This window comes from Uloborus diversus, chromosome 1, assembly GCF_026930045.1.
Source record: "Uloborus diversus isolate 005 chromosome 1, Udiv.v.3.1, whole genome shotgun sequence".
Lineage (NCBI taxonomy): Eukaryota > Metazoa > Arthropoda > Arachnida > Araneae > Uloboridae > Uloborus > Uloborus diversus.
In genome coordinates, this window is record NC_072731.1 from 147,953,760 (window position 1) to 148,097,938 (window position 144,179).

The 144,179-nt window shown below is 33.0% G+C and overlaps 3 protein-coding genes across 4 annotated transcripts; 2 read left to right on the plus strand and 1 right to left on the minus strand.

Moving 5' to 3' along the window:
* The first annotated feature begins 30,381 nt into the window (after positions 1 to 30,381).
* On the plus strand, positions 30,382 to 56,720 carry LOC129221991 (uncharacterized). Its single transcript, XM_054856404.1, has 3 exons — positions 30,382 to 31,212; positions 49,688 to 50,026; positions 56,462 to 56,720. The coding sequence occupies exons 1-3, from the start codon at positions 30,612 to 30,614 to the stop codon at positions 56,527 to 56,529; spliced, it is 1,008 nt and encodes a 335-aa protein (XP_054712379.1). The 5' UTR covers positions 30,382 to 30,611; the 3' UTR covers positions 56,530 to 56,720.
* A 239-nt stretch (positions 56,721 to 56,959) lies between these two features.
* LOC129221999 (mannosyl-oligosaccharide glucosidase-like) lies at positions 56,960 to 83,251 on the minus strand. Of its 2 annotated transcripts, XM_054856415.1 has the most exons (4): positions 83,180 to 83,251; positions 82,826 to 82,887; positions 70,312 to 70,881; positions 56,960 to 61,534 (listed from the first exon to the last, which is right to left on the minus strand). In XM_054856415.1, exons 3-4 carry the CDS (start codon positions 70,873 to 70,875, stop codon positions 59,624 to 59,626), a joined length of 2,475 nt encoding a protein of 824 aa, XP_054712390.1. In that variant the 5' UTR covers positions 70,876 to 70,881; positions 82,826 to 82,887; positions 83,180 to 83,251; the 3' UTR covers positions 56,960 to 59,623. The 2 variants fall into 2 exon arrangements, with proteins under 2 accessions (XP_054712390.1, XP_054712399.1); XM_054856424.1 differs by lacking the exon at positions 82,826 to 82,887 and having other exon boundaries at positions 83,208 to 83,238.
* A 307-nt stretch (positions 83,252 to 83,558) lies between these two features.
* LOC129222014 (DDRGK domain-containing protein 1-like) lies at positions 83,559 to 111,404 on the plus strand. Its single transcript, XM_054856434.1, has 9 exons — positions 83,559 to 83,594; positions 91,656 to 91,833; positions 93,098 to 93,211; positions 99,513 to 99,619; positions 102,263 to 102,364; positions 105,071 to 105,193; positions 106,937 to 106,972; positions 107,162 to 107,218; positions 110,973 to 111,404. The coding sequence occupies exons 2-9, from the start codon at positions 91,722 to 91,724 to the stop codon at positions 111,183 to 111,185; spliced, it is 864 nt and encodes a 287-aa protein (XP_054712409.1). The 5' UTR covers positions 83,559 to 83,594; positions 91,656 to 91,721; the 3' UTR covers positions 111,186 to 111,404.
* Positions 111,405 to 144,179: the final 32,775 nt, after the last annotated feature.

Consider the following 144,179-nt stretch of genomic DNA (forward strand, 5'->3'; position numbering starts at 1 on the left):
TCTTCTATATTTTTCTTTTTCTTTTTTTTTTATGATCCCTCCCCATGCTTGACGAGGAAGCAATATTCCCAACAAAAACAAAATTACACATGCAAAAACTTGACCCAATGTCTGAATTATTGCAAAAGCAAAGCAAAGAGCGAAAATTGAAAGTTATTTTAAAAGCCTTGCTTGAATGAATTACAAATATTTTATTTGTTAACAAACATAAGATGGCAACAGTTAAAATTTTTAAATCATTGATATAATATTTCCTATCATTTTCCATACAATTAAAATCACGAGAAATACGCAGACGACAATCTATTACGATTTATCTTTCTTATTGTTGCATTAATAAAAATATTTTTATTCGCAAAAAAAAAAAAAAAAATCAACACCTCTTGGAGCGATCGGCGTCAAAATAGAACCAAAGCCTGTTTACATATGGATTCACATATATTCCAAATTTCAACCAGAACGTAGCATTACTTCTTGAGATAGGGCACTCAAAATGGAAAAAAAGAACGGGTGATTGCGCTACCCCCTTTTTAGCTGTTGACACAAAAATAAAATCAGTTCTTATACCCAGTAAGGGCTACTTGCCGATAAATTTTTCTTTCATTCCGTTCATTATTTCTTGAGATACAGCAGTCACAATTGACGAAAAAAACGTTCTATAGCTCAACCCCCGTTTGAGTTATTGACACCAAAATTGAATCAGCACCTGTTCCTGTTAATACCAACATATGGACCAAATTTTGTTTGATTCCGCCAGTAACTTCCTGAGGAATAGCAAGCACGCGTAACTCGAAAAACGTCCCATTGCTCCACCCCCCTTGGAGGAATTCGCGCCAAAAACTAATGGGCACAAGTTCACATAGGGGCACATATGTGTACTAAATTTCGTTCGATTTCATGCGGTAGTTTTTGTTATAGAGCGGCCACAAAAAACTGGTCACACACAGACGTGACACACATACATACACACACACACACACACACACACACACACATACACACACAGACAGACAGACATTTTCCAAAAATGGTCGAAATGGACTCAGCACACCTCAAAACGTTCGAATCCGTCAAAATTCGAAATTCGAAAATTTGCACGAATCCAATACTTTCTTCTATGTATTAGATATAGAAGAAAGTAAAAATATATATAAAATACAAACATCACGACAAACTAAAATGATAGCTAGAAAATGAATACAAAACAATTTAACAACAATGGGTATTTCAAAATCAAAAGCAAGTCTGATAAAATTAATTTGAATTCTGACATCTTGAATTCAAATTATGTTTTTCGCAATCACGAGTGTGTGTATGTAGGCGTGTGTGTTTGTGTGTGGGGGGTACGTGTGTGTGTGTACGGGTTATGTGTATGTGTGTGTAGGCATGTGTGTCTGTGGGGGGGGGGGTATGTGTATGTGTGTGTAGGCATATGTGTTTGTGTCTGTGTGCAGGCAGGAATGTGTGGGTAGTTGTGTGTATGTTTTTGTGTGTGTATGTGTGGGTGTCTGTATGTATGCATGTGTGTATGTGTTTGTATGTGTGTATGTGTTTGTGTATGTGTGTAGGTGTATGTGTATGTATGTGTGTAGGTGTGTGTAGGTGTATGTGTGTGTATGTGTTTGTGTGTGCTTGTGTATGTGTAGTTGTGTATGTATGCGCGTGTGTGTAGGACGTGGATGCAACCTGGAGACGGCTTTCGCTAGAGGTGCAGCATCGTGAGGAGCCCGTCTACCGTGATGGTGCGGAGGGTGGCGGTGGGAAAAATCAAAGGAACGCCAAAAACAGTCAAGTGAGAACAATAAGCAATCGGGATTGCTCAAAAAAAATACAATTTTTAAAGGGGAAATAATTTTTTAATTGTAATATAGAAATGGTAAATATTTCTTAACATACTATATACTGCACATCAATTATTCTCAATGTGTGAGGTGCGCTGTCCTAGTGGGGCGTCGTAACTCTAAAAGGGGAAACCCGAGCATCGGTGAGTTCAAATTCATATTGAAGTAAAATATTAGTAGCGGAATGTGGGGCAAAGTGAAATGGTTAAAATGACTGAGTTTTTTCAAAATGAACAAATCGTAAATTTGTTTTGAAAATTACAGTACATAAAGAAAGAACATTCTATTGTATAATAAAACTTGCGTTGAAACAGTATTTTTTATTTTTGGCAGTAAATTTGAGTTTTCAAAAAAAATGTGGAAAATTTTCACTTTTTTTCATGAGGCAAAGTGAAAAATAAAATATTTTTCTATTGAAATATTCTCTATTCGATTATAAAACATATGTTTATCAAAAGAATCGATAAAAAAAAGATTGAATGAATAAAGAAAGATATAAGGAAACAATAAACAATAACTAAATGAACAAATAAATTAATATAAGAAAAATAAATGAGCGAGTAGAAGAATGAATGAATGAATAAGAAAATAAGTGAATGAATGAATAAATATAAGTGAATTACTAAATGGAGGAATGAAAATGAAATCGATAGGGTCTGGTGGGGTAAAGTGGTCATAAAATCGTAGGTTTTTAACTTTGGTGGATAATAAATACAACAAATAATTTAAACACCTCAACTTTGTTTGTTGTTATTTTACATTGCATTATTAAAGAACACAGTACATTGAAGTTTAGAAAAAAATATATTCATTTAATTAGTTTTATAACACTTTCTTTTCCCTTTGTATTTATGACCACTTTACCCCATGGGATGGGGGAAAGTGGTCATAGCATGGGGTAAAGTGGTCATAGTTAAAAATAAATGCAAAATCGTATTGAATAACCCTAATATTTGCATATTTCAGTTATTATTATGGTTACAAGTATATGCACTAATATATGCGTGTATTCACGAGTATATACGTGTCGTGTAAACATGAGTAATCACGTTCATATATGAGTAGATACCATGCATATCTGAGTATATACATGTATAGTAGACGTATATACGCATATATGTACAAGTGTACATGTGGATATATACATAACTGTACATAAATGCATATACGGGTATACACGAGTTAATTCGTGGATGCATCCAGTGCGTGTTTGTACGTGTCTACTCACTTATATACACGTATATATGGAAGCACGAGTATATACGTATGTACACGTGTAAACACAATTATATATCTGAAAAAACGTATATACGTACATTTATGTGTCCGTACATACTCGTCAACCAGTATATATATGTATTCACGAGTATATACGCTTACATACATGTATGCTTACAGAGTGAATCCAAGCTCTTGAGCAAAAATCTAAGGGGTGTGAGAGGTGAGGATAAAAAGCAAAGAATAATAAGGAGTTTATGGTCGTTGACGCGCTACATGCACACAAAGCCAGAAACTGATGGATGCAAAACAGGTCACAAATTTTTTACACAAAGATGATTTTACTCAAAATTTAGTTTTTAAGAAATATTTAGAGCACTTTTTAAAAGTTATGGCCCGTAGTAGTTCTAATACACGAATCGCAACAAAGGCGCAGCGACGAATGAAAGTTTTTCAAAAGTCTCGTTATTAAAACAGAGAGTGCTTTGTGATTGCGACGCATGCATTACAGCTGCAGGCCGCAAATTTCTTCAATCGCTTTAAAACCTTCTTACAACCTAAAATGTTGTGCAAAATTGTCTTAGTGTAACAAATTTGTGACCTGTTTTGCATCCATCAGTCTTTGGCTTTGCGTGCATGTAGCGCGTCAGCATTGTGTTTGTGACCATATGTTCCTTGTGATTCTTGCTTCTTATCCTCCCCTCTAACATCTGGTAAAAAATTTCCCAAGAGTTTAAACTAACCCTGTATACTTGTATGTCATATGCTTGTATGTAAGTATCTACTCGAGTACGTACGTGTATATACGTGTCTACCTGAGTATATAAGTGTTCGTATACATACGAGTAAAAGCAAGTATATACTTGTATAGTCGAATGTATATCTGCATAGATAAAAATTACCCATATCGCAGATACCCATATACGTATTTATTGGTGCATTTATGTGAATACGTTTGTATACGTGCCTACACGAGTATATGCGTATGCATACGTATATATTAGTATATTTAACCGCATTTACGGTAAAAACAATACATATTAAGTGAAATCAATATTTAATTCATATCTGCCTTATACATAACTCTTAAGTGACATTAGAAGAACAATATTCGTTAAGCCTAATATTATGACCACTTTACCCCATCTTACTAAAATTGTTCTAAAAAATGATCTAAAATATATTCAGCTAACTGCTAATGAGTAAGCGATCTTAAGACATGTAGGAAGCTTCCTGTGCCGTCAATCTGTTCATAATTCTAACAAACAAAATTTCCCAAAGAAGTTAAAAGAGGTGTTTAGATTTTTAAAATTTTCATATTTACACAAAATATTTTTTTTACCAAATAAAATTTTGCCAGGTTTGGAAATTTTGTATTCAAAATGTAGTTTCTAACTCACCGAACCTAAAATAAAGTTTTCACATTCATTCGAACATTTATTTCCAAGCTATAGTCATTTATTTGACGTATGACCACTTTACCCCATTGACCACTTTCCCCCACCAGACCCTACTAATATTATAAAGAGAGAGGGCCGATTTTTGTGTGTTTATATATTCGAGGTAATCTCTGGAACCACTGCACCTATTTGAAAAATTCCTTCACTATATGAAAGGTGCTTTCTTACTGAGTGACACCTTTATCTTCTTTACTAATAATAAAGCTGAAAGTCTCTCTGTCTGTCACTATCTCTGTGACGCGCATAGCGCCTAGACTGTGCGGCCGATTTTCATGACATTTGGCACAAAGTTAGTTTGTGGCATGGGAGTGTTCACCTCGAAGCGATTTTTCAAAAATTCGATGAGGTTCTTTTTCTATTCCAATTTTAAGAACCAAATTATCATAAGATGGACGAGTAAATTACGAAATTATCATAACGTGGAACCGTGATATGGGCACAAGCCAATTGGCGAGAAAATTCACCATACATTATTTGTAAATATACAGGCGAACAAAAAGACCTTTTAATTTTCTATTACGGGCAAAGCCGTGCGGATACCACTAGTAGGTTATAATTCGAAAAAATCCGATAAATAGTGCTTTTTTATTCCAATTTAGGCACCAATTTCACATAAATTCCCGAATATGGCAGTGAAAAATTAGTTGTACCTATTAATATTATATATCGATGAAAAGGGTAGAATTTTCCGCGTTCTAAACAATTTGTTTAAATGCTCTAACTTAATTACAGCGGGAGAAATTTGCCTTTTTAGCTCGAACTTTTTTAGGCTTAGCTGAAATTTAGGCACTACTTTCTTCATTACATCTATCAATAAAAAGTGAAGGAATTGTCCCACAGTTTACTTTTTGACACCATTGAAAAAAGCGATATTTTTACTCTAGATCTCTCTCGACCTATGGTCGAAAAACTTAGCTTTTATCTTCAAAGGAAAAAAAAAAGTTACAAGCGTTTTTAAATCAAATTCAAAAAATATCATTTTGATTCAGGTTGTCAACCATTTTATTTTCGTTTCCACGGTTACGCTTTTTGAATCCATTCTTTCTTTCCTTATTTTGCATTTAATTTCTTAAGCTTATTATATTTCGTGTTTCCATGGTTACGCTTTTGAAATCCATCTTTCGCATTTTAATTTCTTAAAAGTATTTCAATACCTGCCGTCATTGTTTGGAAGGGTAATTTTGCATGGTGTTTTTTTTTTCTTTTATTTCAGCTTGATTGTTGAATAACACTTGACACAATTTTTATTCTCAAGGTAGATCGGGCAGAGCCGGGAAACGCAGCTCTTAATATATAAAGATTTGAAAGCTACTGTTAATGTGATTTTATACTTTTTTGTTTGTTTGGCGAAACGTTTATTATTGCCAAAGAAAAAACATCCGCTTCACTCGCAAAAGGGCTGGGTTCTGGTAGCGTGGTCGCTTGGCGCGTTAAGCGCGGAGCAGTTCAGCCTATTGTTTTTGTGATTTGTTTTGAAAAAAAAGAAACTTTTGATTGGTTTTTATTCGAGTGAAATGTACGACATGTTTTTCTTTTTTTCTGACGATGATTTTTGAATGTTTCACTGGATGCCCCCCCCCCCATTAGACGGATGGATTATGATAGCGTGGGTGCTGGGCGAGTTTGGCGATAAACAATAGAGTTGCGGGACTATTTTTGCATTTGAAAGCTATTATTTGATGTATTTTTATTTATTTCGAGAAATATTTTAAATTGCTGTAAAAACCGCTTCACTCGCTAAATAGAGTTTTAAAGCAACTGTAAATCTAATTTAATGACTTGACGAAAAGTTTTACATTCCAAAGAAACTTTAATAGGTTTTTAGGGTTTCTTTTCTTTTTTGAAAAGGTGTGTACGCATTTTATACAAAGAAAAATGATTATTTCACATCAGAGGGGGAAGGGGCGTCGATTTTTTTTTATTCAACGGACTTCCATTAAATGTTTAGCACGGACATCGCTGTGCGGGTACGGGTACGGCTAGTAATTAATAAATGAAAACGTAAGTGATTTTCATTAAACGAGTGAGTAAATAAATGAAACAAACTACGTATTTCAACTCGTATTTCACTTTGCCCAATCCACTTTGACCCGTATGTACTTGACTAATAGTACAATTTATTTAAAACTAGCCGCCTGCGGCGACTAGCTGGTCCGCCTTTTTACGCCATTCGCCTTTTTGCGCCAGAGTTGCCGCCTTCAGCGGCTGCTTAGACAATTTAGCGACGGTATTAATCAATGTTTTTCTCTTTTTTCACAATATTATCATTCGCCTTTTTACACCGATGTTGCCACCTTCGGATGCTTAAACAAATTTCGTGGCGGTATCAATCAATCTATATCTATGTATATCATTAGTAGTTTGAATAAAATATTTCCTAGATCTATCTCCAGTTCCGTCGTTTGGAATATTTTTAAAGGAGGGGGTAAGACGTACTCTTCATGCAAATTTTGTCGAAAAATAACAAAAAGCACTTCCACTTTTATGTGAAAGCATTGTTTTTTCAAAGTCATGGTGTGTGTGGGGAGGGGGGCACTGACACCCCGTTGAAATTCCTTAAATGACGGGCATGCCTCTTTCTTGCTGTCCATCTGCTATATCGAACTCTATACTTGTCTATCTATCAATCTATACGATCTGCGCATATCTATCCTACCTAATCTTTATTTATTTATATAAGTATAAATTCGAAAACAAAAACTTTTTGTGTCCACTCAACCTCTATCTATCTCTGTATCTACCTAACCTAACCGCCAATTCGTAACAGAAACGAAGATCATGCAAAAAATCGCGGACTTTTTTTATTTAATCAAAATAGCTCTCAAAAATAAAAGCTCTATGTTCCCCGTAGTGTTCCCCTCAAAAAGTAGCGCTTGCAAAAAAAAAAAGGTGAAGAGAAGGCAAACGATTTCAGTTGGATCACGTGATGAGGTAAACTCGGAACTCAGCCGGCAAGCGAACAGAACGCGTTGTGTTCTGCCATTAAAAAAATTGTAAAAAAAAAAACTATCGCGTATTTTTCAAAACTTTTTTCTTCTGAAGGGGGCGGAATGTTTTTACTATTACCAACTAAAATTTAAAAATTGAGGGTTCAATACTTGTCGCAGGATGGGTTTCGAAAAAAAATAGACCCAGAAAAAATGTAAAATAAAGATTTTTTCAAAAATCTATAAAAAATACAAAAATTGCTCTATCTTCAAAATTTTTTCATTAATCATATTTAAAATTAAATTTCCTACACAATAGTACAAAAAATATCAGTCTGGCGCTATTGGTTCGGAATCTGTGAGGTCAAAAGTACTAAAAAGTGCTAAAAATAACATAAAACATTAAATAACTTTTTTTCTAATTGAAATATCAAAAATCGAAGCCCGAGGTGCACATTTTCAGCAAAAACTGCACCTGTGTACCAAATTTCATCTTTCTAGGCCTTACCGTTTTCCCAGGATGCGCGCCACAAACACACACACACACACACAAACAAACATCTTGTTTTATTATATGTATAGAAGAAGATACAAATAAGCTCAATATTAACTAAATTTTAACTGCATTGAATAGTAGGAGGTCTCAATTAATATTTAAAATGTTAACACAAAAAGAACTTTATCATTTTATAGTAACAAAAATAATTTTTGACTTACAACAAAATATTTAAATATGGGTATAATTTTATTTTTTTTTAATTGCCCGTATTACCAAATGCTTTAATCTTCGGCGTTTTTTTTTCCCCTGAGTGGAATAGAGTACATATGGTACTACATAGTTAAAATAATATCATATAGGTGGAGCTAAAAGCAAAGTAAATATTTCACCATTTCACTTTGCCCCATGTTCTACTTAAAGAAAGCGCGAGAAATCGACTGTGTAGTTTTTAAACGAAGAAATAGTTTCAATGCAGATTTTTAGCTAAGATCTTAGTTTTTGAGTTAAAAAGCTTAAAATGAATTAAGAATTACGTCTTTTTTTTTTTTTTTTTTTTTTTTTTTTATTTTTTAAATGAAAGGAGGGGGCAATGAAAATTAAGATTTGAAACTGGGTCACAAATGCTACTAAGTTGGAAAGCGCTGATTTACGTACATATATATTAACTATTAATGGGAGTAATGCATTTTTTTTTTCTAAAAAAGCAAAAATGAAATCTATACTAACTTGTTTTAATATCCGGCAAAATTAGCGGAATCTAATCTATCTTGAAAAGTATGAAAAAAGTTCAACAGAGTTATTTTCAGAATGTCTTGCTTTCTGTGTTTTCTTGGGATAGTTAAAGGGGAAGAAAAAAATTTTCATTTTGTGTGTGCACATTATAAAACATAAATACTCCCGCATACCAAGGTGTTCTCCAGACATGCGATGCGCTTGGACCGATTGACTCATAAAATTCATCACAATGTTCTTTATTAAAAGTGTTTCTTGCTCTGAAAATTTGCATTGTTAGCTAGCTTTCAGATTTATCGTTTTATTTAGTGGCACTAAATTTAAGGTTTCCAAAAAAAAAAAATGTTTTTTTTTTTTCGCATCTTCAAATTTTAATTTCGTTTTAAATTTTCGCTATTTTTGATGGAAAGTCTAACAAATGAAGCTATGCGATTTCCTAAACAAGAGGAAATCTTAAAATTAAAAGAAACGTTATTAAAAACCGTTCAGAGGCTAAAATGTTTGTTAACTTCCTAAATATCCGTACTCAACGCGAAAAGATGAATAGGCCTTATTTTTCATTAGGTTTGGTGTCGCCATCTGCGAGTGTAGTTTCAGACTAAACGAAGATTATTTTTTGCAGCAAAAATAAATCTCATTATTCAACCCATTTCAACGCAAAAAAAAAAAAAAAAAAAACATACAAAAGGAGAAATAAAAATTATTTTAATCGGTGTTGTAGTAGGAAAAAAATGTTTGGAGGATACACCGCTTTATGGGTCAGATGCAATGTGTCATTCTCACAAAAGCAGTTGTTTTCATGTCCTCGTTTCTTCGTTAAAAAAAATGAATGTTCTATTATTTAGGGGTGCCCATCTTCCCCGCCCCAAGAGCAATGGCATCTCTGCCCTCCCATTAAATACCATGACACCCCCCTCCCTCATTGGCACCCCTGAATTATTTATGTAAATGTTTTGGGATTTAAATATCTTTTAGAGTAAAGTTTAGCTTTAGCAAAGAGAACAAAAGGAAACTTTCAATATTTTGTCTTGAATTTTATGTGAGTACTAGCTTTTACCCGCAGCTCCGCTGACGTTGATGTAGTTTTCTTCAATCGATCAAGTTAATGGTCAACACAGGCAGAGGTCCAATAGTTACCAAAAAATGGTTTGTCTCCAGTTTCGCCGACATTTCAAACTGCCTGCCCCCCCTCCTCCCCTTTAAATGTATCAAAAGGTATGATTAAAACTGAAAATCAGGGGGAAGGGTGGTAAATGAAATGTCAGCGAAACTGGGAAGACACTCAAAAAATCACACAAAATAAATCTTGAAAACGTTCAGGAGTTGTAAAGAAGTTAGTTTTGGTAATTCTCAAAAAATCAAAATCGAGTGAGGTCAACTCTGCTTAAATAAAGTGAAACATTTCCCTTATAATCCCGATCTCCGTCAAATAATATCCAGCGCTACACCGGCTATATACACTGGTGTGCAAAAATTAAGGACGAGACGATTTTTTCAATATAACTTAGTACAAAAGCTTTCCAAATCAACACATTTAATACCGTAAGATCCCCAATACGTAAGGACATGTGTAATGTAGGCAACACTTACTAAAAGAGAATCAGAGGGATAAAAAGAAGCTTTATTGAAAAAGTAGCATGGAGCGCAATGCGTCTGAAGGCCGAAACATCCCTGTGATGAGTGTCCAGCAAGAAACATCCTGTCTTTAGTAGGGGATATGATCTCCCCCGACTCCTGGGCAGGTTTCACAGCGTCTGCCCATGCTGAGAATGAGGGTGTCAATGAGTTTTTGCGGCATTGCTGCCCATTCGTCTTGCAGCGCCAATCGAAGCTCCCAAATCGTTACTGGTGGTAAGATACGAGCTGCCAAGCGTCTGTCTAGAAAATCCCATACATGCTCGATGGAATTGAGATCCGGAGATCGTGCCGGCCAATCCATACGTTCAATATCCTCACTCTCTAAGAGCTGTTCGGCAGCTACTGTGCGATGACATGGTGCATTATCGTCCATGAAAAGGAACTGCGGTCCCATAACGCCTCTAAAAAGACGCACATATGGAAGAAAAATCTCGTTACAATAACGGGTCCCGTTGACTGAACCTGCGTCGAAGATGTGAAGGTCCGTACGACTACCAAGCATGATGCCTCTCCAAACGAGAACACAGCGACCTCAACACCTGTCCCTTTCAATGATGTTCGGGGGATGATTTCGGTTTCCCCGCTCTCTCCAGATGAGTATGCAATGAGAATCGCTACTCAGACTGAATTTGCTCTCATCTGTAAAGGGTACTCGTCCCCATTCATTGTCTCTCCAATTCCGGTGTTCCCGGCACCACAGAGAACCTTCTCCGATGGGCAGGCGTTAGAGGTACACACCGTATAGGGCGTCGTGCTAACAGACCACCACCGTGCAGTTTTCTGGCCACGGTAAAACGCGATATCGGTCGTCCAGTCGCCTGTGTCGTGTGTCTAGCGATTTCTCCCGCTGTCTGCCGCCTGTTTCTTCTGGCCTGTAAGACAATATACCGGTCATCTGCGGATGTGGTTCCTCGTGGACTACCACTACTGAACCCCCGGATAGCTGTTCCTGTAGTTTGAAATTGTCTCCAAAGTCGTGAAACGATGCTGTGAGCAATTCCGAACTCTGCAGCCACACTTGTCACACTGCGGCCTTTCTCCAACTTCCCAATGATTCGACCTTGGGTAAAAGGATCCAGATGTCGTCTAACAGATTGATTATTCGCCATTTCTCGCTGAGGCAGCAACTCAGTGTGATTTTAACTGCTATACGGCGTGCAATCTCTTTGCCAGAAATACTGATCTTACACCGACAACATGCTTTATACTACTCAGACACTCCTCCATTACGTCTGCCTGCATATCTGCGCATGTGCTACCGTACATCACCTTACTTAATCTCCTGATTGATCCTTCTGTCCGCTCTGCCTCTTCGTTCAGCTGATATGCTAATTTTTCGACTTCGTCCTTAATTTTTGCACACCAGTGTAAATTACTAGCAGTACTCGCACAGCGATGCCCGTGCTAAAAATTTAATGGAAGTCTGTTGAATGAAAAAAATTGACACCCCCCTTCCAGTGGCGTAGCTACAGTGTTTGCCGCCCGGGGCAGTTCCTCAATTTGCCGCCCTTTCGTTGTGAAATAGCTAATACATAAACTGTCAAGGGCGTTTAAATTAAAACTAGAGATTTAATTATAGAAAAAAGAGGTAATTAATTTCTACATACTTACAAAAGGAAAAAAAAAAGACGAGGGGTGGAGGCGAGGCCCATACTTGTAGATAATTGTTAATTTACGAAAAAAAATCCCAATTTTAGGCAATTTTTAGTAAAGTGAAGGGAAAGGGCGGGTTGGGTTTGCTCCCGCCTTTTCCAAAACTTAATTTTTGGCAATCTTTGGGGACGTTAGCAAAAGGTTTGAAAAGTTCTGCTTTCCTTCCTCGGAAATTTTTCAAAATTGAAGTTTCCAAAATGCAATTTTAATCTTTGGAGACGTTAGATGAGGGAGAGGTGATTAAGGTGCGAAGGGGCGGGGGGATGCTCTCAGAATAATTTTGAAACTGAAGTTCGAAAAACGTACTTTTAGCTATCTTTGATCACGTTAGGAGATAAACTATAGTCAAGGTTCAAATGCTGTTTTCACAAATTCATATTGAAGTACCGAAGTCTTAAAAACGTAATTTTAGATTCTATGTTGAGACTTTGGAAGAGAGGGTACACTGTTAAAACCAGGAGTGCCACAGGGGTAAAGAATTTCACCCTAGGGTGAAAAAACAGTGCCGCGGGGTAAAACGGAGGTTAGGAAGTGTCGTCAAGGTGCTTTTGGTTCCTCAGTGGGTGAACAACGTTAACAAAAGTGATTCAATAGGAGAGCGACTCATTGCGCATGCGCTCTGACTAATCGTCCAACGACAACTTCAGTTTGAATGGCGAACGAAGGAAGTTGCTACGAAATTTGCTTTCACATTGAATGAAGTACAAAACTGAAAATTTCGTGGATTAATCTTCGAAATATCGCGTAAGTAAAGGCATTTGATCATATTGCAGCACTTAGAGCTTTCGAACATATTTAAAGTATGTTGACAACTGCTTATTGTTCCGTTTACCTTATTAAATATTTAATATCTTGCTATTTATATCCTGCAAATCTGTTACCTAAAACTATCTATCAGTACTATCTTGAACAACAACAACATTAAAAATAAAAACGTTTAAATCAGCTGATAATTGAATTGCTAATTCCGGAATAAAAATGCATCGACGTGAGCAGCCAATATACCAATATCTATTTCTTCTCAAATGAAATAACTACGTAGTGGAAACGAACAAAGCAGCAAAGGCGGGGGAAAAAAAAGAAAAAACCTCCTGAAAAGAAATCTTTCTCAATCAGCGTTTGACTCATGAGTTTCACATCGTGTTATGGTTAACGTATCTTTCTTAGGCGTTATTGCATGAAGCGAATGTAGTTATCTACTCGTTTTTATTTTTAATCTGACGGAAAACTTGACATTGGAAAGAAGGGCTTTTAAATCAGTATTTATCTTGTACGCATAAGGATACTCAAATATCGAATCTTATACTAAGTATTGATGTGTTACGCTCGATTAAAATTTTAAACGTTTATGAACGCTTTTATTTTCCCATGATTCTAATCTAATGCTACCTAATATTTCTGGTTGTTCCGGCAAATGATTGATAAATACCTTCCCTGTTCATTTTCAGTACGGATCATGCAGTAAAAGTTGTCAACAACATATTCATTACTGAGGAATCCAAGTGTGAATATAAGAAAGTTAGTGCACGAACAGACAAATTAAAGTCATGAACACTTCTAAACTATGTTCGAAAGTTGAAATGTGATCAAATGCCTTCGTATATATAAATCAAAATAAATAAAACACAATTGTATTAAAAAACGCAAACAACACGGGGGGGGGGGGGGCGATCTCTCTAGGAAGCAATAAAGGTGCCATTTTTCTCACCTAGAGTACCATCTTTCACCTACGGTGCACGTTGGGTGAAGGGAGCCAGTTTTTCACCCTTGCTAAGGGTGCAATTTCGGCTCTCTATCGGGTGTCGCTGGTGAACAAGCGTTTCACCACTGAAAGGTGCCAAACGTAACCTGTAGTTTTAACAGTGTAGGAGTTTTCTCCAGAAAAGTTTTCAGTGTTTCAGTTCATTTTTAACTCTCAAATGCGAGGAAACAGAAATTCTTTTTACTTCTTCTGAAATAGAGAGCTCTTGTAATGAATGAGAAATCAAAGTAAACTCAGCAACATATAAAGCACCCACTCCTGTGATGAGCAGTAAATTGCTTTGAGTACCATTTTTCACCTCCTCCCTCCCTTTCTTACTCTTGTCACCAAAAAAAGTTTTTGTTTCCCTAGGAGGTTTTTAAGAAACTCTCTTAAAATCCAGTGTTAACTCTTTCTCAGTATCGAAAATTGGAAAATTTCATTGTTTTCTCCCTTTTGTAGTTAACTTCTACAGTCTAAAAAAACATTGGTCCCATGACTGTCCACTGCCACCTCCTCAGAAAAAAAAAAAACAAGGAATTGTACTGATATGCTATCAAGGAAGACTTTTGAAAGTTATTGAAAGAAAGCACGCAGAAAGTTTTGTATAAAAGTAATTTTTTAATCTGGTAGTGACACAAAAGTCTTATAATTCGAAGATTTTTTTTTTTTTTTTTTTTTTTTGCCTGTAATCACAGATTGAAACCATAATTTCCTTATTGAAAAATACGTTCTTTTTTCCACATCAAAAGGGTTAATTTGCCTCCCCCTCCGCCCCACCCTAGCTACGCCACTGCCCACTCCCCCTCTAATGTGAAATTTTTCTTTGTATAAAATGCGTACACACCTTTACAAAAAAAAAGCTATTTAAGTTTCTTTGGAAATTAAAACTTTTCGTCAGATCATTAAATTAGATTTACAGTTGCTTTAAAACTATGCTTTTTTAAAGACTGTAGTTTGTGCTGATTGAAAATATCGGATATGCATCAAAATATCCGATTGATATCAAAACATCATGATATTTTCGAACCCCGTTGGCCACGTTATAAGATTAAATAAAGAACGATCAACAAACATAAATTTTTTGGCTAAACCTGCAGGAGTTAGAACAAGGGGTCGATCTAACTTCAAATGCGTTGATTGCCTTGATAAGGATTTTTCTACCATTAAAGTAAAGAATTGGCAAGCCATGACCAAAAAAACTCACTTCTTTAAGGAAATTGTTGAGAAGGCCAAGGCCTATCCAGGGCTGTCGTGCCACTGAAGAATGAAGGAAGAAATAAAAAGTTTTTAAAGGTTAAAGTCACAAAACATTAAAAATCATACTTATTTTTTTTAAAAAAAATGAAAGACTACTTGATATCAATAAAGGAAATGTTGACATGAAGTGAAATCTGCTCTTGTAATACAATTATAAATGTGATGATCAGCAACAGGCTCAGAACACAGCAAGGCTGTTCCGAGTCAATTTATTAGTCCCCAATGATGATTATTGGCCATTTTAAAGCTATTTACTTCCTTGCTCATTATAGTATCTGCCGGTATACTGTTCTGAGTACCCACAACCTTACTAAAGTAGTAATTTGTATGACATTAACATATCCATGAAAACATGCAACGTACATAAATGGGGGTTTACCATGGGGTGTGGACAATAAAAACTCAAAAACAGTAAAATGTTTTTAGTCTATAAATCTTCGTTTTGTATGTAAGTCTCCAAGCATTTCATTTGACTTTTACATGGATTTTAATTTCTACTATTGTAATATATAATAGTGTAATCACGCCCAATAGCTTATTCACATTGTTAAATTTTATTACTTTTGAGGAAATTATGATCTAAAATTAGTTGCACCAATGTGTAACTAAAAGATTTTTTACATTTATTAAATTCTTAAGTTAACAATCATTCTATTTGAATTAAATGATTAAATCATCATGTATTAGAATTGTATATAATTTTATTACACCATAACAATAAAGTTACGTATGGATAATCAGTTGATTTCTCATTTTGTCTATTTTGTCCAATTTCTTCCGGCGTCCCGGACTTTTACAAAAAAAGTGGACAAAATAGCAACCTTGCCCCCAGAGTCATCAAGCATACGCCTTATAACTTCAAAAAAAAATTTTGATGTCATTGATATCTTTGACTATTGCGACATTTACGACACCACACATCGTTTTCTGAACTAACAAAACTTGGACATTATTGAATTTTGATTAACTGATATTATAATTAAGTTAAAATTATCTGAGAAAACATTTGTTCACATTTTGGAAAGCAAGTTTAACTCTTGGTAATTCAGTAAAATTACTGTTAAAAAGAAAAAAACGATAAAACAACCAATAGTATCGCCTGCCACCCCCTCCTCCTCCCGTCTTCTCCCTATTTTTTTCTTTTTCCTCTTCCTGATTTGCCCCCCCCCCCCAAATTGCCATATATTATCTACCAATGTGCAATATGCTTCAAAAATCATAGCAACAGGTTACTTTTTGTCGAAAATTTATGAACACTCCCCCCCCCCCCTCCCCGAAACAAAATCCTGGCTATGGCCTTGGGTGAAATTTGAGTTTACAAAACATTTACCTTTCTTAAAGTTTCATTTTAGGGGGTAATTTCACTTTGTTTCTAATCAAGTCTGTTGCAATATAAAATTTATAATTTATACGTGAAATAGACTTAATATTTTTATTTAATTTAGACAATTATAGGGTAAAACAGGTACACCGTAACTCGAATGAGATGCACTAATGAAGCTCTGCTGAGATAAACAATGTTTCCAAGTCAAAAAGCAAACAATAAATAAATTTAACAATTGTGCTAAAAAAAATTTAAAATATTTTGTTATTAAAGTCCTCCGGTTTGTTTTGCTATTAGTAAAAGTAAAGGCTATTAAAACAAAAATTAAAAAAAAAGGCTTCTTAATACATACAGGGTGTTCCGTTTTAACCTGCAAGACAACCGTTAGTCCTAGATGTATACATCTAATTGCAAAAATGTTCAACATCAGATGCAGAGTTAAGATATTGAAAGTTTGAAGTAAAAATAAAAATAAATCAAAAAATACAAAATTTAACTTTTTATACGGGCTCCAGGTCCTCTAACTTATACTTAGGGAAATAATCTAAACTGAAAAATATTTCCAACACAAAAAGTTTGGAATTAGTACGATCAATATTCACCGATATATGAAACTTAGCGTGTTGTGACTTACACCACTTTTCACTCGCCATTAATAACATCTTTAGGGGGGAAATATAGCGGTTAACAAGTGTTTAAAATTATCTGTGTGCATAGAGTGGTTTTTCAAATCGTTCGAGGTTTTGTAATATGTTTTTGCGTATCAAGGCATAACATTTGCATTTATTTTTGAATAGCAATGAAAAATATAAATACCTTGTTTTTTTTTACTTAGACGACCTGTCATTTTTCTGAAAGAGCGATAAGTTCCAATCTCATCTTGTGTATGTTCCCTTAAAACTTTGAACTCGAATATCTCCCAGAGTTTTGGTCGCAAATGTCAAGTTTTTTGTGTCAGTAATAGTTTTCAATGGAGATTATTTCTCTAAATATTAGTTGGAGGACCTAAGGCCCGTACAAAAAGTTAAATTTTGTATTTTTCGACTCATTTTCATTTTTGCTTCAAACTTTCAATACCCTAGCTGTGCATCTGATTTTGAAAATTTTTGCAATTGGAAGTATACTAGGACTAACGGTTGCAAAAATAAAGATCTTGCAAGTTAAAACGGAACACCCTGTATATGATAATACCATTTGGTATAGAAATTCATACAAATTTAACTAATTTGAAGTGGGGGAGAATTCATGCTAAGGTCAATATTTTTAGACGTATCAGTATGTAACAAGAAGTTCCGTCCAGAACTAAAAGAGTCAACTTTTAACCTGATTTTTAGAAACAAAATATGCCTTGATCATCTGAAGGAATAGATACGTAAAAAATAAATAAATAAACAAAAAAAGTGGTAGCCCGTTTTAAACAGAGCAGCAAAAAAAATTTCCATTTAAAAGAATCTTTAATCGCTTTCAAAAAAAAAAAAGGAATGAATTAAAAAGAATAAGCTCATTAAAATAAATACATTGTGTCAGTAAAAAAATCGTTTGTTTTTCTTCTGTTGCCAAAAGTAATTGAATAATGAATAAATATACTTTCAAAATAAATAAAGAACAATAAAATGTCAACTTAAGGAAAAAGAAAAATAAGTGCCGTCATTTTTTCCTGTGAATGGATATGGATAACCGTTACAAAAGTAGAGCAGCCCAAAGAGGCTACGATTGGCATTTTTAGGACTTATTAAATCACCGGAGGATTGGGTGGAGTATGATCCTGGGCTGCATGTTTCTGATCCTGATATACGTGCACGAACTGTGCGCTGGAAGGAACAAAAAATAACGATTTATTGGTGCCCCGACACGGAAGGTTGATCTTTATCTTTTCCATTGAAGTAATTATATATTTTTTTACAACGTGTTTGAGTTTATCAAATGTGGTTTTATACGTTTTTATATTGGCAATATAGAATATTTCAATTTTTTTAAGTTTGGTAATACTCTTTAATGATTTTTTTTTTTTTTTCAGAATTGGCCTTTTGGTTGCCTGTGTTCCTAATGTGGTTAATTTGCCTTTTTTTTTTTTTTTTTTTTTTTGTTAAACTGCTGACATGCATAACTTAAGCTTAAAGTTTCACATAAAAGGTTTTTTCCCCCTATTTTTGTGTTAACAATGAATCACTACGCTGAAGGCATTTGTGATCTCATTGAAGCTGAGAGCACTAACAAACTGGAAGATAAAAGCTTCCACCTTATGAGTCAACTGCACCATGCTGCAGACACTCGTTGGTTAAATATTTTTGCTTCGACCACGATTAAAAAGTTTGTCTTTTCTAAACTGACACCAGAGCAGAGGAAGTTTCACAAATGTTTTCAATCAAACTTAAATTGTTAAATTTATTAGCAATTAACTTCATAATTTTAACGCTTACTCTTTAATCTTGATTAGTGATGTGGATCGGGTAAATACCCAGTGGGTAGATAAATATTTTTTGGGTATTTACCCGGGTATTTACTCAAGGCCTGGGTAAATACCCAAAAACTGGGTATTTTATAAAAAATGCAAAAAAGTGAATGAGAACTTTTTTTTAAAATCTAAATATGAAATAATTGGTAAAACTGATATATACATATGTATTACACAGTTTATAATATTTTTTATCGAAAGACTTGGTGAAATCATGAAAGAAACATATCGTGAACCAAAGAATCTTTCTTTTCAATGTCATAATTGGAGAAGTATAAGCAATTCATTATGAACTTCAGGATTTCAAAATCACAATCTAGGTTAGTCATATCCAAAATGAAAAAAAGGAAGCATGAGGGATGTTTGGAAGAATAAACTGAGAAGTTATTAAGACACTATGGTGTTATTTATTTTATTGATATTTAAGTGATAACATGGAAAATATAGAAACAGTTTTAACATTAATAAGCAAAAAAAAAAAAGCAAAATTTTCTTTTCTGTTGCCTTGCTCATTTGCATTTATCCCCTGTAGGGTGGGAAGGTAAATATTTTTTGGGGTATTTATCCGAAGGCAGGGTAAATAACCTAGTAATTGCTCATTTTGGAAAAAAAATTTGGGGGACTATTAAAAGGGGACTATTTTCTTTTTTAAGCATAAACCCTAAAATAAAAGATTAAAAATTTTAATTGTTTATGTATATTATGTGTGTTTATATATATATATGTGTGTGATACGGAATACACCTGAACAATTGAACTAAGTTTGGAGGAAATTTCTGCATAAGATATAGGTAAATAAATAGTAATAATAAATTGAGCAACATTTCGTTACATTTTGATGTCATGCAGGGACATATTACTGGGTTATAAAAGACCTTAAAAAATTGATGTTTGCTTTTTTTTGTAGCCAGTTAAGCTTTTTACTTTTTGTAGAATGGTTTTTTATATCTGAAATTTGGCTATCAACATTGATTAGGCATATCCAACACATTTAATGTGAATATCATATTAGATTGCTAAGCTGTTTCACACATTAATTCTTTAAATATGTGATCAAAATACAATTTTTGGGCAAAAATTTATTGTTTTGTATATGATTGATTGTATAGATACATAATGGAATACATACAGAAAAGTATTTTAGTTGAATATAAATTTTTGAAATAAATACCCGGGTATTTCCCCATTTTGGGTATTTACCCGGGTATATACCCTGGGTATTTACCCCTAAAAATAAATACCCGGGTATTTTTCATCACTAATCTTGATATAACTGAAAAGCTTGTTCCATCCAAACTAACAACAAACAGAACCAGCAAAATTGAAGCTTTTAATCGTGTTAAAATCTGCTCGCTATTTTGATGAACTTTCATGCAGAAAACTGGTTGTTTTCATTCTTGCTGCAAAAGTCCTATGTCCTCAAACTGTGAAATTTATGCAATATTATTTCAGTTCTGATATCACTGCAAGAGAAAAATTAGAGAGAGGAATTTCACTTCCTGAATTAGAATGAGTCCTTTTGGATATGAGCCGATTTTGATATTTATCCATCAACTGCTTGAAAAGGGCTTTAGAGGGACCAAAGGGCAACTCCAGAAATGTTTATTTATAAATACGTGTCAAGAAAACATAGCTGGAGAAATACGGCTCACTGCTGCGACCAGAACATCCAGGACTAAAAGACAATTATTTCTTATTCTTCAACAAGGCAGCGAAATTCGATACCCCCCCTTCGGTTTCCTTAAATAAACAGTAGTGTCGCGTTCTAATGAGTTAACAAAACTGTTTGACAGCTTTAGGAGAAAGATGTTCCTGACACTTGGCATGCTTACTGGAACATCCCTTCTCCTCTCGCACTGCTTGGCATGTCGGAATACCCGTGACTAAATGTCTCCTGGGTTATTCAGACACATTTGTATCCATCATTTCAAAGAGAAAGTGACGTGGGAAGCTTTGAGTATCATGTTGTGTGTCAGGAAAATATTTGAGAAATATTTAGCTTTTTTTCCCCACAGTGATTTTTAAAATTTAAATTTATGATCAATTTTTAAAACTGTGTTTCTTTAGAATATTTTGAGATTACATGAACACTTTTTTGCTATGTTCAGGCCACATTTTGCAAGTTATCTTAACTATTTCACTTTGCACCACACTCCCCTACTTAAGTATTTATTATGAACACAATCTATCTTTCTACTAGAAAACAATTTATATTTCTACGAATACTTGGCTATTGAATAAAAATCTCCAAACCACGGCGAGAACATAATTTTATTCTCAGCAAAATGGAAAATGGAGGATAATATGGAATAGTCGGGTGGTTAAAAACATTGAAGAACTTCGAACGTTGACGTTAGTTTTCAATCGGTTCTTTTTTTCAACACAATGAAATAAATGTTCATTTCAACTTCGAACTATGTTCGTTGAAAATCTATCTTACAATTTCTGTCACTCAACTTGTAGTTGGAAATAGAGTAATCATGTATGACTAAATTTTCTTTTAATCGCATGACGCAAACAAACAGTCACGAGTGTCCACCTGGGGGGGGGGGGGTCATGACGCACATGACACTGACTGAGTGATTGAAAGTTTTAGGGGAGGTTTTGAGGGGATTTTTGTGTCTTTTGTGGTGCTTTGCAATATTTAGACGGTGCACCCTTGCTCATAAAGGAGGCATTTATAGCAAGATGTTTTTTTTTAAGATCAAATTTTAGAAATAACTTTAATAAACCTTACGAGCTTTTGGCTTGAGCCTTCAAGTGAATAATCATATTAATTTGCAGATAGCAGCATGCGACAGGGATTTACTTTTGGGACGCAGTACTCTTCGGGGGAACCTTAACTTTCTGCCCTAGATTATAAATTAAATCTTAGCTCTTGCAGATGTAGACAAATGGTAGCACGATTTAACTTCAGTTACAATTTTATTTCTTTGATGAACCAGGTAAGCGTTTCTTAAGATTTCTCCTCTCTCTCTCTCTCTCTCGTGTTTTTTTTTTTTTTTTTAAATCAGTAACTTTTGTGGAAAAGTTTTTGCATTGGACTTTCAACGAAAATGTTTTAAAATTAATGACTTAATTTAAATTAAAAACTTTCTCTGAAAAACGTGTGTAAAGTAATAATCTAGAGCTAAGTCTAACAGCAAAGCACATTGCAAAACTTCATAGTGGTGCACCTTGGAATAAGTGAATGTAAGACACCTTGGGATACAAAATAAATGATAGTAAGTTTTGTCCAGCTATCTTTTATTCAAAATACATTAATAAAAAAGACATTGAGTTTAATATTTTTTAACTAATTAACAATGCAAATCCAAGGGGTTGGTCATTGCTAAAATAAATATTTATAGTTAATCTCTGTCAAAACATTCATTTCTTCTGAACAAATAGTTCCATGTATATTGCAATAGTTATTGAACTGTTCACATTTATTTTTACCTACAACACAGTAAATGTTTATTTATTTATTGATTTTTTAATAGATATTAGGTTAAAATCTATGTCTTAACACACACAAATATTAAAAGAATATCGGGTACATTTCTGACAAATGGATAAGTATCAAAATTTTGCAAAAAAGAGAGAGAAAAAAAAAAGTGTCCTAAGTTGTGGCACTTTTCCTTAATGCGATCTTTGTCGGTATTCATTTTCGTACGTGGTATCTAGCCAAAATGTTATAAACCACACCACCACGGACTGTTTTGTATGTCTCATTAGCGATCCAGATTTCACTCAAGCTTTCATTTTTTCACACTTCCTTTCGGCTCCTCGATTTTCACCTCGTTAATCAGCCGGCTTTGCGCAGAGATTGCTTTTTTAGAAGAATACTGGTACAGGTCTGCTCTGTGGTTAAAAAGAGAATATAAACGATTTTGAGCACAAATGAATTCTTCGAGGAGATCACTTTTTACTTCCTTTTACAAAAAAGGAAGTATTGTATTCGCGAAAAAATTTTCACTCAAAAATCGCCCTTAATTTCCATTTTGCTCACCCCCAAATGAATGTTGAGTTTTTTTTCGATTCGACCACATGCGGAAAAGTGCCTAAGAATGTATAGACACGCGAAATATCCATTTTGACCATCACCGAGGTAATTACAACGACTTTTCTCGTGACGTCTGTATGTATGTGCGTATGTGTGTATGTGCGTATGTGCGTATGTGCGTATGTGCGTATGTATCTCGCATAACTCAAAAATGGTATGTCCTAGAAAGTTGAAATTTGGTACATAGACTCGTAGTGGGGTCTAGTTGTGCACCTCCTATTTTGGTTGCATTCGGGTGTTTCTAAAGGGGTCTTTTGCACCTTTTTGGGGGAAATCCGTTGTTAATTTCGATGCAAACTCAAGTGGTGTTATAATTTGGCGGTCACTTGGCGATATATCGCCAGTCTTTTGGTTGCCAAGTTTTGTCGCCAACTTGGCGAAAAATTTGGCGATTTTTTTTTTTTTAATCTGCTTTCAATGTGGCCATTGCTAGTGATATTTAAAGAGTTAGAGAGAGAATCCCATTAAAATTGCAATAATAGGGAAATAGCATTAAATTGGTGTAAAAGGAAGTCATGTGATGCACACATCAGCTCGTTTCTTTCGCGGGAAAGCAGCGAGGGTCTTGGGAGTTAAACACACCAGGATCTTGATTATGAGATATAGTGCCAATCCTAGTGTGTTAATATATGCATAATGTAGGGGAGTGTGGGGCAAAGTGCAATAGTTAAGGTAACTTACTATTTTTAAAATAATAAATTGGAAATTGGTTCTGAAAATTACGGAAAAGAAAGAACAATATACTCTATAACAAAACTTGTACCGAAACATTTTTTTTTTTTTTTTTGCAATAAATTTGTACCTCCAAAAAAAAGGTAAAAATTCTTCCAATTTTTTTTTTTTTTTTCATGGGGCAAAGTGAAAAACAAGATATTTTCTAATTAAATATTTTCTATTCGATTAATAAACATATTTTTCATCAAATAAATGATTAAATAAAAGAAAATAAATGAATAGGAAATAAAATGGTAAACGAGTAAAGAAATAAATGAATAAGTTAATATATGAGATAAACTAAATGAGTGAGTAAAATAGTGAACGAATACAAAACTAAGTGAATGAATAAATAAATATGGGGATTATTAAATGAAGGAATGCAAATAAAATAATTAATAAACGAAAACGTAAGTGATTTGAAAAAAAAGATTGAATAATTAAATGAAATGCACTATTTCACTTTGCCCCATCCACTTGACCTGTATGCACTTGGCTAACTGCGCAAAGCATTTAAAGTACAAATATGCTTAAAATTAAACAAATTAATACCTCACCGAATATTAGTAGGTCTCAATTAATATTTAAAATTTTAATAACAAGAACGCTATCATTTAATAATAACAAAAATAATTATTGACTTACATCAAAATATTACAATATGAGTATCAATTTTTGAAAATTGCACGTATTATCATAGTCTTTGATTTTCAGATGTCATTTTTTTTCTTGACTAGAATAGACTACTATATTGCTAGATAGTGCTAAAAGCAGAGTAAATAATTCACCACTTCACATTGCCCCTCTATTCCCTTTGCCCCATATTCCCCTACATGTAAGGACTGTTGTTACTAAGGCGACCATGTATTTTCCCTATCAAAACGAGACGTTTAAGAACTTCGCGCAACAGCACGTTTATTATTGAAAAAAAATTGTAATTTTTTACATTTTGTGTTTATTACAGAAAAAAGCAGAACTGAATTCTTAAAAAAGAAGATTTGATGCAGTATTATATTTCTAGTACATAAATTGATAATATTTGGACGTGATGCTGATTTTAAAAAGACAGAATGTCTTGGTAGGATTTCATGCAATTTATTTTTATAATCAACCAACCAACATTACTTTATTGACTGTTTTGCTACTATGCTAATATATTCATATGCGAAAATACCCCTTCAGTGGTGCATTAGGGCATTAGGGACAAATATATATATATATATATATATATATATATATATATATATATATATATATATATATATATACGCAAAAATTTGCAGAAGTCAGCCTATTGGTACGAAAAATCTTTTTAACAATTCTACCCAACGACAGCCATGGGCGTGGACAACGAGGTAGGCTCCTTGAAAACGGAATTATCCCGTACAAAACGGGAAGTATGGTCACATTCACTCAGTGCCATTTTCAAACAAAGAAAATTAACAATATCATTCTACTGCAAAATTGAACGTAAAACAGTACGCCTGTAAGGTTAACAACACAAGTTTAAAAAGTTTATCTAACAGTTTAAAAACAATGCAACAAACTTGGGAGATTCGATTATGGACAACAGAAAGGTGCAGAAAATGCCAGAAAAGGAGTTTTTCTAATAAGTAGTTAAGTTCCCTTTTGATAGATTATTCTCAACCCCAGAGAAAATTCTCTCTACCTATCTACCTTAATTGTCTTTACTAACCAATATTCAAAACACTTCACACCATTCTTCCTGGGAACTTCATGAGAGCTTACTCGCAACAATACGTTAGATGCTGTTCCTTTTTTAAGCACCATTTTGGTTTCTACAACAGCTGCGAAATGCGATATTGAGTTAGAGCAGACAGTGAGGCTTTTTTTCACCTGAAGACAAGTGATGAGTAAAATTTTTTGCAACCTCATTTATCTAGTTGTGGTTACCTTTAGGAAAGTTCGGAGATGGTGGTAAATAGCTACTAATGAATCAAGAAAGTGATAGACTCGAAACAGTATTTTTATCTCCCGCAAGTCCAAGAAACAAACAACGGGAAAAAGTAAAACAAAAATCTGTTTTGAATTTTTTCGCCAACTTGCAATGGTTAGTGAGTATTTCCGGGTTTATTCCTGACATCGGAGTCGAAAATATGAGGAAATTTTATGCTGAAGTCAAAAAACTACGAAGCATATTCTCAATGAAATATTTAAATTATTTTTTCATTTATTAAATTTGTTTAACGTGTATGTAGCAGGGTTGGAAAGGTTTTGGAACTACAGTAAAAACCACGGAAAATAACATGGTTTTTACCGTCCTGTGCAAAACCACCCGAAAGTGTCAAAAACTACATTTTTAGAGAAACTATTTTGTGAGAAAATATCAAAAACAGAACAAAATGTGTCAAAGTTATGTTTCACATTGAATATTTATTCAATGTAAACATTCTTATTTTAATATATGTGTAACTCATTATGCAGCTGATTTTAATCTAGTTACACAGAAGTTGTATTCTTCATTAAAAATTTCAATTTGTTTGTTTGTTTTTCTGCATAATAGTATGCAAATCTTTCGACATTTATACATGTGTGCAAATGAAACTGCTCAAAATATAGTGCAATAGTTATCTCAAATGCAATAAATGACAATTTTTGAACTGAAGTTATCTAAAACTAAATTACTACCTAACTACTTTAGGAAAATGCCAATAATTTGTTTCTAAAAATTTTCAAGCTATAATAGTTTTTGTTCATTATAGTTACAGAATAAATTGTACCATGAATGGAACTGAAATTATTAGTCTTGGTAGTGTTGTGAATTTCCTTTCATAACTCTACCAATTGTTACATGAGGAAGTTCTTATGTAATGGAGTTATTAGTCTTATGTAATAGAGTTATGTTTCACATTGAATATTTATTCAATGTAAACATTCTTATTTTAATATATGTGTAACTTATTATGCAGCTGGTTTTAATCTAGTTACACAGAAGTTGTATTCTTCATTAAAAATTTCAATTTGTTTGTTTGTTTTTCTGCATAATAGTATGCAAATCTTTCGACATTTATACATGTGTGCAAATGAAAGTGCTCAAAATATAGTGCAATAAATGCAATAAATGACAATTTTTGAACTGAAGTTATCTAAAACTAAATTACTACCTAACTACTTTAGGAAAATGCCAATAATTTGTTTCTAAAAATTTTCAAGCTATAATAGTTTTTGTTCATTATAGTTACAGAATAAATTGTATTAAAACTATGAATTAAAAAATAAATTGAACAAGTTTTAAAATATTTTAAAATATAAGTGCATACATTCAATCATGAATTTATTGTTCTTTAATCTATACTTCAAAAAATTATTTTCATTGAAACATCATGTAAAACTTATGCGCAAAAACCATTTAAAAAATTAAACTTTTTATTTTATTTTATTTTATTTTATTTTTGCTGCATCTAAATATTGCACATTTAATAATATTCCTTTGAGTCATGAATGGAACTGAAATTATTAGTCTTGGTACTATTGTGAATTTCCTTTCATAATTCTACCAATTGTTACATGAGGAAGTTCTTATGTAATAGAGTTATTAACGATTTTTTTAAGTAAAATATTTTTAGATTGAAAATTTCGAAGAAAAATATTATTAAATACTCATTAATTAAAGCTTAATTATATTTGTATTTCTGCATTACTAATATTGCAGTAAATACGAATGGATTAGATTACACTCCTTTAGCGTTAGCATACTTTTGGACCGTTTAAGAGACTTTCGGACAGTTTTAGACAAAAACCACCTGTCCTGTCCTAAACCAGTTTTGGACAGTCCTAAACCCAACCCTGGTGTGTAGTTTAGTTTTCGTTGGATTTCTGTTTCCAGTGCAAAACTTTTAACAAAAAATTAAATCAATGCACATTAACTGCTTAAATTTTAGAGAAAGTTCGCCCATTCACTAAAGAAGGCTTTAACCTACATGGGCTACCTTTTCTAAATTGACTTTAAGTTTTAGAGTTTCGATAATTTTATTTGAGAACGCAATTTCTGATTGGTTGGTTTGATTGGGGTTTTTGGCGCAAGGGAATTATTTTCACGCTGATTCATCAGAGACGAATCTAAAACGAGAACACTAGCATAAGATGCAACACCAAAATTGAAAACTTGATAAAATAGGTATTTCAAATTTCAAAGAAAACTTTTCAAAAAAAAAAGAGAGAAAGCGTAGTAAAATTGAAAAGTGGAGTCATTGAAAAAGCATTTACCAACGCTTATTTAAAAGTAGTTTTTGCATTAATTTTAATTTTAATATTTGGTTGCTAATTTCCGCCTATTTGTAAGGTTAACTGTTTCACTTCATTACTTTACAAGTTCCAAAGATATAAAACGTGAATGACTGTTGCTCATATTAGTGATTTAAAAATAAACGTTCATCATGTATAACTGATTATAATATAAAAATCTAATGATGGTGCCGCAGTAACCAATAAAATAAGGATCCCTTGTGAAGGTCATGGGCCACGTGTTTTTATTGGAATTTCGATGGAAAGTTAAGTGGATTATTAGTGAAGGGTGTCTAAGCGGAAATTTATTACCCATTATTAGTCAACAAATTTAAATACAGGACCATTCCCAGTCCAATCCAAAACTTTTGTGCCAAATTTTTTCATGTGGGACAGCATCTGGCAGGAGGAGATTGTTGGAAAAATACTTTGCCACTATCCGTAATATTTCGGAAATGGAATCTTAAAATGTAAGCAACCAAATCCTTAATAAATAAGTGGGAATGTACGTACAAATAAAATTGTACAAAGTGCGAAAAATCTTGTTGAAAAAAAAAATTCCAGCAGCTTTCAAAATGATCCAGCAAACAAAGGTTCTCGAAATTTGAAATTTACAATTGAGGCAGTGATAAGCAAAAGGATATAAGCGGATATTTTCAAGTTTGCAGAAAAATGCGTTTAAAGATGAGATCCTAGGTAGGTTTTTCCTTGGAAAATTTTCTTAATCATGCTGTAGGGGAGAGTGTTGTACCTTGGGACGTTGTACCGTGAGACACTGCTAATTTCTAAGAATCTATTTTTAGTAGCCATGTTTTTTTAACTCTAATAGTAACCTTCACCACTAAATGGTGCCATAATAAAAATCAGCATCAAATGGGTAAAATTGACGATTTTGTGAGCGCAAAAAATTTTTTATGACTCCAAAGTAAATAATTTCTTCATTTTTATTTCATTTTCTATCGTTGTATTTGTAAATTTATTCAACTGATTTTTATTTTGTAAAAATAGAAGTACTTTAAATAATTTGCTTATGATGAAAATAATAATAGTGCATCTAGATTCATCATTATTTTGGTTTTTCTTACACCACGTGGTGATTGTACCTTGGGATAATCAAACATTTTGCTCTTTAGGACAAGTTAAAAGGTACAACTTATGAATTGTTCTTAATAATTAAGATATGTTTAGGAACATGGAACAATGTTCTAATCTTATGTATTTTTTAAACACATTTAATGTTACTAATATAACATAAACACAGATAATGATTCATAATTCATTATTAAATATTCATGATTTAATTTACTACCATGAAAAAAAAATAAATTTTTTGTTTTCTGGTGCAAAATTGGTTCAAGTATATGGCTGTTTAATGAATCATGAAGACTTTCCCATGGTACAACAGAATGTGTCCCAAGGTACGATAGGATGTTGTACCTTAAGACAGTTTGGAACTTTTACTTTAAATGACTGGTATCATTTTATTTTCAAACTGTCTGAATTTTAAAAAAATAAATTGCATAGAAGTATGTTGGGATATTTTAATGTGACTTTGAGGTTTTAAATTTGATTTTAATAATTGACGTTAAAAATTAAAATATGAAAAGTGCCCCAAGGTACAGCACTCTTCCCTACAGCAGCACCTACCAGGGTTAGTGGTATTATGTAGCACTATTTCTTGCCCCAAGACAGGGGAGAGGTTCGCTTAATATTTCTACTGGTTATCTCCAAATTTTTAATTTTGGCACCTACATCCCTTTGCTTCTGACTGCCTAACTGGAAACAGTGAATACATCCACTTACACCAAGATTTTACGGGAGAGCTTAAAGCCAGCTATTCAAGATCATTTGAAAGGTGCGGGAAGCTGTATGTTTTAACAGAATCCGTAATGAGGAATATCCGCCTGAATATTCCCTGGCATATTTCCGCATGCTGTCATGTCTTTCGCGCATTGTGAGAAGAATGCTACGTCGCAATAAAATCAAATTGCACATCCAAATACCAGTTTTGTCTTACAAAATTAGCGGTTTGGGTGGGAAAACAAAAATATGGTAGCCCTCCGGCAAAAGAGACAGTAACCTCTATTAAAAAAAAACTTTTTTGTGAATTGATATGGCCTACATCAAGCAATATGGCCTTTATATTTAAGTATTTTGTTGTATGTTATATTCTGAAAATAGGAAATAAATAATTGCTGAACGAAGTTCAACGAACTTGCTTATTGCACCACGAATTGAAACTTATTATTCGCAAAGTAAAAGTTAGTTTTCGACAATTCTGAGGAGATTTTTCCCCCTCTTCTTTTTAATTTAAAAACATGTAATGTCAAACCTACACCCACATAAATGTAAATACATAAACACATTTTTTTTCCCCAAAGCCAGAAAGAAATTTCCCCTCAAAAAAACTAACTGAATGAATTTCGAAGGAGCTGCGCCTGACATGCTTGATTGACGGTCTTAGAATGCGCACAGGTGGAAGAAAGTGACGCTTGACAAACCCCGGACTTCACTGCGACGGCGTGAGCCCTCATCAAATCAGAATTTTTCTTCAGACATCCGTCCCGCCTTGTTTCCCACCAGCACCTTTACTGATGAAATTATTCAATACGACACTGGGTACAAAAAGTTAAGTTTAAAGAGCATCTCTAACAACAACTCGGCGTGCAATAAATTTTATGGTAATATCATTCTAAGAAAAAGAGTACATATCTTTAATCACTAATATTATTTCTTCATATAAATATATCTCTTAAAATTTCACGAATACTTCAGATGTCGAAAATATTTAAATTTGTAATTTATCGAGCACTATATTGAAAAGCATACAAGGTGTCTAAAAATAGACCCGATAAAAACATGGAAGAGAACGGGGAAAATCGGTGTGCCTTCTCATTTTCCGTATCTTCTTTGCTGTCGTACCAACAACCGAAATTACCGGTAGCAGTTGAAGAAAAGTTGTGTGTCGCACCTAAAGCTCAAAACCTCATGACGTTTTGGAATCAAGGTAACTTAATGCAAAACTGCGTTTATTTAACAAATGAAAACCTAGAAAATTGCTCTATGAAGAAACCAACTCCTCAAAACATACAAAAAAATGCAGGGAATATAACAGCAAACTACTGTTGTCCTGATATTTGGCAATCGAAAAAATCGTGCGTCCTCGAAAATGCAAGACAGCCAACAGCATTATCTTGTACAGATTGCTGCAAACTCATTTCCTCAGAAAAAAGACATCAGACGAATGTGCAATTCCATATGGAACAATCAATTTCTGCTTGGACTCCAAAAACATTTTCTTGGTATGACAGATTCGCGAATTTGGAGGGAGATAAAAGATCCGTTTTTATGGCACCACAAGACTATGTTTCAACAGTCATGAACACGGTACAAGAGCCTTCTATTTGGTTGCCATACACGCCATGTGCCTTTGCTGGTGGATGTGAAAGCACTATTTCCAGTAAGTCATTCATGTTTCAAAGTACTTAATTTTTATTATAATTAATAATTAGTTTATTTATTTAAGTAAATCGTGTTTTGATATTCCAAGAGAAATAAGAAATCAAACTGGACTTTACTTGATGCGAAGTGCCGTGAAAATTTCCTACATGGGTATTAGAATTGCTAAAATTGGCTTTTCAGCTTTATCAAAGGAAGCTGCACAAGGAAAGTACATGCGAGAATAATTTTCAAGCATGGAACGCTTCCTTGAACCTAAATATATTGCTACTCTATGATATGAACTAACAACTTTAACAGCTAATTCACTTCAAGTAATTTCAGGTTTTGTTTTGGGGGCACAAACAACAAAAAAGTACAAACCACTTAAAATTTAAAAAACTAAGTAATTATGGTAAAATACTTATAACTAGAATGTCGCCCGTCTAAATATGACGGGTGAAAATTGCTTCTAAATTTGAACGAAGCCATTGCCCAATTGGTGATATTTTGATAGTTGAAATTGTAACCCTAACTCCAGTGGATTAATCCTAAATTCCAGTAGGTAGCCTCTATTATTGTCGACCACTTTTTCGTTTCTTCATTCCCCTGAAATGACACAGTCTTTACGGCTGTTCACTTATCGGCCGTCCGTTACGTCCGCGCCGAGTTTTTCCCCCCAAACAGTTAAGTTACCAAATCGAGTTTAGCCTTGTCACGATAAAGCATTTCCCTGCATGTCAAGCATTACCGAAACATGTTATCACATGATCATGCAGTGACGCGAGTTTCATTGGTGAAACACACGGGTTACTCGATCATCGGCTATCTATATATATATATAAATGGATGTATGTTTGTGGGTGTGTGGGTATATGTGTATGTTTCTTATACAAATCCACAGTTTTCGTCGGATTTCTTCCAAATTTGGCACAGAGGTAAATTGTTACTCAGGAATTCATTTAGGCGGGTTTTTGGAATTTAAAAAAGATCCGAGGAGGTTCAAGTTCATATTTTTAATCATAAATTGCTCTTTTCGACCCGAACAAATTTTTATATAGTTATGAATTTAGTCTAAATGAAAAGCCCGTAAAAAACCGGTCTAGATGAAGTTTCTTCAAAGATTAACTACTGTCGTTAAATTTAGGAATTTCGATTCCAAGCTAATAAAAATGATTTGCAACTTATAACCACCAGGAAATATTTTTAACACAATCAACACAAAAAGTATCATAATCAACGGCCGGCAATGTCTTTTAGCTACAAACGAAACGCATGTGTGGTAAGAGAGCCGTAGATATACGGGATAATGCTGTACATCGTTTCGTATCCCCAGGGATCCATTGATGCAACCGTTGAATTGAAATTTTCAATACTGTTTAATTAAAAAATCCACGACTGTTAAGGTTGCGTGTAATTTTTTATCAGTGTTTTCCACGTTAATAGCAAAGAAAATGCAAACATTAGTAAGGTATTAATATTACATTCAAGATTGACGTATTATCTTCGACTGTTTCAGCATTAGAATATTTTTATTAAAACCACATCTATTTCATTCATATGATCCTTACCAAATCAATTTGCAATTTATAAATTTTTTGTATACTATTCCTCGATTTACGTCGAATCTTTAAGCAGTTCAGTTCAACTATAACCAATAACCTAATTCGGTTAAATAGAAGTCGCTCCAGGCTATCAAAGAACATGTATGTTTGTGGGTGTGTGGGAGTGTATGTTCTTCTACAAATCCAGTCTTGGTCGGATTTCTTCCAAATTTAGCACAAAGGTAAATTGTTGCTCAGGGGTTTATATAGGCAGGTTTTTGAAATTTTAAGAAGACCCAAAATGGTCTAAATTCATATTTTGAGTCATACAATTTTTTAAGCTCTTTTCTACACGAACGAATTTGTGTATAGTTATTAATTTGGTCTTAATGAAAAGCCCGTAATAAACTGCCCTAGATGAAGTTTCTTCAAAGGTTAACTAATATCGTTAAATTTAGGAACTTTGATTTCAAGCTAATAAAAATGATTTGCAACTTATAACCACCATGAAATATTTTAAATGCAATCAAAACTAAAGGTTATTCTCAACATTGGCCGTTTATGCCGATTCGCGATTACAGTAAAGCATATTTGGCAAGAAAAACGAACGAAATCGAAATGCTGATGTTTAGCGTTTTTTGAATAGCATCCTTCAAAGCAGGAATGCATTGCGGTCTTCGACGGTTCTACTTACTTTGTATGCTTTCTTTTGGTATTTCCGTTGCAGTAATGGTAGAACGAAATTTTAGATCAGTATTTCCCACATGAACAGCCCAGAAAATATGAAAACCAGCTCAGTATCAATAATTCATTCATTATCCATGTACAAGCTTCAACAATTTAATGTTGGATGGTCTTTGAAACCAATCTGCATATGTTATTTATACTATGCCATGACTTACGTCAGATCTTTACCTAATTCGGTTCAACTAAGTTTAATCGCTGAAGGATAACAAAGAACAAGAGTCAAAAATACTAATTTCGCGAATAAATTGCAAAATAATCATATTTGTGCTTAGTAGCGTATCTGGAATTTGTTTGTCAAGGGGGAGGGGGATGGTCATGACGTTTCTTTTATGCACATAAACTACCACACTAGGATTGCCAATATGTGCTAAAACTAAATGTTGTGCATTTTTTTACTCGAAAAACCACACGGAAATATAATACGGTGGAATTCATGCACTTTGGGAGGGTTGGAGTTTTAAGTTTGAAAAAAAAATGAAAATAAATATTAATTTATGTTTGAACTGTTTTAAACTGCAAAAAATTGCTACGTTTTTTATGTAAACAAATTTCTTCATTTGAAATTTTATATTGCCTTAACGCTCGAGTAATAGTACATCTGATGAAGCATCTTCGCCGACTAGCAATAATGTTATATCTGTTTTCAGGTATGATACAACTTTTGACACACAGAGATTACTATTTAAAGGCATGATGAAATATTACTCCACAATATGAAGTTTTTTCTTCATCGTAAAATAAGTTGAAAAAAGCTGCATTCCCAATTAAAAAGCTAAGTTCGATAACTACTATTGTAAACAATCGAAAAATATTGGAAGTTTGTTGCTACCGTTAAGCATTTCAACCGTCATTGAAGAAGTGCTGTGAGATATGAATGGAAAATTATAACTATGATAGCTTAAACCCCCTTAAACAGTATAGGGATAAGGTGAAACTCACGTAAGGTATCTCACGTGAAACCACATTGGACGATTAAGTGCTTTAAATGTATGTGAGATATAACTATTTTCGATATATATAGCTTTATGTTTCTTGGTCAAGGTTGGTTTCACTCACAAATGTAATTCTTCAATCTGCTGGGAGGGGGACTAAGAACAATATCTAGGAGAAAGTTTTGAATTAAATTTATGGATTAGGAAAATTTGAATCATTTAAGTTTTAAATTTTTAAACTACGTTTCGAAAAGTGAAATATATTTCGTTTGCTTTTAAGCTGTGGATAAGGGGAACAAAATATGCAAAAAGATTCTGTAAAATGTAAACAAAAGATTTGTCTGTTATACAATTGTAAGTACAAACAAGACATTTATTTTTCAAAAAATTTCACGGCCTGCAAATAATTAAAAACAAAACCTAACACGGATAGTGACCAAAATGCACACGCCTACCTTTTTCTCTATAACGCAGTTTAATTGACGGTTTTTAAATAGTTTGTTCAATAACTTCACGTCCACCTACTTCCATTTTTAATGTTTTACATACCTTAAAATAATGACTGTAATGTAGTCAGTGGACCCATTCCCACCTCTCACGACGATTGTATCCCTTTTAATTAAAATTTTGATGCTCTCTAAGGATTACTCTGTCTAAAGCAACAAACTTAAATACGTGCTCTCTCTACCTGCATCAGTGTGAAATATCATGTATAACATTCACGGCAAGTATTAGGTCTTAAAAATTTGAACTAGAACTTAAATCTTGACAAATTTTTAATCTTTACAGGACATTAATATTACTGTCTAACTGTCATTATTGCCTACGAAAATAGAAATTTGACGTCAATATAAGAAAATAAAATGTAGCTGACGTGCGTCTTTTTAGGCAAGTTACACTTATGCAATTTTACTCTATGGCATGACACTAAATCACCATGGCAAGAGCGAGCAGACACATTTGATAAAGTTTTTTTATACTAAGCAACTTTTTCTGCAAAATGTGCTTGCCTGAAAAACATACAAAATAACCTATCACTTTATACCTTCATTCTCAAAAACACCGCCAAAAAATCCGCAAAACGGAGTGTTATCGTCTGTTAACAACACTGACTGAATTCTTTATTTTCTGTACGGTGGACTATTTGTTTAGCTTTTGGACATTAAGGATGATTTCAAATTAATCTGAAAATATTGTAACCGTGTTCAAGAAGACTATTTTGTATATATTTGTGCCTGATAATAGGGATTGACTTTCATTTTTTGGTAAGCTCACGACAATTTCTAAGGAAACATTCAATGATTTATTTCCGAATAAAATGTATGTGAAAAGTACTGTTGCATTTTTTTGATGTATTGGAGAAAACAAAACCTACAAAGGCCTCCTAACGCTTTTCTTTCGACGCATCACGTAAAAGGTTGTCCCACAAGATGTGCAAAAGACAATCATTTGTTTTTGCATTAAGACAATTTACGTACCGCCCGTCTGATTTAACCTCAGACAGCGTACCAGTGGAGACTACAGAGCTCAAATAATATTCCTCGTACTTTTTTGCTTTAAGTTGATGCTACCTTTTCGGCAAATGCTTGATTTTCTGTGTTATTTAAAGTATTTTGAAGATTTGAGCCTAGAAAGCATTGTGAATGTATTTTTTTACGCTCATTTAGGTAGAATTCATTTAATTGATTATCCAAAAGATATGTTGCATTAAAAAGCACCCGGGCAACGCCGGGTAGTAAGCTAGTAATATATATAAGAGGATAGTAAAAACAAATACAGGGTGTTTCAAAACTCTCAGCAAATATTTTAAGAGATGATTTAAAAGCTCATTTGGAGTAGAAATCAACAGCGAGATACGATGGCCCACAATGGTTCTTGAGTTATCGGAGGTATATAAATCAATTTTAAATATTAAAAATCCCTAAATTCTCTGAAGAAACTAAAGACGCTACACAAAATTAGAATGCTCAAAATGCGTTAAGAGAGAGTACAAAATACACTTTCGCAGAAATTGCCAAAAAAAAGCAACCACAGCAGTGATGCGACATCGAGGAAAAAGAATGTTCAAAATTAAAACATCGATACATCGACCACAAAAGCATCGATGTTTTGAAACATCGAACTTTTTAATGTATATTCCTGCATAATAAAATCTGAAAAATATTTAGTGCTACAACTGAATTCACAAAAGTCAATTTATCAATTAAGAAGCTGTTTGAACTATTAAAAGAAAAGCTAATAATGATTATGGCAATTGATTATTAACAATTCAAGTGACAATTAATTATTAACAATTAAGTGATGCAGAAAGATAAAAATTATACATTTAAAATTCAAAAAAATGAAACATCAATACAAATTAATTGGAATAATTTCGAAATTTTTCAAATTTCCTCCTGAATAATATAAAAAGGGAAAGTAAGTGATAATGCAAATGAATTAGAAAAAGGTGAAAATTTTCAAAATTAACATGCACAAAGCTAACATGCATGCAGAAAACAGAGAGAAAGAAATAGAAAATGAAGAAGAAAAAACAAAAGATAATACAGAATAAATGATTGTTAGTATTATATACTTAATTCCTACGGATTCACATGCCAGAATTGTTCTAAATTATATTTAAGATTCAAATTATGTTCAAAGATTATAAATATTTATAGCAACTTGAAATTCATATTAAGTTCATATTTAAAGTTAACTTAGTTTTTTTAACCAACGACTTACTGAGAGTGGGGACAATAATATATGTTTTTATATATCTTAGAGGAGAAGTAAAAGAAAATAACTCATGTTTATATTAGGAAAAATACTTGCTTACCGCGAACCCTAGACTTGAAAATATTCAACCGCCATCTGGCGAATAAAGGTCTTTATTTGATAACTCAATAAAATCATCTATCGGACACTTTTTAAAAACCCTGTCGGCCTCAGTTATTACTTCATTATTGTTATGAAACTTAAATGACTAGTTATAGGCATCTAAACAATTTTGGTTAGGTTTGTCTTGTTCGATACTGAAGAGTTTGTTTCTAAAAGGCATTAAGTGAGAATTTTCAAAAATTGACTTTGTGATAGAAAAGTTATCAGCTCATGTCTAGCAATATATTTACAAGTAAATTTTCCAAACAGAGTTTAGCCGTACTGAAAATAGAGGGTGAAATTCGTATTTTCTTACGAAAAAATTTCATGGCTTTAAAAACAAATAACTAATTGCTTTGAAATTCGCTAAGAAATACATTCTGAATTCTTCAATAAAACTTATGTGTATGAAGCTATGATTTTCTTAATTACAAACTACGTATTTTATTATTAAAATATAAATTAATTTATAAAAATTAAAATGAGGTATTTGGTTATTTAATAACCTTGCCCTCTATTATAATCAGTATGAAAATGTTCCTAGTTAAAACAATTCGTTTTATAGGGTCTGGTGGGGGAAAGTGGTCAATGGGGTAAAGTGGCCATACGTCAAATAAATGACTATAGCTTGGAAATAAATGTTCGAATGATTGTGAAAATTTTATTTTAGGTTCGGGGAGTTAGAAACTACATTTTGAATACAAAATTTCCAAACCTGGCAAAATTTTATTTAGTAAAAAAAATATTTTGTGTAAATATGAAAATTTTAAAAATCTAAACACCTCTTTTAACTTCTTTGGGAAATTTTGTTTGTTAGAATTATGAACAGATTGACGGCACAGGAAGCTTCCTACATGTCTTAAGATCGCTTACTCATTAGCAGTTAGCTGAATATATTTTAGATCCTTTTTTAGAACAATTTTAGTAAGATGGGGTAAAGTGGTCATAATATTAGGCTTAACGAATATTGTTCTTCTAATGTCACTTAAGAGTTATGTATAAGGCAGATATGAATTAAATATTAATTTCACTTAATATGTATTGTTTTTACCGTAAATGCGGTCAAATATACGAGTATATACGTATGCATACGCATATACTCGTGTAGGCACGTATACAAACGTATTCACATAAATGCACCAATAAATACGTATACGGATATCTGCGATATGGGTATTTTTTATCTATGCAGATATACATTCGACTATACAAGTATATACTTGCTTTTACTCGTATGTATACGAACACTTATATACTCAGGTGGACACGTATATACACGTACGTACTCGAGTAGATACTTACATACAAGCATATGACATAAAAGTATACAGGGTTAGTTTAAACTCTTGGGAAAATTTTTACCAGGTGTTAGAGGGGAGGATGAGAAGCAAGAATCACAAGGAACATATGGTCACAAACACAATGCTGAAGCGCTACATGCACGCAAAGCCAAAGACTGATGGATGCAAAACAGGTCACAAATTTGTTACACTAAGACAATTTTGCACAACATTTTAGGTTGTAAGAAGGTTTTAAAGCGATTGAAGAAATTTGCGGCCTGCAGCTGTAACGCATGCGTCGCAATCACAAAGCACTCTCTGTTTTAATAACGAGACTTTTGAAAAACTTTCATCCGTCGCTGCGCCTTTGTTGCGATGCGTGTATTAGAACTACTACGGGCCGTAACTTTTAAAAAGTGCTCTAAATATTTCTTAAAAACTAAATTTTGAGTAAAATCATCTTTGTGTAAAAAAAGTGTGACCTGTTTTGCATCCATCAGTTTCTGGCTTTGTGTGCATGTAGCGCGTCAACGACCATAAACTCCTTATTATTCTTTGCTTTTTATCCTCACCTCTCACACCCCTTAGATTTTTGCTCAAGAGCTTGTATTCACTCTGTAGGCATACATGTATGTAAGCGTATATACTCGTGAATACATATATGTATTCACGAGTATATACGTCATACGTATATGTATTCACATATATGTGTTGACGAGTATGTACGGACACATAAATGTACGTATATACGTTTTTTCAGGTATATAATTGTGTTTACACGTATACATACGTATATACTCGTGCTTCTATATATACGTGTATATACGTGAGTAGACACGTACAAACACGCACTGGATGCATCCACGAATTAACTCGTGTATACCCGTATATACATTTATGTACAGTTATGTATATACCCACATGTACACTTGTACATATATGCGTATATACGTCTACTATACATGTATATACTCAGGTATGCACGGTATCTAATATATGAACGTGTTTCTCATGTTTACACGACACGTATATACTCGTAAATACACGCATATATTAGTGCATGTACTTGTAACCATAAATTAACTGAAATATACAAATATTAGGGTTATTTAATACGGTTTTGCATTTATTTTTAACTATGACCACTTTACCCCATGCTATGACCACTTTCCCCCATACCATGGGGTAAAGTGGTCATAAATACAAAGGGAAAAGAAAGTGTTATAAAACTAATTAAATCAATAATTTTTTTTCTAAACTTCAATGTACTGTGTTTTTTAATAATGCAATGTAAAATAACAACAAAAAAAGTTGAGGTGTTTAAATTATTTGTTGTATTTATTATCCACCAAAGTTGAAAACCTACGATTTTATGACCACTTTACCCCACCAGACCCTACTATCTCGGTGAAATTATATTGGGTTTAGTATTTTATTCGCTTAAAATGTTAAAAGATATTTTACGTCCACATTCAAGGGATATGGGGGGGGCAATTCAATTTCCGCCCCCCCCCCCCCCAAAAAAAAAGATATTTTTCTGTATCTGCGCCTGCCAAAAGGGCTCAGCCATTTAATTTTTTCTTTCTGTCAATTCTAGGTAACAAACATGTCAGAAGTTTTAATTTAGTGTTTTTGGGGAAACTTATCTTTTAATTAAATTCAGTATTAAATCTTACGTAACAATACAGGGCCCGATTAACGCACAGGCCAACTAGGATTGGGCTTCGGGCCCCATCTTCATAAGGTGCCTCTATTACTTTTTTTTTTTTTTTCCAATTATGCATAGTATTAAATAACCATATATTTTCAAGAAAATAATAAGAGATTAATTACAAAAAAATCTATTGAAACTTTGTTAGTATTTCTCTTGTTTAGTTGGTTCTACATGAGTAAGAAAGCATTACTTCTTGAGAGTTTCATACAAAGTTAGGTATAGTTACTAGTTTTTTTTTTTTTTTTTTTTTTTTTTTTTTTCAATAAACAAACTGATTAGTGAAGCTAAAAAGACTGTAAAAAAGGAATTGTTTGGTAAATGGCCTATTTTTCTTGTAAATGCATCTCTTCGCGGGGATTGCAATATGCTCTTCTCTATTTAATTGAGCTATAAAAGTATTAATTAGCGAAATGGATATGAAATAGCAGTGGCGGTGCTAGGCGTGTGCGAACATTGCGACTGCACTGGGTTTCGCGGTCCTATATAAAAGGGTCCCGCAAGGGCTAGCACCAACACTGCGACAATTTAAACATCGTTTTGTGTTAATTTAAAATGGTAGAATAGAGAATAGACTCCCGAATAGAGAATGGTAGAATAGAGAATAGAATTATTGTGGGCCTTGGACCTCACTTTTAGTTAGTCGGGCCATGTAACCATATTTCATTTTTTCAAGAAAGTATTGACTAAACACCATTTAGAAACATACTCTTCAATTGTTCTATGTTCAGTTTCAAAACCAAGACTGATGAAATGGAGGACAATGTGTAAAACCTACAAGACTTCTTTTTTTAATTGAAAATGGGGAAATGGAGCTAATTACTTCAAAAACACAGTAATATGATGGCAAGACCGATTCAATGGTTAATTAACTTGAGACTCGGCACCCCTTCCTGACAAATTTTTCCTTGATAAATGAAGTTACTTTTGCTTTATTATCAGCTTTTGGATCCAGAAATTCGGGTGATACGTGGTACTTTTCCAAATGAAATGCATTCTCAATGTGTTGCCAAACAGATTAACTAACAAAAATCTAAAAGACTTTTCTAAAAACAGCAAATTATAATCCAAAAATCAAACCTTATGGGGATAATGAAATTGCATCAAGGAAGTCTTTAAAATGATTAAGGAATATTTATATCGAATTATCCAATCTGTATCATGTTTTTCTTTTCCATATTCTAGGACAATGCGTACTCTATTATAGAAGTAATATGACGCATTAAGGAAATTTTCTATGAATAGAAATTGAAAATGACCCCTCATGAAAAAAAGTTACCGAACACTGTTCTGAGATTCTTTTCAATAATAACTTTTCAATTCTTTTGACACTGGGTGACAAAATGTTACTTTTTTTCGATAACATTGAGAAAAATAGCTGATTTATGTAAAGATGGGCCTGCTAAACATAAATATATAACCTAAAATCTTATAACAAGTACCATTTTAAGGTTATGACAAAAAAAATTCCATAAATGGCTAACAACTTATATTTTTATACCTAATCTAAACATATTTATCTACTTAATTTTGAATCTTAATGCAAATATAATAATAATATACACTTATACATACATTGTGTGTAGGGTTTTCAATCCCAGGGGCGTAGCTAAGGGGGGATTTTGGGGACAAACCCCCCCTCCCCCAAATGTTTGTCTCAAAAAAGGGAGAGGGAGAGAGAGAAAGAAGAAAAGAGAAGAGAAAGAAAAGAGAAGAGAAAAAAAGATACGAGAAAAAAAAAGAAGAGAAAAGAAAAAGAGAAGAAAAAGAAAAAAATCAAAACAGCTTTTTTTCTGAATTACTATGGTCAAAAATTCGCTTCGCTCCCCCCCCCCCCCCCTGTGCCATTGAAAATCAGCTCCATGAGTGACCCTCGAGCGTAAAGACGCCTTACTCCTCACTCTGCTGCGACATTTTTTTGATAATCGAGTGAAATTTCACACTTCGCTTTAGAATTGAGATTGATTTGTTAAATCCACGCATATGTAGCCTTTTTGTCATAGATTCTGCAAATCGTTAAACATGTTTAATTTTATGAGCGGCGCAGTGGGAATATTACATACAGTTGAATCTGTATTTTTCGAATTTCACAGGAAGGGAAAAAATCGAGATAAAGAGGTTTTAAGATACGGGGACTTTAAGAAACTTTATAGAAATTTGGAATATGATGGTGAAAATTTGGAATCGATACTAAAGAAAATATGGGCTTTTGATAAAAATTCCTCTTTATTAATTTTGTTAGGTCTTTATTCTATTATTACATTATTAAGTGTTTCATTCCGAGTTTAAGGAATCATTTTGACAGTAAAAGAAACTTTAAGCATATCTTTTTCAAGAAAAAGTCTTTTATTGCTTTTTTGGTGCCTGTTTTTTTTTTTTTTTTTTTTTATTAATTATTTATCCTTTTGAGGTTAGCAATTGCTGCAAATCTAATCTGGCCAATATTCTAGGATTTTCCTTTTTTCTTTACTTGAAAAAATCTTAATCTTTCTTTTCACTCCTATCATCTCGGTTTTCTATAAGGAATCATAATTTTAAGAAAGAGAGCAACCAAAGAACAGTACTTAACCAGATAACAGAGCAAAATGACTTTTAATTTGAATGACCTTTAACCATTAACTTGAAATACTCATCCATAATGCAACTAATACTCAAGCTGTGAATTTCACCCCTTTACTCTTGTTCCAAGAAAGTGCTCGAAACGTCTGTCCTTTTGTTAATCTTCCTAGAAAACCTATTCGTGGAACACATTGCTCCCTTTTTTGCCCCCTCAGCCCTTTGTTTCGAGTTGAAGAAAATGCTTTTGCTTGCTGCTTTAAAGATCATTGGGCTTCGAATTCGAAAATGATAGCATAACCGGAATTCGAGACATAACATTTTTCAGTAAATTACAGCCCATTAGCCAGGGCTAAAGCAGAAATACAAGAAATACCCCGCCAGCTCAGTCATTTCCAGCCGAGGACTGCAGTTTCGTGCTTATTAGCACTCATCAGCCCGGCATAGGAAAGTGACTGAGCTGGAAATGGAAAACCTCTTAAGGAAGCCCAGAGTACAGTCTGCTGAAGCAGCATTAATCCCATCGAACCCTCTGAAAGAAATTTTATTTTAATTTAAAAGAAAAACTGCATAGCATTACAGGAATAAAATGTTTAAAAACGAAATGAATCTAGACTGTTCTGTACTATTTCTGTTAGCTTGGTTCGCATTAAAAAGTAGAAAATAAACAAGACTTCTGTTTATAACACTCGAAAATTGCTGTTGCTCTCTCAAATAGATATTTATGTAAATTCTAAAGCAGCTAATAAAATTAAAAATAAAAACTTGAGAGGAGAACAGATGGTATGCAGCTTTGTGCAAATAACTTTCTACCGCCTATATTTCTTCCCTTTTTTTTATTCAAATTTTATTATTAACTGCTTTAGAATTAGCATAAATGTAAATACATATAAAAGCAACATATAAATATAACGATATGAAAGCCATTTCATTTTTAGCAGGTTATAATCAAGAAGTCTTTTTTTTTTTTATATTTTATTTCATGCTTTTAGTGCGAACCAAGTTAGTAAAAATAGTCTGACCAAACATCCAGTTTACAGGCGGAAATGGATGCATCTATTAGCTTTCACGGAGGCCAGCTTTTGAAGATGTGTGTTAGCCTCTAAATTAAGCAGTCACACTAAAATGAACGGAACACGCTCATCAGATATTTGATTTTCCTCCTGATTTGGATAGACTGGTTTTGACTAGACCCGTTGCTAGAAAGTTTCACTTTAAATTAAATGGAGGAAAAAGAAAAAAAAGTTAAATTTTCCAAAACATTTAAAAAAAATAAATAAATAAAAGAAAAAAATCTTTGCGTTTGCTTTGTTTTGTTTGACACAAGGTATCGAACTTGGGGCACCCCATTCCAAAGTATGTAAGATTCACCTCCCTCTTATTATTATTTTTTTTAATACTAAAAAAGTTTACACACACACACACACACATACATATATATATATATATATATATATATATATATATATATATATAATAAAAGAAGTAACACCCCCCCCCCCCCGAAAGTCGGGTCTAGCTACGCCTCTGTCCAATCCCGCGCTAATCTCAGTCGCGCGGGATTTCGGGATTGTGAAGAGCCAATCCCGCGGGATGGACTTTATTCTTCTAAAAGATAAAATATCAAGTAGAAAAATTTGTGCATTTTAGCATGTACTGCTTTTTTTACATGAATTAGTCGTTATCTCGAATTCCGTGTACACCAATTGTAGAGTACTAGAAAATCCCATCTCAATTAGCGACTATCGTTTGGTACGTAGAAGGGTACATTAAAAAAGTCCAAATACGTTTTAACAAAGCATCGGCCGTATGTGGGATGGGGAAAGATTTTTGCGCAAAAAATAATGGGCTTGATGAAAATGCGTGATGTGGCTCTACTGCAGTTAGTTTTACTGAGCTTAAATAATTGTGGACGTTTAGCAAAAGATCCCTCTTAACTTCACCACCTTCTAATAATAGATTTTTCTTTTCTTATGGGGATGTCATGATAGCGGGGTTTTTGCTCATGAACTTCAAATTTCGACAAAAACGATAAGTACCTGTTTGATTTGTGTAACTTGCCTTGTTGTTTCCTTAACGTTGGTCATTGCAATAAGGCATTTGATTCGTTACAGCAGGGGTGAACGTTGAGGGTTACACTCTTAGTAAAAGTTTTTGAATAACTTCGCTAATTTTGCATCTCACGTTAAAGAGACAATTGAAAACCTAAGCAGCTTAACGTACTGCACTGCCATGCAAGTCATTTAGTGTTTCATCCAAGTTACTGTCACCTGTTTTAGAATCGTGCTGAATATTGAAGATTGCTCAGCTGATTCGTACAACATAATTTTTAAGGTACCACCCACACATATTATTGGCTTCACGGTGACAAAGACATGGTCAGGCACTTTCTACAGGTTAGAGAGCATAAATAAAAAATGCCAGGTTTTTCAATGCTTTCTTCGGAAAAAAATATTGTGCACTTTTATTAAGTTGAAGGTCTCGAACGCATTCCTAAGGTTCATAAAAGCGTTCCAACATTTCATTCAGGCTACTCCAGTGGATTTTTCACTCTGAAATACACTTTTTCAATTTCTTCTAAAGCTCGATTTTCTGAGTTTCAATATTTAGTGATGAGTTTCGAAAAGTCTTTTTATTTTTACGCGTTTTCGCAGTTGATGAACGTATGAACACTAAAACCTCGAATGAGAGTACCAATTCATTCTCAGAAAAATACGATCTATTTTTATTTTTTTCTTGAATGGTAAATCTACCGTTCACCATATGAGACAAAGTTTTTCTTGCTCTTCTTGCAGATATACAGGAAGGTGATTAAAACTTCAAATACTTGTAAAAATATTCGTTTCATGGACAGCAAAAATTGGGAAACGTTTTCATGGAAAATCTTTGCGGGATTGGAAATCCAGCGGTATTCCGCTCTTAATACCGCGGGATTAATTTCGATAAATATCGTGCGGGATCCCGCGGGATTTGGGATCGGGGTTGCGGGATTGGAAACCCTAATTGTGTGTGAAGCGAAATAGCGCACGTTTTATCATTGAGTAGAAAAATTAGTCACATTTTATAAAAGAAAATGGTGAAAAATTAACTTTTTCTCTTGTGAATAGTGAAGTCTTCTTGATTAAAAACCAACTGTAATCTAACAACATTTTTGCATTCCGTTTGCCTTGGTAACGTTCTTCTATACGTGTAATATTTTGATAGAAGCGTTCACCATTGCAAGATTAGGAGGGAAAGAATCGAGGTGAGAATGCAAGGAATGTATCTTCTCTCAATGACATTCTGCGCCCCATCGTTTCATATTTTTGTTGCAACAAGTTTTTCACTAAAAATTTTGCATTTTTAGATTTATTGACTGACAAAAATCCTTGAATTACCTCCTTCGGAGACAACCAAGCTGCTAGTTCTTTTTGGATAAGATTTTCATTAAGGTCATTGCCTTTCATACGCGTTCTTATTAGTGGGCCAACAAAAATACTTTTTTCTAATAATTTAGCAACACTAAATTTAGGAAAAATAATTTTCAACTACAAAAATTCTGTGTAATTTTTATAAATAGGTTTAACAAAATTTTTCGTACCGAGTTTTATATGCAGGGATGGAAGAATCATTTTCTTGTGGAATAAGAGGTAATTAAAAAATTAAGTGTTGCTACTTCAAAATTTTACATCAATTTCAATTGAAATAAAATATTTCATCAAACTAACTATTGTTGATGATAATTTTCACAGTATAAACTAATAAGCTGTTTTATACTTCTAATTATTGAAATATATTTATGGAATTACTTTTTTTTACTTCCTAAAAAAGGAAGCACTGTATTCGCAAAAAACTTTTCACTCAAAAATCGGCCTTAATTTCCATTCTGTTCACCCCCGAATGAATATTGAGTTTTTTTTTTTTTTTTTCGACTCGACCACACGTGGATATATGCCTAGGAACGTACAGACACCCGAAACATCCATTTTGACGATCCCCTGAGTTAGAGCCCCTACATATACCAGGCCGAACTGTACGTCATTTTGGATCAAAAGTCGGAGAAATATTACCACATTGGATGTCTTATCGCTTCCTTTCAGCTTCATTTTATGTTAGCGTAATGCATTTGTTTTTGTCCCAAATTGACATTAGAACAACAGAGTGTCATATTTTGAAAAAAAATAAACAAACCAACGAAACATCAAGAAATCGAAAACATTTCAATTGGTGAAATATTACATATATTATTATTATTCGGTTAGTTGTATGATTAATTAACTTGCTAATTAATTATGAAACTAGTATTACTTTACGTTATCAATGCTCTTAGTAGTATTAGTGTAAATATATATTTTTATGTGCTAACACTAGATACTTGAATTTCCAATAAAGTGAATTAGTCCTATTTTTGGCTACATTGCATTTTTGGATCTTAGCAATTAATTTATCAACTGATTTAAAAATGTAACAGTTGTATAAAAAAAAGCATATTTTTTCGAACTAAATTACTCCGTTGCAATAAAAATAGCACTGAGAATTTACACAAACAATGTTTACTGCTTTCGCACTGCCGAGTTTTAGCTTCGGATTTCCAGCAAATCGTCAATAAAATTCTTTTTTTTATCTTGGGTTATTAATTTTGAAATTTAAAGGAACAAAATCCTTTCTGTGAACTATTAACACAATACACTGCGGCACATTCACTTATTTTTACGATCTCAACATTCTTTCTTGCGTCTTTTAATAATTCACCCTATGGCAATGGCTCAAGAACAGACGGTCACGTTGATCCAAAATGGAGGATGCGTCGGCTCCCTAGTTATAGGGGCCTTACCCTGAGTTAATTACAATGAGTTTTCTCGTGACGTCCGTATGTACGTATGTGTGTATGTACGTATGTATCTCGCATAACTCAAAAACGGTATGTCTTAGAAAGGTGAAATTTGGTACGTAGACTTCTAGTGGAGTCTAGTTGTGCACCTTCCCTTTTGGTTGCATTCGGATGTTCCTAAGGGGGTCTTTTACACCTTTTTGGGGGGAACTCATTGTTAATTTCAATGCTAACTCAAGTGGTGTTAGAATTTGTCAAACACTTGGCGATATATCGCCAAGCTTTTGGCCGCCAAGATTTGGCGGTTTTTTTTTTTTTTTTTTTTTTTTTAAAGGCAGTCATGTGATGCACACATCAGCTCGTTTTAATCACATCATAAGCAAGGGTGTATGAAAATGTTATAGAGGCTATAACTATGAAACGTGATGTGTTAGCAGTGGCGTACCGTGGGGATTGGTTGGAGTGGCTCTCGCCAAGGGCGTAGCAGCCAGGGAGGGCGACATTACAACTATATATTTTTTTCAATTGATCATTTAAGTAGAAAAATGCTTATACGAATGAAAATAAACATTAAAAAAAAACTCGCAAGAAAAGAACTAGAGAGGAAAATGAAACAATCCTTAATTCTCAAAAAAAGGGGGGGGGGATTTTACCCGTGTGGTGAAATTCTAAAATTCTATTCTGGTTCATTGAGTTAGCTAAAGACTTGCTCACACAATTTTTGTACCATGGAGCGATGGTGGAGGACATTCGATCCGTGTTTTTTTTTTTTTCTTTCGGATAGGGGGCGACAGTTTATCGTGTATAGTTTGAAGCGTATAGTTTTTCTTAGGCTAAGTACTTATTCTCATTATAATAAATAACATATGCATGAAAAGTCTTAGTTCAACAAAATATTCGGCTGCCTTAACTAGCGAATATATAGTACTTTTATTTTGTTCATAAATATGGTCAAGTTTTATAAGCCAGTTTCAGATTTGCAATGCTTTTTGTATTTGCTTTGCATTCCCAACTATAGTAAGAAATTCTAAATGCTTTGAAATTAATTTTAAAAAAAAATTAACGTTTCTTTCCTTCTTTATTAAATGTGTCAATTATGTTTAATGTATATTCTCCTAGTGGTTTGAAACAAATTCTGTTTAAAATTAAAGATGTTTTGAGAAAATAAATAAATACATTGCCCTAAATAGAGCTAAAAAAAAGTTAATCTCATTTGGTTCAAGAACGTACATTATTTATATTTTTAACGAATCGCAAATATTATTGGTTTTCTTGGATTCATGTGAAATGGTAAGGGGAGAACTAAACTTTTTAGGAAGGGGAAAACTATGAATTTGCCGAATGAAATTCCAATTTTGCTGAATGATAAAATTTGAGTATGCACACGTACACATATACATAACATCTGCTGCGAATGAACATTGGGCATCATTGAAAACACTTTTAAAAAAAACAAAAAGAAAAGAATAATATTAAATTTGCAATACCGTGTCCTAATTTTTTGAATCAATTAGTCAAATGTTCCTCAAAAAAAAAATGTTTTGGTGAGGTCACAGTGACCTCCGGTGACTTCCCATCAAGACATTGGGGGGGGGGGGCGCAATTTCTCAACTTCGGTAGGGGCGCCAGATCCCGTAGATACGCTTATGTGTGTTAGACACATTTGGCAATTTTCGTTATAATTGAATACGTAACTCAATACACCGTTATAGTATTCCATGTTAGAATCGTGTCACACAGTGTAATTATAAGCAAACGGTATTCCAGTGGAGGGGGGGCATGATTTTTAGAGCAAAAACGCAGCATGCTCTTAAGGTTCCATTCCTAAAGAACTATTTTCATCATTGAGAGAAAGTCAGTATTCTAGGCACAAATACCCAAATTTTCCTGTTCGGAATTTAAGATATTTCAGTTGAACCACATGTTGAGTCCATGAGTTGATGAATGCATTGGATGTAAAGAGACTTTAATATACTTAATTTTATTATGAATGTAAAATAAAATTTATTGGTTAAAATTATACGTAAATCTTATGTTGTTGTTTTTTTTTTACTTCAGGGATAACGGACACTACAAACATCAACACAGTGAAGTGCCAACTCCGACGTCACAAGAGCAATCGCAAACCTCGCACTCCATTCACTTCACATCAGTTGCTCACTCTGGAGCAAAAATTTCGCAACAAACCGTACCTTTCTCTTTCTGAAAGGGCAGAATTCAGTTCTTCTCTCAAACTGACCGAGATGCGGGTGAAAATTTGGTTTCAGAACCGGCGAGCTAAAGCCAGACGATTGAAAGAAGCTGAACTAGAAAAAATAAGAATGTCAAGCCGAACATTTTACAGCACACCATCGAGATATTTGAACCCTTGTGTTAAATCCAGAGATTTCCAAAATGGTACGTAAGAATAGTGCCAGTGGAATAAATAGAAGTATCAGTGTGTACCCGTAATAAAAGTTTTTATTTAAGTTAACATAAGAAGTTGCAATAATTTTTTAAGGTAATTAAAAAAGACCCGATGCCAAATAAGATTAAATAGGAACATCAAGTTTTGATTTTGTAAGGTTAAACAATGAGTTTTTAAAGATCATTAGTGATGTGTGGAACCAGGAACAGATGCCCATTGAATGGGAAGAGGGTTCAATTTTCACCATCCACAAAAAAGGAGACAGGCTGGACTGTCGCAACTACCGTGGTATCACACTTCTGAATGTGGCTTTTAAGATTTTTCCGAACATCCTATTTCGTAGACTTCATCCGTATGTTTCAAAAGTTGTAGGAAACTATCAATGTGTCTTCCTGGAGGGGAAGTCTACCATAGACCAAATTCACTCTATAAGACAAATCCTAGAAAAGACCAAAGAGTACGGAATTGATACCTACCATCTGTTTATTGACTTCAAAGCAGCATATGATTGTATCAACAGGAATAAATTGTTCCAGGCGATGTACGAATTCGGAATCCCTCCTAAGCTTATCAATCTTGTCAAAATGACTTTGCGAAGCGTAAAATGCAGAATTAAGACCATGTCCGAAGTATCGGAGGTCTTCTATACAGAGAGAGGCCTCAGACAAGGAGACTCTCTGTCTTGCATTTTGTTCAATTTAGCCCTTGAAAAGGTTATACGAGACTCAGGTATCAACACTAGAGGCACAATCCTGCAGAGAACTATACAGATATTGGCATACGCGGACGATATCGACATCGTTGGGCGAAGAAAACAGGATGTGATCGAGGCATTTGTTGCCCTTGAGAGCGCTGCCAAGGAATTGGGCTTGACTGTAAACGAGGAAAAAACTAAGTTTTTGGTTGCGAGCACTAGAATACAAGATGTGCAGCCACTTAATATTGGAAACTATACTTTTGAAGGAGTCACCCAGTTTAAATACTTGGGTGCACTTATTACCAGTAAGAATGAGTTTAAAGTTGAAATCGGAAATCGAACTTTGATGGCAAATAGATACTACTTTGGCTTAAAGAGCCAATTAAAATCTAAGCTCCTTTCCATTAATACAAAAATAAACCTATACAAAACCCTCATAAGACCGATCATTTTATACGGTAGTGAGACAAGGGCAATTAATAAAACAGAGGAAAACAGACTTCTCATTTTTGAAAGAAAGATCCTTCGGGCAATTTTTGGAGCAGTAAAAGAAAATGACACTTGGAGAAGTTTATATAACTTTGAAGTATACCGTAAATACCGACAATCCAACATCTTAAGAGTAATTAAAGCCAATAGAATCAGATGGCTGGGGCACGTATTTAGGCGTGCAGATCTGGACCCGGTTAAAAAGCTAACTTTTTCAAGGATTGAGGGTACAAGGAGAAGGGGAAGACCAGCAACAAGGTGGCTGGATAGTGTTGAGAAGGACCTTAAAATTTTGGGAGTGAACAGGTGGAGAAACCTGACAACGTGTCGTAAAGCCTGGAGGAAGCAGACGGAGAAAGCCTTGGCCTGCACCAGGCTGTTGTGCTGATGAAGAAGAAGAAGGTTAAAATAATGTAAATACTAGGTCAAACTAATGTGATATTTTGCTACTACAGAAATGTGTGCTACCGTTATGATTGCGTTTTGAAATTTTGTCTCCATAAATGGTTACAAAATAGTTTGTAACATTTGCAATGAATCAAACAACTATCTAAAAATAAATTGCATTTATCAAATTTGATAAAATACTTATAGCAAGGCTATCACCAGATTGTTTTATAAGTCAAATAGAATGTGAAAGCCTTTTATAAAACTTAACTAATAGCTAAGCATATTGACTACTAAACTAGAATGCGAACTAAGCTGGAAGAGTGGACGACGAGTTAGCTGGTAGTTGCTGGATTTACCGTTTGGTAATAATTCGAGTGCATATGCTGTAGTCATTAAGAGAAATTTTTTATTTTAAGTGGGTTTTAGTAACTCAAAACTGGCTCACAAGTGCACCGGTCTCAGCCAACAAGCTCATATACTTTGAACTTTATGAAGCTAGGCAGTCTAACGCCAGCTCCACACTCTCCCCCGAGAGCACGAGAGGTTTTTTATGGCCGAGATATTGGCGAGAGGAGCGCTGAACGGGAGAGGCGTACACACTCTCCGGCGAGTGTTTTGCGCGCAAAGACGTCACGAGCATCCCCGCACTTTTCAACTGTCAGTGTCAAATCCGCTTCTTTTTTTACAAAATGGACCACGAAGTAGCTGCAGCTTTTGCCCGATGTGTGTGCATATTTACATCAAGAAGGCAAGAAAGAGATGGATGAAATTTTTGAACTTTGGTAAATTTGTAAACGTAATAATGCAATTAAACAGAAAATGAAAATATGAGAGTAGAACAGTGGCGCACTCAGGAGTTTTTCCTGGGAGAGTTTAGAATTTTTGAAATACGTGAAGAGGGGTAAAATCAGCATTTTTTCAACCTCTCCCAGATTCATGTAGATTTTTTTAAAGTTTCGAATTAGTAAAGTTTTATTCAGTAAATTACCGCCCAATTAGCCAGGGCTAAAGCAGAAATACGTGAAATACACCGCCAGCTGAGTCATTTCCAGCCGAGGACTGCAGTTTCGTGCTTATTAGCACTCATCAGCCCGGCATAGGAAAGTGACTGAGCTGGGGATGGAAAAACTCTTAAGGAAGCCAAGAGTGCGAAACAAACTGGCAGCTAATATAGAATTAGCAGATCAGACGAGTGACCGAAGCAATGGTTCGGTTCAACTCGAAGATTGAACGCAGGCAAGGTATATTCACTAAATTACCGCCCAATTAGCCAGGGCTAAAGCAGAAATACGTGAAATACACCGCCAGCTCAGTCATTTCCAGTCGAGGAGTCCTGCAATATTATGCTGTTTAATCAATATCTAAATGTTCATGTTCCTAAAACATTTAATTTTTATTAGGTTTTTGTATATCATTTATTGCACTGTGTTGGCTGTTGTGAATACTGGTCTTAACTGGTTATATTACAATTTAACTAGGTCATGTTAATGTAATAATAATTTAAATATTTAATTTGGAATAGTTAAAATTAATTAAGTTTACAACCAACTAATGGCCGATTCTGTGCTTTTGTTGACACCTACAGAAACCTAAGTTCCAAGAAAATTGTCAAACGTAAGACTACATTCTTGAGCATGACCCCCCTTCCCCTAAAGTGCAATCATGTATTCGCCCCCAGACTGCCGCAGATGCAGGCGAAACGTTTGGGGAAACAACACTTAGACCATGGTAGAACAACCCGGAATCTCACATCGACAGTGATGCACTACAAAATTAAATGTGTTATAGATATGTATCGAATTATTAAGGCACACACATTGAACATTTGTGAGTGAAAAAAAAACTTTCGCAGTATATATTTATTTTTATGTATCACTTATAGCGTGAAGTGTAATAGTGTATAAAATATAAAGTTTTAAAACCGGGATATTCTTTTATGCTAACCTTGTATATTAATATATATATATACACACAAGGTGCGTACCTAAAACGTTCGTTGAATGAAAGCATGAAACAAATGTAATAGCACGTGGAAACAAAATGTCTTTATTCACCTTCAAAATAACACCCGTTGGCCACAATAAACTTTTGACACCGTTAATAAAGTTGCTGGAATGAGTCAGCGAAAGCCTCTTTCGGGATCGAACGAAGAACCGATGTCACACGTCGTCGAATGTTTGGTGTGCCTGCAAACCGGGGCCCTTTCGAATTCCCTTGAGACGGGGAGCAAAAAGAAGTCAGCATGTGCCAGATCAGGCGAGCACGGTGGATGTGCAATAACAGTTACAGAGCCAAGAAAGTGCGTAGGGGAGACTGGGGATACTTGATCTCCACTTTAGTTTTCAATTTTTTTTTTTTTCTCTGCTGCAAATTATCAGTTGAAAAATAAAGTATGTGAACAAAGGTAATTTCTTTCTCTATCTGACAGCATTCTTTTTAGTTGAAATTAAACAGATAATTTTGTTAAAATATTTTTCAAAAATTTCATAAAGGGATCATGTATCCCCACATCAAGGGATACATGATCACTTCATGGGGGATACTTGATCCAACTGAGAAAATACATAGACTTTTCATTAGATTGGCAATTTATTTATGGGTTTTAGTTTTCTACATAATGTTTCTAAAAAGTAACACTATTTCTAATTTTCTTTATTAGATTATAATAATGTGAACACATATTATTATAATCTAATTAAGTATTTGAAACCATGTGTAACATAGTTTTAAATTTCACTAGACATTTGTAAAAAAAAAATGTACATAACTTTCATGAACTTATGATGCTTTTGATCAGTTACTTATAATCCAATACAGTTGTGAACAATACTATATTTTATACATAGGCATGCGCAGGGCTTCAGGAATGGGGGTATCACTATACCATGGTACCCCTGGTGCCCCCCTTGTGCACGCCTATGATTTTATAAATAAAACTAACAATTTTTTTGAAGTAGCGTAATGAAGTTAAAATTACAACAAATTAAAAAAAATACAATGACAAGCACGAAAATGATCTGATTTGTTTCTTGTCTTGCAATAATAAAATTAAGAGTTTCATCAATTGAATTAATTTTTAAAAAGAGAGAAGAAAAACATAAGTATAAGTGTTATTATAAAAAAGAAAGCCTAGCTTATATCTTTTCAAAACCTGAAAAGTCAAATGCAAACAATTTGTTTGTTGCAGTTCTTAAAGTTCCACCTCAACCCAACAGGATGTGTGTAGCTTATAACATTTTGTCAATTTTTAAAGAAAAATAGATTGACTAAGCATTTTATCTTTTTGCTTCAAGAAAACTTATTTCAAACTCTAGAAATACAACGTTGAATTTTATCTGCTAATGGGTCTATATAACGGGCAACTTACTTTTTTGTTGTAAATCTAACTGTAGCAAAATCTTTTCTTTTTCTTTCAAACAAAGACTTGACATCTGTTTCAACTTGTTCATGCTCATTTGGCTGATCAGTACACAATTTATCAGTAGAGTTAGTTTACGTTTAGATATTTGAAGTGTTATGTGGGTTACAAGTGCAAACTGATATTTTAATTGTTTAGCATATTTACTCTAGTGTTACTATATAGTGATTGTTTAAATATATCACTCAAACTATGATAAATTTTATTATGTTTACATGGTTTTGAATGTTTAAAGTTAATGTCAACTAAGTAAACGACATTTATATTGTTTTCATTGCGGTTATATTGTCATATGGATACTTGATTCCTGGGATTATGTATCCCTCTAAACGAAGGGATCAAGTATCACTAATATGTTATTTTTACAAACATACTTGTACTATTATTAACAATCAATGACAATTTACTAAAAATTTCTTAATTATTAAAGGCTGTCTATACTTTAATATTACACTTCGGAATTTTTTTTAAGTTGCATTCGACGGATAATGTAAACTTCAGAATGCTTTCCTAAAAAAAGTTTCCCTTGATACATTCAGAGGATCATTTCTTGAGCTAAAACAAAATGGTTGAGAAAAACAAATGCTGCCAGTTTTTATGTGCAAGTATAACTTTAATATAATTGTCAGGTTTCAAATCTCTACTTAATGATTTTGGTACATTTTTGGCTATGGGATCATGTATCCTTAGAGATCAAGTATCTCCAGTCTCCCCTACATGGAGCGCAGTATGGAGGCAAGCGTTGTCATGCAATCACTTTTAAGTCATGTACAACTGTGGGAGAAAACATTGGACCTGCAGCAACAAGCACTTCAAAACGGATTCGTTGAATTTGGCATAAGCCGCTGCTCCTTTTCAATTTGACGTGAGTTATCGCACGTATACCGTTCAACTGGCCATAGCAGACTAATATGCATCGCTTTGTTGCGCTACATGGATCTCTTCATAAGTCTCTCCATGCGCACGCAAGTGGGCACATTTTCCACTCATGTTGCTTTTGAGATAGCCATCCATTCACTGAATTTTTTAGATGCACCTTGTATATTACATTATTTATATTTTACCTTGACATCTCAAACTGTGGTACCCCCTAAACTATGCCACCATAGGCGGTAGAACGGTGCCTACGCCAGTTGATCACCAGGGAAACAATCAATATTTAGTAAAGTTTTATTTAATTTTACTAAGGACAAATCTATTTAAGTGTTTAGTTCACATGTTCCAGTTCAGTCCCACCAAAAGTGCTTACTTAAAATGCCTGTGTAATAAAGAGGCGCTTGCTGCTCGCCGCCCTATGAAATCTCATCTACACAATTTTTATCGTATCTGTTATGAAAAATTTTCTTTATTTGACTTTTGCATTACTTTCTTTCCCCCCCCCCCAGTTTCAAAATTTCAATACTTAATACTAAGAGTGCTTTTCCTTTCCAGAATTTCTTAGAAAATGCAATTTTTTTCTGCCAGAAGCAGCACTGGACTTTGCCGCCCCTCTAAAGTAGCCGCTCAGGGCAAGAACCCCGGCTTGCCCCCCATAGATCTGGCTCTGGGAACTGGGGGTCAATTTCTGGCAAGAGAGGAGTGGGAAAAACTTCTGAAGAAGGCCCGGATTCCACAAAGAGCTGTCCTGCCAATGTTGATGAATTTGACAAACCACTGCTTTTTTATTACACAAAATTAAATGTAGAATCAATAAAAGAAAATATATTAGTTGGCAGAAATTATTGAAATTGATAAACAAATTTCAAAAGGGTCGGGATATGATTTGTGCTACTTTCGTGAGAATGATCTACATACATGCTTTGCATCCATTTTACTTTTATGTACATTTAAGAGGAAATTGAAATGCAAGATTTGAGTTTCTTTTCAATGATCACAAATTACGTTTTGCAAAATACATTTAATTATAAATTCATTAATTCTGTAGTCACACTTAAGAACAAAATTTATAAATATTTATATATGTACAGTTGAATAGAATAAATTAAACTTGCATGCTTGAACTTAATCTTCAAATCTTATCATGAAATACAAATAGATTTAATACGAGAAAAAATCACTTTTTCTTTTTTTTAAACAATTAAAGAATTTTTTTACAGAAAAGAATGTATTAGCAGCATTGTTTTAAAGGTGCTACTACTTTATTTGTTCGTTTATTTATTTTTTACGTATCTATTTCGTCAGATGAGCTAGGCATATTCTGTTTCTAGAAATCAGCTTAAAATGTTAAAAAGATATGTTTGATATAATTTGCATTTTACAGTAAAACCCGTCCTAACGGACACCTCTCAAAGGCGGACACCCCTCTTATGCGGACAATTTTTAATTCCCCAGTTCCAATGCAAATAACATTAAATCCCTGTCATGCGAACAACTCTCTATTGTGGACAAAAAAATTTGTCCTGTTAGTGTCCGCATTAGAGGGATTTTACAGTATTAAATTTAATTAACAGAATATTGACCGAATGCTAGAAAGTGTCTGTGTGTTAGTGTACTAGAGAGTAGACTCATTTAGCTCTCGACAGAACTTCTTGTTGTTAATTTTAAATCAAACTCTATAACCCAGGAGGATGCGTGGGGGGTCATTTTATGACCCCAAGAGATCTGAAAATAGTAATTGCCTTAAAACTAGCCACCAGTTCATTCTTTTCTTATCAGTAGCTGATTTTGGTCCTACCATCTACCATTTGGTAGCAGTTTGAATGAATTTGCGGCATTTGTGCTCCATTAAAACATGTTTAGTCAGTTCCTGAAGTCATAAAATGACCCCGTAAGTCCTGGCGTTTGTTTCACAGATCAACTATTGCGAATGATCGATACGGTTAATATGTTTGTATCCCTTTAATATTGAAGTTATTTCGTGTAAATAGTAATGCCAACACCATACGAGAAAGAAATAGGTCATTTTTGAACATTTTTTGCTGAAATTGAATTAAATAATTGTTTCATCAATTAAGAATATAAAGCTAAAGATTTTTTTAGAAGAGAAATTCTTAGATCATGAAAATTTCAGCAAATATGATAGTGTTGAAAAAAGATGAAAATACTTTAGATAAAGGGAATAACTCTGATCTTTTAATCGCAAAATATGATGTATAATGGAGTAAGACGAGATTGCCTTGAATGTAGCAACATTTTTTTATTTTTTAGTTTTAATAAAAAATGAAACATTTTTAGCATTAATTCTACAAGTTTCTGCATCGAAAATACCAATAGCGGTATTTTAGTTGTTATAAAGTTTGTAAAACTCACATAAAGCGTTATCATTTGCTGTGTGTCTGAACTTGGTTTAAAGAACAAATGTAGAAATGCTTTCATTATAAGTGCTATGTAAAGCTCATTTATAAACAGCACTTAATGTCTAAAATTTAATTTTAATGTCGAAAATCATAAGACATTATGATTTCAACAGTAAACAATTCGAAAAATGATGTTTTTTATAAGCATTTGACTAGGTATTGATCTGGGGTCATTCAATGACCCTTGCGCATCCTAACGTACGCCCAGGAAACTGGCATTCTCCCGGGTTAACGTAGTATAATTCAAAATGCTATCCAGTTAATTTGCTGTCTTTGTTTAACCAACCCTACATTGCAAAGGGTAAATTGTAAAGGTGTCAAAATAGTACCTGCATTTTTCATAATTATTAAATTCCCTTTTTATTAACACAATTTTTTCAAGGATGAATACTGCTCATTGAACGCAGCTGCTTGATCTGCTGATTGATCTTATTGCATGATCTAAATAACATAACACTGTCTGACTCTTGCAAAGGTAAACATTATTCACAGGGAAACTACAAACTAAAGCAACAAGTTTTGGTGAAATTCCTTCAGTTTTTGACCAAATCTAGATAACTCACTTACTCTCCAGCTAAGATATAAGTGTAATCAAAAATCTACTTTGTTTAATGCAGTTATACATTACATTTGACTTCGTAAAAACAGAACACCATAACTTTTACAGGTTTAACTTTTTCATTTAATTTTACTGTAAAATTTAAATATTTTCACATTACACAAAATTTTGAATAATGATGGCAGGTAGATTTGTCTAAGTAGTTTGCTTTTTTAATGACCAAAGGCTTTTAGAATTTCATATAGTAAAATGTACAAAATAAAGTAAAATAAAGAAGTAAAAACAAAAGTTATATTATTTGGTCAGTACAGGTACAAAAGAAAATACAGTGAAATCCTTTTAAAACAAAATATCTGTTTCATGAAATACATGTTCAGTTTTGATTTAATTGTCATGACATTACTTGAATTCCATTACAATGAAAGTCTTGTTATAAGGAACTAAATTTTCGGTCTTTTAAATTCGTTGTAATCGTATTTTACGGTACATTACAATAGTTTAAACTAATGTTCTGGTTACCTTTCCATAAAACTTGAAAAATATGAATTTTATGATTACTTCATTAAGAACTCCATATGCTAACTCCAACTTTCATTACAATAAATGTTTCGAAAAAAAATCTGCACAAATGGAATTTTTTTTTTTTTAATTAACACAAGCTGCATCAGCTAATAAATTATTTTAGAAAAATCAACAGTATAAAAAACATGTTTCTATACAAATAAAATACGAATGAAGCTAAAAAATTTCTCCCATTAATAAAACAAATAACGCTGACCACCCAGTGAAAGGATGTGACCCCTTCCCTTGTCCAGTTTTGTCATCATAATGTTCCCAGATAAAACCAGTTCGTTTGTATTCTTTCAATATATTGTTCACAACATTTTGTCGTAATTCTTCATACAAAATCTTAGCATTTTCTTTTTCAGGTCCTTCTACTTCACTATAGTGCTTCAAGGCCCGAACAGCAAGATAATTCATATTAATCCATATATTACCTCTCCAATATGGAGGGTCATGTTCTGTATTACGCTTCATGTAATACGGTGAATTTCTTGCAAGGGATCTCAATCCATAACTTGTCCACAGTAACTTTGGATTCTTCAAATCACGAAGAATTTTTCCCAACTTGGGATTAGCAGGATCAATTATTTTTAATAACATTGGGAAAAGACTCACATAACCAAAATTATCCACAAAACACAATGTAGGTTCTTCACTCACAACTCGAATTGTTATAGTTTGTGGTGCTTCTTCTCCTCCAACATATGGAAGTTTTTCTTTCGACAATTTCACACTTTTGGAATGAAACCCATAATCACTGTATGATTCAGATGTCACTGACCAATGCAATTCATCTAATAATGAGTTATCTGACAAATAAAGATAAGTACTACGATATTTTTGCAAAGGCTCTCCGATATAGTCCGCAATATCAGCTATAACACCGGCAGAGAATGCGATCCAGCAACGTAAATCAACATGCCTTTCATCGAGCGTTGGATGTGACGCCCTTGGATAGTCATCTAAGCCCGAAGTCAATGTTTTAGGGTTAAGCTCTAAGTCAGTGATTGAGTCTCGTCCCCGCCACCTGTAAGTACCAGGAATCATGCCATTTTGTGTTTTATTAAGCCAATCAAACCACACTTTAAGACGAGGCAAGATTTGTTTCAGGAAACCAATGTCTTCAGGTATGCTTCCAGACTTCATTTTCATTAAAAGTTTTTCTAATGTTAAAAAGAATGCTGGTGGATTTGCATTAGTGTTTCGTTGAACCACAAACTCTGCAGGAACACGTTCTCTAGCTTCCAGTCCTAAAATTTGTTCTCTCGGTATCCATCCTTCAATATTCATTAAATCCAGCCAATGTGCAATAATTTCTTTAGTAATTTCTGCATTCCATTCTAAAATTAAAAGATTGTGAAAACCCTCATCCCATAGAAACCCTCGAGGAAAGAAAGAGCGAGATGGAACTGCTGTGTATAAAGGAGCATTCCAATAATTTACAGGCTCTTTATTATGATTAGATTGCACAAGTGAGGAACCATAAAAATAACCAATGCTGCCAATCATATTGCTCAAAGCAGCCCAGGCTGCTTTTATATCATCTGAAGTATAATTCTTCCTACTAAGTTTAAAAATGTTTTCAAATTTATCTTCAAAATTTAACATATGCCTATCTAATTCAGAATTGTATAAAGGACCAACTATTTTTGCCGGTCTGTTCGTGAAACTAGCTGATTCGAAGTAAATTTCCATTTCAAATGGTGGTATAAATGTAACTTGATAGACCACAAAATTGATTTTGTACGATTTATCGCTTTTTCTGGTGTATGCAGCAGCTTCACCGATTAACCCTAGTATCTGCAACTGAGTGTGTTCTTTTGCTTGGAACAGAGCATGGTGACGTGTAACTAGCTCTTTCAGATGAGTGAGGCTTTGAGCATCAGCAGCTAAGTAGTTGTATTTTAAAATAGTTTTGCTGGTTTCAACCTCTCGAAAATGAAAAGTAAAATTACCAAGGGTATCTATGTAACCTTTTATCGATTGTAAGTGGCCTTCATTCACAACATTGTAGTTGAGGACTGTGTCAGGAGGAGCATGAACGTAAAACATGAGTGATACTGGAACAGGTGTTGGACTGAGTTCCTAGAAAAAACATATGCATAAAATTAGAAAAATTATTTGAGCATTAAAATTCAAAATAAAAAAATATCAGCTGTTTAAGTTGTAGGAAAGAAATACACTTTTAACGTTATCGTATCACGAAACACTGGACTCATATAAAACTTGGTAGGAATTTTGGAATGCACAGATACATAAATAATTAGCATCAGAGGCAAAAGACATGCTAAAATATCACTAGAATTAATAGCCCAGTCAATGAATGTAAAAAAAATAGGCTTTGTCGCAACTAATTTAGGAAAAGCTGAATTTTTGCAGGATGTTAGCCCATCAAGTATACACTAAAAAAACACCAAGTCCTGACCCTCACCCCTCTTGCCTTCCTCCCCACCCCCAAAGCAGAATACTACTAAATTTGCGACGCACGTCGCAGAACTGATGCCTGAGCTGCAGAACAATGCTACTCAAATGTGAGAGAAAAAACTCAGACAAATTTTCTGCAGAAATTCTACAGATTTCTGCGAAATTTCTGCAGAAACTGCAGTTTTTCTGCAAATATCTTCCAACTCAAGATAAAATTTTTCAAAAAGTCTGCAGATATCTTTAAAATACCATTAAATCTAAAATTCTTGGAAATTAAGTAATTCGGCGGAAAACTTGCAAAAAATGTTGAATTCGATAAATCATCTGCAGGAACTTAAGATTTACTTTGAACTTAAAGAAATCTACAGAATTTGCGCAAAGCTTCTGCAGAAATTTCATATTTTAAATCTGAAAAGATTCTGATTTTTCTAACGCTTTTGGTTTTTCCCTCAATCGACCCTCATCCACTGCAGTTTCCTCCATAAACCTTTTTTTTTATACATTCCAACGTCTATCGTCGAAAATTACGTGTCTTGTTTGAGATTTCAATCCTTTTGTATCCACAAAATAATTCAGTTATTTAGAAAGTTTTTAAGTGTTTTATTATTTGCTACCCTAACTCGACTCATTTTACTTATTATTTAAGTAATTTATTATTTTTTAAACATTATTTTAATATCTTAGAAGAATTTTTAGAAAATTTTGTATCTTTGCTCTTTTTATGCATTTTAGGAAGCATGTAAAACATTTTTGGAGAATCTCAATCGGTTTAGGTTCCACAGAAATGCAGCAGCAGTAAAGTTTTAAAAAGTGAAAAAAAAAAAAAACTCCTGTATAAAACGATTTTGATTTAGGGCTCCCGATTTGTGGAAAAGATCACGTTGGTTGCTTGTGCATACAATGCTTGAAGTACTTGCTGAACAATTTTGGTCAAATGATTTTACGTTGCAGAACATCGTCAAGTATTGTGCTTTGGGGCTCCCCACCCCTCTGAAACATTGCAAGAGCAGTGGCCATGAGCATAACATTTTCGTATCGCAACTAATTTAGGGAAAGCTGAATTTTTGCAGGATGTTAGCACATAAAGAATACACTAAAAAACAACATTTCAGTACAAAAAGTAACTCACTACAAAAAGTAACTTCAACAAATTATAGCTTTTTATCTTTACGTCTTGGCAAGAAATGTTTGGACAAAATTTATAGATAATAATACAATGATAGTCATTTAGTTGAAATGGAGCAACAATATAATGATGTTCACTTGAAGTTTTACTACTATAATGCAATTTTTTGTCACAAAAGTTTATAGTTTGTTTGTGTCGCTGATAGTCTACAGAATGTCAATGTTTGGCTAACTATTTAAGTCTTGCATTAAATAAATCAGGAATAGTATGTTTCAACTGAGATTATTTCCTCGCAGAGGATATTATTAATGTTCAATATTACTTTTGGTTATAATTTTTTAGTCTTTTATAAGGGGTCATCATCTAATATTTTGTTGGTTTGGTCCAAAAATATTGTTACAGTGCATTCCACTACAGTGTCCACGCACTGACATGCAATCGAACCAAGCTTTACGACAGATTGTAACTCATAATGTTTTACCATTGCAAGATATTAGTTGGAGAAGTTCACTTAGAGCAGAGGTAATCGCCATGATCTTAGGAATCAGTCTGTTGCTTGGAGTATATCGACATCATGACTCTTATAGGGGAAGTTTAAAACCTAACCAAGTTTGAATCTGGTGGTAAACCTTAAAAAGATGACGAGCGGCATCTAAAGTTGGTGGAAGTTTTGCTGAATCAAAATTTGACTTTAGGGACAGTTTTGCTATTACTTGCTTATACACAAACTTTTATTCAAACATGGTTAGGTTTTAAATACATTGTTGCTTCATTTCACCTAAAAGACTATTGAAGATCATCATTGTACTATTACCTATGAGTTTTGTTCAAACATTTCTTCCCAAGACGTAATGATAAAAAGCTATTGTTTATTGAATTTACTTTTTGTTTTTTAGAGTGAGTTTTCGGTATGTGATTAAGTTAGCAAAACTGCGAAACTGAGCTATCAACATAAAAAGTGTATGTAACATAATTTGTTTATAACAGTGGTCCTCAATCTTTTTCTTTCCAAGGGCTGCAGATCATACAAAAATCGTTCTGGCGGGCTAGAGCACATAAAAAATTTCAAAATTTTTTACTCTTTTCTAAATGAAATGGGAAAATACAAAAAAGGAAGGAAAATTGCAAACAAATTTTTGTTATCATTACTTGATGCTTCTTTTGTTAATTGCAACCGGTTTTTCATAAACCAATTTCTAAATATTTGGCTCCAAATTTGGAACATTGTCATCAATCTGATCTTCGATATGTAATATTTCACAAAACAGCGGGCACATGGATCAGCTTCGCGGGTCGGTTGTGGCAAGTGGACTGTAGGTTGGGCACCACTGGTTTATAATATTATTAGGAGGGCAATAAAAAAAGGAACTCCCCGGTAACATCATGAACTTTTAGCTGTAAGCGTATAATCATAATACGGCTCTTGCAATGTTTCGGAAGGGTTGGGGGGAGGGGGGAAGCAAAGAAGGGAGGGGGTCAGGATTTTGTTTTTTCGAGTATACTTTAAGTACTAACATCCTGCAAAAAATCAGTTTTCTTTTAATTAGTTGCGACATGAAAAGCGTATAATCATAGTACTGCTCTTGAAATGTTTTGGAGGGGGTGAGGAGAAAAGCAAGAAGGGTGGGGGTTGGGACTTTGTTTTTTTAGTGTATATTTATGTGTATCCTGCAAAAATTAAGCTTTTCCTAAATTAGTTGTGACACGAAACCTACATTGACTCTGCTATAAGCTATTTTAGTTTAAAGGGTCTTTTATTTCAAACCAAGTGTTATACAGATTAGATTCAGGGCCAGACTAAGGTGGGTTGACTGTGCTAACAAGGATTTCAAAGTAGTAAGAGTGACAAACTGAAATACCTTGGCGAAAAAGGAAGTGGAATGGAAAGAGATGAGCCATCTATTTCAATTCAAATGGTTTTCATTCATAACTAAATTAATGTTCTTGAGTTCATAAAGTGACCAATTTCCTTATTTTTTCTGCACTTTTAATTTTAACATTCAAGTTTGTTTAGATATTGTATTTTGAAAACTGTTTGCTTGGAGAAACAAATAAAAACCAAGTTAAAAATTTTCAAGGTATTTACCAAATGATTTTAAGTAATAAATGTATAATGGAACTTTGTAGGAATAACAATAAACAGCATGATTCTTGGCAGTGTGATGATTTATTTATCATCAACATGCAAACAAGATCACCTCTAATTTAAATTTTTAGAGGAGGGAGGGGAATTTTCAATTCACCTGATGAAACTTAGAGTTTTATTTACTGAATCATAATATATGAGCAAGCACATACCAACATTAAGGATGAATCCAGAAAATATTCAAGGAGGAGCGACTGACTTCAGATGCTTATCCTTTTATGAATTCCCAAACCTACCCCCCCCCCTTTCACCCCTCCAACATCATGGAAGATTGGCTCAAATTATTATTATTGTTATTATTATTAATTTGAAACTTTCACTTCCAAAAAGGAAAGGGGTGTACTAAAAGAAGGGGGTACTAAACCCTTCTGAAGGGGTGTACTAAATTCCATCCTTTTTCCTAACGTCATCAAAGGTTCCCATAATCGCTTTTTTTTTCTTTTACTTTTTTTTTTTTTTTTTTTTGGCGCCTCATTCCAAAACTTTTCAGGGGAGAGTCCCTGAACCCCATCTGATATCATTTAAGATCGTTTAAAATTGAGTTTTGCATCTTCAAAAAACGTCCTGTTCAAAATTTCGATCCCTGTCAAGAGTTTTGCTCCCTCTGAAGAGTTTTGCTACAATTGCATTTTCAAGACAAAAACTCTGAGGAAGAGCTTTCTTTTTCGTAATGTTATTCAAGATCGTCTAAAATTATATTTTTTTGGAATTGCAGTATCGAAAATATGTCGAGGGAGAGTTCCTGTCTCTAGGCTCGAAGAGAGGGCGATCGCTCTCCCTTGTATCCGCCCTTGACCAACATCTAATGAGAAAAGACATCATTAAAAAATAAAATATTCATAAAAATGTAACCATTTAACGCAGTCTTCAAATTTTGCTAAATTATCAGACAAAATTTGCTGAATAAAGAAATCTGGGGAGGTCACAATAACTTCCTTGTGGGGCAAATGTAAATTAAAAAGTAATAGTGTAACCTATCAAAATGTTAACTTACAATGTTAAAGCAGTATTCAAAAGAAATATTCCAAAGCAATAAGAATTTAAAAAAAGCAAATTCCCACCGCTTGAAACAAATACTAAAGGCATTAATCATTCTGTAATTTCAAACAGAAGTTACAGTTCAAATTGAAACCATGGAAATAAGCAGTATGGAGAGCACAAAGTGGTTCATTATGTTGAATTTTGTCCGGTGAATATTTAATTCACGTTACTATTATTTTCCTACTCTTCATGAATAGGCAGCAAGTGCATTCAAACATGGGAGGTCAAAGGAGGTACGGTAGGAGGGGGGGGGCAGGTTAGGTGGGCAGTGCTCCAAAAGCTGACTTTTAAGACATCAAATTTTAATTCAAGCATAAAATCGATATACGATGAATTTATAAAACAATAAGTTTAATACTCAGAAACACTTTTTGTGAAATTTATTGCTTTGAAAGAAAGATTTATAACAAAAGTTATGAGTCCTAAAAATGTAATTTCAGGCTTTGTCTTTGGCGAGTTCAGAGGAAGAATTGGATGATTTCCCACCAAATTTTTTTGAAATTAAAGTTGGAAAACTTAGTTTTACTCACTCTCTTTTTTTTTGAGACGATGATCTGGGATGGGGGGGGGGGGGGGAAGGGGAGTAATGTAATTACACTTACATAAATACTAATTATATTTATGTAAAACAAATTAAAACCTTTTGACATCCAGTCAAAAAGAGCTATTCTCCAACACCAAAAAAACTATTGTTTCAATGAATGAATACAGCATTTTAACTATAAAATAAATCATAAAAATATGTACATTATGCATGCAAGGTAACTCAATTTCAAATGATTTCATTTTTTGTGGAAAAAAAAAAATCCTAAATAATGTTTGTAACAAATAACTTTGAAAAAAAAAACATTAATTTAATTTCACAAATTAAAAACTTGATACAAAATTAAAATATTTCTTAAGTCTGAAGCGAAAAAGAAAATTTTCATATAATCAGTGGCGGCAGCAGGTAATACAACAGAAAAAAAACAAAGTTGATTTTGATTTAACATAGAAATTTAGCAAAACATTAACTTGAAGAAGTAATAGTTTTTCAGCTACAATCAAAATTATTGAAAAATAAAGATTTCTTCTTGAAATGGTGATTTTTGTAAGCAAACTACTTTCAGACAAGGAGTAAAGGCAAGAGTGCTAAGTCTTTTTGTGTTTGTGTGTATGTATTCCTCAGAGTAATTACACAAATCCAAGGATACAGAACAGTGTAACAGCAATATAGTATTACGAATAGTTAGTAAAAATGTAGACAGCTTCTTTTTTGCCTGTAGGGTTGTTTATTTTACCTAGAATCAACCAGATGAACTAAACAATTCTAAAAGCAACAAAGTAGTCTTTGGAAACAAATTCTGCCGTAAATTATGGTTCAATACTTTGAAATTGAAAAGGAAAAAGCACCCACATTTGGGTACTATAAATAAAACAATATCAGAAATTTAAAATGGCAAAAACAAACAGCTTTAATTCGCATGCATAGGAAACTTTCTTCACTCTCCCAAAACTGCTTAATTGGACCTTTTTTTTTTGGGGGGGGGACTACTTATAGAGATTACATTTGGACTGGGCAGGAATTTTGAGATTCCAGACACATCAAAATTTAAACATCTGTTTGGAATGAACTTATTTTACTCCATAATACCTAAACAATTTACTAAAGATGCCTCAATATTTTCTACACTAAAAGCTGGCTAAACATTCATTCTTTGGTTTTAAAACAGAAAGGTTTGACATTGCTATTTGTCTTCCTTCAGGGTAATTCCATGATAAGGTCAACCAGATGATCGAATTTTCAAAATTAAAATTTCTAAACAAATGAGGTGTCATTGTAAAGGTAAAGAGTTGGATATTTTGAAATGTCTGTCTAAAGTTTGATCACTTCAGTTTTAAATAAGTTACAGGAGGTTAAACTAAGGTCAACATCTTGAGTATTTTAAAACCATATTTGGTGACTCGCGAAGAAATTCCGTTTTTTCCAAAAAAATACACACTAATATTATGAATTGAGATGAATAAAATGTGCCAAAGTATAATTCATTTTGATTTGTAAAAGAATTCCTATGGGGTACATTAAGTGTTTTATGTCCGACATCAAAATGCGCAGTTAATTATGGTGAGCCAATAATTTTAAAGCTACATACATGTATTTTTGGGTACAAAGTAAAATTTTCAATCTCATTGATGTAACCTATTTTCATTTTGTAACAAGAGAATATTTTTTACTGAAATCTAGGTATTGGATGTAAAAAAAATTTTACGTCCAACACTATTACATTACTTAAACAACATATGTTTTCAACTGTGTTTCTCCTTTTTTTGCCTTCAATTTCAAAGTTAAAGTGAAACATGCATAAAAAACAACTTGGTGAATTTATTGTATATACATTTAGGGTTGATAGCAGTAAGTAGGACCTCTTTTGAGAAAAGGTGTGTTGAATGAACGTAATACAGTTGATTAAGATCAATTTTGGCAAATTTGCCAAAACTATAAGTGGAAAAAGAAATTGGTAACACTAAATGACTGTGTCTATGTAAAGTTGGCTAAGGAAGAACCATTATCAACATTCAACCCATGTAAATCTTGATGGTTTTCTTTCAGATAAGTTTCACAAATAACTAATCATCAGCTTTTGTAGCTGAACTATCAATTCCTACTAAGTCATCATACTTGTCTTGTATTTCACTAATGCAAATATTTCATCAGAGTTGCTTTTGATTTTCAAATCCTCACTGATATGGGGGGAACCACTTACCCCATAGTGTGGGGACCTCTTATAGCGAAATTTTATGGGATAAGTGGGACCCATTCTCTAAAACAGTTTTTAATAATATTTTACTCAAACATTCTGATTGCAGTATGCACTTTAAGTTAATCTGTACATGAATGTTTAATGATCATAAAAAAAAATAAAGCTAACCGGGAAACACTTCTTTGAAAAAGGCTGCTTCAACTCGCCAAAAAAAAAAAAAAAAAAAAAAATATTTCAGATTTTTTTTTTTTTTTGACCAAGTTCTCTGATCTAGAAAAAAATGCAACGTAATCCAAATGTTTGCAAAAATAATCACTGTGATGAACCATGACATAATCAATGTAAAAATGTATAAAAACCATATGGATATTTCAATTTTTGGGGGTGACCCATTTACCCCAGTGTCACACTTCCTCCAATAAACCCTACTTTTGAATTTACTTGGTAAATTTGGTTTCAGTATATGTAACCTATGATTTACATATTTATAACTGTAATCATTGTTATGTATTTACATTTAAGAGCAATAGTTTACGTCCAATATGAACAATTTACGTCTGACACCAAGCTAAAAATATTTTTTAAATAATTTTATTCCTCATAATATAATTTGAAAACTATGAAATATGCTTTAATAATAAATATACTTTAGAATTGTGCTGTTTATAAAATTAAAATGTAAGCCAATTCACAGACTTTTAATAATTTTTAAGCGAACCATCAATTTTACTATTTGTGTGTTTATGTCCGACACCAACTCTAAATTCTTTTAATTTATACTTTAGGGATCTATTTTGAAAAACTAACATGATTTTTTCATTCAGTGGGATGTAGTAAGTATCTTGTAACTAAATTTGATCATTTTGGTACAGTTTATATTTGGTAAATGGAATTAAAACTGAAATTTTTCTTCATTTTTTACGTCTGACACCATGGAATTGCCCGTCAGCTCTTTTTTCTCCAAGCATTAAGAAACTTTTCACATAATCTATTGCATAGCCAAATACAGTATAAATTACTTTAAAGTTTCAGAACTGCACAATTGATATAATTCAGAAAATTTTACTGCCAATCGCTTCAAATTTTCTTGGGACTTGGATCACAGTGCCATTGAATAAAGTTGTTTTTCATAATTTTGATTATTTTAAGTTTGGGAAAATTAAGCTGTTCATATGTGCCCGTCTCAATGTGCCCCCTATATCCTATTGTACTGGTGAGATACATTAATGCATCAAAACTTTAAGGTAAAAACACTTAGCACAGACATTTTGAGTTCAAAATTAGAAACTATAGAAATTATGGAAAGAACAAAATCTAAATCAATTCGTTAAAAGCAATCAGAAAATATATATCTCATTCTTTAATAAAATAAAGAAATACTAACTTTACGTCTCACAGATATCTTTGCAGTAAAGTCTCCACCATGTTGTCCACCAACTTGCTTGACGAAAGATGTAACGAGATAATAGTCTTTGTCTTCTATCTTCTGAATGCCAAAATTTTCTCCGTCATGCTCCAACCAACTGTAATGCTTTACGCTGTTCCACTGATCACACCAGTGCCTTATATCTATTTTATTATTAATCACCTTCTGAGTGAACCACATGATGCCCGTTGACAAGGAATAAGGGCTGCGTGTTCGCATGCCAAAATATGTGCCTGGGCGATAAGAGCCCCAAAAGCGAGATGGAACATCAAGACCACTTTTAGTTACAACATTAGGAAGATTAAGGGGAGTTATCACAATATTTTCAATGTAATGTTGATAAAAGAAATATACTATACTTAAAATCACAACCACTATATTGAAAGCAACAAAAAGTGCTACTTTGTTGTTCCATTGCTCTAAAAATGGAGCTTTTGGCTTTACGGGTCTAACATATGTTCTCTTGTGATCTCTAGCACCAAAACTTCTGTTTTCTTTCATATGAGCACGCTGTTTAGCCATTCTGCCCTAAAATAGAGAAATTATTTAATGTTTGGTATAAAATATTGTTTTGAGTCATTGAAAATGCAGTGTTATATTGGAAAGAATAAACGGTTTTAGAAGCAATATATACTAGATTTTGAGAGGAATAAAGTACCAAATTAACAAATCATTTTCATACGTTTTGTGTTAAAGTTTTTTTTTTTTTCTTTTCAATTAGTGATTTTTGTTAATTGTTGCTTGTAATTCGGAATAGTAACATTTTAAGTTTGTTTTTAATTGCTTGCAGGATTGTAAGAGTTTTGGCCAGAGGTGGTTTTAACCATGGATAAAACCAGTTAAAACCGGCTTGGATAAAATCAGTTTTGGCTAGTTTTGGCCACTGGAGGTGGATATAGGAAATATTAAAATTTGAAATAAAAATAAATGAGTACCTAATTATAAAACATATGAAACATCAATCCCATGATCAGTCATTATTCATTATTTAAGTAAACAGTTAATTTTATACCCTAGGCAAGTAATAAATGACAGAATGTTTAAGGTTTGTCACATCATAAGAGAAATATGTCATAATTCTTTAAAAATATGTTTCGAACAGTACTTATTTTTTAATTCATTGAAGACATGTTACGAGTTTTCTCAAAAAAAAGCTATTACAATAGAGAACCAATTATCCGGGAAGTTCGGGACCATAGCTATCCCGGATATCTGAATTTCCCGGTTTTCTGCATCGCTAAAAAGAGCTTTTGGCCGATTGTTTATAAAACTTAAATTACTATAATATTTGTAGATAATACGTATTAAAATAAGAAGAAAACAGTTCGGAAAGGCTTATCTATATCGAAACATTAAAAATTACTTGTGAGAGAATAATTTAAACACCAAAAACATTAAGTTATTTAATAAGACCTGAGACCCTCACTTTCATTTTGAAAATTAAAGAAAAACACCAATTTTCGATGTTTTAAAATGAAAGAGAATGAAGGGAAGGGCAAGAAACAAGTTTTTGAACATAAATGAGCGATTCTTCTACTATAGTGTATGAGAGAATTTCTTTTCATGAACGCGTTTTGTTTTTTCACTTTTTTTGTAAAGGTTTGGCGTTAACGATTATTCGATTATTGATAACTATTGCTTTTGCATTAAGTTAATACCAATTGATATTTAATTTATGAGTTCCTGCAGCCTTATTACAGTCTTGCGTTTAACGATTTCTAGATTCCACCATCAACGATCCTGAAAATTCGAGAATCGCGGCGTTTCACGCGCTTTTGTGACGTTACTTCCGCTCTAAACGGTTTTAATTAAAGGCCATTAAATAAAATATTGCATTATGTGACAATATTCATTTCTTTAGTTTTCAGTTGGAATAAAACACAAAAATTTAAGACTTACGAGTGTACTTTTTGGTTCAAGAAAATATTCCGGAAATTTTCCCCTGCGTTTAAGACAACCCTTTGAAGTTCATTGTTTTGTAAACATTTTCCCGAGTTATAGATGAGTGATATGGTATTTATTAAGAAACCGCTCAATTTCTTTTAGGTATTTCAAAAAAAAAAAGCTTAGTTTTTCAAAAATTGCCGAAATTGCGTATTTTTAAAAAATGGTGGGGAAATCGACAAAAGGTTGCCGGTTTTCTGGTTTCCCAGTTTTTTGGTTACCGGATAAAAGGTTCTGCACTGTAGTTTATGTTGCAGGCTGTTTTGTATTCCTAATAAACGAGTGCCCTTTGTTGTGAACAATTTTTAATGTTAATAAGAAAAGTTGCATTTAAATCAAAAAATCAGTTTTAAAATTTATTTTAATTATGATAAATAGACATCCTATTGTTGCACATTTTAATGCATAATATTCTAATTATGCATTAAAATGTGCAACATTATGCATACAAACTATGTATGCATACAACAGTTTTGGCCAGCCCTATGGTGGTTAAATCCAGTTTTGGCCGGTTTTAACTGGTTTTTACCAGAGACATGGCCAAAATAGGTTTTGTCCGGCTGAAACTACAGCCCTGATTGCTTGTAGCTTTACAACTCAATATTTTAATTTTTGAGCCTATATTTTCCGGGGCTGCACTGCCTGGAAAGTTTATGTCCGGAATTTGGTGCTTCTTGTACTTTCCAAATAAATGATAACTTTTACGGTACCATGAACTACAAAATATTTATTCACTAAATATTTGCTGTGTGTGAGTCTTCATATTATTAAAAATTTTTTTGCTACGTTTCTAAGTCAATTACAGTATAAAAATATTCATATTGAAGTTATTTTCTGCATCCATAGAAATTATTTTCCTCATTTAGTTGGTTATAATTGAGATTTCCCAACAGGCTTAGACTTAGAATAGTGCATGAAGAAAAAAATTGTTAAGGTTTATGAATTATAACAAGTAACAACTCAAGCAAAAATTAAAAATTGCTTTCAAAGCATGATCAAAAAACTTTAAAACCCCAATGAAACCCAAACTAAACCAGTTTTACTTTTTTAGCAAAGGTTTATTTACTTTAGTTAGTATTTTATCTTTCTAATCACTTATTTCTTACTGAAAGGTAAGTTTTTCGCCTACCAATTCCTTTACATATTTTAGTGTATGAGGTAAATGTTTCAGTTTTGATATTAAAGTATCTTTTTTTTTCCCCATAGTACAATAGACCTGAGGTCTCAGTGCTCGCGCTAGTTTCAAGCGAACCCCTTTTCACTTCAACTTTTTTTCCCCTAACTCCAGCATGACGAAAAATCACTATTTTACAATCAATAAAGATTAGTATTAAGATATTCAACTTTAGGGAGTTTTTCAAAACTTTAGTTTTCAAAATTTGCATCACTTCTCACATAAAATTTTACTCACTATACTCATACATGTTTTACAAATTTATCAATGAATATTGATTATTTATTTCTTTAAAATATCAAAACAGCAGAATATGAAATCTGTTTAAATAAATAAATGCACAAATATTATTAGTTTTTATAAAATTCCAGAGGGTCTTTCCAGATCAAGCATAATTTGCTGAATTAGAAAAAAAGCACTTAATGAAAATATGTATTCTGACTCGACTTTAGTTGGTTTTATTGTCATTAAATGTAACACTAACACAGTTCGAATTTAGAGTCCATGCATGTTTCTAAACTATTGGATTGAGATATGCAACATGTGTTGAAACTGAATAGGTACTGAGGGTTTAACACCAAAATCAACTTTTACTACATCCTCATAATATATAATAGCGAATTCACTGATCGAGTAACGCTCCTGACGTCATCAACAATGAAACTTATGCTATGGCATGATAATTTGATAATATTTTTTGGTTAAGTTTGACATGCAGGAAAATGCTTTATTTTGACAAGGCTGAACTGGATCCGGTAACTTAACTGTTTTTATGGTAAAGCTGTAATCTTAGGAGAGTGAAGAAACAAAAAAGTGGCCAACAATTAATGCTATCTACTGGAGTTTAGGTTTCATCCACTGGCATTAGGGTTAAAATTTCAACTACCAAAATATCCTCAAACAGGCAATGCTTTGTTCAATGGTAGAAGGGGCATTTCACGGCATTTGTGACATAGGGTCCATAACAAAATTTATTAAAAGATTAAAATTTTTATACATCTCAAAAAAGCACATTTTAAAGGACATGAATGTCATATTTTTTTCTCTATTTACTTCATGTTATGCATGTAATCACATTCAAAACATCGAAAATACAAATTTTACCGTTATGGAATTTACATTGAATTTTTCTTCAGTAGTCATTTGAACTGAATTTCAAGTTAAAACTGATGCTTGGGACAAATAAAGTAAAGGATCATCTCTAATACAGATAACAATTTTAATCAAAAAGGGCATTTGTTAAAAAATTATAAATTGTGAAAATGATGATTGTAGAGTCCGTAACAATAATTAGAAGAAAAGTTTTGTTAACATTTTCATTTATGCATTTTATATCACTAAATTGAATATTTTCTAATCTCATCTATAGTGTTACAATATTCTAAAATAAATTTCATGATTATTTAAATTTGGTATTTTTTATTAATTTTCTAAATTTGGTTACGGACTCGACATTTGGTAACTGTTTCAACACAGATCTTTCTTTACCAAAATGCTTGAACAGCCTGCACAGAAAAAAAGAACTAAAAGTAAGCCCTTTAAAAGGAATTACAGCTTATACTTCAAAAAAAAATCCGACTTTCGGAAGAATTTTGACTTCACAAGTCTATAAGAGGAGTGTGGGCACATTTCTCGGCTTCTGTACTTTTCTCTCTCTCTTTTTTTAAATCTCATTATAAAATTCAATTAGTAGTTTTATTTTCTACAATGAGTTTCATTAAAAATTTCTCATCATCCCAGAAAAGGTTCAATTCATTAACTTTTTCAACATTAATATTAAAATTTAACAGAACTTTATGAAGTGAACCAACCTGCCCCAGTCCCGGGGTCCCTTGATCTACATTACAAATATAACTTCTGTTACAATTTTAATGATAAATATTATCCAACATTTGTAACAAACAAATGTTGTTCTGTGATTAGAATTAAAAACCAAAGTTTAAAGATCAATATAATTTAAAATTGACCAACATCTACTTTTGAACTATTTATACCAGACCTGTTACATTTTTCAAGAATCAGCACAATTTGGGTTTTTATCAACTTCACCATTGCTAAGAGTATTGCTTTTTTAATTGTGCTAACAGTTTTTGTGAGTTTTCTAAAAGTGAACCAACATGCCCCAGGTCTAAAAAAAGTTGTCCTGATTTTTTCCTTTACAACAAAAGGTAAACTGCTAATTCTTAGGAACTAAATAAACTTATTTTAGGAGAGGAATTCAATTTATTGCTTCATTCTTCCTGAAAATCATTTTAAAAAATAAAGTTGCTTAGTTATGAAAGTTACTCAACCAAAAATAATACTGCCAAAAAAAAAAAAACAGTTTCTGAAATTTGTTGAATATAACTGCAGCATGTGATTTCATTATAGGACTTAGAACTATAGGTGCTACTTTTTGTTAGTCGTAAATTCAAAAAAAAAGTATTAAAATTGTCATGGCTGGTCTAAAGAGCACCAATTTCCCCTATTATCTTATGGGGTGTTGACTAATATGGTGGTCCTGGATTTCAGTATATTTTCAGTGTGACATTTGAAAAATTTCCAGCATTATATCGCACCAAAAAAAAACCACAACATAAAAGAACAAAGTAAGGCATGGCATTTAGTACATTAATGTTAGGGCCATTAAACAAAAAAACAGATCTTTTGTGCCATGCATGACTGACCATACATCTAATTAATTAAATGCAATTATTTAAACAGGAAATGAACAAAACTTTGTTGCTTTAGAAAGTATGTGATTTCTGAAGAAAAATTTTTTCCCTTTTTAAATTAATTAACAGAAAATTTATGTGACTCAAAGTTTTGGCTTTAAAACATTTTCTCACTAACATGTCCCCCACCCCTTAAAGTTTATCCGGAAATTTCGGTTTACGGAAGATGGTTCGGTATTGATCACTTCAAATAACCAAGGTTCTACTGTAAAAGTTGAATTGCTAATAAAATTTGAATTAAAACCTATTATTTCTTATAACAAATTCCAGACGATGCAAAGAGCAGACTGAAGAAATCAACACATCACTTGATCTGTTCTAACAGGAGAGCCCCTTCAATCTGGTTTTTTACATATACAGATGTACCCACCCTCCGTAAGAGTAGAGGGGCATCCCCCTAAATATCCCAACCCCCCTCCCCAATAGCAAGAGCCTCCCCTAACCCCAAAAATAAAAAAATACCCCTCAAAACAATCCCCCTATAAACTTCAATGGCATAGTATGCGCCATGCCCCCTACCCCCAGGTGGGCACCCCTCAAATATATTATGAAAAAATAGCCATAATAGTTGATTCTAGGAATGCCCCGGATATCCGGTAACTATCCAGTATCCGGCCTATCCGGCTGATTTTTTAACTATCCGGAACTATGAGGTATCCGATCCGGCAAGCCACTCCGGATCCGGATATCCGACAGTTTTTTACAGGATATCCGGTAAAAATGTGAGAGATATCCGTGGTTGATGTGGGGTTATCCGGTACGAAATGAGGGTTTACTTTTGAATTTACTTTTGCAAAAATTCCAGTTAAAGCTTTCACTGTTTCATAAACTTTTCGATGATGCTTTCTCTTTTAGTTGCTGCTTCAAAAACGACCATTCCTCTTCAAACCTAGCTTCTGGCATTCCCCCGCATCCCCCCCACCCTCACCTTCGCGAATCTGCTGTTGGTATGTTGGCAATAATTTCTCCCTCCCTCTCTCACTCTCTTTGCTTTAACACGCTGAAGTGAAAAGTCGACCTTGAAATGGTTCATATGAAAGTGCTTGCAGTTGGAGGAGCGGCCGTGTTGAAAATTAAAATACAGTCAAGTTCCGACTTGCGGGGGAAATGCATTACCCACCCTCCGTAAGAGTAGAGGGGCATCCCCCTAAATATCCCAACCCCCCTCCCCAATAGCAAGAGCCTCCCCTAACCCCAAAAATAAAAAAATACCCCTCGCGACCCTATGCGGAAATGCTCGCGTAAGTTGAAATTTAGCGTAGTAGAAAAATGTATGAATTCGGATTTTTAGAAACACACTAAAAAATTTTAGGCATTTGTAAACACCTCTCACACTATTTTGAACCATTTCTTAACTACATACTAAAGTTTCTTGCATAAAAAAACGCTATATTATTCAACATGAAACTCTGTTACGATGTACAAAATTAATGGTCAATGGGAGAGAGACATGTAAATAAAACAATAATATAGTTACACTGTATTAATAATTTAATAATGCACGCTTTGGTGCCATTATATCTCAAGAACATTAAAACGAAGAATGAAAGAAACTAATGAAAAATGCGGAATAGTTGCACTGAAACAAAGTTTATTGTTCAAATATAAATTAATAAATTCATTTAAGAAAGATTGAACATGTTTAGCATATTTTTTAATATTATATATAAGATGTTAATTTGCATCATTAAGAATGTGTAACTTTATTTTTTGGAATTTAGTAAAATTTCAAGTTGATTATTTAAGAATTGGTTTATTAATTTATTTTTAAAAGCGTGAACGTGTTTAACACGACTCTTAATAGTTTGTTTAAAATGTTAATTTGCATCATTTACGAATGTGAATCTTTATTTTCTGAAATTAAAGTGAAATTTTCAGTTGATTATTTAAGTATTATTTTATTTATGTTTAAAAAAAATTGTTAACATGTTGAGAACGACTTTTAATAATATATTTAAGATATTAATTTGCATTTTTTAATAAAATGCATCATTATTTTCTGGAATTAAAGGGAAATTTTAAGTTGATTATTTAAGCATAAGTTTATTAATTTGTTTTTAAAAAGTGAACGCCTTGAGAATGACTCTTAATACTGTATTTAAGATGTTAATTTTCATCTTTTAAGAGAGTGAATCTTTGTTTTCTGGAATTAAAGTAAACTTTTCAATTGATTATTTTAGCATAAGTTTATTAATTTGTTAACTAGGGTGCCCACCTAGGGGGGGGGGATGTTTTAGGGGTATTTTTCTCTCTTTTGGGGGCTTTCTATTTGGGAGGAGGGGTATTTATGGTTTTTAGGGGGTAGGCCCTTGCTCTTAGGGGGGCACCCCTGTATTTAAGATGCTAATTTGCATCTTTAGAGAGTGAATCTTTGTTTTCTGGAATTAAAGTAAAATTTTCAGTTGATTATTTTAGCATAAGTTTATTAATTTGTTAACTGGGTTGCCCACCTAGGGGGGGGGGTGTTTTAGGGGTATTTTCTCTATTTGGGGGGGCTTTCTATTTGGGGGGTATTTATAGTTTTTAGGGGGTGGGCCCTTGCTCTTAGGGGGGGCACCCCTGTATTTAAGATGCTTATTTGCATCTTCAGAGAAAATGTACCTTTTATTTCTGGAATTAAAGTAAAATTTTAAGTTAATTATTTAAGTTTATTTATTTATTTTTTGAGTCAAACTGGCCCTGTTTTAATATTTTCTTTTTTAACTTGTATGTTAGAAAAATTTTAGACGTGTATTATCTGTAATAGAAATGATTTCATAGCAAAATTTTATTTTTTGTTATTTCTAAATTGGAAACCAGAAAATGTATTACTTTATAATGAAGTTTAAAAAAATTTCTATACGTCATGCAAATGTAATAAAAAATACGACTCATTATACGACCTTTAAGATTTCAACTATGAATAATTAAAAGTTTAAACCATGTGTACATTACATACAGAATTAATTTTTGCCGAAAGTTTGTCTCTTTCGAAAAAATCTGTCGAAATCGAAATAAAACAATATTTTAATGTTTCATTTTATATATAGCACAATTCCTAAATTAAAATATAGAGGCTCTAAAAAAGTACATTTGAATGTACTTAACATGTTTTTAAAGAAATGATATGTGGAACAAGTTTGATTTATTGTTTTGAAACGGCGTTGTAGAAAAATATGCGAACATGCAATGCAATCGAAATGCCGAATTTCTGAATCCGGCAGGTAAGGGGGCATCGGATATCCGGTATCCGGCAAAATCAGTATCCGGTGCATCCCTAGTTGATTCTATTATTGAAACTATTGAACAATGAGGTAGTATGGTTGTTGTTTAGACTTTGTAAGCAATGATTCGAACAACACTCAATCATGGCAAATATGTCGAGTCCATAACATGTTCATAAACGTGCAGTTCTTTAGTAAATAATTCCGTAAAAAATATTTTTAACCTTTTTAAAAATTATTCTGGTGCTTAAATGTATTATAGATTAACTGAGACATAGTGGAAAACCTTCATTAGGTAAGAATAGTTATTACTTTCACAGAAAATATGAAGATAGTTTAAGCAAAAATTTCCATGTCTTTTGAGTGTAGAGCCCATAACATGCTATATATATCTTCCTATATCTTTAGAAATTACACACAAATATAAACTTTTTACAATGCTATGACATAAGTACACATAGGACCATACATTTACAAAAAAGTTTAACTTTACTATCTGCACTAATCATGAGTAGGAGGCTAAAACATCCTTCTGAAGTGTAGTCCGTAACAGCCAAATACTACAGTCTGAATTGAATATTTCACATTTTTGATGCTTACTACTCTTTATTCAGAGGTAAGCAAATAAAATTTATACTTATTTTTTGTTAAAATTACAAATTTTAAAAGTTTTAAACGAAATTCCGTGCTCTGTAAAAATTTCATGCGCCAAAAAGCTAAATACTGAACCGCTGACTGAATTAATTTTGGTTTCAATAATTTTAAGTTTTTATTCTCCATACAACATCTTTAGAAAAAATTTCTAGAACAATTTAACGAGATGTGGAATGGTATATAGATATTGATACATCAGGGTTGACCATCCTCTGGAGAATGATACCTCCCTATTGCTATGAAATCTTTCAAAAATACATCAGAAAAGAGAAAGAATACCACAAAACTCCCAACAAATTATTTCAATGCCGCAATTTGCGCCATAAGCCTCCCCTCTCCCCCAATGCATTTAATAACGTTTATAAATTTAAAATTTTTGTTTTTGCAAAATAATTTTATTTTTCACAAAAGAAAATGAAAACGATCTTTCACAAAAAATTTTTGATTTTTCACAATATTATTGTTTTTCACAAAATTATTTGATTTTTCACAGAAAACGGACTTTGTGAAAAACCCTGGACAGACCCCTGTAAGTTTATTTTTTAGTTATTAAACAGCTATGGTAAATTCTTCAGCGGGCGGGAAATTTCTGCTTAAATACTTGCTTATTTAGTTTTAATATAATATTTATAAAATTATTCGTTATTAAACAATATTTTTCTTGTTAAAATAACAAATGACATTGTTAATATTTTTACAAAATTAAAATGTTTATTAGAACTTATATTCATTTTTAATCTGAATATATATCTTTTATAGTATTTTTTTTTTCATAACCTCGATTTTTCTGGCATGGCAGAAAGGACCAGGCAAGTGTAATTGAAAATTTGGTGACCCCCGAATTTTGCGGCATAAGGGATTATGCCGGGTAATACGGTACATAGACTCATAAAGTATGAAATCTCATAAGCTGGGTGGTACATAACTTTTCATTAATAACCCCCCACAGAATTATTATCCTATGAAGCATTTTTGAGAACAAGTACTTTTACTTTAAACAGATATTTCCTAGAACTATTGCTTGTGACTTTTCAAATAAATATCAATGATAAAAATTCAAAATATGATCAATTACGTAATTACTGATGATTGTGGTTCAAATAAATGAAATAAACTTTAATAATTTTATATCCTGAAATGTTTGCATTATTTGTAGAATTTTTGTTCAGCTCTAGATAAAAAAATATTTATTCTCCGAAACTGACACCACATAAAGTTTCATTAAAGTTCATTATCCAATGATTTTTTGTTTGTTTGTTTGATTTTTAACAGTTCATTTAAGATATTGCTCGAAATTAATTCATGAAATCTTAACATTTGAAAAATAGATAAAACAACTATAGATGGAAAAATATTAATTCTCCGAAACTTAAACAACATAATGTTTCAATATTAACTCCATTACTAAGAGATTTATTTTCCTATGAAACATTTTGAAGAACTCATACTATATTTTCAAACAGATATTTCTGATAATAGGGCGCTCACGAATTATTGAATGAATATCAATGATGACAATTAACAACATATGCGTCCACATAAAAATATGAAATAACTGTAACAAGTAGAGATAATGAAATGATAGCATTTGTAGAGTATATATATGAATATATGTACAAGTATAAAATACGTATTCTACAAAATTGACACATGATGTTTCATTAATAATCCTAATATTTCAGAAACTTATTTTTTCTTTCTTTTAAACAATCTATTCAAAAAAAGACATTATTCAAGTACTGTTGCTCATAATTAAATCATGAAATATTACATTTACAAAAAATATTACACAACTATAGAAGGAAAAATATTGAGTCTCCCAAACCATATTATATTTTATCCCACAAACCATTACCATATAGTTTTCAACAACGACCTCACTATTGCCGAGATTTATTATCCTACTAGTGGTACCCGCACGGCTTTGCTCGTAATATAAAAATTAAAAGGTCTTTTGGTTCACCTGTATATTTACAAATAATGTATGGTGAATTTTCTCACCAATTAGCTTGTATCCATGTTACGGTTCCCTGTTATGATAATTTCGTATCTCGCCAATTGGCTTGTGCCCATGTTACGGTTTTATGTTATGAAAATTTTGTATCTTGCCAATTGGCTTGTGCCCATGTTACGGTTCCCTGTTATGATAATTTCGTATCTCGCCAATTGGCTTGTGCCCATGTTACAGTTTTACGTTATGATAATTTCGCATCTCGCCAATTGGCTTGTGCCCATGTTACGGTTCCACGTTATAATAATTTCGTAATTTACTCGTCCATCTTATGATAGTTTTGTTCTTAAAATTGGAATAGAAAAAGAACCACATCGAATTTTCGAAAAATCGCTTCGAGGTGTACACCCCTATGCTATAAACTAATTCTGTGCCAAATTTCATGAAAATTGACCAAATGGTCTAGGCGCTATGCGCGTCACAGAGATCCTGAAAGACAGAGATACTTCCAGCTTTATTATTAGTAAAGATGATCCTATGAGCAGTAGTGTAACTATGGGGTCTAGCGCCCCTGGCGAACTTAAGAAATAGGCTTGCCAGATTTCTGAAATGTTCAACGGGGACACCGAAATACTCAATTACAAATTAGTGCAACCGAATACGATGCCTTTCTTAATTTTTGGTGCTTCATAAGCATTAAAGGGAAATTTTGAAAGAGCACTGAATTATTTGAGAAACTGAAAAATGAAACCTTAACGAAATAACAAGTGATTAAACAAAAATAACGTAAACTACATATCGTATAAATTCTATGCAGAGGCAAATACTTTACCAGCAAACTATTTTAAGCCTGTAAGGACTACAAAAGTAGATACTGTACATAGACAACAATTTGATTAAATGGTATAACTTTGATATACACCCCCAAAAATTACGCGCCAAATCTGGCATTCCCTACGGACTTTTTAGGGTTGCTGTTCCTTATTTTGGTGTTGCCAATTTAGGTTTTTTCAGCTTTTAGGTTTTTACTGTTGCCAAATTTAGTATTTTCATGTATTTTGTACAATTTTTTGAGTTTTTTTAAAAGTTTTGTGGCAACAATTTTTGTGGCAACAAAGTTTTGTGTCAACAAAAACAAAAAAAGTCGCCAAATTTCCGATTTGGGGGGGTATATCAAAGTAGTTCCGATTAAATACACACAAATTTTGAATTACATTACAAGCGCAAAGTTCGTTTTGAAACAAATACATAAACCGCATTTTATACGTAAACAAACCAAGACATAGGTGGCTATTGAGCCGACATAATGGTTTCAAAAGCCATGGAGATATAGCACCTAATAGAAAGTCACGTTACTGGTATCATGACGTCATAGCAAGAGGTTCAGGGTTTCAAGTTGAAATTCGCTTCAATTTTGTGTATTTTAAAAGAATAAATACATATATGTGCTATTGAGTCAAATAATGTGTAGGATGTTTAAAAATTTTTTTGATGAGTCAAAAAAATAATAATAATAATAATTTAGCTTATAATTTGGACTTTTTACGGTGATGATTTTAAATATTTGGCAACAGCTTGTTGCCCACACAACATCAACAATACAGAAAATTGAAAATCGGTCAATGCAGGAACGATCCTGACAGATAAACGGGAGGCAACCCTATATTTTGGCGCTAAATGATATCATTCTCAGACTTGGCGACAAGGATTCTTCCTGTACCTCGTGGTGCGTGGTTTAAAAAATGGCTTGAAGAATGTAGTAATGAGTAATGTGTTAATGTATTTATTATGATGAGATTTTTGCAATTAAATATGCATGAAAGTAAGTGAAACATTTTCTTGGATGTGACTATATTAAGTTGTATCTTTTTGTTTTTTTTATTTTGAAAAAGAGCGTGTTCCTTTATTTACGCTTACTGTCTGATCACGGATTGTATGGAATGACAAACACCGTTTTACAGCCGGAAATGGATAAATTTATTATTTTTTACCGATGTCAGCTTTTTCAGAAGCAGAGTCTCATTCAAATGAGCGGAATACGCGCATCAAATTTTTACTTTTCCCCCTTATTCACATAGATTCGTTGATCTGGACGTTTGAAAATTCCATGCAATCTGTAATTGGACAGTACAACGGTCATGAAATTAAAAGCATGTATTAAGATTTATTATGGCTAGGCCTTAGGTTTTTTTTCTAGATTATCGTTCTGTGCACCTGTACTTTCTATCCGAACAAAATTTATATTATGCCATAATTAGACGTCTTTCAGATAACTAATATAATATGGGAAATTGTTGTTAGACGTTAGCTTGCATAGGTGTGCATTAAATAAACGTTTCTCGTGTGCTTGAGATTTTTGCTTCCCCCCCCCCCCCCTTGAATAATCGAAACTATTAGGCTTCTTTTAATTTCCCGCCTAAATTAACGTATATTTCTTTAAGACGTCCTTGAGGATTCTTCCTGTAAGCGTGCATGTATTCACTTCATTAAACGTTTAAATCCTTTGTGAAACATTTAGATTTTTCCTTTTCCTTGCATAATTAAAAAAGCTACTGAGTTGCTTAATTATCATCATTAATTAACAATCATTTTTCTCAGATGTGTTGACTTTTGTCAGAATTGTTCCTGTCAGCCTTTAGCATGCATAGATCTGCGTCAACTAGAAATCTGTTATCGTGAGTAAATTGTTTAATTTCTTTCATTTAGTAAAACCATTTTGATGTATAATTAATTTAATTATTGCCAGAATTAAATTTATTCCTGTCATCTATTCTTAAGGACAGATTCCTCCTGTTAGCCATTAGCGTGTAAAGATGTGTTTTTAATGAACGCTATTGAAAATTGTACTGTAAAGCACTTTTGTTCCTTGAACAATTAGGAATATTTATCAGCAAATTTAATTTTCTACCAAAATTAACTTTCTTTCAGATATCAAGTCTTAAGTAAGGATTCTGTCTCCTGTGTAGTTGAGCATCAAATGACTTCATTCTGACATTTATTTTCTTTTCCTGTTGCATAGTTGAAACCATTTAGGGCCATTCCTCCATCACATGTGGGACAAAAATACGCTTAAATTTCATTAACATTTCGTCATATCTCTTAATATTTTAATGAAACTTGGGTAAGCAATTTTTATCTTTAAATTTGATACAAAGATACTTCTGAAACAATTTTGTTATTTAAATTAAAATTTACATGCGTCACGTGCGGGACATCTAAAGTCAACCTCTGGTAACTTGCTTGTGGATAAGCTAATATTTTTGCTCTTTTAATACAGCAATGACGAAACAAATTGCTGGTTTTGAAAGCTATGGTTCCAATGTAAAGGACACATATCTCATAAGTTAAGAAATAATTATTTAAACCATTGAAAAAAAAAATATGTCTATGCCTATTCCATTGAAAATGGTCATTTTGTCCCGCACGTGACGGTTTCTGTATTTTATAAAAAATAAATAATTTTTGAAAGTTTTGGCTAAAGAAGTCACACATGCGTTTGTGATGTCTTAAGCAACAAAATTTTGTTCATTATCCTTTTAAATTATTATTTTTTATGAAATATACGAAGCATCACGTGCGGGAAAAAATTACCATTTTCCGTGGAATAGCCCTTTAACTGTTCAATTTCCCGGCAAAATATTTCCTTCAAAAATTAACTCTGTAAAGGTTCTTCCTGTTAAGTCCCCTTCCCTTCAATAATCATATCTTTTCTTCTTGTTGAATATTCTCCCTATTAGCCTTCCTGGGTGTGCCAAAAATGAACATTTATTAATTTTCATATTCTTGGTGTCAAAAATCAGTATGCTTAATTTACTGTCAAAATTCATGCATTTTAGGTATTATTCTTATCCAGCATCATAGATGTGTAACAAATAGGTGTTTATCATGAGTAAAATACTTATTTCCTAATCCTACATAATTGAAACTATTTAGCTGTTTAATTCATTACTTAAAATCATATGCCAGATTTTTAATCTCTACTGAACTTTAACTTTGTCTAGCAACAAATGAAAGATTTTTGTAGTTTGCTAAGAGCTAAATTATTTAAGCATGAAACACTATTCTATTAAATTAGTAGGGCACCTGGTACATTTGTCAATAATAGAACCTGAAGTATAAGTTCACCTTTCAGTGAGCAGTCATTGTTAGAGCAATGATTGAAATCTTTGAGATTGTGGGTTTTTCACTGGTCAGTCATCAGTTCCAAGTTCATCTGACGCACAAAATTCCTGCGGACATGTGTATAAAAATGCTTTATTTCAGTGTGCCCAAAGTTTACTGTTCTATTTGTATTATGAATACATTTTTCGCTTATTGTATATTTTTCAGAAGGGTTCCTCCATGTTAGTTTACCAAGATGTCAATTGTTTGATCCTGAATAGCGAGGAGATGGATGATTTCATGGAAACTTAAAGCACGACACTAGTTGAATTTAGACTTTGCATGACAGTTACTTTATTAAAGTCTGCTGCAAAGTCTTAATTTTGCTGGTAATAATGCTTTAACTGGACCTTTCAATGAACAAGAACAACCATTAGAATCTTTGAAATGGTGGGTCTATGCTTTGCAGTCAGAAATCAGTATTAAGTTCATTTGATGCACAAACTTCCTGTGGGATAAGTATAAAAATAATTATTTCAATGTGCCCAAAGTTGAATGTTCAATTTGTATTGTGAATTATGAATACATTTTTTGCTTATTGTATATTTTTCAGAAAGGTTCCTCCATGTTAGTTTACCAAGATGGCAATTGTTTGATCCTGAATAGCGAGAAGATGCATGATTTCATGGAAACTTAAGCACGACACTAGTTGAATTTAGACTTTGCATGACAGTTACTTTATTAAAGTCTGCTGCAAAGTCTTAATTTTGCTGGTAATAATGCTTTAACTGGACCTTTCAATGAACAAGAACAACCATTAGAATCTTTGAAATGGTGGGTCTATGCTTTGCGGCCAGAAATCAGTATTAAGTTCATCTGATGCACAAACTTTCTGTGGGATAAGTATAAAAATAATTATTTCAATGTGCCCAAAGTTGAATGTTCAATTTGTATTGTGAATTATGAATACATTTTTTGCTTATTGTATATTTTTCAGAAGGATTCCTCCATGTTAGTTTACCAAGATGGCAATTGTTTGATCCTGAATAGCGAGAAGATGGATGATTTCATGAAAACTTAAGCACGACACTAGTTGAATTTAGACTTTGCATGACAGTTACTTTATATGATTCTTGTGTCTGATGTAATAAAAAGCATTTACAGAATTAATATAAAGGGGTGTTGTCACTTAATTTATGACTAAAACCCTCTTTATAAATGCTAACATTTTTTAGGCTAATTTTCCTCGAGATAAAAAGTTTGGTTTGAACATTTTTACTTGGTCACAGATATGTTTTATTTCTGGTACAATTATTTTGCTTAGAATTGTAACACAGCCGGCTTAAAAAAAATCTGTGTATTATTCTATTTTAAAACAAATTCTTGCTGTTATCATACCAAAAATGAATATGCTTCTCTAAGTTATTCCTGTAGTTAGCTCAGTACTCTAAAGTTTTTCCTGGTGCAAAAGTTTCATAAATGTCAAAAGGAAAACATTTACAAAACTTTGGCATGCTGGCATTAAAACTTGGCGATCACTATCTGTAATTTTATGGTGTAAGAAATTAGGGGTATGAGGAAAGTAAAATTAAGCAAAGTATTCTAGTGAGGGGAATCAAAAGAAATGAGCATTAAATCACAACATTGCATTTTAAGTAAAAGGTATCAGCAAAACTTAAGTGCATAATAGTAGTGGTATATATGCTTTATGTTATTGATATGTTTCAAAAAACCTGTCAAAGCAATGACATACATAGTTTTTTCAATTATGTATTTAAATATTAAATTTCAAAGCTATAGTTAAAAGAGAAAATGATTGTCTTTCTTTGGGTCAAATATATTTTTCTTGTACTTTAATTGTTTTCTACAAAAGCACTATATTAGTAGATAATGGTAAAAATAATATAGTTGTTTGGTAACAAGTTTAGCATGATAGTCATTAGATATGTGTTTTCCGTGGGGATTTTAAAAAGATCATCCTTTCAAATTAACAGAGGAGTAATTTTAAGCTATATTCATATTTCAATGTCAAGAACATTTGAGCAAGAGCATTAAAAATATTCGCACCATGTTGAATAAGTGCTGAAAAGCATGTGAAGACATTCCTCAATTTATCATACCATCCAATTTTTAAGAATGTTTTATTCTGGATTTGGTTATATGCTGTAATTGTGTTTTTCAGTGTTAGCATTTAAACAACACACATAACAATTATAAGTGGGTAATTTTGCTTCTAAATTAAAATAAAACCACAACATTATATTTTGCATATGCTTCACACTTAGCAGGTTTTAATTTATAATACAATCAATGTAATTGACGTTTGATTTTAACAAATTTACTGTAGTACATTTGTCCCTCGTATAACACGGTACTTGCACAACACGGTTTCGATATTACACAGTACGAAACTTCAATTTAATACTTCATGGTTTTGATATAACACGAAAGTTATCTTTAATAAAGAAGACATTTCTTTTTTGTTTAATACATTCTGTTAATGTTTGATAACTCTAATGAGGTTTTACTTTGTTTTTCATGAAACTTGGTTTCGATATAACACGATAGACTTGCTTTGATTTACATTATTTCTAAGTCTCGTATAACACGGTTTCGATACAACACGATACATATTGACATGATTTTTACTATGTAACATGATTAATTAGTGTAAAAAATATGTTAATAAGTTTAAAAAAGTCTCGTATAACACGATTTCGATACTACATGGAATGAATACGAGAGACGCCTGTATATTTACAAGAAAGTTATTCTGCTTTATATATTAAATAGTTTTATTAAGAATTGTTATTTAACTTTATGTTTCACATAGAGTTTTATTAAGAGTTTGTCAAATTTTAATCTATTCAGAATTCTATCATGTATCATATGAAACACATTACTTGGAAAATTCTTTTCATGAAACACATTACTTGGAAAATTCTTTTCTATTTTAAACAAGTGTTATCGTTTTTTTATCTCCTTAATCCGTTTGCTATATGAACATTTTTCTGTATTAAATGTTTTTTTTTTTAATTACTAAAAAATCATAGTTTTGATTTTTTTTTTTTTTAATGAAGGCTGTTTTGAGTGTACAAGCACCTGACAGGCTCGTCATTTCAAAAAAAGAAAAAAAAAAAAAACAAGGGAACGATGCGGAAAATACTCAGTTTCTATTGCAGGAGAAAATCAAGAGTAGGGAATTTTTAAACGGGGAAGGGGAGGGGGTTGCGCCCCTAGTCACGTTAATTTAATGTCTGTTAATCATGGAGTAGGAGAGGAGAGGAATTTTTTTAGTTTGTCAGTTTGAACATACATTTGCCCTTTGTATACTTATATGCACATATTATATAAATTGGGCTAAGTAAATAACTTAATGAAGTGGTAACTTGCTCCTTGCCTTTTCGCTGCAATCAATTAATAAATAATAGTTTAACGTAACAGATCGGTGGGTAGCCTTTAAGTCCAGGTAGGTTTGCGTTTTCTTTGAAGTGGAAGGGGGGGGGGAATTCTAACATATTCTCTATTAGGGGGCAGCACAATCGGAAATATTTTTATGCGGTCCTTCATTTCTAAATTTGACATGGAGGGAGGGGTGTGTGCACTCAATGGGAATTGACTTGGGGAAAACAACGAAAAACACGCCCGCTATCCACTTATAACTAATAAAAAGCATTATTTTTCCAAAGCAAGGGGGATTTTCGACCTTTCTCCCTTTCGTCCACATGGAGGGGGGGGGGCAAGTGGGGGCTCAAGCCCCACCTTGGAAATTAGAACTTCCTTGCTTTTAGTACTTTTTTTCTAGCAAGAAAGTAAAAACATTTCTCCAGCCATTAATGAATAAATTATTAAAATGTCAAATTTTAATAACTCTAATCTGTACTGAAATCGGTTTCTATGCGGAAAGTATCTTACTAAACCATGGAAAAAATATCTGATCCCCTCCCCCCTTAAAATTTTGCTTATGCGCGCCCATGCCCCGAACCCCCTAAATGACGACGGACTTACTTGTGGCTCATTAGCAATCTTCGTATTTTCATAAGCACTCAAGGATTAGTGAGAATTGCTTGAGACTCAATGAAAGTGCTCCCCCCCCCCTCCCAAAGCCCAATATCTAAAAGATTGTGCTTCTGTTTTTGGGCGTCCACTGATGTCCTGTGAATTTCTTCATTTGCAAGGAAGTACTACTTTTGCTATTTACCGACGTTCTTAATAAGTCATACATATCATTTTATTACCAATCTCTGAACTCTCAATATTTATTGCCACAGTATCCAACTAATTATTGCTGCTTTTTCCAAAGCTTATGCATAACGGCATGGGGTTGGAAAAGCGATATACAGTTCATTTTGACACAAAAGTTAATATTGTTTCTCTTGAAAGTTGCATATGCTGTATCTATGTTACAAAAAAAGAAAAGAGAGAAAATATTAAAATTTTTAATGAACCATTTCTAATGAAAAATGTTACAACTAATATTTTGCAGAAAAAGTTTGCAAAATTACTGCATCTAGGGATTTCTCCCTCCCCTTAAGAGCAAGGGTGCACCCCCTCCAAAATAAGACTCCAACAGGGAAAATACCACTCGAAATCCCCCCCCCATAACAATTTCGATGGTGCAGTGCGGCATGACCTCCCCACGGTAGGTACCCCTCTGCATCTATGTGTTTCGTAGTTGTCCCCTCCCCTCAATCGGGAGCAGCACCCAGGATACCCCCTAAAATTTCTATGGTACGGTTCATGCCACGATCCCCCTTGAGTGATATGTTATCAAAATTAAGGTAGTTAGGTAGTTAGTACAACGAGGGGGCCTCCGTAGCTCTGTAGTAGAAGCTTCGTCTTCCAAGCTGAAGATCGTGGGTTCGATTCCCGCCTGTGCCTTGAGTGTTATTTCCTTCTCTAGTGTTGTAAATCTTTCCTGTGTGTGTCCGGAGGCAAGGCGCTTGGCACGCAGTCCTCTATCTATGTGAAGCTGTCTAGCTTCTAAATAATTAGATAAATAAAGTGCAACGAGTGGGACTTCAGAGCAGACAGCATGATTGAAATTTTTAGGGAGAGGAGGGTTTGCTAAAAGTTGTCTTTGTCGTTTTTAGGGTATCTCATTTTGGGGATGCATTTGATGGGAGGGGACATCATTGTTCTTGAGGGGGAAGAGGAGCATCTCTGATTTAGGAAAGATTTTTTTGGTGCAAATGGAATTTCATAAAAAATGCGGAAAAACTGTAACGTCATTTAGTTTGTTTTATTATAATTCAAAATATATAACTCTAGAATACAGAACGAACCAGTTTATTTTCTTAAACTAATTTGCATTTAATGATGTTTACCATTCTTGAAAATACCAAATACATGAAAAAAAGTACACTTAAAATCGGAAAGAACATACTCCTTCAAGAAGTGTTTCCAAAAAGGAAAAATAAACTGCAACTGTATTGCTTATGGTATCGCACTTTTTTTTTGGCATCATGTTCGTCATGTTGATAAGAACTCGCCTTGAAATAGATGAAGTCGCCAATATGGTAACCATGGACCCAGGATCGTTCCTGCATTGACCGACGTGTCAGAAAATTTAGTCCATCTTTTAATAAATCTGTCATTGAGAATCTTTTGCAAATGATTTTGAGATTATGATTCAATTAATTACTCTCATTTGCTTGGCTGTTGTTGTGCTGCTTATTGCTGTTTATATTATAAATTTTCTGTCCCGGAAAAAAAGTCCCAAACACGGTGAAAATGAAGGTCTCGTATCGTTTTTTGGAATTTTATTGATCGAATTATCCTCTTTTTAGCTGTTAATGAATGGCCAACTGTAAAAATGCATCTATAATTCAGTTAAACTCATATGTAGCCATTCAATTACTTATTAACTTTCATGACATATTAATCTTATGTTCCTCTCTAATAAAATTCTCAATGTACAATGTAGATTTTCGTTTAGTGTTTAACTACTTATTGAGTTCATTCAATAATTTGAAATACTTTTTAAAGCTGGGCTGTAGGTTAGATTTTTAATTAGATTGCTTGATAGAATTTTATTTAAAATTAAGTGGACTGTGTTTAAAAGTGCCAGATTTAAATATCGTTTGACCCAAGGCCAAACTCGTTTTCAAAGCCCTCTTGTTGTCAAAACTTACCATTTTTTGCCATTGGGTGAAACAATTTTTGTCATTTGGGGGTCCTAGGCTACAGCTTAGACTAAGTTTGGAAACACTTCACCGGTCGCACCACACGGTTAGTCAGGTTGCAGTAATGACATCACTGGAATTTTTCTGGTTGCCCGGTGGAACAGCTGTGTTTCCGAACGCTTGTGGTTACATCGTGGTAGTTTTAGTTCAGCAGCAGACGACACTCTCATAGACATCACAGAGCGTGTGAAATTTGATTCATAAGCGGATTGGCCAAACCATACCACATGATCTCGTAAACCACGTCAAGACCGCGGTAGAAGCGGTTGCAACCGCATCGACCGCTGTAGAGCAACCGCATGCGTTTCCGAAAACTGGTCGGTGGCACCAAAAATTAGCTGATTGTATTACCGAACGCTTGCAGTGGCACCGGTGCGACCGCGGCGAGTTTCCGAACTTTCCCTTAATTGGTCTATTCAGTAATCATTCCCTGGTGCTTCCCCATGCTTCTCCACAAAATATCAAGTGTTATCTTTTAAAAGGGTGTGCCTATAAAATTTTGATATTCCTACCGTATAGATTTGTGGCAGCATTTTTTGGCGTGGTAATTAGTTTTCATTTATTGTCACCTCGTTTGGTCCAAGTTACATGCAAACTACTTATTTGAGATGCCATACATTATTTTGTCTTTTTTAAGTACTTCTAAACAAAAAAAAAGTTTTGAAACAGGACTAGCAATTAGTTTCTTCAATGAGCTAGTATGTATTTTATTTAATCATAAATTCTGCACTTTTTTACCCAGTTGATTTTAGCTTTTTGACTTAGCTTGATCATTTTCATATGTATAAATAAGTTTAATTTTTTAACTTATTTTTTAGCTCAAAGACCTAGAGGGATTCCTGTCTTACGTGGTGATGGAGTTGAAGCTCCAAGAAGAGGTGGTCGAAACGTAAGAGCCAGAATGAGAGCTGCTGCCACCAGACAAGAGGATGGTATGTTTCAGCTGTTAGATTTTCCTTTCATATATTTTGAATTATATTTATTTTTCATGTATTGATATTATATTTATCATTGTAAGAAGCTGGCTGACCTAATGTGAAGCATTACACTTGAAATTTCGCCCTGCCACCCAAAGCAGAACACTACTACATTTGCAACATACATCGCAGAACAAATGCCTGAGCTGCAGAACAGTTGGGTCAAATGTGAAAGAAAAACTCTGCAGAAATGGCAGATTTTTTGCAAAAATCTTCCAACTCAAGATTGAATTTGCACAAATTCTGCAGATTTCTTTGAATTAGAAGAAAATCTAAAATTCTCGGAAGTTACAATAATTTGGCGGAAAGCTTACGAAAAATGTTGAATTCGATGAGTCATTTGCAGGAATTTTAGATTTATTTTGAACTTAAACAAGTCTGCAGAATTTGTGCAAAATTCTATCTTGAGTTGGAAGGTATTTGTAGAAAATCAGTAGTTTCTGCAGATTTTCTGCAGACATTTTATAATCTAAATCTGAAAAAGATTCTGATTTTTCTAGCATTTTTGTTTCCCCTTCTCCTTATTTTTCTAATCTACACCGCAATTTCTTCCATAAACATATTAGACGGAGAGCCCAGGGCCGCCAGACCTGACCAGACCTAAGTTATTTTCTAAGTAACAAAATGTGTCAGATAGAATAGAGTTAGCATGTACTTTCAACATAGGCGTGTTTATTAACTTGGTCCGCGGGCTAATTTGCAGGTACTGGGTAATGAATGTACTCAAAAACAGTGCTAAACTAATTTATTTTCTAAGTCTCAATTTTTATATTATGATACTTAGGGAACTATTCCAAAACATTTTTTAAGCAGCCAGACCAATCGTGTGGGTTAAACATCCCGCCAGACACAGTTAAAAAAACCTACCAAACAGCCAGACACGTCCCGTAGGCAATAATGACTGCCAGTGGCGCAACCTTACTTATTTTCTAAGTCCCAATTTGTATATTATGATACTCAGGGAACTATTCCAAAACATTTTGTAAGCAGCCAGACCAATTGTATGGGCCAAACATCCCGCCAGACAGTTAAAATGTCGCTGTGAGTACGAGCGCGTGAAAAATCAGCACTCCGAAAATAAGTAAAGTTATCAATGTTTTTGCATACATTCAGTACACCGTACCTGAAATTTGGTCCATGATCTAAGTTAACAGGCATAACTGGGGGACCTGATAAAAAAAGGTGAAATGTGGAGAAAACGTAGATTCGGGGGACGTAAAATCGGGGTTTTACTGAAATCCTACTTCATGTTATTTTACTAGGTTTTCTGCTTTAACAATATTGCTTTTTGAAAGCAGACAATATTTTTCAGTGCTTCAGCGCAAGAATAATAGCGTCGCGCTCGTACTCAGAGCGACGTTTTAACTGTGTCTGGCGGGATGTTTGGCCCATGCGCCGCTGGCAGCCATTAGTGCCCACGGGACGTGTCTGGCTGTTTGGTAGGTTTTTTAACTGTGTCTGGCGGGATGTTTGGCCCATGCTAGTGGTCTAGCTGCTTAAAAAATGTTTTGGAATAGTTCCCTGAGTATCATAATATAAAAATTGAGACTTAGAAAATAAGTAGGTTGCACCACTGGCAGCCATTAGTGCCCGCGAGACGTGTCTGAATGTTTGGTAGGTTGTTATAACTGTGTCTGTTGGGATGTTTGGCCCATACGATTGGTCTGGCTGCTTGCAAAATGTTTTGGAATAGTTCCCTGAGGATCATAATATAAAAATTAAGACTTAGAAAATAAGTAAGGTTGCACCGCTGGCAGCCTAGGTTCGAATTTTTATAAAATTTTGTATCTTAACAACTTTTTATGCATTTTAGAAAGCATATAAAATATTTTTTGAGAACTTCAATCAGTTTAGGGTCCACAGAAATGCATAGCAACAATAAAGTTTTAAGAACTGAAAAAAAAAAAATTAATTTGAATTTTGACATTATGAATTCAAAGCTCGCAAAAGGAGCGGCATTGGGAGGGTCCGGTCGACAGTGGTGCTGCAGAGGAAGGCAGGGGGAAAACAAGCTTAAAAGAAGCCAAAAACAGTCAAATGAGAACACTAAGCAATGTGATTGCTCAATAACTCCTGTGTGAAACGATTTTGATTTAGGGCTCCTGTTTTGTCGAAAAGGTCACGTTGGTTGCTTGTGTATACAGTGCTTGAAATACTTGAAGAACAATTTTGGTCAAATGATTTTTCATTGCAGAGAACATCCTCAAGTAGTCTGCTTTTGGGCCCAGCTGTAAAAATATCAAGTTGGTCATTTCATGTCAAATGCCTAATGCCATGTGCCGTCATGTCTCAGATTTTGTCCATTATTTTTTTACAAATAGATATCTATAAGAAAAGCCCAATTTTTTTTTTTTTTTTTTTTTTTTTTAGATTTTCTGAATATAAATTACGCTTTGGAGAATTTTTCCAAAAATTCGATTTTGACCATTTTTTACCGATTTGGCATGAATTCAGAAAATCTACATAATCTTCTACATAGCAAGAAAATGATTTAAATATGCTGCAAAAAAAATTTTGATGCAGATTAGTAGGTACTCCGGAGATATAACTTATTTAATCTCCCAATTGAAAAAACATAAAAACTGACTTTAGATAAAGAGTGGCAACACCCAACTGTTCATAGAATACTTTCTGTCATTCCCACTGAAAGAGAAAAATATAAGCTTGAAATTGATACCAAATTCAGCTTAGTTGGTTAAAAAAATAGCCAAAATGTTACTTGCTTCTTCATTTTTGCTGATAGTAGTGAAAATGGATGCCTTTCTTGTGAAATGGTATTTAGTTGAAAAGTATTTAGGAAAGTATGGTTTAACCACAAAACAAAAAGAAAATTCTTGAGAAATAATGTAAAAGATGATTATTTGGGGAACAATTGGATTGCAAAACACATGTTTCGAGATTCAAATTCTTTTCCAAAATCTTTACTTAAAATTAGTAAATTGCAATGCACATTATCCTCTGTTTTTTGCTGAGGTTTATGTTGTAAAGATCAGAAATTTGATATTGACTTTTGAAATTTTTATGTGCACTAACCTTGTGATATTCTCATTCAAAGCTTTTTAAAAATATACATCAGATTGATAGTAAATTTAACTAAATCAGAGCTGCAGACTGCACCAAAGAGTCAAAATAGAAATTGATTTCGTTATTTCGAGAAAACAGTGATTACAAAGACCAGATTATAAGAGGCGATAATACTTGATAAATATTCTTTTATCATTAGGTATTAAATCTGTGCGCTATCTTTAGCTTTAGTAAATACGAGGGTTTGTCGATATATATCATTCGATATATATCACAATATATATATATATCCGATATTTATTTTGAAAATATCATGATATTTTGATATTTTCGATATTTATTTTTTCAACCACATTATTTTCAATGTAAAAATTATATTAATAATAGAAAAATTGTTCAATTATTATAAATAGTAACCAAAAAGTTATATACTATATTTTTATGATGTATTAATACATCATTACTGTAACAAAGTAACATAATATTCCTTTTTTATTTTATATTCATAAAATTAATCCATATTAAATGTGCCTAGTTAAATATTAATTGTTGGTCAGAAAAAAAGAAAATACCTTATGACTCTTCACCAACTAATGCATATTTTTTTCTTCTGAATCATATAACTATGTAAAAGTAGCTAACAGAAGAAAAATGAGTAAAAGAGAATGCTATATTAACTTCATTAAATGTAAAATGAAATATTAGATATGAATAATGATAAAAACCTTTAGTCTACATATTGTAATAATAATAATAATATAATTTAAAAAAAATAAGAGTGATTTGACGATGCATTTACTATTTTGCAGACTTTAGTTTGTGTTGATTGAAAATATCGGATAGATATCAAAATATCAGGTATTTTCGAAAATATCATAATATTTTCGAACCCTGGTAAATACAGTGAAATTCTGTTACAACGAACTTCAAGGAACCAAAAGCATTTTTTATTGTAACAGAAATTTCATCGTAAGGAAGTTCAAATAAGGTAATTAAAGTTGAATCGGGAATGAACATTTATTTTATTGTAACGGATATTTCATTGTATTGGTATTTGTTGCAAAGGTGTTTCACTGTACTTACACATTTTTCATTAGGTAAAGGCATAGTATATAGTTAGAGTAGTACACTTTTCTTTGTGTTAAACATTGAGGGAACTGTTTGAAGAAAATCTACATAAAGAATTTCTCTTTAAAAATGCATTCTTAACCCCATGACAATACAAAAAAATGTTGATTATAAGTTTGAGATGTCTGTGTATTTGTCTGTGGCACTCTAGCGCCTTCTCAGCTAGGTTGCGTCTTCGAATGACATTAATTAATGAAGATATTAATTAAAAACCTCTTATAAGATTTTTTGTGTTTTTTGCAGTAAAGACATATCTAAAAATTTAATCATTTATTGTCAAAATAAAGATTTTTTTCTGAGCCTGATTTTTACAGACACATACTTGGTTATAAGTTTCAGATGTAGTGTTTGGAACTTCCATGTTATATAGAATTCGAATGATAATGTTTCTTTGAAGCAGATTTTATATATGGCTAAGCCTTTATGCACATGATTGGTGACCAAATTCATTGTTGGCTGACAAAGAAAGAAAGAAATTATTTCAAATTTTTTTCAGTTGCCAGTTTCTATTTGTTACCAAATAAAATACAGTAAAGTACCATTTATATGTTTCTCTTTTATATGTTTTTGTCAATTAGACATTTTTTACATTGGTCCCCGCAGAGTCTAATACACATTAACCTATACCTATTATATATTTTTTCATTTGTACGCTTTTTTCATGCAGTCCCTTCAAAAACGTATAAACCAGGCTTCACTGTACTCTGTTGTAATTTATTTTTAATAGTATAAGACTTTTAAAAGGATTTTCAATTTTCCCTCTTGATTCTATAATACATTTGCGACTCAAATGAGGTTACTTTTTAATTTTTAATTTTAGTTACTTATTGAAAGGGAACTAATTAAATGCTACTTTTTACACTAACATTTTCTTTTCCTGATAGATAAGCACTATTGATGTATTACTTTCATGCCTCAAGTGTTGTACACAAAATGCTTGATTTAAAAAACAGAGAGCATTCCTGTTCCATCACTTTACCTCCTGAGTGTAGCAGTAGAATAAGCTGTAAAAGGAAGGTTGAAATTTGTTTGTGACGTCTGTATAGAATCTAGCTCTAGCTGTGCATCTCTTTCTTTTTTGGTTGCATTCTGATGTTACAAAAAGACTCTTTACTTTTTTTGGAAAATCAAAGTTACTTTAAATGCAGACTGGAGACGTGTCATAATTTGATGATTTGGTGATTGTCAGTTGGCAATAATAATGAGATGCTAAAACTGTTGTCAGTTTGGCAGTCCTTACAATGTTTAACAATATTCTTACAGGAACAACATAAAAATTACTGATATTTGTAACATGAATACCATAGGCTCCCTAAACAGGGGTTTTTCAGCTATTAGAATTTCAGAAAAAATACCTACAATGAAACGTTGCAATTGCTGAAGCAAAACCTTTTCATACAGGAGTATGAAAAATTGTATGTGTCTAGTCGTTTTTGAAGCCTTTTGATTCCATTTTCCTTATTTTTAAAACTTTTTTATTTCCTGAAAATGTGGCAAAACGTCCCCAATTTTGTTTTGAAAAATGGAATAAATTCTGCCTTTTCAAAATAAAAGTTTCTGCAGAAAAACTGAATGATCCCCCCCCCCTCCTCCATTCACATGCAAAAGAATATAAGATTGTAATCTAATTACAATTTTTAACAAAGGAAGTTAAAACTCTAGTTTTAGAGAGATCTGTTATCTTTGCAATTAATCATTTGTATCTAATTTTTGAGACAAAATGCTATGTATTGCCATTTATATGTTGAAGTAACATGAAATATCCAATGTTATTTAGCACAAATAAACAGATTACTGAATACACATATTTCGGGGTTTACAGGAACCCCTTTTTCGATTCAAAGTTGTGAGATTTTGGATGTAAAGCAGACAGCTTAAATAGGAAAATAACAATTAACAAAAGCAAACAAGACAAAATGGAACTCAGAGCCAAAATTTATTGCATGATTCCCTTCAGGAAAAAAAACAATAAGCAATAAATTTCTCTAAAAAATCCTGTAAAATACATTTTTCTGTCAAAATGAAACCTCTAATTAAAAAATTAGCAATGAATTTCATGTTAGAAAATATTTTGCACTGAATAATGGTAATTTTTCTCCATCAGATGAAGAAGATCTCTTGGCTGAAGATATTGCCTTCCCTGAAGGAAAAGTTGGTGCCAAAAAAAGGAAGAAACTTGAACAAAAAGCAGAAAAACGTAAAGAAAGAGAGGTACTAAATTGATATTTGTCTAATAGACTGTACAAAGTTTAAAAATTTATTGCTGTAAAAAATGTCCACCATATTGAGTAATTTCAATCTATTAGATGTTTCGGATATATTTTGCGAAAAATATCTACTAAAATGTTGCTGGTAAAACTGATCTGTTAGGTTTTATGTCCAGAAAATCTATATTATGTTCAAACATTTTGAAATAAAACTTAAACTCTTTTGAATAGAAATTGCTGTGTTGCTGACAACTTTAACAATTTTACACATTGAAATTTTATTGTTCCTCCCCATTTCACATGGTAACTGTTTTCGTTTTGAACTGGAAAACAACTATTGCTAATGGGTACTATTCCTGACATAAAAGTATTTCCCCCTTTAATTTGTTTTGTATCTTTTTTTCTACCACACAATATTTTTGTTTTGAAAAACAAAAATAATAATCACAAAATATAGAATTACAAACATTGCAACAAGCAAAAAATTATAGCTAAAATATTATTACAAAACAAATACAATAAAACAAACAGAGTGATAAATTTTTGGAGGTTCAGCTCACTTTAAAAAAATCCTTAATTGAATGGTTGCAAAACACAGAATTTCAAAGTTTGGCTCAAATGACTTGTCTGATAGTTTCAGTTTTGCATTAGGTTCAGCATTTAATTGCCTTCTGCAGTTATCTCTACATGCTGAAATTCATTTTTTCCACGGAAACTTTGTCCAAAAGGGGTATAAAATTTAAAATGTCTTTTTTTTATCACAAGAGTACATTTATTTGTAATGCTAAATCAGGCAATCAAAAAGATGATCTGGAAAATATCTTTTAGAAAAAATGTCTCAGATTAACAAAATGATCGTTCCAATAAAATCTAGTTGTTTGATAAGGATACAATGTGTACATTAATTGTTTTAGTGCTGAAGAATTTTCTTTTTCTTATGCTAAAATGCAGAATAAAATGCATGGTTTTTTTTTTTTTTTTTGAAAAAATAATGAAAAGTCTGCAATTAACTCTAATTTTTACATAAATTGTAAATTTTACCAACACAAATACTTTATGCTCACTTATTACAAAAGTTTTTCTGCTCAAATTTCGTGAGTTTTTTTTTTTTTTTACATGAAGTGCAAATTTTCATATTTTAATTTTTTTATGACATGGCGTACCTCGCTGTAGCAACTGACAGCAGCGCCATTGCACTTTTTGTGTCATTGCACTTTTTGTGTCACTTGCATTTCAGGCAAAGCACAAGAGAAGCGCTATAGCTCTTCATCGCACTCAAATCGTGAAGAAACTAAACATAGAAAATTAAATAAAAATAGTTCAAACGCTTCATAAGCTCCATTTAATGTCCTCCATTAATGTTTCCATTAAGTTCGATCAAATCCTAAAATCAAATGGAGAAAACTGAAGCATTCGCATGCCTTCATCTAATACATTTCGTTCAAAAAATGAGCTTTTTCTGCATGGGCTCAATTCTATTATTCGCGACGAAAAACCCGTTCCTTGAAATGACAGATTTAATTCTTTAAATTTACAAAATAGAATGTCAGCAAGTGTTCTAACAATTGTATCCAAAAAGTATCCAATGTGCAAGAGACGAATGAATAAATGTGGGAAAATTTTATGTAATTTTTGCAAAATTTCGCTTTTTAATTTTATAGCTCATGTTTTATGAAAACAACAGAGTTGAAAATCGCTCATTTTAAAGAGAATTACATTCACTTTAGTTTGTAACTTAAATAGTGTTAGAGAAAAAAAAATCACAAAATTTTAAAACCTAAAAATTCAAAATCTTTGTGATGTTTTTTAATTTTTTTTTAAAATACAGTTTGATTTTTAATTCCCTGTATTCATTAAAGTACAATAAAAATAATGTGTTTTTAAAATAATCTATCATACAACTCTATAGCTTCTATAGAACTTCAGTATAACATTTCGAACCGCTGCTGTCTAGTAGAAAAAAATGGACTTTTTAAAGCATTTCAATATTACTTATCAACTATGAATGGTAGATTTAAAAAAAAAAAAAAAAAACATATAAATAAAATAAAATATCAAAGGGAATTGGCGTGAAGTGGCCCTAAATAGTTTTAAAATGTGCCGTAAAAAGGCCATATAAAGGCCCTATTTTTTAACTGCTGGAAGAGTGAGAACCCTGTTATAAACTCACACCATTCACACTGTATATCATAAACATTGTATGTAATGTCATTTTCAAGAGTTATTTTTAAGTCCTATTTTCATCATGTTGTGAAATGTTTCTCATTTCACAACATTGATGTGAATTCATGAATGAATGATGTGAATCATTTCCTGATTTCCATATTAATAACAATATACCCATGTCTAGTTTTGTTGTTCCCATTCAAAAACGGAGAGGAAGCAAAATATTATAGTTTTAAGCATAAATGTAAACTTTGTTGAACTTTGCTAGGTTTATGATATTGAATTTTTTAGAGGCTGTAAGGTTTTGGACATGACCTTACAATGTATATTTAATGTTTATTATCAATGCATATGTATATTTAATCACCCCTGATGTTTTAATGTATCTTTTCTTTTTTATATATGTGTTGGGCAGATAATACTTATTGCTGTTTTATTATTTCTACATGATTTATTTTTAAAAATATGCTTGAAATTTTAGAGAGAACTTGAAGAACGGGAAGAGAGAAAGCAAAGGCAAGCCCAGTTGGAAGAACTGAGGAAAAAAGAAGAATTAAAGGAAAAGGAAGAAGAAAAAAGGAAGGTAAAATGTTAATTTTTCGTTTTCTCCTTTCTACAAACTTTTATAACTGAACTCAAACAAGAATATTTTAACATAAATAATTTTTTATTTCAGTTAAAAATGTTTTCTTGTTGCAAAAACTCATCTCTCACTCTCTCCTTCTCTTCATTTCTCTGTTCTTTTCTTTCTTTTATTTTTTAAATTCAATTGCTATATGCGTTTTCTTCCCCCATTTTTCTTGTTGAATTGCATATGAATGCTTGAATTTAATACAAAAGGTACTTATATTCATTCTCATAATTCATTCCTTTTTGATCAGGTATTTTTATTTGAAATTGTAAAAATCATGCATTAATTCATCACACTATTTTTAAAATGCTTTGTTCTAAAAATAGCACAAAAGCCAATACATATAGTTTGAAAAGAGCCGAAATGAAAGCTTATTAACCAACTTAAGGCTGCAAATGTGCAATTTTCGTACTTGTGTCAGAGAATGGTTCGTTTTTGCAAAGGGTTTGTTTTAGAGTTTGCAATTTGTTTTTCTATTTCTTTGCAATCACCAATGGTAATTTATTATGGGGATGGGGTCTGTTCCATATTTTCACCTCAGAAAAAATCCTGGAAAATCAACGGAAAGGGGGCATTTAATCAATCAGAAGCACTTGTTTGGTAGTTTATAGCAAAATTGTATTTTACTCACTTTTGAGTGCCTTTATTATAACAGGAAAAAGTTTTTCCCAGAACTATTTTTTTAATTATCATTTGAAAGTGATTTGACAATAATACTTAGAGAAAATAAGGATGAAATGTAACTCATTTCATTTGTTTCAAAACTTTGTTTTTTACTACGTGGTGAGTTGATTTTTTCAAATGTACAGATGTTACATATATTATATTATTCATATAAACTATAAGGTTTTCTATTTGAAATTTAAAGGCCCTTTTTTTTTCCACCAAAAGACACGAATTTGTTTCATTAATGAGTTCTCGGGTCTTAGGTTACTGATGGTCGAGCGTGAACACTGTTATTAACATTTTTATAGTTTATTCAGTTTGTATATCAGTTACCATCTAAGACCAAAAATGGAAATTTTAGATTTTCACCAGTGATTTATCAGTTAATGTCGACACTTACCTGGTTTCAGACCGGTAAATATCGACATACTTACATGTTTATGCTTATTTTATCATCTTATCTTAATCTTTTTCCTCTGGAAAATTGGCAAGCTTTTGTTTCTGTTTGCATTTAAGAATAGGAGAGTCTATGAATTTCAGAGTGCAAACAACTCTTTCACTCTTAGAGTAGGTAATTGTTCTGCTCACTATTTTCAGCTTTTTAGCCAATATTTCTTGTGAATATTTAACTTATGATGTTATGAAATAAACATTTGTCCTTCACTTTGATAATAAAATAAATATTTTTTTTTATTCTGTGTGAGTTCATGCCCCTTTTATTTGCTTATTTTATTAATTTTTTGTTTATTTATATATTTTGACTTTTTTAAGTAATAAGGCACAAACTAAAGTAATAGTGTAGAAATTTATTTTTCATAACATTCATTTAAGTAGTGCATATGAGTAATAACATTTTAAAGATTTTATTGACAGCCTTGAAATTGTCCCTTGTTCCAATAATTAGAGATTCAACGATAGTTGCTGTGAAATTTTAGTATAGTAACCCCTTGTTATATTGCGCTCTTCTGGGAATAAAGAAAAAGCGCGATGTAACCGAGGTCATTAAAAATAGTTATCCATCCAACACATAGAAGTAAATTAGCATTCACTCTTTTTGACATGATTTTCAAATAGTTTCGATATAGTCTACTATCACAAGTATTAAAATTTGTACAAAATTTAAATTTAAGTAAATTTTCAGTGTCAATATGAAATGGCAAATTAAGATGATCTTCATTAGCGTTCACTAGCATGATAAAAGTGGGCATTCCAGTACCCTCTTATTCCCAGTAGACTTTCTAATCCCTTCGGTTCGCAGTAGAAAGGATGTGAAAAGTAAAATTTACCAGATTATTTAGAAAAAAACTATTTTGCCCGTCCAGAGCAATCTTCCTTTCTTTGATGCAAATCCTGATTTGTGCAACCAAGTACAAATCTCTTCTGTGCTAACAGGTAGTCAGAGAGGGCGTATGTTCTATTCTACTTGGTCCAATATGACACCTGCCTGCTGTCTCTCACTCATTGTAAAGGTCTTAGTATCGATACAAAAGAAAACGTCAAGTAGTTTCCAAACTATATCTTAAACTAAAGTGTATTGCATGCATGTACATTTGGATGGCAGGAGTTGCCGCTGCTTTTCCAGCGAATTCAGAAGAATAGGAGCATCTTTGTTTTGTTCATTGACAAAATAAAGAAGATAAATACCTTTTCTGAATAATGTCATATGTTTCTATGAATGGTTTCAAGCTTAAAGCAAGGTGTTTTTGGGGGGAGGGGGATACAGAAGAAATGAGCAATATTCCGAGGCGCAATATAATGAGCTGCTGCTGTATTTACATATGAATTCTTATTGATGTAATAAATTTTCATGATTAATTAATCTCTTGTTGATGTTTAAAATATATTTTAAACCTCATTTTATAGGAAAATGGACATTGAATAAATTAACTGAAAATTAAATGATTTAAATAACTTAAATACCATATTGAAGGTTTGTTTTTTTTTAATGTAAAAGTCAGGCTTTATTTTAGTATGAGTTACATTTTCTTTTAGGAAGAAGAAGAAAAAGCATTGAAAGAAGAGGAAGCTAGAAAAGAACATGAAGAATATTTGAAATTAAAGGAATCATTTGCCGTTGAAGAAGAGGGCTTTGATCAGGATGAAAATGTTGAAGAAGTAATTTTTAATTTTGTTTTAAACATTTTTGTACAGTGCTTGTGAAAGAGTTACATCATAAAAATTTCCCTTTTTTGCTGTAACGCTAAGTATTACTATACAGTATTGTTATGAAAAGGAATGTTAATGTGTTGTGTTTGAAAATTCCTGTGTAAGCTTTCAAAAACATCCAAACAGTTTGAAGTAAAGTCGACTTCTCTCAAACCAGTCAACCCGAAACCTGCTGTTGCTTAAAACTGCCTTATGAATTGAGATTTGAATGTAATTTACAATACATATTCAGTTAGAATTTAAGATAAATGTACATTTTGAAATTTGAATGTTCAAAAGAAGAAATTAATTATTATTAATTTGCTAAATTTATCTAGCGGTATCTAATTTTAATTACAAGTGTTGTGATTGTTTTTAGGCTATTGTTTGCTATACCTGTATAACAGGATTCACTTTTAAGCATACTTTTCATTAAGACTGATCCATCATTGAAATTTTATCTTATCATATATGTCTAAATTGTATAATTGTTGCACAGTGGTGCTAAAACGTATAAGCATCTGAGTTGTTATAGCTTGCTTTAGCATTGTTGGTTACCTAAGAGTTAAAAACACCAAATTTGCAAGAAAAAGGGAAGACAGTGAAAGCAATCAGCAAATCAAAATTTTTGCAATGTGCTTATCAAAGATGTTGAAAGATTAGTTTTTAAATTCAATCAAAGCAGCTTTGATGATTATCAAAACATGTTTTTTGAGTGAATATAAAAGGATGCATGCATTCTTTTCTTTTTGCAATTTTTCTGCATTCACTTATGAGGTTAATTTTGTCTGAATTTCTATCTTTGAGTGTTTTCAGCTCCTCACTGGTTCAATTCCAAGTATTTTCCATAGTTTATGATATTTTATCGGTGCAAAGTTATTTTCCTGCCAATGAAGGAGAAAATTTTCTGCAAATCCATTCAAGCCCTTGAATTTTTGGAAAATGAGTAGATACTGTGTAGAACTATATATGAAAATTAGTGACAATACAAAAAAAAAAGTCTCCCATCACCGTGTCCTCTGAGTTACTTGACAGGGTGGAGAAGCCTTGGCAGATCAATTTATGATTTCTGTAGCCCTGAAACAGGCTGCACAGTGGAATAAAGAATACCAATTATCATTGCAAATAAACGACAGATTTTGAAGAACAGAAACAAACCTGAAATTTAGAGGAACAAACTCCATCCTTTATTTTATTATCCCTCTCATATTAGTCCTATAATCATTTAAGGTTTTCTTCAGAAGAAGACTATATTTCTAAAAAATCTTGTACTCTCTATGTAACAGTCTGTTGCTTAAGTAAACAAAAGCTGGACATAACCTTGATAAAGGAACTTTTTTTTTTTGCATTAAAACATAATTCAAATTTGTGGCGGTTTGCTAGTTTTTTGTCCCCCCCCCTTTTTTTCTTTCTTTTCTTCCTCCCCCCCCCCCAAGAAAAAAATGAAGAAAATATTAATTTATAAGCAAGCCCTTTTTTAAAAATCAATTTAGTTAGTGAAAATCTCTAAATATTTGAAAAGTTTTTAGCACAGCAAGCGGTTTTTTCCTTTTCTTTGTACAAGTCTCAGAAATGGTGATTGTCATTTAAAAGTTAACGAAACTACTTGTTCCAGTACTTTCACTGCTGATTTATGATTTTAAGTTCTATATTATGTTTCTGTGTTAGTGATATCTATCTTGTATAATATCTTTTGCTTTATACTTTTTACAGGGCAATAAATTCCAAGAGTTTATTGACTACATAAAGGTAAGTTTATTTCTTGAAAGTTGCCTTTTGAATAAGTCTTAAACTGTTTTTTTTTTTAATTCTAACAATCACTATCATTCTTATACTTTGCTGAGTTATGTTTTTTGAGAATGAGTTTTTTAAATTTTTATGTTTTTTGTTTAAGAGAAACTTAAAGTTTCCTAATTTATTTTTGATCTGCATTTATAGGGTCAAAAAGTTGTTTTATTAGAAGACTTAGCATCTCGCTTTAAATTAAAGACACAGGTAAATTGGATTTTCTCACTCTCTGTATTTTTATCAAAGGGTCATTTTAAGCTATTGTGTATCATGTTTTCATCTGTTTATCAATTATTATAGAAAGACATGATGTTAGTAAGTAGTGATGTGGATCGGGTAAATACCCAGCGGGTGGGTAAATATTTTTTGGGTATTTACCCGGGTATTTACCCAATGCCTGGGTAAATACCCAAAAACTGGGTATTTAATAAAAAATGCAAAAAAGTGAATGAGAATTTTTTTTAAAAATCTAAATATGAAATAATTGGTAAAACTGAGAAATACATATGTATTACACAGTTTATAATATTTTTTATTGGAAGACTTGATGAAATCATGAAAGAAACATATCGTGAACCAAAGAACCTTTCTTTTCAATGTCATAATTGGAGAAGTATAAGCAATTCATTATGAACTTCAGGATTTCAAAATCACAATCTAGGTTAGTCATATCCAAAATGAAAAAAAAGGAAGCATGAGGGATGTTTGGAAGAATAAACTGAGAAGTTATTAAGAAACTATGGTGTTATTTATTTTATTGATATTTAAGTGATATCATGGAAAATATAGAAACAGTTTTCACACTAATAAACAAAAAAAAGAAAAAAAAAAGCAAAATTTTCTTTTCTATTGCCTTGCTCATTTGCATTTGCTCCCCTGTAGGGTGGGAAGGTTAATATTTTTTTGGGTATTTATCCGAAGGCAGGGTAAATCCCCTAGTAATTGCGCATTTTGCAAAAAAATTTTGGGTAGTATTAAAAGGTGACTATTATCTTTTTTAAACATAAACCCTAAAATAAAAGATTAAAAATTTTAAATGAATTTTAACTGTTTATGTATATTATGTGTGTGTGTGTATATATATATGTGTGTGTGATACAGAATACACCTGAACAATTGAACTAAGTTTGGAGGAAATTTCTGCATAAGATATAGGTAAATAAATTGTAATAATAAATTGAGCGACATTTCGTTACATTTTGATGTCATGCAGGGACATATTACTGGGTTATAAAAGACTAGGACCTTAAAAAATTGATGTTTGCTTTTTTTTTTGTAACCAGTTAAGCTTTTTTCTTTTTGTAGAATGGCTTTTTATATCTGAAATTTGGCTATCAACATTGATTAGGCATATCCAGCACATTTAATGTGAATATCATATCAGATTGCTAAGCTGTTTCACACAATAATTCTTTAAATATGTGATCAAAATACAATTTTTGGGCAAAAATTTATTGTTTTGTATATAGTTGGTTGTATATATACATAATGGAATACATACAGAAAAGTATTTTAGATGAATATAAATTTTTGAAATAAATACCCGGGTATTTACTCATTTTGGGTATTTACCCGGGTATATACCCTGGGTATTTACCCCTAAAAATAAATACCCGGGTATTTTACATCACTATTAGTAAGAGATAATTGTGATAGTTAGCCACTTAATGCATTTTTTATTTATTTATTTATTTTGTAATTAAGGATTTGTTGTTTATTATGATTTCAAACTTAAAACTCTGGAAAGTTGCCACTTTTGAACTTTTGAGGGCATTGCTAATGTTTCCCACAGGCATGCTTAAGAGGGTGCTGCACCCTGCCCTCTTTTTAACCTTTCCCAATCTGCCCTCATGACCTCTTTGAAGTTTAAGTAAAACTTGATCACAAATGCAAATTAAATATTCACACTAGCCTGACCTTGAAACGTGACTCTTTACCCATATCCATTAAAATAATTTGAGTATAAATCTGAATTTTCTCAGTTTTCAACGTATTTTTTTTTTACTTTAAAAAATTTTCATTCTTCTAAGACATAATTTCTGTTGCAAAATACTTGAGATGTGTATACCTATAGTATACAAAAAACTAAAAGAAATCAGTGTATCTACTACATTCTATTGAAAAATTACTCCATTTATTAAATTTAAGTGCCCTTTTATCTGAAAGCACCTTGCCTCCTTTTCGGTCTAAGATAAACCCTAATTCGTGTTCATAGCAGTAGGAGTAAAATTATTAATTCCAATTTTTCTAGAAATTTCAGCCACGTGTCCACAATAGTTATCCACTGTTATGCCCTGTCAATGAATCTAGTTTTACAACGCAACACAAAATAATAGTAAATATAACAATAATAAGATTTGTAATCTCACCATGTTTCACACATTCTTCCGTTGGAGTACAATAAGCAAATCTATTCATTTAAACTGTTCCTGCCAGTTACAAAAGTAATAAAAGTAGGATTTCATGGTGAGCTGCAATAAAACATGTGTGGATTTTGGAGGGGGCCCCAAAAATTTAAATGCGCAAAATGTATGCAAAAATGAACAAAATAGTAGAAAAGGCTAAAAAAAAGCGTTTTAGCTAATCCCTCAAGTGAAGTAATATTTTCTTCTCAATAGATGGTGCTTCACTGAAAATGGTCTGCGGGGAAATTTGGTTGGGGTAGGGGTCGACCATAAATGATGTCACTTGCAGAAATCAGTTTTCAATCTACACTTCTTTTGTGACAGAAAATTGTTATTCTCAAGCCACTGCTGCTATCAGACTTGATTTTTGAAAGTTGAAGTAAGCAGTAGAACACACAGTAGATATGGGTGATCGAGATAATGAATTCAATGACTCAAATTTTGTAGTTTTGTTATGCTTATGTAGAAAGATGTTCTTGTATCCCAGATAATTGGTTTAACATGCTTGAACATCTGAAATAAAACTAACATTGTGGTAAGGGAGTAGCATGCAATTTCAAAGAGTTGAGAAATGGAGCTAGTCTTGCACTGTTGCAAGCACATGAAATTGTTAAATGACAGTCTTGAGTATAACACACAAAATGTCCAGAACTTTTGTGTTCACACACATGGGACATGGAATATTTGATTCATCGATCATTCAGCAGAAAAAAAGATTTTGAAGAGATATATTTTTGGAACTCTGCTAATTTATTATTTTTTTAATAAAAAATAGTATTGATAAACTACGTTTTTTGTCAATAGGGTGCTTAAAAAATATTGTGTACATTTTTTGAAGAAACAGTTCTTGAAATGAATTTCTCATTATGTAAGATAGTTTTGAGTATGATTATGTAGTATGATTATGTGTTATCTCTGTATGATTATGTAGATTTGTCACTTCTCTCTTAAACTTCTGAAATTCTTCCACCAAAATTATTTACAAAATAAACAAGTTAAAAGCTGCTGCATTTAGCCTTGTGTTTCCTAGCAACTATTTTAAGTGTGAATGATTTTAAAGGGGTTAAAATCTTATTATGAAACTCTGTGACCCATTTCAACTCTACTGGCCACTTGCTAGTTTTCCATGTGAAACATGGTTGGACTGTTAGTCCTTTATTTTAAAACCAAATGTGGTTTTCTAGAAATTGTATAGCAAAATAGAAAAAATTAAAATTTTAATGACAAATATTGAACTTTTATCAAATTAGTCAATTTATTTATTTTTATTATTGTTATTGAAGAATCAGGCTACTGTAGATCAAAAAGAGTTGACTGTACTTATTACATTTCCTTTGATAATGTTAAAAATGTATTCAAAATTCAATTAATACTTATAAGGAAGTATTTTACAATTATATATAATTTTGAGCGAAATGTTTGACTTTATTTTTACCACTCAGAAGTCACAATGAATATTACCACCTGAAATTGGATTAATGTAAATTTTAGGAGTTATGAGTTATTTGCATTGATAATTCATTTTTCTTTCTTCCTTCCTTACAACAACATTTTAGGAAGCCATTGACAGGGTTCAAGAACTTCTCGCACAAGAATGGTTGGTTGGTGTTATTGATGATCGGGGGAAATTTATTTATATTACTAAAGAGGAACTAGAGTCTGTTGCTCAATTTATTCGACAAAGAGGCAGGGTGTCTATAGCTGAATTAGTGGATCATAGCAATACTTTAATTAACCTTCAACCAGAAGAAATCCCTGTAACATCTTAAGACCAAAGTGTTCAAAATTCTGCTGTTAAATATTTTACTTGGTTGCTTTGAAATTGAAAGTTTTATGATGTATCTATATACTTCCTTGATGTATTTAACTTTGTTAATGTTTACTTTTAAATAATAAAAATTATAAAGCAAAAGTGTATTATGAAAATAAATTATCATCTGTATTGCTGCTTTTTTTACCTCTTGTTAATAACTTATGATATTAATTGTGACCTATATAATTAATAAAAAGAGAATTGTTCTAAGTGAAGGAACTAAACTTGATGTGCTAAATAAGAGGATCTATGGGTTTTTATACAAAAGAACTAAACTATTTCATGTTCTTAACTTTGTCAATATATGCAGTCATCAAACCAAGAAACAAAAAAGATTTATCAGTAAGAGAAAATAGGCATTTGACCCAAGACCTGAAAGTTTTAATAGTTTAACAAACTTTCTCCCCCTTCACTCTTTTTAGTGTTTTAACCCACATGAACAGATACAATATAGGAGCAAACTTTTGTCAAATGTTTTACTGAAGTTTTTCATTTTGTTGGTTATAAATCAAAATATCCTGATTTTTTTTTTCATTAGTTTTTCACTTTATTCAGAGTTGCAGTTTGGTGTATGCAACCCAAATCCCAAGAATACAGACATAAACCTGGGTCCTCAATCACTTTTTGTTATCTACTGTTTCAAAGTTTGGTTTACATAGAAAGAGTTAGAGTAAGTTGGTAGTGAGAAACACAAATGGTGACCATAACAACTAATTAAAATGGAGAAGAAGTGCTTTTAGTGACCGTATGCACATGTCGTACAAAACACATGGCTCAGTTTTTTTTTCATTTTACTTTTAATTTTAGAGCTTTATGTTGTGCTATGCAATGTCAAATCCAAACTTGACTTCATGCAAACCTTTTTTTAGAAAATAAATTAAAATGAATAAATATGTAATATATTGTAAATGCTCCTCAAGTTATAATAAGAATACATGCAGTCATCAAACCAAGAAACAAGAAAGATTTATTACTAACAGAAAATAAGCATTTGACCCAAGACCAAAAAGTTATAATATTTTATCTCACTTTCCTGATGACAAATGCTTGTCTTTTTTTCACATTAGACATTAAAAAAAATCATATATGCTTTTTTTGAAATCTATATTTCTGGTCGCAACTTCATCAAAATTAGTTTGAATGTACTGTGATGTCTGGGGCTTGTAATAAAGTGTTTTTCAAAAATTTAAACACTATCAAACACTTGACATTTTAAGCTTTGAATCATCTTAATGTCTATTGATAAGCCCATAGCTTTAGAATGGCAGAGCCACTAGGCGTGTGTGTCTAGAAGAGGCGGGCGGAAACAGACTACTATTTTAGGGGGGGGGGGTCATGCTGATTGAGTGCAAAAGATTTCTGAAACTGCTTGGATGTCAAAAATAAAACAGACAAAAAAACACGGAATTGGCCAGGAATAATGTATCAAAAAAGGCAAATTACTAATTAATTTCATAGTCAGTAAAAAGAAGTAATATTTCAAGTACTTATTTTTTTAAAAAAATTAATGAATTTTGAAAACAACTGCAATTGTTTACATTTTATTCATAAATTATTTGAACACAATGTGGATGTATAAAAGTTTCGACGGTTTAGGGGGGTAGGGTCATTATCCCCATGATCCTCCCCCTGTATCCGCACCTGGTATCCAGGAGGTAGCATCATCAGGCACTTCATTTTGAGGTGTAAATTGCCCTCGACCTTGCTTTTGAAATTTAATTTTTTCAACGAAAAGTTTGCATGGTTTTTGTTATGTTCTGATAAAATTTGCACTTTGCCCCTCGAAATGTCGTCAGAGATTTCATATGAATGTATGCATTCCTGCTAACAACAATGTTTATTCCCTGTTCCCATTTCATTATGACAAAAACTAAATGTTATTTAAACCTTTATCCAGTGCAAAGTAAGAGGATGTCTTAGGCTTTTTATGTTTTTTATTGGAATTCCTTTAAATTGCCCTTATATGCAACTTTTTTTTTTTTTTTTTTTTTTTGATGTGTGACAACATGACACTGAATGGAACTCATATAAGAAACACCACGGGGTTTGAGAATTCATTATATAACAAAATAAACGAAATGTTTTGTAATTATGCAACAGATGGCGCCACCAGTAGGTTAATTTTGAAGTGCTAATTTTATTTTTCTCATTGGCTTTAGAGGTTTCCCTTTTCAGTCCCCCCTTTGCGGGCCCCCTCCGAAAAAATTACGAACTTCATCCCCCCTTCCTCTTATATATCTTATATCTTTAAACGAGCAATTCTTGTGGGTATGTGGGCACCCTTGTTAGAAGTCAACTATATTGAGAGGTTCATTCGATTATCAAATCGAATACACTGCTCGAGTGATTGCAACTCGAGAACTCAACATCTCGAGAAGTTCAAAACGAGAACTCGAGCAGTTGATCGCTCGAGCACTCGGAAAGTGACAATCGAGAATTCGAGAAGTTAATCGCTCGAGAACTCGAAAAGTGATAATCGAGAACTCAAGAAGTTCATCGCTCGAGAACTCGAAAAGTGATAATCGAGTACTCGAGAAGTTCATCGCTCGAGAACTCGAGAAGTGATAATCGAGAACTAGAGATACGATAATCGAGAACTCGTGGTAATCGAGTTCTCGAATGATCTTGAATAATCGAGTGATTCGATTATGAGAACTCGATTATGCCCATCACTAGTATGTATATATTTCTTATCTCGGAAACGGCTCTAACGATTTCGGTGAAATTTTGGATTTAATTGTAGTTTAGCATTCTAAGTTCATCTACATCAGTGTTTTTTCTGTAAAAACGCGATTTTTTACAAAAAAGCTTTTTAATATCAAGTCTAATTAGGTTAAGCCTTGAAGTAAACTGTGAATTGACGCATCAGGCAGATGATTTTTGCAACCATAACAATGAAAATATGTCTCTTCTCGCTTTAAAATATTAAACTTGCTTAGGGTTGCCAGGCTTGGCTGATATTAGCCACTTTGGCTCATTTTAATCACATTTGACTAAAAACAAATTCAAAAGCACTATGTAAGTCGATGTAAGGCTTTTTTTTTTTTCAAAACTATTGCTTGGCCGTCTTATTTTATTTACTTATATCCTTTTTTACACATCAAATAGTTTTATGTTTTTTTTTTTTTTTTAAATCACGCATCTAAATTTTATTTCGAAAAAACATCATTTGTTGGAATGGTTTGTGGATCATCAGTTTTGATGGATATCATGCTCTATGTAGCATTTTCTGGCTTAAAGTGACCAACTACACTAAAAGTACTTATTCAAAAAGAAAATCTCAATAGGGATAAAATCGTAAAACGCATCATAGTATGAAAGGAAGTATTCGGTTAAAAACCGATTTCACCATAACAAAACTGGCTCCAAGGTCAAAATATTTTAATTACCGACAAGAAAATTGTATAACGGAAACAAATGTAACAGATAGTTTAAAACAAAATGTTGATTTAATTACATTCAGAATCTTCTTTGTTTGGTACTTGAGTACTTGAGTGTTATAAGAAGGTCGAGTGCTTAATATTTTGTTAACGTGAAGCTTTTCAAGTATATTTGTAAAAGTATTGAAACCAAAAAAAATACGAGTTGACAAAAAATAATTCTTTTTAAGCCGAGCGAGGCTCGGTCGTCCAGGTACTAGAATAAAATAAAATAAACGATTTGACACAGTTCAATCCGTTTTTTTTTTTTTTTTTTTTCAAAAATATATTTTCCCTTTAAATTTATGAACTCACTGTTCTGTATATTTTTCTGAGCTCTTGTCTGGCTTTCATTTCTTACATTATTGTTTTGCGTTATGGAAGTTAAATTCTATTTGAAATTCAATTAGGCATAAAAACATTGTCATTAAATTTCTACAACATGAGTCTGGAAAATTTTGGAGCAAAAGTTTTAGTCAAAGTATAATATCCCATCTGTAAAAATGTGCCTCAATATTCTCATTTTACTTAATATAGTTTTGTAACAATATGAACTAGAGGTGCAACATCGATGGTAAAACAGCGATGTTAGAAATTAAAACATCGATGGTATTGATAGATCGACCAAAAAACATGAATGTTTCCAAACATTTATCTTTTTATCAATGTATAACATACATTTTTGAATATACTACATTAATTTAAGCAATACAAAAGAATACATATCCGACGAATAAATTGAAAATACTGAACCTCAAACCATGAATATAAATTACTAAGAATAATTTCACAGTATCTTGGTATTATAGTAGTGCAAAAATTTATAATAAGACAAGCACTGATTAATACAACTAGTTATATTAAAAAGGAAATATTTTCAAACTGAATGAAACTAAAAGTAAATTTACATCAAAAAAGAATCTAAGAAAAATGTATCATAGCACTTACCGTCAGTTGAATGATGAGAAAAGGTTGTGCTAATTGTTTTAAAAATACAAAATTAATTCTAACAATTATTTTTAAGAGCAAGAAATATGTGTTGTACTGTAAGTTAATAATTAAACACAAATTGTAAGTAATAGAGGGACGACTTGTTGGGGGAAGTCGATAAGTAACCCAGAATATTGGTGTTGACAATTCGGGGAAAAAGAAGTTTGTTTACTTTGTCCCCCAGAAGCGCATTTCTCTTTTGGCAGACTATCCCACCAGTCAGAGAAACATCTCTTTCCGATGGAACAGCAATTGCCATCACTATCAAATACTTTAAAGCAACTCTTACCCGCTCTCTCTTACCAGTTATAATTTTCACCCTAATAACGTATAGGATATCCCTTTAATTTAAGAACTGGGGCCTTGAATAGAGTGCAAGTTCTGGCACCAGACTACCAGTGTCAGGTTCTTCCAATAGCTCTGAACTTTTCCTCACTCTCTAGTTAATCTTTTACTATCTTGTAGTGATCTTCCCAAAAATCTTCCTCCACACAGAAAAATTAATCTTATAAAATGGGTGCAAAAAAAAAAATTATTTATTTATTTATTTATTTATTTATTTTTTTTTGGCAACTCCATGAGTAAACTTAATTACCTAGCGAGAAAATTGGAGCAAATTTTATGTTAATTTTCAATTAAAATGCAAAAATTTCAACATCGAAACCAAAACATCGATGGTTCAAAAACATCGACATCGCACCCCTAATATGAACTTCGTCATGTACACAAAATTAACTAATGTGTTGTGTGTTTACTTCCTACAGTTTTGAGAGGGGGGGACTGCTGCGTCCTGCATATACTTAAGCAAGAACTATTTTATTCCTCATAAATATGCTTACTTTTTGAATTAAACTATCGTTACTCGTCCTTCAATCTCAATTATATTTAACGTTTCAGCTGGATAGCATCGCTGACCCCCGGGGGTCCGCGGACTACAGAGTTTGGGAAACTGCTTTAGTGCAATCGAAAAGTCTTTCACACTTCGCCTACCTCTCTCTTTTTTTTTTTTTTTTTACTCCTTCGTACTTTTGGCGAGAAGTGTAGCTGCTGAGAGTCGGCGTCCTCACACTATTCATTCAATACAACTCCCCTTGTCTCCCCCCCCCTACCAAATGCAAGACTACACTGCTGTACTCAGCATTAGGGAAACTCGGGGTTTTTCTGTTAATAATTTGTTCGAGTCAAGGATTCGCATCATTTTTCAGATCACATTCCACTTTTTGTGTAGCATTAAATCTGCGTTCACAAAAAAAAAAAAAAAAAAAAAAAATATATATATATATATATATATATATATATATATATATATATGTGTGTGTGTGTGTGTGTGTGTGTGTGTGTGTGTGTGTGTGATATCAATTCAAATTTAATATGTGTAGGGAATTTAAATCAAAAACAAGAAATGTTACTTTTATGGATATCATATTGCAAACTTTTTATCAAAAAGTGGAGTAAAATTAAAAAAAAAAAAAAAAACTCATACAGTAATTAGGAGAACGCTAGGCTCCTTTTTTGTTTGCAAAGTTCATCAGTGTTAAGCTTCAGCTGATAAAATACAGCGGTAAATCTTCCTCAAAATTGAACATGTCTCCAGGAGGGGATCCGGACAAAACGTCCAAATCCAAAACGTCCACGGACATAACGTCCAGGTCCAAAACGTCCGATGGACAGAATGTCCGAAGGACAGAACGTCCGACGGACATAACGTCCAGTGGACATAACGTCCAACGGACACAATGTCCGACGGACAAAAGGTCCAGGGACAGAACATGACATACATTTAATACATGAGACAATTAGTAGACAATTTTTAATCAGCTCTATTTATGAATATACTTTATAATCCAATGTTAGAAGCAGCCCTCCACCTCGCACACACACACACACACACACACACACACACACAAGAGAACAGAGTTTGACGGAATAATGAACGATGTTATGAATATTATTTGAGTATAACCTATTGTTCAATGCCAATCCTATTATTAATTAAATTTTAGAAATAAACTTCTAAAACTGGACGTTATGTCCTAGCTGTCCAAAAATGTGGACGTTCTGTCCCTGGACCTTTTGTCCGTCGGACATTGTGTCCGTTGGACGTTATGTCCACTGGACGTTATGTCCGTCGGACGTTATGTCCCTCGGATGTTTTGTCCGTTGGACGTTTTGGTCATGGACGTTATGTCCATGGACGTTTTGGATTTGGACGTTATGTCCGGCATTCCTCCAGGAGGATGGGAGGTCGCTGTGACATACCAAAAATAGCCTTATTCGACAAATTTCATGTTACGATTTGATAAATTGGAGGGTATAATTGCGATATTTAAATTCCCAAATATCCAAATATCCCTTTTCAATAGATGCACTCTGTTTGCTGAATGTGCAAGTTTTGTGCAATGAAACATTTTATTTTTAATTTTATTTTTCTGCTTAAAGGCATTTATCTATTTCATCTTTATCAATACTCCTGTATTCAAATAAAGATTTTTATTCTTGAAGATCTTGGTTGGCGCCCAAAATGAGTTTTTGGACGTTAAACACGTTTTACCTAAATAACATTTATATTTACCAAAATAACACTTTAAAAAAAGTCTTGCAGTTACTCTGAAGTTCAGTTTAACTTGACTCACGTTGTAAAACAACTCGCAGTGTGTGTGTGGGGGGGGGGCACCTCTTTTAGGGGCCCAAGAAATTGAAGAAAAAGAAACTAGCACTAACACAATTAACGGTGCAAATATACAATGCTGGCAACTGGGAATAGACCCTACAGATATAGTTGCCGGGGGCCCAAAATTTATAGATCCGGGCAGTGCTCCTCCAGATTTTGAAGGAGTACTAGTGTGCTATCCTTTAATGTTTGTTATTATTTTGTAATAGATATGGATCAGCGAGAACTACTCGGTGCTTTCTGGCTGATTCTACCTATTACAAATGTTTCAGCTTCAGGGTCATCCGCCATCTCTCCGTGGTCAAGCTTTAACGTTAAGCTGGTGTTTTTGTGAGATATGTGGTCATCTTAGAAAATGTCGTTTTCCTGTCTTAAATTCATGGTCGTTGATGCTTGAATTGAAGGTAGATCCATTCTCCATTTAATCTCAGGGGAAATGTATCACTCGAAATCCGAAATGCTTGAAAACTTGCAATGTACGAAGCATGGGCGCCCATATGCAAAGTTGCAGGGGGGGGGGGCTCAAATATTTTCCCTGTGGTTTAGCTGGATATTTTCCCCGTGGAAACTGATTTCAGGACAGATTAGAGTCATCAAAATTTGACATTTCTAATAACTTATTCATTAATGACTGGAGAAGAAATGTTTTTACATTTTTGAAATGAAAAAAGTACTAAAAGCAAGGAAGTTCTAATTTCAAAGGGGGGGTGAGCCCCCCCTTGCCCCCCTATATGGGCGCCTTTGGTACGAAGGGATTATTTTCAACTAGAAAATCTCCCGTCAAGGTATGAAGGGTGAATATTTCTTCTACATTTGAACGAAGCCATTGCCTGTTCGGTGATATTTTGATAGTTGAAATTGCAACCTTAACTTCCGTGGATTAATCCTAAACTCCAGTAAATAGCGTTTCGTTTCTTCATTCCCCTGAGAGTGGTGTGCTGATTTTACATTAGCTACCAGTTTGTTTGGCTCTCTTGGCTCCCTTAATGAGGTTTTTCGCCACCAGCTCAAGTAATTCCTATTCCGGGCTGATGAGTGCTAAAAAGCACGAAACTGCAGTCCTCGGATGGAATAACTGAACTGGCGGTGTATTTTAAGTATTTCTGCCTTAGCCCTGGCTTAGGACGGTAACTTACTACAAAAAAATTTCCGAAACATATTATCAAACTATCATGTCGTGGCGAAAGTTTCGTTGTTGATGACGTCAGGAGCGTTACTCGTTCATTGGCTATTGTATATATGAGAATGTTTAAACTCGTCAGATCTCGACGGTTTTTTCACCCTCTCACGAAGAATGCAGCGTTATCTTCTTCCGCTACAGGGTCACAGTAAAAGATAGCACACTATCTTTCTAGTTTCATATTTGATTACAAGATTTCCATAATTAATCCCCAATGTGGCAGAGCCTGTTCAGAGCTTATCTTCGAGAAGGCCTGCTACGTTCCGCATTTAAGGCTTGAAAAGCTAACCTTAGCCATAAATTATAAACCCGAGGCCCCAGAACCAATGTTTTTGACATTTGTTGCTTTTGCTTCATTGCATGAATTAAAAATGCAGGGGGGAGGGGTCTTGATTTACTACCTGACATTTTTATGAAACAAAATCGTGTAAAAAAAAGTTCTCTTCTTCGTCGGATAAAACTTGCTCATTGTGGAAGTCAACCGAATTAACTAAAACTCAAAGTTTAAAATTGAAATATATTCTTCTTCCTTTATTTCATCTCATACATCAAAAACTGCAAAATAGAACATTTTGATTTCTGAACAAAATTTTTACGGGAATTCAATTCACTTCTCTTGTAATTTTATATTAATTTTAATTCTCTGTCTCTCTATAACATAAAAATAGACTTGTGTGATCGACTTTTTACCAATGCAAACAAAGCACATCAATTCCGAATTAATAACGTAGTTTAAAATTTCGAGCAGCTGGACTTCATCTGATATGAACCAGGGGTTCCCAAACTTTGCCGACTCGCGGCACCCTTTGGAGAATTCAAAATTTCTCACAGTGGCGCCATATAGTTAATATGTATGAAGTACGGTCGATCCCCCATATATCGAACTTCCACATATCAAAATTTTCTATATACCGAAATCCCAGCAAATTTCTATGTTCATTACATAGAAAAATTACGAAAAAATCTCTATAAATCGATATTTTTTCGAGACATTCGTAGATTTCTTTTTTTCCACTTTAGACTGTTTGTCTCGTGAAAAATGAAGGTTAGGGGAGAAAATTATGTTTACTAAAGGTTGCTAAGAAACTCATTAGAAATCTGGGTTTGAGGGGTGTGTAGATAGGTCGTTGTTCTGTTCTGGAGTTCCTAAATTCCCTCAAGTTTATTTCAAATCTTAGTTGTAACCCCAAATCTTAGTAACACTGTAAAATCAATTTCAAGTTACCCTTTCTGTCTGTTGATTATCATTCCTAGTTTTTTTAGCTTCAGTAAAAATCATTCAAGTTAAGTAGATTGAATTTTTACTTTTCTCTCGATTACATTGTCAAAACGAGTATCCCCTCATGTTGCGAATCAAGTTGAACTGCCGAAGAATGAAGATGTATGAAGGCAGAAAAATGTAATTTCTGTTAATATTTCAGTTATTAACTTTCAATTAATCTGATGCTCGTATAAATTAGAAATTGGGTTTCATGCACGAAAATTAGCTTTAATTTTAATGTTTTAGGAGATTTTTATGATAAAATAAGATCGTTTCTATATATCGAAATTTCTATATATCGAAATTTTTTCCGAAAATTTGCTACTTCGATATATAGAGGTCCCACTGTATTCATATTATGTACACTTCGCGGCATCCCTCGCCTTTCTCTGCAGCACACCAGGGGACCACGGCACTCACTTTGGGAACTCTGTATCCTGTATTAAATACTAGGCTTATTCAGAAGTTTATCCTACTTTTTGAACTTCTCCTTTGACTGCATTATGAAATATACAAGTTTTTTTTTTTTTCTTCTTCTTTCTTTAGAGTTATCCAGTACCAAATTTTTCTTGATATAAGAAACCAAATGCCTGTCTTTGACGCACCTAGCACCTACCCCACATTTTGAGTTAATTTTTGTGTTTCAATTTATAAAATACATTATATTCTTAGGGAAAAATTGCTAATTGCATACTTTCCTCTTTTCATGAATGAAAGTACATTTTGCCATCAGCATTTAAGTGACTTGTTCACTGACTTCATTTACGTTGGAAACCGACGTGTACAAAGTGGAAACGATATTTTTTGGAAAATAATTGCTATGCAAGAAAATAATACAATGAATTCTCTCTCTCTCTCTTTTTTTTTTTTTTTTTTTGTGTGTGTGTGTGTGTGTGTATTGTTTGAAATATTTCGCATGTAGAATTGAAACGAAACGACATTTAAAGAAAACTAAGGAAGGATATTATAACATAGCCAGACACTTGCTTTTCATATTCTATCCAATCCGCACAATCAGTATATTACGTCACTTGTTCACATTTCTTGTCTGAAGCAAGGGGAAAAAAGCGAAGCCATTTTGCTTGCTGCTTTGTAGGTCATGGACAGATTTTTTTTCCGTTTTTTTTTTTTTTTTCTACAAGTTTCTTACCCCTCTCTTTTCGCTCAGCTGAGATTTTCTTCCCTCTCTTGTCGTGCAGAACAGTAGCCTTTTCTAGAACGATGAAGTTTTTTCTTCTTGGGCGTGTTTTCTCTGATTTCTTTCTTTTGTTTGTTCCACACTTGAAAATTTTAAGCTGTATCCTGATAGACTATTGTTCAAAAATAAAAGCTTTTATTGTTATGTTTCATTTTTTTTTATTTATTGATGTAAAATGCATCTTATCCCCTAAGTTTTTCCCCCTTTGATCGTTTTTTGCAATTAATTCTATTTGAAAAAACAGGCAAAAAAAATGAACAACTCAGAAACATCGTTTTTACAGCAGTGCCCACCTAAGGGGGTGGGGGGGGGGAGTTAAGGAGTATTTTTCCCTTTTGCGTGCGGGATAATTTTCCCCTGGCACCCCTGGTTTTTCAACCTGGACTAGGACGCAGATTAAGAAGGGGGGCGACCCCCAGAGATCCTTTTAGGCTCGTCATTTAGGGAAGTTAGAAGCAAAGCCGATTTTAAGTTTTCTACAGGATGAAGGAAATTTTGTAACTCTCCCTTTCCCATTCTTTTCAGGTTTGTATGATAGTTTCAACGAAAAAAAACACAGAGACAGGGAGAACTTGTGTCCCCCCCCCCACACACACAGAAGCAACTTTGTTAAATCTATGTATTTTTTATAAATGGGCATGGTTTTTGTTATTCTTTGATATAATTTGCATCAGTACATAGCCTTTGGCACCCTGGAAAATTTCGAAATGACGAGCCTGGATCTCTTGTTTGTGAAGCTATATTGGCAATTCTAATGGCATATTATATGCATGTAAAGACTCTTATACCTCCCAGTGCCAGAGGGTAAATTCCGCGAAGGCATTTACCCTGAAATCAAGGTTTTATTTATTTCCTTTTTGTATGTATCGCTAGTCGTTAAAAAATTTCTTATCTCCTCCCTTTTTAAAAAACAATAATTCCAGATCGTAAGTTGCAATTTTCGTTAGGGACATAAAAAAAAAGCAATTAAAGTAACTTATTGAAATATTGACTAGAAAGATTATGTAAAAGAATGATAATTCGACTGCGCTAAAACCAAATCAAACATGAAAAAAAAAATGTATGCAAATAATGTACAATGTGTTGAAATATAAAAATAAAAAAAGTGTTTGATTTTCAATGTTTTTTTTTTTTTTGAAATATAATACCCCATCGAAACCCTTTTCCCAATGAAAGATTACTGCAGTAAAATATTTGTCAACGAGAGTTTCTTCCTTCCCCCAAAATAAAAGATAGGGTACTTTTTCTTCATACATTGGGGAGAGTGTTCTTGGAACACTTTTCCTACTTTAATTTTTAACGTAAATTATTTGATCAAATTTAAAATCTAAAAGTCACATTAAAATATTCTATCATATATCTATGCAATATTTTTTTTTTAATTCAGACATTTTGAAAATAAGATATTGCCAGCCATTTAAAGTAAAAGTTCTAAGCTGTCCCAAGGTACAACATCGTATTGTACCTTGAAACACATCCTGTTGTACTATGGAAAAGTCTTCATGATTCAGGAAACAGCCATATACTTGAACCAATTTTGCACCAAAAAACAAAAAAAAATACTTTTTTTTTTCATGGTGATGAATTAAATCATGAATAACGAATTATGAATAATGAATTATGAAATATTACCTAACATTAAATGTGTTTAAAAGACTACATAAGATTAGGACATTATTCCATGTTCCTAAACGTATCTTAATTATTAAGAACCATGCATATGTTGTACATCCTGGAACGTGTCCTAAGGCACAAATGTATGGCTGTCCCAAGGTACAATCATCAAGTGGTTTAAAAAAATCCAAAATAGAGGTCAATCTAGATGAACTATCATTATTTTCTCATAACCAAAATATTTAATATACTTCTCTTTTATAGCCAAATAAAATTCAGTTTAGTTTTACAAATACAAAGACAGAAAATGAAATAAAAATGAAGAAAATATTTACTTTGTAGTTATGAAATTTTCTTCATCTCACAAAATTGTCAACTTTACTCATTTGATACTGATTGTTACTCTGGCACCATTTAGTGGCACCACTAGCGCAACCCGAAATACCTTCTTGGGGGGCGAGGTTCAAAAATCAATTCTGGAGGGGTTTTTTTGATCAAAACATTTTTATTTGCATAAACTTCACTATTAGAATTTGCATTTGTGTTAAAACCAATACCTCTGGGGAGTGTTTTCACCCCTCCCCCTCCTTCGCTGTGCCACTGAGTGGTGAGGGTTACTATTAGAGATCACAAAAACAGGGCTGCTAAAAATGGATTCTTAGAAATTAGTAGTGTCCAAGAAACAACACTGTTCCCTATTCCTTTTTGCTCAATGCCCAGAAATACCTGTGATACAACATACGAGTATGCTATGCATTGAACCAGTGGTTGGAAGTAGCGCGCTACAAGTAGCGACGCTACTGTAGTAGCTACATTTTTGAGTAGTTTGTAGTGTAGCGCACTACTTTTTTGAAAAATTAGTGTAGTGAGTAGTTCACTACAAAAAATTGTAGTTTGTAGCGATTCCTAGAAACTACTTTTAAATAAACTGAAAAAAAAATCAAGGTTCAAACGAATTTGACTGGCGCAAATTTTACACAAGTACATCAGCGGATGCAATGAGAAATAAGACTCATAAAAATACGAGCTGACCTCAGGCATTTCATTTTGATGCCATACGTTCTACCTGTTTGACGCCATTAGTTTTTTTTTTTTTTTTTTTTTTTTTTTTGCCGTCGTAATTTTCGTATTTCACCAATATTTATATTGCAAAAAAGCACTTATTTTCGCCTAAAATGAAGATATCGGTGATTTCGCGAGTTGAAAATTTGGTGAATTTTATATGAACAGGCCGATGATTGAAAAAGAAAAGTATTTTAGCGAGGCTTAAATTTTCGACAGCATTCACCAAATAAAAAGAAGCTACTGAAAATGTTATAGAAAAGGATGAAATTGAACTGTTCTGGAGGACTTACATTAAATACGAACATTACAGTGCGTGATTTTTCTTAGTGTCTTCTGATGAGCTAATTTTGTTCAATCCTCTTACGGTGTGTGTATTAGGGTGTCCCCCCCCCCCCCAAAAAAAATCGAAAGTTGATTTTTCAAGTCGCACATTCTCTTATATTTTATCCTTTTACGTAAAAAAAAAAAAAAAAATCATTTTATTTGAACAACGGCAGCAAGTGCCGATTATGTCTGAAAGTGTGAACCAGGATTTGTGTAATGCTAGGCCAAGTTAAAATAAAATGATTTTTTGGAAACCCAAAATTTCTGTTGATAAAACGTTGCTCCTATACCCCACATATGCACCACAAAAACATTTATTCAAATTAAAAACCATTTAGATATCCCACAGGTGCCTAACATTTATAATTGTATTCAAAAAATTAAGTTCTTGATACATATTTTCAGAAATGTAAGATTTTACGAAATTATCAAGCTGAAAAATATAAACAGTAAAGTAGAAAAGTAGATAATTAGCGTTAAATAGAAATGTTTGTTTTCCTGTAATTTTTAAGTCTCCCACATAGTACTGAAAGCTCTGTGGTTTTTTTTTTTTTTTTCAGGTTGAGTTAATTTTTTCATTTAAAATATTTTTTTTTATCGCTAATAATTGTTGATCTGTAAATGTGTTCGCCAGTAATTTTTGAACTTGATATTCTATTTACATTTATACGTAATTTTTTTAAAAGATAACTGAAAAAAATCAATTTTTTAAATAAAATTATAAATTTTAGGTCAAGTGTGGCATGACATATCTAAATGTTTTTTAATTTGAATAAATGTTCTTGAGGTACATGTGGGGTGTTGGGTACAGGGACAACATATTATCAACATAAATTTCGAGTTTCTAAAAAAAGTCTCCCCCCCCCCCCGATTTGGCCTAGCATACAAGTACTATTTTACACTTTCAGGTGCAAGTCGGCACGGGTTGCCGCTGTGCAATTATATGAAACTTTTTCTCACTATTGTTTTGACACAAGAGGAAAAATACAAAAGTGTATGCGTCTTGAAAAATTTACTTTCGTTTTTTGAGGGACAACCTATTGTGCGTGATTTTTATTTACTTATTTTTTTGGAAAGTAGCGAAGCAGCGACTACATTTCAAAAGTAGTTTGTAGTTGCTAAATTTTGAAAAAAGTAGTTGTAGTTGTAGTTCGCTACAAAAAAAAATGTAATTTTTCCAACCACTGCATTGAACCCCTTTCTATTGAAGTTGCCTGAACGCAAATTAGATTTATTAACATAAAAGTGATGATGAACAATATCAAGGTAAAAGTTCTTGAGTCAGTTTCAGTTGAATGCTATTTTCGAAAGTGATTGAATCACGTAAGTAAAAGTACCGTTTAAAACTGCATTTCCCCCCTCTCAGTCCGCAAGTTTACATTTCGCGCTGTGTTACATCCCCGCATCATAACGTAGGTCTCTCACTTCGAGCAAAAACAAATTTTGACGAGAACTACAGATGTGGGATAGGGGTGACACCTGTCAACAGCAGCATAAAAAGAAAAAGAACAAAATAACGCGGATGAATTTGACATCTCCCCTCCCCAGCAGTGGCGCTAAGATGAACCGCTGTACCGGTGACAGATTTTTCGAGCCAGTGGGCCGATTTATTGGACGGGACCTTTCCGTGAAGAGGAATTGTGAATATGTATCACAGATTTGAATAGGCAGTGTAGGGGTGTGAGAACGGGCACATGATTTCTTTGTCATGCTCACACACCATTCGATTAAAGCTCTTATAAGAGAACTCGAATGGAATATTCATGAAGGAATAAATTGCGTGGAGTTTCAATGATAGCTGGAGTGATTCTGATCGTTTTAATGATTGTAGGAAGATCTTTTTCCCGTGTAATGATTCATTAAAGCGAACGGTGCGTATTTGCATGAGATGATGGCGTTTGGATGCGAAAGGCTGATAACCGCATATATTTCATTACTGCTGCTGGCATCGAGTTTCCATTACTTGTCATTAAAAAGAGCCATTATCGCTTGAACATTATGAAAACTGTTGAAAATAATTTAGGGATTACTTAAGAAATGGCTTCAGCGATAGTCTTGTTGTAGCTTTCTTAATGAGAAACAAATAATTTAGGCTTAATGTCTGCAATTTATTGGAAGACTCTGAAGAATTTTCGCCACCATGTTTAATCCTCATTTTCCGTAGTTAAATGTAATCAAAACTTACGTGAAATAATTTAATGATGTTGTTACCAACACATGATGTTTTGGAAAATGAATAATTCATCATTTGAGATAGGCCTTCTCAATTACTACAAACTCAAAAGTACATTATTGATTGATGAAAAAAAAAGCCTTTATAGATTTTTTTCCCTGCAATGAATCATATTGTTTTTCAATTTTAATTTTTATTATTATTATTTCTAAATGAATGAGAATTGGCCGCAACATAACACCACGTCTGTCATTTCAGATTTTTCTATGGAGGGAGGGGCGAAAAACAGCAGAAACCTCACCCATGTTTGGAAAGACATAAGGATTTATCAAAGTCAGGGGAAGTCAATTGCCCCTCCCCCTAACCCGTCTAAATGACGACCCCGCCCCGCCTAACACATTTTAAAGACTTTATAAAAATCTCAATTGAAGACTAATTTAAGAAAAATACCATATCCATTTTCCATAAATGTTAAGGAGGTGAAAAAAAAACAAATAATGCCAGTAGCAAAATAGTTTTATTATATTTTCTGTGTTGAAAATTGAGCACTGTAACATAACAGATCGTGTCCCAGAGTTAAAAAAAAAAAAAAAAAAAAACGAATAAAAAGTGAAGGAAATATTGTGAAATGATGCAAGTGCAGGCAATGTTTTCATTGCCCCCCTCGAAGTCAAAACCAGGCCCTGCCAATGTTGAATAAAAATAATATTATTCCAAAATAACAAATTTGTTCATTTTCACTAAACTCGGAGTGATTATACAAACGGTTCAGAAACAAGAATAAAAAATGCCGTATTCGTTTTTAAAAGCGATATCCCCATAGGATAAACAAAACATGAACTTATAAAATTTCTCTCATTTTTCTTTGTCCGTTTCCCAGAAGAGAGCAATGGCGCGTCGCATTCGGAAATATTCACGGTTCTTTGGCCACAGTTATTTCCAATATCTTCAGGAAATGAAAAGTTGGAAACATATCCGAATGAAAAGCGCTATTCTCGAAAAATGGCATTGAATTTCGAATATGAATAGCGTGAGCCATTTGCGAAATTCTACTTGAATGAAAATAACATTTGCGAAATTCAATGAGAAATGAGACTGCTATATAGGTGATAGCTATACTGGAAACGACATAAGCAGGACTTGGTATAAAACGGCTGATTATTTAAATTCTTCTCATTTGCTGTTCAGCTGCATTTGTCGTGGTTAGGGTGAGAGTGGCCCAAGTCATTGTAACATACAGTTGCCAGAAATTGAAGGTTTTATAAAAATATCAGCACAAAAAAGAATCAGGGTTGAGTAAATTTTAATTTCAAGAGAAATATTTCTACTTAAACATACAGGTAGTCATCAAAATAATGGAAACACTCTGTGACAAGTGTGTTGGGAATCGCTACTCTGCCATAAACGTTCTGTTGATAAAGGTGACTTCTGACTCTAATCACTCACACTGGTGAATACAGATGGTGATTGAGTTCTCTGGTCATTTTTGCTGATATTATTCGCTTTTAAGACATTACAATCCTCTTCAATATCGTCGGTTTCTTTCACTAAGCCCCTCTTTCCGTCCACTATTTTGCTTTGCCGAGCTTGTCTTACCGCGCTGCGTGTATGCTGTCATGACTTTAGATACTGTACCTCTAGAAACACCAAAAAGTTGAGATGTTTCAGTTACACTTGCTTCAGCTAGACACTCTCCAACAATTTGGCCTCTTTTAAAATTTGAGAGGTCCGATATTTCAAGCGCTTGAAAAAAATCCAAGACGTCCAGAATTTCACTTAATCCACCATATACTACCAGAATATGTACATTGCTATTTATTTTTAAAAAAACTGATATCTAGTTTTATTCTTTATTACGTACGAAGCACATTCAAAAATGTCACTTTTATTCACAGGTGTTTCCATTATTTTAATAACTACTTGTAGGTATTTTTCTTATAATGAATCAATAATTAGAATAAGAAACTTGTAACCTCAGTTGCAGAAACAAGGAGACGCGACGCTGCGATGTACGTTGCAGATTTTTAAGGAGTCTGCAGAAAAGACCCTAAGAGAAGTAAGTCCCTTAGTTGGATTTGGAGTGAGAAAAAAAAGCATACTAAATAAAATTAATAAATAAATAAAACTTCAAATTTTAGAGAACGAAGATTTGTACCGTATTTTCTGTTATATAACCCACAGGTTGCTTGTACAGTTTTTAAGTTAAGCATATCGCACCCCGTCAGGGAAAGCGACACAATTAAAATAAAAATAAAAAACACATTGGAGAAAATCAAGGTTTTACGCGAACGCAACTGCAGTTTTAAGTAATTTAGTCTCAAATATTACAATACGTGCAAAAAAGAAATAAGTGATGTTTACTGGTTAGTTTTTGTACTCTAAAATCGTCATGTACATGTAAAGATCGAAAATATTTCTTCCAAAATATGAAAATTTAATGACGTATCACTATTGATCATGCCCCATCACTAGTTATGTAAGCTTACTTTGTGCGAGGTTTTTTTCTTTTTTTTGATAAAAAGGGCATTAAATTTAGATTTTAAATCAATAGCTAGTAGGTTTTCCCCAAATTTTAAGTTGCACCACTGTCTTTGCCGGAGTGCGATGTTATTTTTTAGCATGTTTCGCTTATTTTTGAAATTTTTTATCTGCATCGCTTACTATTGAAAAAAAAAAGATGCTGCTACTGAGCTTGTAACTTGTAAAATAGGAACTTTTTAAGAGAGTATAGAGGGCTCTGAATATTTGAGGTAAAATTCACAATTAGTTTTTTTTTTTTTTTTGACTCTATTCCATTTAAAGTACTCTAAGTTCGGTTTCGTAATTACTTTATTTTGTATGCAAGAACAGATCATCATCTGTTATGAAAAAAAGAAGTTTTTTTCCTGACAAAAAGTCTTTTACATGATCTTAAATTGATCAATTTTATTTCATCTGTAATTTTCATTAAGCGGATTGGCGGATTTCCTTTTACTGCTCCATCATAAAAATTGTTAATGTACCTATACTAAAAATTTCAACACAAATGATTGAACACTGAACAAGTTTCCTCTCCTTTTCGTCAACCCAACTAGAGGTGGATTTTCGACTCAATTGATGTAGGAGGGTGAATCCCGCTGAGGGAGAATTTATCGCCTTCCACCCACCCCCTTCTTTCGCCTCCGGGGCTTTTGATTTAGTAGGTGGAGTAATGTTTCCTGCAAAGATTACGGTCTAGATGCAGTGACCCTAGAGGAAATCGAATTTCTGGCATCCTGTGTAGCACAGCAGCCAGAAACAAAACACACGAAAGGTGCTTAAAGTATTACAGAGAGCTAGTCGGAGTCTTGGAGTGCGAGTTGGACTGATTTTGGAGTAAAGGAGTCGGAGTCGAGAGTCGAAGGTTAAAATTTCCAAGAGTCGGAGTAGGTCATCTTCCCTCAAAGTCTGCAACTTTGACAGTGTTTAGTGGAGTCGGAGTCGGAGTGATTTTGGAGTAAAGGAGTCAGAGTCGGACTGATTTTGAGGTAAAGCAGTCGGAGTCGAAGACTAAACATTCCAGTAGTCGGAGTCGGAGTTTGTTTTATCTGACTCCGCAGCCCTGCCATCAGTGGTTCTCAGTCTTTTCCAACCAACATATCTACTTTTGTGTTAGCTATGCGTACCCTAGACCTGAAAATTCAAGTGTTTAATAGATCGCCCCTGGCCGGCCCACACTTATAGTTTAGTAGCCTCTTTTTTATCATAAGTAGCCACTTTTTTTATTACAAGTTGCTACTATTTAATCACAAGTAGCAATTTCAATGAAAACGTTGGAAAATGAGACACAGTTGCAAGGTTATGTGCATAAATATTTAATTTTAAAAATGGCAATGGATATTTAAGAATTAATAATGCTTCAACCATCATTTTTTGTAAAAAAAAAAAAAAGTCATTTTCTTTTCTGGCTGAGATATGTAATACCATATGAGAACTTGGAGAGAATCTGAAAATGTTAATGAAGTATTTAAACGTGAGTCAAAAAATAATCAAAAAAAAAAAATAAATAAATAAATAAATAAAAGTTTATAAGAATGACTAAACACTAGTTTGAAATTCATATCGAATAATCTATCAAATAATCTAAAAACTGTTGACGTAGGAGGGAAAAACTCGGTTTACAACTTTCAATTTAAATTAGCAGGAAAAAAGAAACTAAAAGCATTTTTCTTCACCATAAAATACTTTTATTTCTTCAAACACTCTCTCCTCTTCTCTCACGTAGATTTCACTTTTTAAGGGCTTATTCATAAAACTGAAGAAGCAATACTTAAGGAAATGATTTGCAAACATAGATTTTCTCAATATTTAAATCATTGATTAATAATTAAGTTCAATCAGAAGCAGCCCTGTCTTAAAGGCTTTCCTGATAGTTTATGGTAAATATCGATGCTTCCTTAAGACATTTTTGAATAGCTTTTCGATAAAGCTATTACCCAGAACACGATCGGTTATTTTTACATCATTCAAAAATGAAATTGCTTTTAAATAATCCATGTTTTAGTTTCGAATCGTTGGAAAAGGTTTTTATAAACTTTAAATTATTAAACATCTGCCACGATCTTTGTACAAAGTGTCGTATTTCTCCCTTGTGTTTAGTAGGCTCATTAAAACAAACATATAATCAATACAGCAACAAGGTTGACTTTACTGGAAAAAGAAACACTAAATGTTTTGTTTCACAATGGAACCTCCGTAGTACTATGGTAGAAGCTTCGTCTTAAGCGGGAAGTTGTGGGTTCGATTCCCGTCGGAGCCCTGGGTGTAATTTCCTTATCTTGTGTTGTAAATCTTTCGTGTGTGTATGTCCGTAGGTAAGGCGCTTTGTACTGTATGTATGTGAAGCTGGTATTTAGCAACTGTTTAAATAAAATAAATAAATTTGTTCGCTAGTATGTGAATCTATCTTGATGCAGCAGATACCAAGTCTGAAGTGATTTTTGTCACACTCGTTGCAGCATGTCACGATCAATGGCAGCAAATGTGGTTGTGATCCGTTGGCGTAAATCTTGAAAACTACGCCGTAAAAGAGACGAAAACACATTTAAAAAGAAATAGGACTGGAGTTAGGTCCAGAGAGCGCGGTGGCCACGGGAGAAGACGATTTCCGTCGTCAAAACCCTTAGAGCAAGGATTAAAATGCAGGGAGCAAGTCCAATCATTGGCTCAGCAAAAGCTAACCCCAAGACCCCAAGTCACGTGACTCAACAACGACGAATAGTTAACACGTTTTGCGTGAAACAAGCGAAAGAAACCTTATTTTTTCCAATGCTCTGCTTTAAAATCTATCTCGTGACTTGGGGTCTTGGTTTCATGAATGTAAGTCTCACTCCCTCCATTTTATCTCTTCTCAATGTAATCCAAAGAAAGTTCACATATCGAGCATTTGTGAAACAAAACTTGTAAATTTTCTTCTTCCACTAAAACCAACGTTGTTGCTGTAATATTGGTTGGGTAATATATTTGTTTTAATAAGGCTCCAAATCCCGGAGAGAATAGTAACACATCCCTGTATGATATGTATCCAAGGTTATTTACTTTGTCAAACAATAATGCAGGGACGCCTTGGACTTAAATTTTTGGGAGAGCGGAAATTCTCAATTTGCCGATCGGAACTCCAAATTTCGCAGAATGATGATTATTCTTGCCGAATAGAACTAAAAATTTTGCCGAATGATCGTAATTTTGCCAAATCGTTTGCCACAATTTACGGAATGAGGAAATTTTCGGGAGGTAAGAGTGACCTCCCGTGACCTTCCATAGGACCGCCCCTGCAATCACACCCGTTTTCAGTAATTAACTGCACGCTTCACATTTGACTCAAAATTTGAAGATATACAATACTTTCTTTTTACCCTATTTTTTTTTAATTACGTTCTTAATGCTGATAGTATTCTTCTTTTACATGTGTTCTGTAGTTTTTGTAAATAAATATTTATAAATTAAATTTTTACCGCACTCAAGTTTGTTTTCTAAAATAATGCTTTTAGGATAAATGCTCTCCATTCTAACCTGTTTTGGCAATTCTATTTCATCAGAAAGAATTGTGTTAAAAAAGACTTTTCACTCATGAAATTTTTTAAACTTACAATGAAATAAAAGATTAAATTTAAACTTAGAAGCTTCATTGTTTGACGAGATGAAAGTTGTAGCTAATGCTTACCCTAAATGTAGGCTTGCCAGATTTCTGAAATGTTCAACCGAGACAACGGAATCCCCCCCCCCTCCCGCCCAGCTTCGCAGAAATTCAAGAGGGTTGGAGTCTCTTGGCTGGTTTTTAGTGGTTTACTGACAATTTTAAAAGTTAATAATTTAATGATTACTAATCCAGAACCTAAACCAGGACCAACAATAAATTACACAAACATAGTGAGAAGCAAAGAAATGCAAGTGGCAAAATTAAAAATTTGGAGATAACCAGTACAAATGGTCGATGAACCTATCCTCTGTCTTGGGGCAAGAGATGGTACTAGTAGTCGGTGGAGTTTGTGCAAAAACATTTCACTTCCGGATGCCAGTATGAAATTTTGTATAGCACTTATGTTCATATAAGGGAGCAAAAAAAAGACCGGGAGGCAATTGATTGGAGGTCAAAACTCCCCTTTGGCGACGTCATCAAAATGGCCGCCATGTATCGGTTAGTACGTTGATTTAACTGCTTAAAACTACATAGTAGGTCATAATTTTGTAAAATTCAAATATACATTATCTGAAAGCCGTTTAAGAAAGCTCTTCAACGGTGCTTAGTTTAATTTTCCACTAGCGGTACCCGCACGGCTTTGCTCGCAGTAAAAGAATTAAAAGCTCATTTGATTCGCCTGTATATTTACACATAATGGATGATGAATTTTTATCCAATTTGCTATGTTAATTTGCTCGGCCATTTTATGATTCCTTCCTCAGTTACAGCCCTGGGTGGGCCCTGGCCTTCTGAACAATGTTTTTGTGTTACGGCTCCACGTTATGATAATTTGGTAATTTACTCGTCCACGTTATGATAATTTGCTCGGTAAAATATTCTTAAAATTAAAATAGAAAAAGAATAAAATCGAATTTTGGAAAAATCGCTTCGAAGTGCACACCCCGATGCTACAAACTAATTCTGTGCCAAATTTCGTGAAAATAGGTCGAATGGTTTAGGCGCTATGCGCGTCACAAAGAGACATCCGGACAGACATCCAGACAAACTTTATTAGAAAAGAAGACAAGTGGTTTAATAATTATTACAATATCAACGTGAAAATTGATAGGAAAACAATGACTTTCTTGTATTCGCCGATATTGGAGTAACATTTTTACTGTTATACCTGCATTATAAAAGAACATTTCCAGTTTCATTAAATTTAAATTTGTACTTTACATTTTAACACCTTTTGTCGGTATTTTACCTGTATAATGAATGAAAGGGAGGTTAAAATGCAGAAATAATCAAAGTCACTGCTCCAAATGGATCGAGGACTGAAGTATTAATGCTAGCGTATAATAAAACAATTTTGTTAAACATGCTTACATTTTAAACATTTAAGAGAAATAGATGAAAATTACACGTTTTAATACAAAGAAAAAGTACCTGTTATAACGAAAACTGTAATAAGTTTTTTTAAGGAAAGTTTTACGTATTGCACTGCCCTCACAACTACAAAGAAGTGTACAATTCAGACGCATCGACATCGATGATCAAACGCATCGACAGCAATTCAGACGCATCGACATCGATGATCAAACGCATCGACAGCGTGTAGACATCTCTTTGCACTTGCATGATATAAATTCCTGTAATTTCTCAATTGTTATTTCGGGGTGTGCATACCAAAGAGTTTCAAACTCTTCACCAATTTTTTCCATCCCCACTGACATGGATCCAAGAGCTGAAAATTTTGCTGAAGACATTTTGTCCATAGTGAACACTGCAACATTGCTCTCTTTAGGTGATGCAGAAGAACGTTACTAGATGGTGGAAAAGATTCAACTGGTCTGTTTGCTGGGTGAAGAAAATTCTCCTAACCACATTTACGGTTTCCACTGAACTTGATGAATGATACGTCAGGATGACGAAGCGAAGTAGGAAATGCTTATTGTCTTCATTGATGCTTTCGAGTACTTTAGTATAGTACAAAAAATTTTGTCAACATCTCTAAACGCCATCAACATTTTCCATGCAGTACGTAGTTTTACCAATGCTGGCAAAACTAGACACCGGATCAACTCATGTAAAGGCATGGAAAAAAGACAGAAGATCTGGTACACCTTGTGGAACTTTACGGTGCAAAACGTGGATGGAAAGATACCGCAGACATTCTCCACTTTTATACTCTACCCATAGCTCTTGCAGTTTCGGAACTCGGAATATAGCAATCACTACATCATCCCTGTCAACAGTTTCCACGGTGATCTTAGCATGACCCGAGTGTTCTATTGCATGCTGCATATAAAAGAATAGCATCGCATTGGCTTCTTCGTGGGATACAGGAGACATGGTTTCAAAATTGTTCTTGACTGAAGCAATTACAGTGTTTTTGTAGGTGTATACAACCTACTTCCGATCTGGTAGATCCATCTTCACGAGATTTTCTATACAGCGCGATTAAAAAAAAAAAAATCAATGAAAGCCTACCTAGGATGTTATCTTTAAACTCGTCTTGCTCAAAACTTGAAAATGTCCACTTATATCCTTTTGCTTCTCACTGCCTCATATATATTCAAACATTTTATTTTGAACATGTTGATATCAGTTGAAATGAATAAAAAATTTGACCATGATATTCACATGTACTTTTTATTCGATAGGACTTTTTTAGAAAGTCTTTTTCGTTTTTAACCTTGTTGTCAAAATCTTCACAAGCTAATACGATGTCAATTGTACGCGTTAACGTCACAAATGCAAAAGTAATTATGCTAAATATTCCTTCACAGTTAACTATTTCAGACTTTTTGGTCACCAATAATCAAATTTATCGACATGAAGAAAACCGGCCGGGACTCCGGGATCTTTTCTGAAAACCAGGACGTCTGGCAGGCCTACCTAAATGGTAACTCCACACTCGACTAATCAGTTGCCCACCAAAAAGACTCAAACTGCATCGGTTAGTTGTAAATATCAGCTGTTTTCGGAACCACGATTAGATTAGAAATATTACATTTTGTTGCTGATAGGCAAGCGCCATATGCAAAGAGGCTTTAAATTTCCGGGAAAAAAATCTATATCTTTTTCAAAATGACCTCTGAAAGAAGACTTCCCTTATTTCACATTGGAAAGACTTTTTTTTTTTTTTCGTTTTTAAGAGATGGTTTTTTAGATATAGTTGACAGAATAGGATTGATAGGTGAAGCTGCTGTACCCACGGACAAAATTTACTTTTCAATTTTTGCTGGTCTCTGGGAATGGATAATCGATCGGAAAAATTTTCTGGCAGAATCTACAACTTATCATCTAATTTGGCAATTTTTGTCAGCTGAAAATCTCAAAGCTTTCAACTTCAAAATTTTTTTTTTTTATAAACCATCTTTTTTTGTCCGTGGGTACAACACCCTGTTCACCCCCACGGATAGGTGTCTTTGTACCCATGGACATACAAAAAAATAATATAAAAATAGGTCTGAGGAACTCAATTAAACTCAATACATTTTCATAAGCCATTTTATACTGAAATACTTCAAACATCCATTGAAAATAACATTAAATTAGATATCCAACAGAAATTAAACTTTGGAAATTAACCGAAGGTTTTTCATTTTTTTGAAAACTCCTTCATTTTTAACATCAGTGAACTCTTTAGAAAAGTTATTACTCGTAAGAGAGTTAATGATGATATGAATAATTAATATGTTTTTAAACAAAAAAATAATTAAGTTCATGATATTATGGCTCTCTATGTACCTACATAATAGCCACAATTTATATGCAAATTGAAACCTTTAACCCATTACACAAAAAACTCAGTTTAGATGAAACCAGCAAAAATCTAGATAAGTCGACTTCAAAATGAAAACAGGTGGGATTGACGGTCTGCAGATCCTACAACAGGGGGGGGGGGGTACTTCAACACTATATCTTCAAGCCCTACTTCAAATTCATCATCATTGTTGAAAGCAAGTTTCGGACGTTGATGACAAGGCACCATTTTGAGGTACTTCACATTGTAAGAAGACTCACGTGTGATCCAAGGAGTCTAAACAGTGCCTTCCGTGGGTACATATGGTTATGTGTAGGTACAAAGGTACGCCATTTTGGTTTTGCAAGCCAGTCACATCGACAGGACCAGAGTTTTACAACATTAAAAATGAGAAACAAAACCTTCAAAATATAGGGAATCAGACATCTGCAACAAAAATTAAAAGTACAATCCACGACGGACAAAAACAAAATAAATTACTCGTTCTTTTTTTTTTTAAACTTAGATCCTATTAAAACCGAAAAAATGTGATAGAATCTTAAATGTTCGTTTGATGGCGTTGAAAATTCCTGGGGTACTGGAGAGAGCTGTGACACATACGTTGAACCCCAATTGGGATCTCTCTCGACGCTACCCGGAATTTCCCGACCAACGTCCGTAGGTACGGACCAACGTCCGTAGGTACGGACCAACGTCCGTAGGTACGGACGTTGGCTGCTTGTACCCACGGACTTGTACCCACAAGTGCGTGGGTACAAGCAGCTTCCCCTATAATTAAAAGTAGGCTATGAGTCAAAACAGTAAAAAGTTTTACTCGTTATGGATCTAATTAACAAAGTGTAATTGATAATTATAATTAAAATTAGACTTTGAGTCAAAATAATCAATAGAAGCATTACGCGCTTTGGTGCTACAAAGCATTGAAGATGAATATTTACATTTCATTTTTCTACGAATGCTTTACATTTTTATCTCACAATTTGTATTCATTTCATCTAACCATCAAAATATATTATTTTTTGTAACTTAAGCAAATCAAATGCTAAACGTTTCTTCTAACACGATCTATTTTTTAAAAATCATATACTGTAAATTCTAATTTGTCATAAGTACATCTGACGTTCTTTTGAATGGTGACCTAAACTACGGCTTATTTTAGAGACTGGGTCTTACCGTCTCGCATCAGGAGTAGCCAGAAAAATCAGGCTCGAGGGGCTATTTTTTTGTTTAGGTCTTATTTTCGGGGAAACACGGTATTGATGTACTTTTTTTTATTCCATAGAAAATCCCCAAAACCGTCATAGTGGCAAGACTTCAGATATATTTGTTTACTTTTGGTCTATCTTTTACATGAACAGAGTACAGGCTCCAATGTACCTCTTGGGACCCTGTGCGCTAACTAAACGATTCTTTATTAGAATGAGAAACTTGTACATAACGAATTATTACCTTTGTGCTTGAAAATTAAATGAATCAATTAACCAACGTTTTGATGCACAAATAATGCAAATTACTGCATACACGTGTTTCGGTATTATAAGTGACACTTTTTTCAATGCAAAGAAGTGTGAGCTTTTGGATACAAAACGTTGGTTAATAGATTCATTTAAACTTCTACATTGTGAGCTCTTCTCACTTCGATATCTTCGAAGTGCAGTTTTGCTATGAGACGCTGACCTACATTTTTGTTATGAATCACTCGCTTCTTTCGAACATGAATCTTGTGTCAGATGATTTTTGAAATCTGAGACAGCCAATCGCTGTTCATAAATCAAGCCGAACAAAATCGAATTTACAATCATAAATCATATTTTCATTCCTGAGAGCATTTCCTGCCTCGAAAAGGAACAAGATATATATTATTCAGAATATCAGTTTCGGTTGAAATCGATCGCCTGCAAAAAAACATCTTGGCGGTTATTTCATGCTAACATCAAGCAAATGAGATTTAATCTGATTAAATATATTTTTTTAATGTGGGGGGGGGGGATACAAGCAAGAAAAAGTATCGAATATAAAACGGAGAATACTATTCATATTTTAGATATAGCGCTGATATGAAATATTTCATCTAAAAGATAAACTATTCTTCAGTAAGGACGAAGGTTTAAATTTTTAGTTTTAAATTGTTTAATGAACATAGGCGTATGAAGTTGGAGAGCTTGGCAGCTTGGGTAGTTGAGATATATTTTGAATTAATTGAAATGAAAGAACTTACTTATTTAAGGCTAGTATCGTAACAAGGGGTTGGCAGGAGTGGCTCTCGCCACGGGCGCAAGAGAGAGCGGCATTTCGACTGATTTTTGAAAAAAAAATAATAATTTTTTTAAAAAATTGATCATATGAGTAGAAAAATGCTTTTATAAAGAAAAATAAAAATAAAAAAAGTCCCACAAGAAAAAGAGCTAGAATTGAAAATACAATGCTATAAACGGAACTGAAAAATGTTTGTTCTCATTTGGTTCAAGAACGTACATTGTTTATATTTATTAACGAATTGCAAACACTATTGGTTTTATTGAATTTTTGTGAAATGGGGGGAGGAGAACTAAAATTTTTGGGAAGGAGAGAATTCTGAATATGCCGAATGAAATTTCAATTTTACTGAATAATAAAATTCGAACATGAAGACGCATACATACATAACATGTACTGCGCAGAAAATTGGGCATCACTGAAAACAATTTAAAAATAGAAAATAAGAACATTAAGGTTACAATATTGTCTCCTAATTTGTCGAATCAATTAGTTAAATTTTCCGCCAAAAATATTTTGGGAGATCACAGTGACCTCCGGTGACTTCCCATTGGTACGATGCTGTAGGGAAAGGGGCGCAATTTCTTAAATTCACCAGGGGCGCCAGAGCCCCTAGGTACGCTAATGTTTAAGGCTCAATTTTTTTAATGAAAAATAGTATTCTCGAGGATTATCTGCTCATCAATTTGTGTTCTATACATATAATATTCAATTAAAAATCAAACAATTAAATCTTATCAATGAAAATCTTGATTTTTATCACCAAGATTTCGATAAATACTTAATTATTTAATGCATCAAAAATTTATCAGGAAAAACACGTGTACGAGCCTTATCAACCTTACTGTAAAATTTAGAGTATTTTTTTTCCTCTAACTTTTTCTTGTTGCGATATCATCAAGTTTATTTTAGCCTTAACTTGAAAGCTTGTTTAAGAAAGAAAAGCCGATAAAGTCTGAAAGTTTGTTTGAAAGCTAGAAACTTTGAAAGAATTGACAACACATACCCACAAAACAAAATACCGAAGAATTCTTCCCTAAAGGCATAACCATTGATTTTCTTTCTTGAGTTTTAAAAGGAACATAAGTTTGGTAAATGCATGGTTTGAAAAGTAATAAATCATTGAACAAAATCTAGTAATCACTGTTATAGAGAGTATACGATAAAATAGTACTAAGAGCATTTTTGTAATTAAAAAAGATAATAATAACTTAGGAAACACAAAAAAAAAAAAAAAAAAATCAGCATTTCTATCTTTGATTGTGGTTGTTAACAATTTCCCAAAAGGTTAACATTTCGTTTTTTGTTTGCTAGATATTTGAACTTAACGACGCAGTTGTATTTATACGAACTGACAGAGCAGTGGTTCTCAACCTTTTTTTTAGTCAGCGGATAGGTAAAATTTGAAAAAAAAAAATGTTTTTTATTTGGGAGATGAGTTTAAGGTGACCACCGTCCCGTTTTCAGGTATCCTGTCCCGTTGTTCCCGCACGTACTGAAACGTCCCTTTTTCTGAAAAGATAGAACGAAGCACTGAATGCTTCAACCAAGTCACTAGCCGTTCAAGCATTTCCATAACAATAAAATAAAATCATGCACAATTATTTAATGTATTTCAAGTTTGCCCGAGACTAATGCACTCATAGAAAGGATATTTCACCTTAGGACTAATTTGCTGACTAGCGAAAAAGCACAGTTGCAAATCGCAACAATGTTGATTTTAAAGGGTAAGAAATTCTGCCAAAATCTTGATTCTTATTTAAAATCAGCACCAAATTCTTTCAAGCAGATTTTTGCACCGAGAAATTTCATCATTTCTTCTCTTTAACTTCTGTTTTTGTGTGTTGTGTCATAACATATTTGAGGAAAAAAAAGTGTGTAGACTTTGTTGTTTTTGTCCATTAAAAAATGAGCTGATTATGAAATTCTGCCTCTGAAAAACTTTGAAATGGTGAGTCTGTGATGTTCAATTTAGAAAATTGCACCCTGTCTTCACGCACACTTTACAAATGTTATGATATTCGTAATTATCGAGTCCAAAGACTCAGTCCCCCCCCCCGTTTCTTGTTTTCAAAATAATAGTTTCAATTTCAAGTTTCGAGAACAACTGTACTGCAGGAAAAAGAAAATAAAAACCATAAATTACATTTATGACGTCAAGTAAGTAGACGAAAACGTAATTTGGGAATAACACAGGAAATGACGAAAGTATAAAAGCACGCACAGTTTATTCAGAGTGCCAAAACAGCTTGATTAAAACAACCGCAATCATGTGAATCGTGAAATTTTGTCGTAGGCGGATTCTTGGAATAGCTTCAGTAAATCGAGAATGTGGAAAAAGAACCACGTACGCTTAAAGTTAGTTCGTTACGAAGCATTTTTAATGAATCTATAATGATTTTGAATAAAAAGTTTGCGTACATAAAGAAATTCATTAAATAAATAAATAAATAAATAAATAGGCAGTTATGGGACTGCCGACAGAATTAAAAACTTGAAACTGCACGCGTGTGTGTGTGGTGTATGTTTAATTTTCACTTAAAATTAATTGTAGTTTTAAAAATTAAAATTTAATAATTTGTAAATTTAAAATATCAGCTACAACAGTCTAGTTTTTACGTCTACCAGCATCAGTTACACACATTTTGGTATGGTCTATGTCATTTCAGTTCGTGTGTAAAGTAAATATTGATACAAATATAGGAAATACTTGAAAATTAAATTCTTACTTTGTGTTATTCAGTTTTCCATGGATAAAAATAATAAACAATACACATACTGAACTTTCAACTCAATCAATTTGCTGTTTTACCTCTCTTTAGCCGACATTCCGTGAGATTGACCAGCATGGCGGAAAATCCGAATTTTGAGCATGCAAGATAATTCGGGTTTCATTTCGAAAAAAAAAAAGGGGGGGGGTGAGCTTATGGACAAAAAGACAATTGGCAAAAGCCAAACGCTTATTTGTTTGCACTGTTTTTAACTCGTGCCACCTCGGTTTACTGAAACCTCGGAATATCCGAAATTTTTTTTAGACTGCATAAGGACATGCACTTTTTACTTCCTTACGCAAAGAAAAGGAGGTATTGTCTCCTCAAAAACTTTATTACTCAAATTTTAACATAGATTTATATTTAAATTAGCTCGAAACGAATTTTTATTAGTTTTTTTTTTTTTTTTTCTTGATATCTGGGTTAACTAGCAGACAACCATTTTCGTATATACGATTCGTACGGCATCAAGTTGTGCAATGTGCACTTCCCCTTTTTTATTACAGTTGGATATTCCAAAAGAGCTGTTTATTCTTTCTTTGAAGCAAAACTATATGTTTATTTCAAGTAATTTTTGTATCAATCTACGATCTCTTCGGCATCTTTTAATCCATCTCTAGTACAGTATAAAGCCCTGTATCCGTCTCTTAAGTGGCGACACACTTTGATCTATGCACTGCGTGCCGCTTTCGACTGCGATTGGAGGTGGGCAATCACGTGGGCTCAGTCCGCCATTTTGTGTCGCTGCCTGTGTGATTTCACTGTGCGAAATACCAGATATTTTCTCTTTGCTCTTCGTAATTTTCATCAAAAGCTATTTTAAATGTGACGATGCCTTGGTGTAGTGCATTTGGATGTTCAAACAGTTCAAAATCGGGTCAAAAGTTGTATCGATTACCTATGGGTAAATGAAATGAAGTGCCGCCTCATAGATTTAGTAAATATTTTATCATAAAGAACTGACATCTATTTGGTATTTCAAATTAATTTTAATACATCTACCTACTCCATGTATGTATCATGTACTTTTCGCACATTGCTTAACGTAAAAAATAGTTTGTGTGTAACATCATTTCAAATTTCAAACACTTTTCCACTAATAGTGAAATACTGTTGCAAATACAGATATCTTCTGTTTTTCAATTCAATTCTGTGCAATTTCAGATACTTTTTGAAATTATTGTTGAAATCGTAATATTTTTTACTTTTCATGAAAATGTCTGATAGTGTGTTGATTTTTATGGTATGATTAGGATATTCACTAAAATCATATATAGTACCTTCAAAGATTGTAAAGCTTTGTAACGGCACCTAATAAATTGCTAGCAGCAGTAAAATACTTGCCCTGTTTTTAAAACTGATAGTTCTGAGTTTAAGAGAACAAAGCCGTCAGAATTTAAATATGCTAATTATTTTTATTTATTTCTAGTGTACATTTTCTATTGTTTAGTTAGTTTCAAAATGTCTCAATAACTGTAGCAAAATTGTTTTAAGAAAACATAGTTTTAATTTTAATTGTGTCATAGGCATGAGTTTCAGTGTGTTGCCAAGTTAATTATTCATCTATTTTGTGCTAAAATCTCAAGATATTAAAAATGTGAAATTATTTATTAAAAAATTAAGCTTCTTTGAGATTGCAGTAACATATAACTCAAGCCAATTTATACAATTATATGAAGATTTTTTTCATTTTTTTATTTTTTATTTTTTATTTATTTTTTATTTATTTATTTTTTTTTTATTTATTTATTTATTTTTTTTTTTTTTTGTCCGGAAAAATGCTGTTTTCGTTTAATTATTACTTCGACGCGAAAATGTTTCAATAAAAAAAATATATATATGATTTATTCTAGTGTCTGTTGATTTATTAAAATTCATTATTGCAATTTATAACAGTTCGTCAAAGATGTAATCTGCACTCTTTTATTTGAATTCCTATTGGTATCAAATGATTCAATTAATATTATTTTTTAAATATTGATTTAAAACTGGTTAAAACACTTTATTATGATTTTGTTGATTTTTTAAGAACTAGTAGTATCTTTAAAAATCTGGTTTAAATGAAAGGCATTTTTTAATGTAAAATCGTCATGAGAAACAAGCAAGTGTTGGTAAAA

Excerpts from the sequence above, each read along its gene's own strand:
- LOC129222014 (XM_054856434.1), top strand. The coding sequence starts at position 91,722 with ATGATTCAATTAATTACTCTCATTTGCTTGGCTGTTGTTGTGCTGCTT. Across the intron at positions 102,365-105,070 it reads AGGAAGAAGAAAAAAGGAAG|GAAGAAGAAGAAAAAGCATT; the intron begins GTAAAATGTTAA and ends ATTTTCTTTTAG. Across the intron at positions 106,973-107,161 it reads AGTTTATTGACTACATAAAG|GGTCAAAAAGTTGTTTTATT; the intron begins GTAAGTTTATTT and ends CTGCATTTATAG.
- LOC129221999 (XM_054856415.1), bottom strand. The coding sequence starts at position 70,875 with ATGGCTAAACAGCGTGCTCATATGAAAGAAAACAGAAGTTTTGGTGCT. Across the intron at positions 61,535-70,311 it reads AGATATCTGTGAGACGTAAA|GAACTCAGTCCAACACCTGT; the intron begins GTTAGTATTTCT and ends TGTTTTTTCTAG.
- LOC129221991 (XM_054856404.1), top strand. The coding sequence starts at position 30,612 with ATGGAAGAGAACGGGGAAAATCGGTGTGCCTTCTCATTTTCCGTATCT. Across the intron at positions 31,213-49,687 it reads ATGTGAAAGCACTATTTCCA|GGATAACGGACACTACAAAC; the intron begins GTAAGTCATTCA and ends TTTTTACTTCAG. Across the intron at positions 50,027-56,461 it reads ATCCAGAGATTTCCAAAATG|AATTTCTTAGAAAATGCAAT; the intron begins GTACGTAAGAAT and ends TTTCCTTTCCAG.